We start from the raw sequence: 137019 nt of genomic DNA, 5'->3' as shown, positions 1-137019 counted from the left end.
AATGGGTTAAGCATTTTTATACATGTTTTTAATCGTGCCATTAACGTGTCAATTGTTTATGGCCTGAACCCATTTTTTTATTTGAATGACCAACAAACAGATGATTACCTAAGTACTCTGTAGTCCGTACGGGATGACCAAATGGCAAAAGGCCATCGTCAGCCGGCCCAACCCAGCCGTACGGAGCCCATAAACTTTGTCTCATTTTGCAAGCCAAAATTCTTCCGCGTGCCTTTTGAAGAATAAGCCGGCGACTCATAGGCAGTGGCTTGGTTAAGGGAACCCACCGGAGCCGTAGCGAAAGCGAGTCTTCATAGGACAATTGTCACTGCTTATGGACCCGAACCTGGGTGATCTATCCATGACCAGGATGAAGCTTGGGTGAAACTAAGTGGAGGTCCGAGCCAACATCATAATACATTAAAAATTAAAAAAATAATAATAAAATAAAATAGTGTATAGTATCTTGTTTTCTATCCTTTCCCAGAAAAAAGAGCACAAGGGTTCCTACAACAATTTCTTAACACAACAAAAGTCAGCTTTGTACCTTCATAAAACTTCTATAAACTTATAAAAAGAGGAAATATCATAAAACTTGTAAGTGGTTTAGACGATTATAATAGAATATCAATAGATAAATGGGAACAAGCAATGTGGTTGCGACGATGTTTTTTTCTCATAACACAAATATATAACACACATTTTCTTTTCTTATGATCAACCCGTAAACATTCAGTATTGAGAGACGATATATCTTTTTGCATGATCAATCTATACGTCCCGAGTCCCGACTCACCATAAACTCACGTTCCTCATGTATACATATTAAAAAAACGATAAGCCAATAAAATAGGCAAAACAATCAAAACGTGTCAAAATAAACAATGAAATCCAAAAACAAAACTACTCACCACATTATGGTCCAAAACATATTATGTCAATTCATAAGAAATCAAAATCATACCGAAGATCAATGGCACATCAACCAATAAACGATTCGTTTTATACAATTAACACTCAACTTATAAATTATATTGTGTGACTCCACCCATGTTTAGACTCGCAAACTAGTTATTATTTGCATTTCAGATCTTCATAATTTGTAAAAATATAAGGCTAATATACGGATACGGATCCGACTTTAGAACTACTAAGATACTCATAAAAACTTAGATTTACACAAGAAACATAAGTCAATGAAAGATTAGTAAGTGTAGGGGTATGGTACTAAACCCGGTTTTACGACCCTAAATTTATTATGTTTGGCTTATTTTATTATATGGACTAATACAATGTTATTGGGCTGAGGGGGGTTTTGTGGAGGTAACCCTAACTGGGCTAGGCCCATTAGGGTACCATGATGGTGGCCATGAGGCTCCCTATATAAGGAGGTCTCCACCTCCTTATTGAGGGTTGGTCACTCTTAGTAAGAGCCACCACCATAACCATTTTTGTGTCTGTAAACAAGAGATCCTTGAGATTTCTTAGCAGTCACCTCCACACCCCCGAAAGGCCATTGCAGATCTCAGGCAACCGGAGAAGAAGATCAAGACGTGGTTCGTTCATCTCGAAATCCGTGGAAACATCGTCATGGATCAGGTCAGGTTCATTTCGTGTTTCGACATTGGCGCCATCCGTGGGACGGCAACGAACTACCCTTCGATTTTCGTCTCGGTTCTCAGATCTCTCCCAAGAAAAACCCAGATCTGGAAGTTTACAGAAAGAGGCTTCAAGATTTGTTCTATTAAAGCTCAAAAAGATCCATAGATCTAAAAGAGGCTTCCAGATCTGTGCAAAAAAGAAACTACCTGATTCGGATGATCAAGCCTCCGGATCTGTGATGGTTTTAAATTCTCTCCACTCCGAGCTTCAGATCTATCTAGATCTGATTTACAGATCTAGATCTAGATTACAGACCTGGATTCTAGGTTTAAAATTACAGATCTAACTCTCAAATTGTAGATCCAAAAGAGACTTCCGCCGCCATGCATGCGCGCCCGCGGAAACCACCATGTGAGTTCGAAGACGACTCCATGCTTTTGGTTTTACGTAGAAGACTCCAACGCCATGCATGCGCAAGCAACTCTCGGCCGCCGTGCATGCGCACTGCCAAGGATCAAGCTTCGCCACCATGCATGCACGCCCGCGAGTCACGACTCCGCCGCCATGCATGTGCGAGCCTGATTTTGATTTTGCATACATGTTTCACACTTCCATTTATAAATTTGAGCAATATGACAACATTGTATTGACATCAAACTAAAAATAAAGCGAAGTAAAACATACATGCGCGAGCTTCAAGCTCAGACGCGTTGACGAGTTTTAACTCTAAAACGTTAGGGCCTTAGCCCAATAACATGAGCCTTAGCTCAAATTACTCATAGCATTCATCCTACGCATTGCGCAGCTGGACCATAAAATACCTAAGCACAACTAAGACAAAGCACATGCCAAAGCATAGTTGTTAAGGTTTCAGGTCGGGGCCGCGCATGGGATTACAATGGATATAGGCAGAGTAACACATACTGACACGTAAAGGCTAAAAAACTCAATAATTCCCTATAATAAATGCACGATAACGTCGCGCAAAAGAGGAATAATGAAATGCCAAGGCACGTGTCAGCATATTCAAAATATCGCAAAATAACTTGAAATATGACAACGGTTAAGGAGTAAGTAAAAATAATTTCCTTACAACCTTGTTCAAATTTCAAAGTGTAAGCATACCTTATATTCAACAAGCACACGCGCGCGCCATCACGCATGCACCATCGCGGTTCGATACACCGCCATCACGCATGCGCCACCGCGGTTCGATATGCCGCCATCACGCATGTGCCATCATGGTTCGATACACCGCCATCACGCATGCGCCACCGCGGTTCGATATGCCGCCATCACGCATGCGCCATCATGGTTCGATACACCGCCATCACGCATGCGCCACCGCGATTCAATGCATCACCACCATGCATGCGCCACCGCGGTTCAGTACATCGCCATGAAGTAGCAGCGCGTCCCCGCGGATAACCATCTGGCCGCCATGGTGCATCCCACCATGCATGAGTGCCACCGCTATGAAGCAGCAGCGCGCCATCACACATGCGCGCTGGCGCCGAACACCGCACCACCGCGATCCAACACCAACCAACCACGTGCATTGACTATTCGTTTTAACAAGCCCTGTTGAAAAAGCAAACTACTAAGTCTAATATCTATCTTACCTCGCTCGCACGAGACAAGACACACATTAGACTGGAGGGGCTCGAAGGGGTATACACCCGCCTTAACATCGAGCGGGGCGGGTCAACCCACAAGATAGACCAGGCTTAAAATCAGGATGTCATGGACACAAAGCCAAAACCTATGCGCGTGGCGCATATCACATATGCTCGCGCATCACGTATGCTCACGCATATCACATCTGCGTATGGCGCATATCACATGCTCACGCGCCCGCGAGTCATCACTCTGTCGCCATGCATGCGCCCGCGGACCAACACTCCGCCGCCATGCATGCGCACTCACGGATCACCACTCCGTCATAGCCAGTGCGTTGCGGACGAACAATGCTGAGGGTCAAGACTCTAATGCCATGCATGCGCACACAACTTCCGCATGCATGCGCGCTCAACTCCCGCCATGCATGCGCGCTCAACTCCCAGCCGCCATGCATGCGCGCGCAACTCTACGCCATGCATGCGCGCTCAACTCCCAGCCGCCATGCATGCGCGCACAACTCCCAGCCGCCATGCATGCGCGCTCAACTCCCGCCGCCAAATACTAGGTTGGGCTCACCTCATAATTCGCCTAAGGATGGAAGACGTCCTAATCATAGGTTGGAAATCCTCATAAACCCATACGGCCACGCGCCATACTTAAAGGTTGGGAATCCTCAAACCCAAACGGCCACGCGCCAATGTAGGTTGGGCACACCTCATAATTTGCCCGAGGATGGAACCTTGTAATACATCCACTTTTAGTTTATATGTTTTTGCAGGTTCGGCTACGAGCCGCACAAGCACCTATAACATTATTATTATTATCTGGCCGTTTGTGCCTCCATTATTATTTTGAAGACAAGCCGGGATAGTCATCCTGCGTAGAAGAGGCCCTTGTGGGCCAGTCATTATCATCATATTATAGCTCATAAGCCGCAACTCGCGCATGCTTCATTATTTTTATAGCTCGTAAGTCGCCTCGCGCGCAAGCTTCATTATTTTTATAGCTCGTAAGTCGCCTCGCGCGCAAATTGCATTACATTATTATCGAGATGCGCGCTCTATCTTTTATCAGGCCCCGCGCCACTATTGTTATAATGCGTGCTATATCTTATTCATGCCAGTGCACCATTATTATCATAAGGATCACAACATGTCACCATCATGGAGAAAACCTCTCAAAACTCAGACAATAAAGATAAGGCCGAAGAAAAGGGAAAAAACCGCCTCATGTCCTAACACACCTTATAAAGTCCAGCGCTCCACCTAAACGCTTGCACGCCTAGGAGCAACACTGGACTTGGGGGGCTTGTAGGGGTATGGTACTAAACCCGGTTTTACGACCCTAAATTTATTATGTTTGGCTTATTTTATTATATGGACTAATACAATGTCATTGGGCTGAGGGGGGTTTTGTGAAGGTAACCCTAACTGGGCTAGGCCCATTAGGGTACCATGATGGTGGCCATGAGGCTCCCTATATAAGGAGGTCTCCACCTCCTTATTGAGGGTTGGTCACTCTTAGTAAGAGCCACCACCATAACCATTTTTGTGTCTGTAAACAAGAGATCCTTGAGATTTCTTAGCAGTCACCTCCACACCCCCGAAAGGCCATTGCAGATCTCAGGCAACCGGAGAAGAAGATCAAGACGTGGTTCGTTCATCTCGAAATCCGTGGAAACATCGTCATGGATCAGGTCAGGTTCATTTCGTGTTTCGACAGTAAGCATATCAACAACAATAAGCTCATAAAATATAAGAACAAAAGAATGAAACCGGTAAAGTGATCTTGATCATTGGTTGTCACAATGCCATCTTGAAGTAGGCACACAGCTTAAGTAATGACACCAGCTGCAATGATCATTGCCATTTTCACCTTTGAAAAGCATTATCAACCCCACAGCAAATCTGCAATTAAAAGAAACTGAGCATAAGTTTGTTTTCGCTTTCATCAAGGGCACTGCAGTCTTTATACGTCATCAAGGGCAATACCGATTACAAAAACTGTAACGACACCAGTGTTTTTACATTCCATCTCAAGGGTAATTCTGTCTTTTCACAGAAATTCATCAAGGACAATTCGGTCATTTAGCAATTGTAACAATACTAGGATTTCTTAGCTTTGTTGGGTAATGCTGTCTTTCACAAAATTTCACCAAGGGCAGTAATGCCTTTTTACATCATCAAGGATGCTTCAGTTTTTTAGAGCATCTGTTTGGACAAGGCTATATAAAGGCCTTACATGTTTTCTTTGCTTTGTAAAAAACGCAATTGAGTGATTTTATGGTTTAACCATAACCTCAAAAAGAAAATACTGTCATTTCCCTTGTGTAGCAGTATTGGTGTTAATCCACGGCTATGGTTTCATATTATTTATGAAAAGCTAGACTTAATTTCTGACTTTTAAAGGTCAACAGACTGACCATGCACAAAATCAAACACAAATTTACTTTCAAGTAGGGGTGTGCAATGCGTGTTTTTTTGTTTTAACTTTTTCAATTGTTTGGTTTCAGTTTTTTAGGATTCCGGTTATCACATTGGGTTCGGTTTGGTTTCGGTGTTGCCGTTTGGGCCAATATAACCGGCTTGAAACTTTGGGCCTAATTATTTGTTAATTAATACTTAATTGATAACTACACATTTGGGACTAAAATTTTTGGGCTACAACATTAATTATTTTTTTATAAATTAGTTAACATTCAAATATTGAAAAAGTAATGCATAAACTAAAACAAAATTCGTTATTTTCGGTTTTTACAAATTCGGTTCGGTTTTCGGTATATCCAAAATAGAAACCGAACCGGAAACTTAGTTTTTTGGAAAAAATATAAAACCAAACCATCGGTTTTAGTTTTAGTTCGGTTATGGGTCCTGTTAATTTGTTTCATGCACAACCCTACTCTCAAGTAACTTAAAAGCTCTACGAAAATCTTCATAGGCATTTGATTATAATAACATAAAACAAATTTGTAATTAGTAAAATCATACCCGGCTATTAACAGGACCATTGAAAGAATCCAAAACACATATTGAAATACTGTGTACTTAGATTTTCCCCGAGCCTCAATCCGAAGATGTCGGCGTTCCTGCCACGAAAACTGAGGCCGTACGAGCAGCACAAACCCGAGCAGAAAACCTGCTAAGAAACCTCCAATATGGGCAAAATTGTCAACATGAGGAAGAATCCCGACAGCTAAATTGATCAAGATAATGATCACAAGTGTGATCAGAGCCGCGGCCTGCAAAAGAACCACCATGTTACATAGAAGGGGCAATGTGTTTTATTGGTTTCAAGTGAAATTACGTATTTGCCCTTGGGCATCGGTATAAAAAATTTGCATACCTTGTTGGCATAAATAGTCCAGTTAGTAAGAAGTTCTGATAACATTGCTCCAAGTAATCCAAATAGAGCCCCAGAAGCACCAACCGAAATGTTGTTTTTTATAAGAAGGGTTGAGAGTATGCTCCCACCTGTTCCGGATAACATATAGATCACCCCGACCCTTGCTGCCACATGTTTAGAAAAATATAAAATTATCTTTGTAAGGGTAAAACAGTAAAAGAATGCAATGCTCTAAATTGTTATCTTAGGTGTTAGTTGGTGGCAATCATGACCTGTTCTTTGAAAAAAATGGCCTGTTTTGACCCGAACCTAATTTGTTGGTAACCCATTTTTGACTTGAACCTAATTTACTGGGAAGCCGTTTTGACCCGCCACCCAAATCATGGCCCATTCTTTAAAAAAATGACCCGATTTGACCTGAACCTATTTTGCTCAGAATCCGTTTTGATCCGCCACCCAACCGACCTGTTTTTATAGGCGTATGGGTGGCCCAAGAAAACTGATTTTTAATATTAAAATACAAAATTATGTAACCGTCTGTAACTTCATACTCTTATGTGAAACTGATTGATACCGTTTCAAAAGTAAAGAATGCGTGTGTAAACTCGAACAAAATTGAAACCGTTTTAAAGTAAAAGGAAATTAGTTTAATGGCGAATGTAATGTATTTATGAAGTTTGGATTTCTTCCTTCATCATATTATTTTATACACGAAAACAGTGAGCAAGGAAACTTACCAAAGCCAAATTGTTGTTCAAGGCGGATCCCGATAAAGACCAAACTTAACATGTTTGCAAGTAGATGAATAACGCCCGCATGTAGCCAAATACACGAGACGAGTCTCCATGCTTCATTCTCATTTACAACCTTTTTCCACTCCAAAGCACCCAATTTTTCTAGTCTGTTATAAACAAAGTCAAAGATCCATGATCCGAGTGTCAAAATAAGATTCGACAAAAGCAAAGTCAACAAATATCAGTTTCCTTTGTTTAACATAACCTCAAAACTTCATCCTAAAAGTTCTTGACTATGGTAAAATGTCCAAAATACCCTTCATTGTATGAGTACTATTTTGCAGGGTATTAACATGTATCCATATACTTTAAAGCCTAATCCAATATACATATATACACACTAAAAAACCTAAAAATCACCACAAGCCCCTAATTGAAAGTTTAAAAAAATGTAATTATGGCATATGATACAAAATTCCTAAAAATGTATGTAATTAACCTCCTAATGAACAAACCCTAATTGAAATCAAAACTACAATCACCAACAACACCAATTTAAGCACACAATTCCAACTAAACCATCAAATCACAATCAAGAACCAATTTTTACACAAACCCAATAAAAACCCTAGATCAAGAACAAACCAGAGCATAAAATTAGGGGTTTTAATTGAAGCAAACTCACGTAGCAGAAGAAGGTCCAAAGAGTGGATTCTCTTTAAGCGGCTGAAACGACAGCCTACCCAGAAACCCAGCAACACATTTACCCTGAAAGCTCAAGTTCTCGTGCTTAGGACAGTCGTTAACGATCATGATGATAATGAACATGGAGACATTGGCAACGACGATCATGGGCACGAGCCATGAAGTCCATTGCTTGTCTTGTGGTTCAGTGTAGTATGGAGATTGTGTGGTTCTGTTCTTCCAGGTTCCTCTGGTTTGAAGATCTTGGTTATTATGATTACCCATTGGATGGATTTGATTGATGTTGGTATATTGTATTGTATATGTATAGATTGTTGTTTGGAGAGTAACTTGGAAGGGATGTTATGAATTACGCGTTGGGAATTAAATTAAACAAGAGGATGGATGGCTGTTAGTCAGTCCACTTTATGTCAGGAAACCTGAGGAGACACAAGGTTTAAGAATAATAAAATAGAACACTCTGAGCTCGTTACAAGAAGGGGAAGACACGGTTGTTTTTTGTAACTATCATTCGGCGTGAGAATCAATATTAATTGTAGAATGATATATGAGTGAGAGTACGAAGGAGAGGATCTTCAAAACGTTGGTTCAAGTGAGGTATTTATAGTCAAAGATGTGAAGAATGATTGGTCGGGTTGTTACTATCAGGAGAATCTTTTATTCTCCTAAGAGGTTCATGATTGGTTGTGATGGACAGTTGTCATCATGAGGTAGGGCATCGTTGGCGCCTTGTGATTGGCTCAACATGCAATCGCAATTCCCTTTTGTCTTTGTTGTCGCTCTTAAGGAATCTCGGGTTGTGGTTGGCTCAAAGACCAGTCATTGTTTGTTGTTTGTCTCTTTTGTGAGTGATAGATCTTTTGCCCGCGGGCTTCTTGTAAGGTGATAGGGCTAGACCCACGGGTGTGTCTAAGACCATTTTGGGGTTTAATTGGGCTCACGGACGGGGTCTTTGACCTATTTTTTCAGGTTTTAATCAATGCTTTAAAAACTAGTATATAACAGCCTGGTAATACTAGTTAAACAGGACGTCAGACAAGTGGTCGGTACGTTTTAGCTCGGTATATTTGGTGAATGGTTTATAGTTTGAACGACCGGTAATACCGGTTTATACTACCATACCGGTGCAAGCACAAGGTAAATTTTATTGTTTAGACTTAAGACCAAAAAATTTAAACGGGTCATATATACCTCCTATGTCATCACATCAATCAGTTATAATCTAGTGGCTTTTCTAATTTACTTTATTATTTTATAAGTTAAAGTTTTATTTTTATTAATTATATGGTGAACAAGTCAACCTACTTTAACCGTCCAATATAACTAGTTGTACCATTTTTTAACCCAACCCGGTAAGATTCAAAAATTGGTTTTTAAGATATTAGTTTAAATAATTTAAACATAAAAAAATGTAAGAAGAGTAAACTTTAAAGAGGCAAAGAACCGACTGCCAAGCAGCCAAACTTTGCTTGGTTGGTCTTGCCATTTGGAAAGATTAATGATGCCGGCCTTGATTAATACTTGATCAATTGTTTCAATGAGTTTACTATATTATTAAACTTAAAACTGTATCACCATATTGGAATCATCGTATAGAACCCGTCTATATACAAAACTTCATTTACGTGTTTGTAAGATTAAATGGTCATATGGTTACACATTGGTTCGAATTGTTATTTAACTTTAATATTTGGTCTTTAGAGTGCAAAACGTCGACATAAATGTGAATCTTCTTGGTAGGAATCTTCACCATGGTTTCTCTACGTCTAGGAAAAATGAAGGACAGTCCAAGATCAATTTGATAGCATTGGACGAAATCCAGCACCATGGTATTGCTAGATGTCATGATAAAATGAAAAAACATGGAACATATAATTGATTATCGACAACGTCGAAGCCATGGAGTCACATTATATGAGATATGTCGGTATTGATCGAACTACAATGCAAACTTTATAGTGTTCAATATTGCATATGTGACATGTTTTATATTATCCTACTAGACTTGTTAAAAGTAGAATAATATTATAAATAACAATACAAAAGATGAAAAGATATACGACATTATAAAAACGAGTATACGAGTTCATGTAGGATGTGAGTCACTTTTATTTAAAAATTAAAATAAAATGAATGCCAACGATACTCTTATTAGCAACGAGAAACATTCTAAACGACATTGTTTACAAAAACCGAATGAAATGAGTATAAAATACAAATTTCTCTCTTCCAAAAATTGATTTGAAGTGATGTACATCGGGTATTTTACTTGGTCTTCATGTTGTATCTTCGTCTTGTGTCTTCATCATATTTGGTCATTGACTAAGCTCCTTGACTACAACCATAAGCAAACAAAAAGTTGATGGCTGTGGATGAGAATTTGTGTTTAACACGAGTCCATTAATTAGATTTTGGGTCTATACTAAAGAGTCTGTTTGTCTCCTAGTGCGAAACAACCGAAGCAGTATGTACTGCCGGAATTGCCAAGCGCCCGAGGTTACACCGGATAAGATGGTGCTCTAGAGTTTAAGTGGAAAAAATGAAGATGATGGTCTCTATCTAGTTCCCAAATATGGGGCTTCAAATGGTCACCCTATCTTCAAGAGCCGTAAATTAATTAGAGACTTAATATAGACATTAAACTTATAATCAATTGACATAATAGGAGGAGGATGAAGACGAGGATGAGTGTCTGCTGAGGTTCAAAGCAATGTACAGGGCTCGAAACGTGCATTTATCTCCTAAAGTTGTGGATTCAGCATTTGAATACACGCAGAAAGAAGTTGCTACGGTGTTTAAATTGCCGCTGGGCAGTTTTAAGTTGATGTACATGAATGCTATTGGACTATGGCCACAATTAGAAGATGATGAAGATATGTATGTTTGTATACATTCGACACATCGTCGGTTGTCCTATAGTTCAACTGAAAGTGGAATTAATACCATGTGTGGCTGCCAAACATGACTTGACGGTACGTATGTTTCCGAAATTTTATGACTTTTGTATGTTGTTTTCTGGATTTAAATTCACAACAATATGTTAATTTGGATTATGCAGTCTTTTAATCTTTCTTTGCAATTATGCACACAATATTATTATGTTAATGATTATGCACACCGTATTATTATGTTAATGATTCTGCACAATGACGAGAATACTATTACGAGTATTTGTCTATCTTGTTGCTTTGTTTGTTCAGGATTGGATGTAGAAGAGATGGTGAATTTGTGATCCTGTTTGGTCAGAACTTGGATCTTTTGAGACATTATTTTTTAGTTAATAACACTGTTTTGATTTGGATTCCGCAGTCTTTTAATATTTCTTTGCAATACTGCACACATATGTTTGTCAACATTCTATAACATAACTGGATTCTAGACCACATGAGAAATCATTCCATTAGAATATTAATACAATCCTAAAAGATTAGCTTAAAGTTAATTCTAACTCGTTTTTAATTAACCGTGTTTTATATATATAGATAGATATTATTTTAAATCTCGATCAATTCATAAATCCCAGTTATTTTTTATGAACTGAAGTTCATGAACAAGATAAGCAATGTTAAAAGTTTTAACTTAAAACTATCTCAAAGTTACAGCTGGGACAATAAAGTTGATTTTCCTTGTTGTACACCGTATCTAAGCGAACAACCACTAGAAGCGGGTTGTTCCACACTAGAGCCTATAGAAAAATAGAAAATTCATTAAAAATGAGCAAACAAATGGAGTGACAAATTGAAATTTGGCATCGGTCTCCTTTCGGTGAAAGACGATATAAGTTTGAGATATGTTAAGTGACGAGTGACAAATGATGGGATTAAATTAATTATGTGTAAAGATTCAGATGTGAATTTGAGATATGTTTATCCTTAGTGGGTTAAAGAGGGGCAAACAGAGTTGAAAGTCTCCCTAAATACGGATAAACTATTTATTAAACATGGACAAAAGATGTTTACGAGTCACCTAACCCAGCTTACTCATTTAACCAGAACTAAAACCAGCATCTTATAAAAGATGCAGAGGGTGTTATTAGCCCATTTAGCATAAGTTGATAATATTATATCCAAATTATTATTGAAGGGCCTAATGTTAACAACAAAAAAAGAAACCGTACCTTCGTGAATTCGATCGGTCCTAAAATAATAGCAAAATAATTTAAAACAAAAGATGGATCAATCTGATGACACGTGATACGCAATTCCCTATCATATACATATAGTTGCACAAAAAATTATTATAATTTTCTGCCATGTTCAACTAAATAATACCCCAACTCACAACCATTTTTAAAAGATATATATATATATATAATTTATATCCAATTTATAGAAACTCGGTTAGAATAAGAAGTTTTAAAAACATGGTATAAATAATAATTTGAAAAGACCCAAATTCAGTTTCACCTTGCCAACATCTACATGAACATGACTCTGTTTCGTTCTCAGTCAGGTATGTATGTTTTCTCTGTGACGCTACTCATCTGCATCTGTTCTTCAATCTGAAATTGTTAAATTCAATGTTTAATTTTGCAGCTCACTTCAGCTTAATGCGTAGAAACCCTAACCTTAGTATATGAAAACGCAATTTCTCTCTGTAAGCTGCTTCATATTCCTATTTCACCCTAATTGATTCTGTTTCTTTTATAATAATAATAATAATAATAATAATAATAATAATAATAATAATAATAATAATAATAATAATTACACTTATTCATTTCCCACTCAATATTGCTGGATTAATTCTTTTAACATACCCTTAGAAATAGAGAATATGTATGTAACATAAGGAGGATGATGAAACTTAGGGTTTGCTGTATAATTTATGTTTGGAACTTTACAAAGAAACTGTACACATTATTGTTGCAACAAACAAGAGATTGTGTTTGTGCTACAATTCTATGGGTTATGATTTCAATGCAACTGTAAAACTAATATACGCATCATTAATGGTAGTGTTAAGTGTATTAAAATGAGTAGTGAGCGCGAAATAACCACTAATTTACTCTTGTATCTCACATTATTATTATGTTAGCAAGATTTTCTTGAACGTGCAGGTCTCTGTATCGTGGTACGGATATCGGGTAGTATGAATGTATGTATCTCTCACTCTATATATGCATTTTTTTAATAACACCTGATATGTGTGTACCCTTAATGTTTATAGTTTGGTAACATGTTTTTTTTTCCCGTAATATGGGTGTATTTGAACTTTGAGTGCTGTAGCGAACTCCTAATATCCCATATTTCTATGGAACCGTTGGAGAATATCAATTGTCTTGATAATCTGATAAAAAAGAGGCCTGATGCTTCTAGGCTACTTATTTTGCATCCTTTTGAATAAAGTGGTACAGACTACAGAGCATGTGAATTACCTTCTTTGTTCACAATTCACATGTGCTGGCGATGTTATTTGTATAAGCACCGTTTATGTGATTTGACTCTAGGTTTCACCAGATATGCAGATGTTTAATTAGAGGTCAAAGGCCTTTATGAAACACATTACAGCTGGATTTCTTTCAGTTAGGCCTTGCTTTAGCTTCTTTAGGGGTTATAATTGAGCAGATTTTAAACATTCAATACTTGTTTTGGCGGTATAGATATCGAAAGGAAATAATGATAAGATATTTCCAATTATATAACAATATTACTAATTTTTTAAACACTTATGTAACTTATAATGCTAAATTCTTATATAACTAATGTATATTTTCATAGGATCTCAGTTATGACACCTAAATGCTAAAGTGATATGCTATATTAATCTCAACCTACTTCCATGTGGGAGGTCATTGTTAGCTCACAACTTATAGATTATGAGATGTTCAAACTTCTACTTGTTTATGATCTGTATATAAACTAACCCGTTAATCTTCATTCTATTTACGACTTCACGTATGAGTGCGGGACAAGTTTATTTATTACAAACACTCCACTTAAACATTGATGTCCTCATTTGGCCTATACACTTAGAATCAACACCCAAAGAGTTGATTGCCTAATAACTTTTGGATCAACATTAATACCATGATGGGAGTTTTTAGTCTCCCTTAACTTATGGCTTATAAGGGTTTAACTTATCATCTTCTATCTTTGGTAAATGAGTTGTTACAAACTCCGTTACTTTAAAGTTAAACCTCATCTCACCCTTTAGTCCGTGCCCGGCTTGGTTGTTACACACTCCCAACTTAAACATGTTATGTCCTCATCAAGTCTATATTTCCCGAATCAAAATACTCTAGGAGTTACATGAGTTCTACTCACCACCCCGAGAAACTCTTAAATGTGATACAATATGTAACACCCCAAACCTTGTAATCTCAACTTTATTCAATAGTGGAAGTTACTGGTAGCTAACAACTTAAGTCTGTCTTGTATATTGTGTAAATCTATCATATTGTATCCATGTTGAATAATTGTTATCAAATCCCATTTCTAAAACTCATCCCCACTCTTCTATCCATGCGAGATGGGCTGCTACGAAAATGCTATATGTGTTTAATCTTATAACAACAATACTAATATGCAATAAAGAATGAAAAAAAATTGTACATTATACTTGACTATAGCATTCATAAGAATACTTAAAACTTGAAAATAGTTTTGCTCTAACTAGTACAAGTACTAGGTTCTTTTTGAAAGCTAAAGTCCAAAATGTTCTTGTTTTCAATGTCTATGTTTCGAGTTTATAATTATATTAGCTCACATGTCCTTATAATGGGATATTAAGTAATTTCCAGTCTAAAACCTACATGTTTCTAATTCATTTAACAAGTTATTTTGGCTATATGATTTTGAAGATGAACATCGGACACACACATTTAGTGTTATAAGAAAGTGCCCCCCCCCCCCAAAAAAAAAAAAAAAAAAAAAAAAACTATTGGCCTGCAGTTAAACTTACAGGGTTAGAACCTCTTATAGTGTTGGTGCACTCTATGTAGTGAAATGCAAACCAGGAGTGCATAGGGGCTCTCTCAGGTAAGTCTTCATTACGTCTCGAACACACATAAGTCGATGTCATCATTAAGCGCATGATAGGTGATCACGTGATATTCGTAGTTCAGTTTTTGCTGCTTTCCTCTTCTTTCTTCATCACAAATGACATTTTGTTTTTTTCCTTCAACGCACACGGCTTTGCTTCTCTTTCTTCATGCGCATGCCATATGAAAGTTAGTTTTGTAGCCTTAGTATTATATTTGTCTTGAGCATTGTTTTTATTTGTCGGGGCTTAGCATGTGCTACGTTATCTGCAAGGGCCGTACACTAGTAGTGGGCCTAGTGGCCATGTCTCCGGATCTCTTGAATATCCGTTAGCACGTTTTTTCCTTCTTTTGTTAAAAATCGTCTTTTCTTTTGTTATGAGCTCCCTTTTTTATTACTATTATTTTTATTTTTTAGGCTTACTTACATGATTAGTGTTTGTAGGCTAGAATTAATGCACTATATATTTACTTATATATATATATATATTTAGCTTATAATATTAGTTGGATGCTTTGAATTGGATAACTATTAAGTGGATGGTTTTAATTAATATTATGTCAGTATTTGGGGAGCAGTATTAATTTTTATGCCTGTATACTATATTTGTTTTATCATTTTTATTATTGAGCTATCTTGCTCCCGGGTCATTGCACGTGCGTTTCTTTTTTGTTTTTTTCCTTTTTTGCACTAGTTAAGCCCTTTGTGTTTTGAGTGTGCCTTTGGCCTTTGACTGCCTAGCGTGCAGTTTCACCTCTGATTTTATGGTGTGAACATCTAAGACTAGTTATGTACTAAGTTATAATTATCTTAGCCCATAAGGTATTCAAGTATAATATCAAACTCTATATATAGAGCCTTTGTGTAATGTTCTACACACAATCAATATACAGTTCCTTGTTCAATCTGTTAAGACACATGATAATAATCCTTGATAGATTTGACTCTTAAAAGTTAAATGGATCAAATATCTGGAACTAAAGGAGTTTGCAGCTATTTTTTCTCAAAATTAAATATAATTTGGATGCCATTCTAGCCAAATATACCAAGAAATTAGTTCAGAGCAAATATATTTTCCTTTATTGTAGAAAGATATTTATGATAAACACATAATAATTTTCATTTTTTCTTTTCCTTCTGTTTTATGGTTGAATGAATGTCCCATTAATGCATTAGATATCACCCTTCTCTATATATACAACCTACCCGAATCACCTGAACTTCATCAAGTAGTGGATTTGCAGTCTTAACTACATTTTAACCCTAAAATCCCATAATCCCCCGCCGCCACATCGCCAAAAACAATGGCAGCCGATAAGCGATCCATTATTGAGCTTCCAGAGTTCAATTTGGAATCTATTATCATGAAGCTTCCATTGAAATCTCTAATTTCGTGCTTCAGTGTTTCCCAATCACTTTTCAATCTCATTAAACCTGATTCAAATTTTGCACAAATGCTCTTTGCAGCATCAGAATCTGCATTGATGATTTATTCTCCATTGCGTTTACGCTTTCACTTGATTGACATGAATTCTGATACAAACCCACCCTTTTCTGAACTTGTTGAAATCAAGCCAAGTTTTAACCTCTCCCCGTTACACGGCTTTGAAGTTACACATTCGTGTAACGGGTTGGTACTTTTGGAAAACTGGAACATGGTTGATGAGATTCACCGGTGTGTGGTATGCAATCCCGTTACAGGCGAGTATATAATGCTTCCTGAAACAAATATTCTTTCTAGAAACGTGAGGTGTGCGTTTTCTTACTGTCCAGTAACGAATCGGTTTAACATTTTCCGTGGTTTTCACCGTATGTATCGTTTTGGCCCAGATTATAATTCTGATCCTGATCTTGATTTTCGTGACGATTCCGATGATTCAGTTCCTGCTTATTCTGAAGATGATACAATGGGAGAGTATCTTCCATGGGGTTCTGATGCTTGGGAACCTATTGTTACTTTACCTTTTTGCCCCCGTTCAATATACTCTCCGTGTTACCTGAATTACGCTACTCATTGGCTTTGTGCTGATGAGAATGTTCACGATCTCATCGTTTCATTCAACTTTTTAACGGTGCAATTTGGGAAGATTCCGGGCCCCGCCCACATGACCAAGGCCCATGCACGTTCACCCGACAAGGTGAACATGGTTCTGCATGACGGCTTTCTTTCGATATTTGATAACCATACAACGGAAACAGAGTTTGAAGTTTGGACGATGAAGGAGTATGGTGTCGCAGGCTCGTGGACTAGAGCGTTTGTGATCGACACCACCGCGTGGGGCGTTTACGGGCGTGACTTTTCTTTCACGCCCGTGTTTTGTAGGAATAATGGGGAGGTGGTGATGGTGTGTGGAAAGGGCTATTTATTATTCCATGATTTGGTGACGAAGAAAGGTAGAGTTATCTTTCACCCGACACTCCAGCTTCCGTCTAAGGCAATGGCTCATATTCCTTCCTTAATGCCTCTGAAGGATGTTGTCAGAGATACCAACATGGAGGTGCTAAATGTGACACCGAGGTACTTTTTCTGAAAATAAGAAAGTTTTATATAAATATTTTTTTTGAAATATTGCTTTTGTATGCAGGTTTGTGGATCCATGTTTGAACCCGCGTAACTACCTGTCCCTGTGCAAGCGTTACTATGAACTATAGGCTGCTGCTAAATTAACCTCTGGTTATCGCGATTCGTGATATAACAATTTGTCTTTTCGGGCTCTACTTGTTTTGCTGAAGAACTTTTGTTGTAATGTCATTTGTGAACAAACAATTTGGTGGTTAGCTTTGTAGGTCATGCTGATGCATGCGTTCATGTGGATGCTATGTTATGTTTATCTGTTTTTGGTTTTGGCTTTTGTGGTATGGTTCAGGTTGAAGTTGAACCACAGGATGCATGGTCCGGGCTTTGTTGTTGCCATTTGATATGACTACTGTCTAGCTGCATATTGGTTCGGTCAAGACCTTGCGAGCTTCAGTCATTGTATGAGATCGATCTGTGTCAGATGTAATTCAAATAGGAACGAAAAGTGACATTTGTAGGAGCAATAATTTATCTGATTAAATAATACATGTTATGATACTAATTTGTTATTACAATCAGTTTTGTTTATCAATATTACATAATGTTTTCTGATGTGATTTTGACATGTCTTGTTAACTTGATGGTTGAGAATCTTTATAATGTAGGAGTTCAGTTTTAAATAAAATTAATAAAAAAAAGTAAAAAAAAACGCATTTTATATTAAATAAAATATGGAAAAAAGAGAGACTAAATCAGACAGTGTTCACAGTTTATGACACGGCATGTTAATACGAATGACTTGACATAAAGTCAAACGAGTTAAGGCTGTGTTAAATTGATTTAAGATTATAGGAGGGGTCAAAAAGTGCGTTCAAATAGGTTCAACCCGCTTAACCTGAATCGTTTGTTTAACACAAGTAGTTAAATGGTCAACTTGACACCTTGTTTTTCAAAGCCCCATAGATTAATATTTTTATAAATAAAATAAAATATAAACATATGAAATGAAATAATAATAATAATAATAATAATAATATCCTTTTGTGTATTGCTTTTGTTCCACACTCCCTTCCTCCCTCATTCTATCTGGCCGCCGGTTGTCTGTAAATCGTTCCGGAGGCTGCTGCTTACTTAGGTATGTGGTTTAGGGTTTTGAAATTACCTTATTATTATTATAAAGGTAGGTGTAATTGTTGTTTATTAGGCTTCATTTGTCGCTAATTGTTGTTTAATCGTATGCATTTATTGTTGTTTTGTGTAATTCTCTGATAGAAGAGAATTTGGGGATTTTATGTATGATTCAATAATAATCATATTAATTAACTGTAGGTCCAGTTAACACTCATGACTCTCACTAATTCCAGTTTTAAATGATTGCTTCTTACTTGTATAGACAAACAGTGGGAATTAACACTATGATTATAATTACTTTGTTAACTTTATATTTAGAATTACTTTGTTTGGCTATGAAAGTTAAAATGGATATAGAATTTGTACCTATTTACCTCTTCCAACATTGTTTGTGACTTTATTCTTACTCTAATGTAATATTTGACCTTATGTTTGGTATGCTTTCTAAAATCTTAAACATATTCCGTGCTTCGTTTCTAGGTTTGGCTAATGGCAATTGTCGATAGACATTAAACTCAAGAGAATCCTCACGAAAGATGGCAGCTTTAGCAGCAACCCGTTTTCTTTTTCTTGTTGGAGATACACTCTCCGTCAAAAAACTCCCAAAGATTTCAAAAACCGCTTCATTTCACAGAAGCGCGTACGTATTGAACCGGTTTGGTAGCACAAATGGCCCGGTAACTCTGAAAAGCCTTGGATTCAAGGACGAGGACGAACCAACAACAAGGTTTGAGAAAGATAAGGTTAGACAAACAGTTTCTACTCTTCAAGTCATCCACGATCAACTCGAAGAAGTCAAAAACAAGAAAGTTAAAGTCAAACCACAAGCCGTTGCTTTTGAAAACCCAGTACAAATCGAATCCGCCCCGTTTTCTGCCAAATCATTTTCTGAACTCGGCCTTCCTCCGTTATTAATCGAGGCTCTAGAAAGAGAAGGCTTCAGTGTTCCAACCGATGTCCAGTCAGCATCCATCCCAACAATTCGTAATAACCATGATGTCGTGATTCAATCATACACGGGGTCCGGGAAAACTTTGGCCTATGTTCTTCCAATACTGTCGGAAGTGGGCCCACTAACGGGCTCGCCCGTAAACAAAGAGTCCGGAAAGAAAACTGATGTTGAAGCGGTGATTATCGCACCTTCACGGGAGCTCGGTATGCAGATTGTGAGAGAGATTGAGAAGCTTCTCGGGCCCGAAAATAAAAGATTTGTTCAACAACTTGTCGGTGGTGCAAACAGGTCCCGCCAAGAAGAAGCGTTAAGAAAAAATAAGCCCCTTATCGTTGTCGGAACACCCGGTAGGATTGCAGAAATTAGCTCAGCGGGGAAGCTTCACACACACGGATGTCGGTTCCTAGTTTTAGATGAAATTGATCAGCTTTTATCGTTTAATTTCCGTGAAGATATGCACCGAATAGTTGAACACGTTGGGAAGAAACCCAATTCGGGCCCGGCCCGAAACTCAGAAACTGCAGTCAAGAAACGGGTCGAGAGGCAAACGATCATGGTGTCTGCAACGGTCCCATTTGCAGTAATAAGAGCAGCCAGGGGTTGGGGTCGAGACCCGTTACTCGTGCAGGCTAAAAAAGTGAGCCCGCTTGAATCCGTCTCTCGCCCACCTGGGCCCGTTAACCTGTCACCTGGACCCAACCCGAGCTCGGATTTGCAGCAGAGTAGTGGGGTTTTAGAGAGTCTACCGCCGTCTTTAAAACATTATTATTGTGTTTCAAGAATGCAACATAAAGTTGACACCTTGAGAAGATGTGTACACGCGCTTGATGCAAAAACCGTTATTGTTTTCATGAATCACACCCGACAGTTAAAAGATGCGGTTTACAAGCTGCAAGCTCGCGGGATGGTTGCAGAAGAGTTGCATGGTGATCTTGGTAAGCTTTCAAGATCCACAATCTTGAAGAAATTCAAGAACGGTGAGATTCGGGTTTTGGTGACAAACGAGTTATCGGCTAGAGGCTTAGATGTGTCAAACTGTGATCTTGTGGTTAATGTGGACTTGCCTACTGACTCGGTTCATTATGCACATCGAGCTGGAAGAACGGGCCGGCTTGGTCGGAAGGGTTCGGTGGTTACTATTTGTGAGGAGTCTGAGGTTTTTGTGGTGAAGAAGCTTCAAAGGCAACTTGGAGTTGGGTTCCAGTGTTGTGAGTTTGTGGAGGGTAAACTTGTTATCCAGGAAGAGAAGTAGAGGTGGTTTTGTTTTTGACATTTTCATTAGTATTTTGATCATGAAACACCTCTAATAGACTAATACTATAGTTTTTGTTTACTACTATTACTAAATGTTTGTAATAATATTGGACTAGTTATCCAGTATTAATATTTTATGATATGTTGCAGTAGTTAAAAACTTGATTTAACTAAAATTATGACTATTAGAAATATAAGTATTTGACATTCAAAAGTGTGCTGATCTTTAATCACAACCAAAACATAATAGAAATTCATGATAAACAATTTGATTCTATTGATGTAGTGAAGGATTCCAACTGAGGATTCATACACACTAAGAAACAAGATATTAGATATTTTCTTCCTTATATCACAAATCAAGATCTTAGGCTCTGTTCAACTCATTGGACCATTTGATTCGGTTATTTGAATGGGTTGATTGGTCTCGGTCATGTTCATAACAATTACTTTATTACATTACAATGAGAGTAAAATCCTCATAAAATCCATTCTTATCCTTCATGTCAAAGAAATGTCCATGACCAATCAAAATTCTAAGAATGTCCATAATTAATACCGTCTCCTTAACCCCACACACACCTTAATTTTTTTGTCAATCAACGATTGATTGTCACTTGTCCCTTTTAACATACTATAAAATATATGACAACTTTATAAAAGAGATGACTACTTTATAATAATACGAGATGACTTTATAAAAGGGAGGATGACTTTGTAAAAATACATGATGACTTTGTGAAATATAAAGCAACTTTATAAAAGAGATGATAACTTTATAAAAATTAGGTAGGAGTCGACGGTTTTAAAGCATGAACATTCTAGAAGTTTTAGCTTATATGGACAGTAAAAATAAACATTTTGGGATTTTCTAAAATTAAGACCTACTTATTAGCTTTTCACCTTGTTATATGTGGTTTTTAAACCATTGTTACTCACCTAAAGATAGAAGTAGAAGGATTAAAGTTGGTGATATATTTATTAATTACAGTTAGATAATTAGGCGCCAATTCTAAATATTCCAGTCCACTCAATTTCATACTTTCAATCTTCATTCATTCATATGATCACAACTGAATCCTACAAACACACACACACACCAACAATAATAATAATAATAATATGCATTTGCAGACACACACTTTCAGCTGTTCTACATATCGTCTCACCAACAATGTTGCCCCTTTCAAAACCCTAGCTCCTCCCAAGAAACCCATTTACGGTATGCTATTAAATTTTATAATTTCGCCCAAATTTTCAATTTTTATTATTGAGTTTTGCTCATCTGAGTTGTTGCAGGCACCGGAGTTGTTTTCCGGCAAACAGGATTGCGATTGTTTCCGGGGTTGAAGCAAATGAATCATCCAGGTACATTATTAATATATCGAATTCAAGCCCGAATGATTGATTATCATTATCATTATCATTATCATTATCATTATCATTATCATTATCATTATCAAGATTGCTTGCTTGTTGGTTACCCTGTGTTGTATAATTTTTAAAAAGAATGCAATTGTCTTCCTTCTAACTCTTAGCTAAATCTATATATGCTTTTAAGGTGTACATAGAGAGCGAAAAATGGTCATACGGGTCGTATGGCCTTTGTCAGGCCGCTGTCACATTATGTGTCAGTCTGATACATCAATGACCATTATGATTTGTAATAACACCGACTCATACTTCCGTATAAACATTTTGGTCCTTATAAGACCTCATGTGGCCAGTATGACTATATGGCTTGTATGATTTGTTAGCAGTGTGCACTGTCACTTCAGTTGCTTCTGTGTTAGTCTAACACATCATACGGGCTACGGCCCGTATGATTTGTAAGAACAACTCATATATATGGCCTGCACAAACATTTTGGTCTGTATGATTAGCCACCGTTAAAACTCATATGACCTTGTGTACACCTCACACAGTGGTGTATAGTTAAAAACGCCGCTAGTGTGTGTAAAGTCAATTTGTTTGATTGAATAGACAAAATGTTCAATAAGTGTTTGATGATCTTTGTCAGTTGCAATGTTTTACAATGTTTAAGTTTGCTCTTTGTTGGAAATCTAGGTGCTATAAACTCGTCTTCTGAGGGACAGAACCCTAGCACGAGTCCACACACAATGAGGTTAGTCATTGATTTGCTATGATATTATGAGTATTATAAAATGGTGGATGTTCTTTAAATATGCATTTTGGTTCCTTTTTTTTGTAGAAGTGTTGTAGAACACATATGTTTGATTAAAGCAAAGGAGGATTTATCCGACGAGGATGAAAAAGACATGCTAGATTTTCTCTACACCTGCCAATATCAAATGCGTGGCATTCTTGCAATCTCGTTAGGTAAAGTTTATTATCGTTATGTATCTTTAAATGCGTATTTTTTATAACTGTGAGAACCCATCACCTGAAAACTCACGGGCCCACCAATATCCAATGGGACCAGGTAAACCATGTAGCTTGCGCTGGCAGGTGGCATTATTATTATTATTATTATTATTATTATTATTATTATTATTGTTGTTGTTAATAGCCCTGCTTGCGGTGCGCACATATGATGTATATATGTGTGAACCCTCGGGTGGGCAAAAGTGAAATTGCACTAATTTTGACGTTATTTTACTAATCTCGTGAAAATAACGTTAAAAGTGACGGACGGTTAATCAGGCATCATGTAGTGGCGTTGATAGCTGAAAGATAAGGGTACATGCACCGATCAGCCGGTGTCCCGATGATTGAGTGCTATGTGCCTTATGTCCAAGGCTTGATGCAAAACTACTATCGAGCCGGGGGTCTCACCGGAAGCAGCCTCTCTATCCCTATGGGGTAGAGGTAAGGCTGCCTACATCTTACCCTCCTCAGACCCTACCATAGCTTTGCTATTGGTGGGATATACTGAGTACGATGATGATGATGATGATTATTATTATTGTTGTTAATGTTCATGAGATATCCTTATTCATTTTTCTTTTTCATGTAGGCCGTTTATCGTTTCAAAATCTTGAAGGTTACACACACGCGGTCTTCATGCGTTTTCAAAAGAAGGAAGACCTTGCAAAATTCTATGAGAACTCGTTCTACCTGGGAGTCTTAAAAGACCATGTAACGCCTTTTGGTCATGTACGCCCTAACATGTAAACACCAATACTCTCATTATCTTCGTTTTATGTATTTATTATTATTATTCGTTTGATATTCAAGTTTAACTTGTAATAAACTATATTATATGTTTATATTCACAGGAGTTAGCTTATTTTGACTATGAATCTGAAGTAGAAGACGATATTCTTCCTATCTTTAGGAAAGGAGAGGTTAGATATTTGCTAAAAGTATTTGAAAGTAAGTTAGTTTGACTTTAGTTGACCATGAAAACCTTGGTCGCAGGAGTTCAACTTTGGTGTTGAATATATACTTCTTATTACATTTAAAGAAAGCTCGTTGGGTGACGTGGCAGATGATGCGTTAACGTCTTTTGCTAAACTAGTGATGGAATTTCCTTCATTAGTTGTCCAGTTTACAAAAGGTATTGTCAATATATTCTTGTTCTCTTATACTGTTATACACAAGGTTAATCTTCAAAGTCAACCCTATGACTTCTGTATATATGGTTATGCAATAGTGACTTTCAGGTTGAAATTTGAGTTATTTTGACTTTCAGGTTCAAACTTTAATTCAGGAAGCAAAGACTACACGCATGCTGTTGTGATACGATTCCGATCATGTGAGATTTTTCTCATATCTTTCACTTGCAAACCTTTTGACTTATGGTATTTTGTAGCTGACTATTTTGGTCTTTTGCAGCCGATGCGTTTGAGATTTTCATGGGCAGTTCAGAATACAAAGATGTATGTAAACTCCATTCTTTTAATAATATATCTGCACGGTTAATATGCTAATATTATGACATAGTTTATGAGAAGTTTAAAAAATTTATGAGATTGATATGATTGATGAACATAATGTTTACTAATTTCATTCGATTATGCTATAATTTGAGCAGATTTGGAGGTCTAAGTTTCATCCCATCATTGAGAAGAAACTGTCAATTAGCTTTTCGGTTGATCCAGTTGGAAAGGAGTTAATGTAGCAAGATTCACTGATGTTAGGTTTGCTTCCTGCTGCTTTTTAACTCAGATTATTACCTCCCATAAGTCAACTTCTGATTTTGCATAGTTTGACTTCGAATGCCAAACCGATAGTTTACAAATACCATTAGATTAGCTAATATAAGTTCCAAATAATAGTTGAAACGATAAAAACTTTTTCTTAGTGTAATTATTCTCATTCTCGTCATGAATAAGCGGTTTATATTATTTAATAATTTATAATATTACTAATTTCAGGGTTACATAACAAGCCAGGTTAAAAGATCAATGGATGTTCTGCTTTTTGAGGGAAATGCAGCTGATTTATTATTTCTGCAGATGATTTATTTTGTAATAATTATTCTATTTGCCAAGTTGTATTGATTAATTACTCCATCAAAATTTTGAGGAGTTCAATTTGAAAAACTTAATCCCAAAAATCTGTTGTTAGTTAGATTGGTTTGGTTGATATAGAAACCCAATATTAGAAAACTTGCCTAAAATTGGAGACACGATGGTTCATGAAATACCTGTCAAATTTATTTAACAAAAATAGAGTTTAGACATTTCTTTTGTTTTATATAAGTATCATTATTAGATATTTGTTGACTAAGTAAATAGTTATATTATAATTTAAACATACATACATGATGGTTCATGAAATACCTGTCAAATTTTAAAAAATCACTCTTGCATCAGACTTTAATTCACAAATGCGTGTATCAACTTTTCACTTGCGTATCATTAAATTGTCCTTTCGATGGTAATTAGCTCGAAAAAAATTCAACATGCACTTGAACCGGGCTTACATACTAGCCATTTTCTTTGCATATTAGTCGGAAATGAATGCGTGGGAGGTTTGTTAACGAGAACAATGATTCTAACATGGAAGTCAATGATTAATAGAGCTTTGTTGGTCTACCAACTAAAAAACATATCCTTTATGTTTCAGAAACCTACATAAACTCATCAAACAATCAAGAACAAAAGGAATCCTAAGCGGGTCCTAACATAACGGGAAGAATTTACAATGACTCTAGTTTCTATAGCTTGGGCCGGGTCAAGGGGAGAGCATGAGCTCAGCCCAAGCTAATGAAGTCGCCTTCATCTCCGAAGAAGGTGATGTGTCGATTTTGCTTTCCAACATGGCGCACAAGTCTTTCATTGATGTGTGATCTCGGGGCCTTAAATGAATGCACATAGCAACCACTTCGCAAATCACTTTCAAATCTTCATCATTAAAATATTACAGTGAAGGATCTACAACCGAACCCATTTCATCTTGCTTTCCAATATAATCTTTCGCCTGTTTCAACACCTTATATTCAACGTTTGTTTCTTTATAAAAAAGGCATGTAATAGAGATTTGAATTTCTGACATGACACTAACCACATGTTTCGGTCTGGTCTAAACAGGTTCGGGTCAAACCTGCGAACACATTTATATAAACAGTTTGTGTTCGGGTCGACCTCGTCGGTTCGCGGGTTGAACCATTTATTTCTTTGAACTTACACTATTGGATAGTTCATGCCAAAATTTAAAGCTCAATTTGGGTCAAACTCATGAACACATTTAGTTAAACGGGTTGTGTTTGGGTGGACCTAGTGTGGTGGGTTCGCGGATTGACCCACTTATTTAAAAAAATTAAAAAGATATGTTTTACTTCATAACTTAAACTGATTGGATATTTACACCAAAAAATTACAAGAGAAATGATAAACTAGAATCATTTTTTATTGTTTAAAAGTAATTACATTAAACTTGAAACGCGGTTATATTTTGTTGTAAGTTTGTACTTTTGAGTATCTATGTGCAAAAAAAAAAAAGACTTGTTCAACGAGGCACACGATTGTGTCAACAGCAAAAATCTTTGTCGTGCCCGGTTCATGTGTCATGATTTTCAGGTTAGTGCCACCCGTCAACTCGTGAACAAGGCCCATTTAACAGCTCGGTAACATAATATTAAAATAACTAGAACGAATTTCTTACCCAATCTACCAGACAACCTTTCTCCTTGCAAAAAGAAGGCCGTCCGCTAACGATTTCCAACAGAAGAACGCCAAATGAGAAAATATTGCCCTGAATATCCAGGTTGCGGTCTTCAAACGAGCTTGGAAGAACACAAATATCACCTTCATGGCTGATTGAACGCGAGTTATTTTCTGATCTTGAAATAATAGTTTTCCAGCTTTCAAAATCAACCAACTTCAACAAAGGCAAAATAAAACAAAATACAATAATATCAGGTATAAAAAAAACTGAACAGCTTAATATTGATATCTTTAAAGTATAATACCTTTGGAGAAAAATCTTCGGTTAGATATACCGCACTTGAGTTTAACTCGGATATAGTAAACGGTGGCTCAATTTCAGTGTGAAGATACTGTGAACCTTTAGCAATGCCTATAATAATCTTCATTCTCCTTGACCAACTTAGGTTGCACCCTTCTTCGTCTGCCATAAAATGAATAAGGTGTCCATAAAACAAAATAATACATGTATATGTGGAGCCCGTAGATCACCAACTAGCTCATTAACTAGGGGTGTAAATGAGCCAAGCTAATGTGGAGCTACTTGAGATCGGCTCGCTAAAGCTCGAATATTGAGCCCGAGCCTGAGTCTGAGCCTAAAAATAAGCTTGTCTAATAAACGAACCCGGATAAGTTGCCTGAGCTTCACTTATTGAGCTCGAGAACGCTCGAGAGCCTTAACGAGCCTACTATTTGTGTAAACATTATTTAATACATTAAATATATATTTGTGTAATTAATAAAATTAGTAATTAATATTATTATAAACAAAATTATGATAAAAATAACTAAATGTTATATATAGAATTATATTAATAATTATAAATATACATAAAAAATAATCATAGATGTATATAAATTAATTTATAAATAATAAATGAGCCGAGCTTGAGCTTGGTGAACCACTCACGAGTTGAGCTCGAGCAATCCTTAACTAAACGAACTGAGCTTGAACTAAGGTGAGTTTAGGCACAGCTTGTTTACACCCCTGTCAGTAACTTGGGAATGGGCCACTATGGGTTATGTTTTATCTCTAATGGGTTAAACATGTAAAATAAGAAAATAAAAATAACATAAAACCTCATAAGTTGTTTTATTCAATAAAGTAGATTGTTATTGAAAAAAATGTATTTTTCTACAAAAGGTGTTTTGGGTCAACCTGGCCCATTCAAAAGACACCTGTTTTGACCCATTACCCAACCCGCCAATTTTGCATACACAAAATAAAGAAAAATATATACTTACAATGAAGATGCTCATACAACGTTCCATTCGATGTATATTCAAAAACCAGCATTCTTGTAAACGGACGACTATCTATACAATACCCGAGCAACTTCCCTGTGTTTTCATGATTTAGCCTTGCCAAATCGGTAACCTGGAAAACACGACAATTTAAAAAAAAAAAAAAATTAACTCGGGTTAATAAAAAGGTAAACTTTTTGGTTTTATATTATACGTTAAAATTATACCTCTTTCTGATAATAGAGCTCAAGATAGCCGGTCCAATGCTCTTCTTTGATGCAAAGAGAAATAACAGCAATTTCGGGCCCGCCTTTAATAATTCCTTTGTAAACTAAACTATCGGCTGATGACCCGATAATGTTGCTAAAATCCTCACAAGCAACCTCGAGTTCTTGTCGACTATATTTTGTCACACCATTTAACATGTTGGAATCAATAAAAACCGCCATATGATCTTTGTAACTAGTGGAATTATTCCACATGTTCAAAACATAAGGTTTGCTTTTGCATCTAAAAACGACCGCGAAAATCGCGGTGAGAACAAATGACCCGACTATCACACCCGTCACGACTTCCACAGATAGAATCCAAACGGGCTTGGAATTATGGGTCGGGTTCTTGGATTTTTCTGCAGTGGGGATTCTTGTATCTCGGGCTTTATTTGCAGGTGGAAAATCATCTGTATTAAGAAATTAAAATCAAAGTGATTATTCTTAAATGCCAAAACATAAAAACTAATGAAAAAGTGAGACGTACCGCATTGTTCTGGGGCTCGCTGTTTAATGCCTTTGTAGTGTATGCAAATTCCACGAAAGACAGCCCTGCAAATAAGTAGGTTAGATGGACTGGGTACTGGGACAAACAGTTCACATTGAATGGGTCAAAAATCACCATATTGCGGCTCACTCGAAATCGGTGCGTTTGTAACGAGCCAATCCAGGCCATAATAGTATGTTAACGGGCCGACCCGGGACAATTTTGGCTCGGCTCGTGGCTTGCTCGTCATCTGGCTCGTTCGTTGGCTTGTTTATATTAAAACGCACGTACACAAAAACACACACTCTAAGCCGTATACCTTTTAATGAAAATTCTCTTAATATTGAAAAATCTTGTTTGGTTCATTTAAAAGTAAACCCAAATTGTAACATATACAAATTAGAATACAAAATTATAGCCCAAACTATAACACACACACACACACACACATATATATTAATTCTACATTATGTGTATGTTACAAATATTAATTTTAGTTCTTATACATATCAACATGTATAAATATTAAAAAATATATAAAATTTGAAAAATAAACATGTCGGCTCGACGAGCCTCAAATTGACTTGAACTTTTGATGAGCCGAGCTAAACCTAAACATTTCAGCTTGTTAAAATAAACGAGCCGAGCAGGCCCGTTTCAGTTTGTAAAGTAGCTGAGCTCGAGCCCACCCTGGCTGATCCATGGACAATTTGTTATATGAAAATTATGATAAAGCAGTTTTAAATTCTTGTATTAAAAGATTTAAGACAACTTTCAACCATGTTTCTACTTTTTGGTAAATTTTATAATTTGGGCCACTTGACATGTTGAGTTAAAAACAGCCCAAACCGACCCATTAAGTAAACGGGGCCACGGCCCACGTGTCACTAAAGAAAGAATATGTATACCTTGGAAGATATTCCAAACACTTGGGTATGCGTCCACTGAGAAAATTATATGAGAAATCCACATTTTTAAAGGGCGGTAAACGACAAAACCCCTTTTTACTATCACCCGAGGCGTTAGCATAGGCACCCGGAATGGTCCCACTCAGCTTATTTCTGTCCAACCGAAGATCTTGAAGGTTTTCAAGATTCCCGAGCTTGAAAGGCAATTTACCCACGAGCCTGTTTGATCCAAGATTTCTGTACCAATATAAGTCATCATTACTTGAACTAAATCAAATTATATTATAAGCTTGACTTACATTGTACTGATGTTGACCAAATTCCCGAGTTCAGCAGGAATCGGCCCGGAAAGCTCATTGTTCCCCAAATCTAGAACCTTGAGGGACTTCAATGATCCAATTGACACAGGAATTGTACCAATGAGTTTGTTACCATGTAAAATCCTACAAGAATTACAATTTATTAATCCCTTTTTTTATAATAATTTTAATATTATTATGAGATGTTGACAGAAAGCATACAGTTCTTGTAAAGAAGAAAGCTGAAAAAGCTCTTCAGCAATGAATCCTTTGATGGAAGAACCAGAAATGTTACTGTAAATTAACAATAATTAATTAACAATTATTAATATGATTAAATATTAAATATAAAATATTGAAATGGAAGTTAGTGTTCTTACAGTTTTACAACAAGGGTCTTCATCAATATCATTCCAGTTTCTTAAAACCAGTAAAGGGTCCTCAAAAATACCTTCTTTGAAGGAATTCAAAACATCAACTGCAAATTCAAGAATTAGGTTAGGTTAGGTTGCATAAACAACAGAAGAGTGTTTCTTGAATTAACAGTACATACCTTCAATTGACTGAACAGATTCGTAAACAGGTAGTAGAAGCCCTAAACCAAGACACAAGAGTTGAAATTGAATCAATTTCTTCATATTTCCAACAAATTTGCACTCAATTGAACATTTGGGTGAAAACCCTAAATGGGTAAAAATATTTTTAGGCGGCAAATTCAACAACCCAGGAAATTAAAGACTGTAATTAGTTGGTGAAGTGGAAATGAAATGAAGAACACCCAGTTGATGGAAACTTGGATTTGAAGTGAAGAAGGGGTTCAAGATTCTTTCTGTGTTTTGGTATTAATTGATTGATTAGTGGGAAATTAAGGAAGTGAAGAATAATATTGATGTTAATTTCATGGTGTAATTTGACCAGAAAGAAAAGGAGAGAGGATAGTGGGGTGGAGTTGGGGGTTAATCACTTGCTAATCATTGTAGAATAACATGGAGTCGATGGAACCTTGAAGAAACTAATTTTAATTCATAATAATAATAATAAAGATATCTTAAAAACAAAAGATAGTTTTTCTTGTAGAAAGACTTAGAACCCAAATTCGATCCTCAGTTGTAAGTTAGGCCTTCTATAAAGTTATCGGTTTGGATTTCGAGCCCACATGAATTTTCGTCTCACAGTGTGTTATGTTTGAGAGTTTTGCTTTTGTGGCGGCACAACGACCGTCAAGTGACAGTCGACGGTATGGTTTCTCGGGAGAACACCCAAGCCAAACTTTGAAGTCCGTGTGGGCCGATTAAGACAACAAAGTCTGGCAAGAGTAGGGTGTTGGGGCTCTCAAATTTGAAGAGTGTGATAGCTTAAATATAAAAAAGTCGTCGTTCTAAAAAAGATAGTTTTAATGAAATATATTTGTCGAGTTTCAATGACCTAAAACTTTTTGGTGTTTTAATGCACTTGTTACAATAAGCCAGAGAAAAAGATAAAAAAAAATACAGTCCCAATGTAAACCAAATGGTTATCAAAATATATCTGTTTCTTTGTTTTTTTTATTATGTAACGTTCAAACACGCGCGCTATAAAGGATACCAAACAAAAGATAAAACCCAAAAAATATAACGTGTTAGATCAATATGTGAGTTAATTAAAAATTTATAAAATTATTAAAAAATAAAAACAAAACTTAAAGAATAACGTGCTCGATTTGTTCTCATCTCTATTATCCACATTCTTTCCCGTTTACACATGGTTTACCCTTATGTGAGCTTGTTTATAAATAGTTATATAATTTAGTTATAACTCATACGGTAAATTTTGTATTCAATTGAAACGAGCCAATTGAACGAGTTTCTCCTAACTCGAGCTCGACTCGTTTTAAATGAATGTGTTTCGAGTGAGGAGTCGTGAGTTTTTAACAAATTTTGCTTAAAATATTAACGAATTCTATAAATAAAGTCTCCAACATGGAGGGGTCTATTTAGAATGCTTCCAAACAAGACATTACAATAATGAAAGGCTTATTATGTTTCAAAATAAATTATTAAATATTTACTTTTCAATCATTTTCAAAAAATAAATACGAGATGGTTTAATATATTATATTATATACATTCATAGCCGTACGTCGTTTTTAGATGTCACTTCCGAGTTTTTATTTCTTTCTTTTTATTTAATAAAAGAAACGTTTTGACGTTGATATATAAATAAAATACATTACAAGTTGTGAAAGAGAATTTTTTTAGTTAGATATTTTGTATATAAATAATTATATTTGTATAAACTATATAATCAATAGTTGGGTTTGTGTTACTTTATTGAAAACTTTGCAAGGAGTTTAGATATATTTAAAACATAGTAAAAATAATTTAAATAACTTATGTTTAAAGTAGTGAGTTTTATATGATAGCTGAAAAGATGGGTAAAACTTATCCTATATAGGTGGACGGATAAACTATAGTGGTTTGTAAGCAAAGACTAATATATAATGAGCGTCCAATTTCAAGAAGTACGAGATACACATAAATAATATTATAATTGTACAATTGTTAGATGTGTACATAAGCCAAATATAGAAATGAGGGGGCAAAACCAGATAACATGTTTTGTCTATCTTTATTTAGAACGACAATTAGGCCAGTAATTTTGTAAATGAAATGAACACGGACATTTATTTGGACAATATAGTTGTATTCATGTTTGTTCGTTTAAAAAATGAACATGCTCGTGTTAGTTCATATAAAATCTAAATGAACATAATTGAACAAAGATAAACACACTTAAATGTACATAGACAGACAAATATAAAAACATTAAGTGGTTGATTCATCAAAAGATTCATAAAAAAATCATAAATGACATAAATAAACGTTCACGAACGTAAATGAGAGAACAAAACACGTGTTCATGTTCATTCATTTAATTAAATGAACACAAACTATTTATTCATGTTCGTTCGCATATTAAATTAACGAATATAAACGAACTTTCTGCCTAACAGTTCATGAACAATTCACTGCGTGTTCGGTTAGTTTGCAGGCTTAACAACAGTGATTTTATAAAATACAAATGACTTCCAGCAAGAAGCTAAAAGCAAGAAAATGATTAGAACATAAAATGAAGAAAACTAAGGTGTTGTTTGTTTTTTCAGAGGTAAAACATCTGCAGTCTGCGGACGATATCTGCAGGCATCTGCAACAGAAAAGGTGGACCAAATATTTGCAGTCTGTAAGAAAAAGAGTGTTTGTTTTTTAATGGATGGCAATGAGCAAATCATGGAGACTTTTTCAAAAAGTATTACTCCTTGATCTACTTGCTCCTATATCATCATCATTAACAATACAATGAAAACTTTTTCACAGATTAATCACCAAAACAATGGAAATATATCAATAACAAAGCCAGATTTCATCAGGTCTTCCAATAATACCCTTAATCAACAGTCCCATCTTCTTCAATTCAACAAACCAACCACTGGTACCGTCAATCAGCTAACCAAATTCACCTATCTTAATAGAATCTGTTACGATCACATCTAACATAATGAGAGGGAGAGAAAGAGAGAGAGAGAGAGCGGCGGTGGAGGAGTGGAGGCGGCAGCGCTGGAAGAGTGGAGGCGGAGGCGGAAGTTAGGGTTGGAGATGGAGAGAGAAGGAGCAGTTATGTAGCCCATGGAAGTGATCTACCTCAAATTTTTAAGTGTTTTCCCATGCTAGACCTCATAGTCATAGCCATAGGAATTTACTTATGACTATAATATTCAAAATTTCAAGTGAGACTCAAATATATAGTTAAATCAATATTTTACTATATCATATATTACATATATTATGGTATTGAAAAATTCGTACATGAATAAAATACAACATAAATATATAAATATGCTAATGCTATTATATCATCCTCATGATTAATGAGCACCTTGAGTGCTCGAATCTTCTTTGCTCGGACCTGGCTTCTCATAGGAGAATTTCATACGCAATATTACACTTACTTCAGTAGGTTCAAACCTAACAAGATCACCTGGTTTTAAGTTATAATCAGCGAGAACTTGACCAAATTGCGTGAAAACATAGTTGTTGTCTCTATAAGCTAAGCATATGGTGTTGCTTCTGTTTTCATGGACCAAATCAACTTCAATTTCCTCCATTTCTTTGCATAGCCTATTTTGCATCTTAACACTCATTTTTGTCATTACAATATGTACACTTGTTGGTAGCGTTACTATTCCATTAAGGTTAGTATCTGTAGTTGATAGCGTTGTGACTACTATGTTTGGGAAAGACATTTTTGTAAAATATGTTTGTGTCAATGCATGTTTGAATGGGTATACATAGGAAGCAAAGCTCAGCGTGCAATATATTTGATATTTATTAATGTTAATAAAAAATATATGAAATGAATATGGTTTTTTTAATTAGTTTGATTAACTAGTTAGAGAAAGTTTCAAATAAGAAGTTTGATTTTTCTAATAAGGATATGAAGAAGGATATTTTAGTCTACTACCTTAATATGAAAACCACTTAATTTAATTTCAAAACCCACTTAATTAATTTTAAAAACCCACTTAAATTTTCACTCATCTTCTACAACCACCACCGCTCATCGCCACCCATCGCCGCCCACCGCCACCACCTTGCCGAAAATGGCCACCGGAAAACACACATTGGAAAACACAATGAAAAAAACACAACGTATAAAACACAATGGAAAAAACACTATGAAAATAAAAACACGACAAAAACACAATTAAATAACACAATGCAAAAAACACTATGAAAAAATAAATACAATTGTATAACACAATTTTGTAAAACACAACTTTGGTAAAACACAATTTGTAAAAACCCACAATTTTTTTTAATTTTATATAGCAATATGGTACTCATAAAAAAGATAAAAAAGCACTCGTTATTAAGGTGAAATTGTTTTAAAAAAAATGTCGTATAAAAAAGTTATGGACGTTTTAAAATGATGTGGGAATTTGACATGTGTCTTGCATGTGGAGAGAGAAAGTCAACAAATGTGTTATCCCTATTATGCACCTACCCTTGTTTTAACCTTGATTTTTTCTCTAATCTAATCTAACCATTCAAGTATAAAACGAATGGACAAGATTATTTTATATCCTTCCTACAAAAACTAATCTTCTTATTATAACTCAACCAATGACAGAAATACAAAATATATTATGTATTAATAATACGTAACTAAGGGTTGATCAAGAAAAACTTTTCTAAAAAATTAATATAACTTAATAATAAGTTTGTATGTCAGATTCTCGTTTTTAATCCAAATTTTATTTTCTATTTTTAATCATTTTGGTTTTAGTCTCATTTTCATTCAGTCACTTAACCCCGTTAGTACTTGTTAGTCATTCCCTTTGTGCAAGTCATATATGATATTTGAAAAATCAAAATAAATTTAACCACTAAATAGATGTTAATTAAAAAACTAAGCTCTCAAGGTTAATAAGAACACCAGTAACGCAATGTGGTTTTTCTTCTACACGTCCATCATGGCATCCATTTGTGGGGCAAACGAAAAAATATTGCATTGGGACTACCTCCACATGTTGGAGGCGCTCCTCATTAAGTGCGCCTCAAATGCGGGTATGGTGGACCATCTAATAAAAAAACATTTTTGTGTGGATATAGTGGGGTGTTTGCTGGAAGAATGGGTATGACAACACACAAGGTAAAATGAGTTCTTGAGAAATATGGGTACAAATCTGATATGACGGCCGACTAGACATATTCATGGGAAGAATCGGGTGCCAGCATTGCGGATAATCTAATGTGCTTACAAATTTGTGTTAACTTTATGCATTTCCCTGTTATGGGCAGAATTGATGTACGAACTTTCTATGTTGGTTATCTTTTGGATTTTATCATTTTATGTTTAATCTTTAATGTTTGTAAATTGAAAGGGTCATAAACAAGTAATCCTTTGGTTTGGTATGCTTGACGTTTAGTGTTTGTTACTTGTAAGGGCTATGGACCCACTATGATGTGTTTTTTTGTAAGGCATTTGGTGTTTGAACTGTATTTGTACAACTTTTGGTACTGCAATTTTGATGCATTTTGGAGTGTGTATATTGACAAGTTTTAGATGTGCATACATTTGGCAGCACTTTTGCTGTAAAGTGTATACAGTTTTTGGCTGCATTTTTAGCTATAAAATATATGTTCACTTTTGACAGTTTGGTAAAGTAAAATATGTACAGTTTTGTAAAGCATTTTCACTCATATATGTCAATTTATTTGACAAATATTTAAACTTTTGTCAATTTATTTTGTAGTTATTCAAAAGTGGGTTGCGGCGCAGCTTATTGTCTGTCATTTTATTGCAATCGTTTTGAGTTTATTAATGAGAATATATAATGTTTAATTATTGATTGTATGTTATTAAGCTTTTTTTTAAGCACACTAATAAAAGAAAACTGAAAATATTGTCTGTAACCTTGAGAGCTTAATTTTTCAATTAATATTTGTATAACTTGTCATATCGATTTAATTACCATAATATTCATCCCACCTAAATACCTTTGACGTGTTTTAGAAAAGATAAGGCTTTGTTTTAAACCAATAGATGATTATCTGAGATCCGACTCACTAACACGTCAAAGCGGACGAGTTTAAACAAACTTAAGCACGAGCATGAGCCTAATTATAGCTAACTACTATACGAGCTCCGATCCAGCTTTATATCCCGAGCTTGAACAAGCCTACAATTTCAGGCTCATGCTCGTGCTAGGCAGTAGGCTCTCGTAAATTTCTTAACGTCGACTTTCATGAGGACGAATATAATAATAATAATAATAATAATAATAATCTATTTATTCTAAGAGCATCCACAACAAGGGTACAATACCCTAGGTTTGAATGAGTTGGCAAGAGAGACAAACAAGAGTGAGCTTGATATATTGTTGTGGGTGCAAAGTTTGTGAGAGCAGGTTTGAATATGCAAACCTACAACAAATAAGTTTGTGGTGGGTCCAGTTTTTCACCCTCTCACATGCATATGTATATATTATACATATATAGTTTTAATAATATTTTAATGAGGTTTGTAAATGTTTGTTGTTATGGAAAAAAGTTAGGGTTTTTAAGAAAAGTTTGGAATCTGATGTGACGTTGATGTGTCGGTTTGTGACGGTTTGTTGTTGTGAATGTTCTAATAAAAGACTACTTAATTTTGCCACTTGTCAATCTCATAGTCTTCCTCATCTTTTTTTCTAACATATTTTAATATATGGTATCTTATCTTTAAATCAAATCAATATATAAATTCAAGTTTCTTTTTGTTAAAGGTAACTCTTAATCAATTCATTCATTAACATTAAATGGTAAAATAAGCAAATAAGGAAATTTTAACATTGAAATTGCAACCCTGATATAATAAAATTATCAATTCATTGGTAATTGCAAATTAAAGAAAATAAAGGCGAATAATTGTCTAAGAATCTGGATTTGTATAGTAATAAACTACAAATTGTTTTTAAACAGGGATTTGAGCAACAATACATAATATTTTATATAAGATTGATTTCAGATTTTGATTAAAATTTTCTCATATGAATTTGAACTCAGGATAATGTATATTTTCTTAATTTTCTCCAAATATCTATTATATATATAAACGAAAACATAAAAATCATGCGTATCGCGATGTGGTCGCTCCCTCTTTTTTTGGAGTTACCAGATTTGCTTGATTTTTAAATGAAGACTTCTCATGCATTTGACCCGAATTCACGGGTATAAGTCTTACCAAACCCATATAATTCTTAAACGTGTTATAACATCTCATTAAATTAAAAATTATTCTCACCAAATTATTGATGTGAAACTCTTTTAAAATAGAATATACTAAAAATTGTCATATGATTTTTTTAAGATATTATTATAATTAAGAAACAAGTTTATAGTAAAAAAAAGCGGGTCTTGAGTCTCATAAAACCCAAATAACTTTTAAACCGAGTTATAACATCTTAGTTATCTGTGAAACCTTTTTATCATCAAACTCTAAGTATATTATAGATTTCCTTACAATAAATAAAAGGAAACTCAAAACAATATATAAATATTAAAAACGAGCCTGGGATAAAAACCAGTAATAATAATAAAACACGTTAACGGATTTCCCTCCATTTATTTATCTCCACTCCACACAATAAACTTGAAGCTGTAACCGCTCTTAATTTCAATATGCAACTGCTTCTTCTCTGAAATCATCTTCATCAGCCATGGTTGCTCACTTGCTACTCGTCTTCTTCATGCTTCCACTTCCTACTCTATCACTACCAGGTTCACGTCTCATCTGTAATTCATAATAACATATACATATTCAAAGTTTTGTGTATTTACTGTAAGTTTTCATGCAGATGATATGCCAACACTTGCATTTAATTTTGTGGATTGGGGAATTGTATTTAGAGCAGGTGAAACTGCAGCTATTAAGGTTGATGTATTGAAAGATTTCAAGTCCGAACAAGACAAACACTCTTTCAATCCAGATGTCTCAGTGAATGGTGTCATGGGGAACACTAGTCTTATTACTGACCTTCGCTTTGACCGCGTTAATTGGACGATTTTCTTTATGCCCATTATGGGAGGCTCCTTCAATGTGCTTATTACCGATACTCGTTTCGGTGTTATGGATTCTAGTTTGCAGTATTATGTTGCACCAGGTTTTTGTTACACTTAAAGTTCTTTATTTTACTTGTTTATTAACCACCTTCTTGTGGTGTGCACATATAATGTATATAACATATGTGTGGGCCTTCGGGGGCAAAAGTGAAATTGCACAAATGTTGACGTTATTCTACTAATTTTGTGAAAATAACGTTAAAAGTGGCGGATGGTTAATCATGCATCATGTGGTGGCGTTGATAGCCGAAAGACAAGGCCACAGGTACCAACCGGCCAAAGTCCCGATGGTTGAGTGCTATGTGCCTTATGTCCAAGGCTTGATGCTAAACAACAAAATTAATGAGGCAGCTCAACTAAGCTTGAGCTCGATTTTGAAGTTAAACGAGCCTAAAATCGAGCCAACGAGCCGAGCCATGGCCGATTTTGGCTTGGTTACAAAAATGAGCCAACTCAGCTCAGTTTGTTTCAAATCAAGTTTTTTAACTAGTTTTATTCGAGCTTTTCTCGAGCGAGCCCAAGCTTCGAGCCGCGAGCTTTTTGAACAGCTCTCACTTTCACCGAAAGCAGTCTTTCTATTCTTACGGGGTAGAGGTGAGGCTGTCTACATCTTACCCTCCTCAGACCCTACCATAGCTTTGCTATTGGTGGGATTTTCCGGGTACGATGATGACGACGACGACTAGTAATGCTCAATAGTATGGTTTTTTTTAAATGTAGGACCAATATATGAACCTGGTGGTGTTGTGTCATGGATGGGTCACATGCATGATTTTGTAGCTGGGACAAAAGCTTCAGTCTTCATACTTCCTAAAGATGCATTTGGGAATAATGTTACACGCATGACCGAAGGAGAAATTGTTTACCATTTTGAAGTCTATGCAACAAGTTTAAACGGGTCGAAGGCAGAGTTAGTGGATATAAGCAACAAAGGATGGGATGAATTTGGTGGTTATGTCTGCATTGAATTTGTGGCAGTCACAGCAGGACATCTCTTGGTTCACATAAAACACAAAAATAGTTTTTTAATTGGTTCTCCATTGTCTTTAACAGTCCACCCTGGTAATTTATGTAACATATGTTATTTATAGTTTATGATCAATTTGTTGATTATATATTGTTATTGATTTCAAGTATTTGATGAACAGATGTAGTTGATGTTGCAAACTGTTTGGCACATTGGAGCACCGAAACAAAATCTTTTCAACTGTTATCAAAGATGGAAACTTTTATTAGTAAAAGAGATAAATTCGGGAACCTTGTTCCCGGGCTGTATGAATTTGATATTGAAGTTATGGAGAAAGGGTCAACATTGTCTTTACCAATTTGTGAGTCGGGATACAAGGAAGTATCCCCGGGCATTCAATCTTTTTCTTTCACGGTATTTAAACCCGGAGACTTCATTCTCATCATCTCAGATAGCCATAAGAAGAATATTATGAATATGCCACATGAATTTAGTGTCTACATAGGTAAGTTTTTATAGATTTGTCATCTTTCTGCTCAGTTTTCGTTAAAACGATGTGTTTTTTATTGAATAGGGTACTGTGATGATATGCATAGTGTTGTGAATGGATCTGGTTTAAATGATTCTGTTGCTGGCGATGTTTCTAGATTTTCAATATCTTTAAATGATGCTTATCAGTATCCTTCTCCAGTTGAGGTAGAAAGGATTCATGTACAAATTACACTGCCTTCACTCGCTCTTCGTGTAAATCCACAAGTACATCCAAGGGATTCTATTAATGGTATAAAATTTTTTTATCATTTTTCTTTAACGTTTTATTTTTCTTATGAAATTTTAATCTTTTAGATATTCAACAGGTACTCAGCCAACCGGGATGCTAAGTTACGATGCATTTGGTCCAACGGGGATGAGTTATGTTCCGTCTGTTTTCTCACATGATGATGTAGTAAGTACATTTTATGTTGCTTCCACATATATAGTCACATTTACTTTCAATGATTTATGTTTTAGACACTAAATAAGTTTTTTGGTTATTATATTTAGTCTGCCAAGGACTTGATAACAAGGAGCAATGAGTTTGATGTCTCTTATGTGGCTGAAAAAGCCGGGGTATATGAAATTCGTGTATTTTGTGGTAATATTCCACTAAATGGTGGCCATCCATTTATAAAGGTAGTAAGTGAAGGTATTCTAATATATGTAATGTATGTGTGTGTGATTAATTATTATAAATTCTGGAGAATGTAATGTGTTTATAATTTGGTGCAGCCGAGGCGAATCTGTCTATATCAGGAGTTATAAAATACAGGACAAAGGCTTCAGCAGGAATTGTAAATGATCTATTGCTGCGACTGGTGGATTCATTTGATAATCCGATATTGTCACAAGAACGGAAATTGAAATTGGTGATAGCTTCAAAGGATGGCTCTTTCTTTCCTTGCAGGTTTTATGACAATTATGATGGGACTTACAGTGGGTGCTACCAAGCATATAGTCCTGGATATTATGAGTTATGCATTTCATATGCTGGAAAACGTCTCTTGCCTTGGCCCTTTGGAATCCATGTTTTAGATAGTAAGTTTAAAGTTGATTTTAATACATAAAACATTTTTTTTAATTTTTTTTATATTTTTTTAAAGATTGAAATGGTCAAATTATGTAACTTTCAGGTAAGCTGTTCCCTACAGTCCACAATGATACTGCCAGTGTTTGGCAAGATCAGTCCACGGCGTTTAACGTTCTAGAAAATGATATCTTCTTTGACGGAGAAGGAAGACTTATTTCCTTTGAAACGGTATAGTTTGAAGTTTCTGATATTGTCATTAGAGAAGATGAACAAGTTTATATTACTACACAAACTTACAGTTTTACCTTTCGTCCTTATAACAAGCACCATTCTTTACGTTGTCAGAAGTTCTATCCTTTTGATGGATGGACATTAGATGGATCCAGTAATGTGCAACGCATGAGGGCATTTTTATGTAATTAACTCAAAAGATTTAAATAAATTCATAAGTAAAACTTGTATCGTGTCGTTAACGAATAGTCTTGTTATTATTTTTGTTGTTTTGGCAGCCGAGTCATGGATCGCTTTTGAAGTATGGAACAAATCTCTTAAGATATACACCATATAAAGGATATTACGGATACGATAAGTTTGTTTACAGAGTAGTAGATCCACATGGCAACTTTGGTGCTGGTGAGGTGGACATAAATGTCCTCACTATTCCTCCAAAGGTCGTTTCTTCTCCGAAACAGTTGCAGGCAGTTGAAGATGCACTCAGTCCTCGATTCGGGTAAGCTGTCAAATGCTCTAGAAACTTCCAAAATGTTTTGCATTTTGCAGTTCTAATAATCTTCTTTCTCAGTGGTTTTTCTGGCTTTGAGATAGGATATTCAGATCCACTAGAAAGCATTTCTGTTATCCTTACCGCACGAAACGGGACTGTTTTTCTTTCTCTTCTTTTAATACAACTTTGGCATCCAATCTGGAATGAACTTACAGTCACTAAAACAGATGAATGCTTGAATATAACGGGCCGTTTGGAAGTCATTAACTATGCCTTAAACTCACTCCAATACATCGGGTACTACACTACATACGATTGATTAGTTATTAATTTATTATCGAGTGATTGAATGTTTGATTATTTGCATGCGTGTTGTTTACGAAGCAGAAACCCGAACTTCAGTGGCGATGATGTTATTGCGGTCTCCACCATTAATACAAATGGAAAAGAACATTTGGATGTTCCAATACATGTGGAACCGGTTAATGATCCTCCGGTTATTAACGTGCCTAAGTTTATTATACTGGAGAACGAGAATGAAAATAAAGGATTCTTGATATTTGATAGACGACGAGACACGTTTAATTTCTTCATTTGGGATCCAGATCATCATACTTTCCCAGGTACATTCAGATAATAAGTATTCAACTTTTTTTTCATTCCCATATAGGGATGAGATCGGGACTGTACCCGTATCTATATCCGTACCTGTACCCGAAAGTACCCGTACCTAAAATCAGTAAATCTTGGTACCCATACCCGTACCCGAATTATATGGTACGGGTACGGGTACAGGTACAGGTACTTTGGGTACGGTACTCGCTTTGGTACCTCTTTGTTCTTTTAAAAAAAATCTTCACTAAACTAGGTATCGGTAACGATACGATACCGACAATCAGTTATCTATAATACCGCAACCAAAATATAATACCAAAACTAAAAATGAAACAAATCAGCTATATTGTAAAATTCATTTCCTTTTCCTTTTTTTAGTTTGTTGATTCCTCAATTTCTATATAAAAATAAGAGAGAAAGTTAATACATGTTATTTAATGATATATACACGATTACACATACATGAAATAAAATATACGAATACACAATATATGAATATATACATATAAATTGAGAATGAACGTATTCAACTAATATATATTATGTTTTGAAAATCCTGCTTGAAAGTTAAGTCATAAGTGCTAGAAACATAATAAAACCCCTACATATTCTAAATGGGTACCAGTACCCGTAATACCCGTAACTGTACCCGAAAGTACCCGTACCTATAATCAGTAAATTTGCGTACCCATACCCGTACCCAATAGACACGTACAGGTACAGGTACGGATACAAGTACGGGTACTGAACAGGTACGGGTACGGGTATTTAGGAAAAAAATTCATCCCTACATCTAACTCATGGCAGGGAATGAGACTGACTTCCGGGTGATGTTTTCGGTGGAAGTAAGTTCTGGAACATTATCAGCCAAACTGCCAGGTCAGCTTATAAGCACAACTGAAGTGAAAAGAAGCAAACAATGGCAACCCCTTGAAACATTTGTTAAAATCTCAAAACATTTTACTTTGAACAACGTTAAAGGCATTAGATTTCTGGGAACGATTAACGAGTGCAATACTCTTCTTCAGCAACTAGTTTATTATGTGAGTATCAAACTATCAATCATGTTTCATGTTTTTAGTACTTATATATTCAATATATGAACTATTATGATTGCAGGGTGACAAACATGTTGGAGTCCTTAGATTGAGGGTTAATGATATGGGGTGGTACGGTTGTTATCCCAATTGCTCAGAGATGATGTCGGCGCCTCTTATGTCTAAGGCTACTGTAAACTTAATAATAGGAATACCCATGAATTCATTAGTAGCTCATTGTAAGTTGATTTTATTTCGCTTCCGACTTTTACTATTATTATTATTTAATTTGTGCTACTTTAATGTTTACAACATGATGTGCAGCTCTTGGATTAGTGATTGTAATTGAACTCATTGTACTATCTTCACTGGCTGCGATTTTGATGTTTTTCACGTGTAAATGTGTAATCGTTCTTTCACGTGAAAAGAAGAAACGACAAGCAGAGTCTCAGAATCTTCAACTTAATGAATAGATGGTGATTTTTGCCTTCAACTTCTGATTATTTGTTGTATTATCATTTATTTTGCTTTTGATGGTTTCCTTTTGTTTCGTGCAGTCAAGTGAAGAACCTCCCAACATAACGAAACAGTAAGTATTACTAGTTTGTTATTTTTGTAATATGTATTTCACCAATTTACATGTTACTACCTTTTTTTGTGATGGGCACATCATTAGGAGTTCCCATTGATGTTCACCTGGACTTATACTCTTAAAAATGTTGATCAATGAAGTCTGCAATGCATAGTGACTATATGTGTTTTGAGTCAAGCATCATGAAACAAATTAACATGCTCACATGTCGATGATGCCCAACGTGTCGAAACAACTAGACCGTTTTTACAGCCGCCATGATGTTCATAATCAAACTTGTCAACGCCATGTCGCATGGCCATCCAAGTCGCCCCTTTCTTCATTTTCTTTGTAGCTTGCTCATGCCCAACTACTTAATGTGTGTTGTGGATGATATTTAATATCAAAAGTGCAAATGATTATAGAAATGTTGACAAACACCCCCCCCCCCCCAAAAAAAAAATTATTGTGTATTATTATCGGGAAAATTTTCACAATGACCCAAAGCTAGAAAGAGAAACTCAAAATAGCCAAAATATTTTAAAAATTCGGAAAAAAAAACCCTCCAAATCTCGTCTGGGACGCCACATTGGTAATCATTTTGAATCTCGTCGACTATGTCCAAATTTTAAGTAATCCTGTTTTCCCGGCCAAATTTTAGGAAATCATGTCTGCTTCGTCAATTTTTCATGAAATTTTTTTGTCCTTTTCTTTAACACTACCCCCACCCCACACGTGCGCGCGCACAAACGTATACATACATATATATAATGTTTTATTTTTATTTTTAAAAGGTGTTTGAAAGTGAAAACACCGAATATAATGGTTATGTTTGAAGGATTAGTGAAAATCTGATATGGCTGTTTCTCGCGTTTAAATATGTTTGAAAGTGAATGCACTAGAGAAGTAGGGATGATCTAATTACATGTTTTATATTATTTATTATATATGGTTTGAAATTCTTCACGAAGTAGTGCCGTAGTGGTGATCCCTATAGCCTTAAATGGACAAGAACACATGCTAAAGCCTCCATTTGTACAAGACTTAGGATGACCTAAATAAGACTAATTACTATCAAATCAAACTTTTCTTTAATTAATCATAAATTGATTTTATTGATTTGTTTGTGACTGATCACAGCTTTGATTAGCTGTCAAAGTTGTGACTTTTCAACAATGGTCGCATCTATATCCCTTCTAATACTAGACGGTGTTTATAAATGTAATTGAAGAGTAATCTACCCAAATGTAATGATAATTTTTAGTTTCAGTCGGATGTATATACGATATTTTTAATGTTTATAAGGGTATATATAAAATTATTTCTATTAAGGTAAGTACATGTTAATAGATTATTGAAACACTAATTAGCAATCATATGAGCTTGTATTAAGAAGTTTGACAAATATAATAATCCCATCAACGTCCTACTAGCTATACGTTGAACATACAACCCAACATCTAGCATAATCGCCACCGGGAGCTCTCTTATAGCACAAGCTACATTCCACAAGTCTTCTAAACTAATCATCAATATGATTTTCATATAACCCATGAGACACATTCCACAAGTTTTCTAATCTAACCATGAATATGATTTGCATATAACACAGGAGACAATAATAATCTAACCATCTTTTAATTATAATAATTAAAGCTCATAAACTTTTAGATGCTCGCTAAAAACGTTCAAATAACTGGCCGCTCTAGATTTATTTATTTTTAAACGACAACTTTCATTAAAGTCACTCTAGACTTATAGTTGTATAATCCTTGAGTGTAAACACTTTAAAACCGTGTGAAATATACACATTAGTTTATTATTTCATCGTTTTAATTTATTCCTCCTTAAATTACCTTAAATTAATCAATAGAATTAGAATATAGTAGTTGATGATGCGAAAACGGCCGTACGTACAATTGTCGGATTTTGACCTCAAATATTATTAAATAAAGTTGGTAGAAACTACCAGAAAAGTTATTCCCTTGTGTTTACAAGCCTATTTAATTGTTTTACGTTAGTTTTGATATCTATGTTATTAGCAAGCAAACGTGTTCTGATTAAATTGATAGTACTTAAAAATATAAGGTTACAAGGTAAATTTGTTATTTTCTTAATATATTATATTAGCAAATTAGTCTTCATAATTTGAGGATAAATGTCAAGAGACGTGCGGTATACGTAATTGTAATACATCTATTCATCACCAAATTAGTCTTACTAGTAATTGTTTACAAAATATCGATACTTGTTGTTATCATATTAATTATAGTCTTAGAAAACTTGAAATGTATAATTTATATAATAAGTAACCCAACTTTTATATATATTTTTAGGGGCCGGTTGGTATATATTCTGATTATTAATAGTTAAGTGCATAAAATTAAACTTTAAATCTATGGTTTATACTTTACAGTGAAGATAACCTTCAAGACTATTTAATAATTTGTGGGGTTCTAGATATGGATATCATTTGTCACTTGGACAGACATGAATGCACTTCCAAGAAGCTGACCGAGCTAGCTACATGCAATAATATGTATAAACTAACTACCATTTATGTCTATATATATATATATATACCTATAAAGAAACACTAAGTGACCCCGGCAGATTACGGATAATCTTAGGGTCAAGTAGATGTTTCCCACGAGGGTTAGGTCCGGCAAAGATGGTTATTCTTCTGATGACCTGCAAAACAGACCGTGAGCTCGTCACTGAGAAGGGGGGGGGGGGTACCTCCTTGTGACCACCCTCCGGCGTGAGAATCAGACTAGATTGCTCTGAATATAAATGTATATTAAGAGAAATAGCTAGAGCAGATATGTGATGGTATATGATAGTATATGATACCGTTCCAAGGTGTTGGAGTATTTATAGCCGAAGGTAGGTTTCCAAGCAGGTACAGCCAGCTGTATAATATTTCTTTTCTACCAACTGTGGGCTACGCACGTGCCATGCTGGTGGTTGGTGGGTAGGCAGCGGCTGATAGTGACATGGCCGGCTGTGTACTATTCCTTTTCCACCAACTGCAGGCTATGTACGTGCCACGACAAGGGTTGGTGAGTAGGCAGCGGCAGATAGTGACATTTTGTACTAAAGCGTGCTCCTCGTCGTACTGTTGTCAGTGAGCTGTCACCCTGTGATTGGTTCACGGGCTGCTTTGGTCAGATCTTGTCTATTTTGTCCATACCTTGGCAGGTATAGTACAAAAGATCCTCCAGAAGCGTACGGACTGGCTCATTTGGGCGGGAGTATTCCCGCCTTGCTGATTCCTTCTTCAGGTGACATTACTGAATTATTGAGTTAGTGCCTTGTGCGTGTAGCCTTGCTATTAGTGCGGGTAGCCTTCCCTGATGGCTTGTATCCGCAGCTGCGGGAACAGGCGGGGTACTTCACCATTCGGAGGCTTTTCCTGCGGGAACAGCTGGCGTACTGCGAGTAAGGTCTTCATCTCTCTGAGCATGGTGGGTCCTGCGGAACCAGTTGGTCTTTGCGCACACGTCCTTCTTCAAGGTGAGTCTTGCGGGTCCAACTGGGCCCTGCTGGGACCTACCTCTTCAAGTCCCCCCAGTCCAATGTTCTTCTCATGAATTGTTAATAAGTGAGGTGAACTTTTGGACTTAAGCAAAGGGTTTTGAAAAGGGTTTTTAGTTTTAAGGTTTTCCATGGGGATTCTTCCCGCGGTTTTCCTAATGTCACGTGCAAAAATTCCCGACTTTTCTGCTTGATCTTTGGGTATGATGCGGGTAGGTGTGTAACCTCCTCGCAAGTCAGGAGCGTTGAGTTTCACTTGTAGATTCTCCACGACGTTTTGGTAGTTTTAGACATAGTGATCAATTATGTTAACCAATTCCATCTTGGAGCTTCAAACAATCTAGTTCTCAACGTTCCTGCTATGCGGGGATGTTATTTCCCTTTCCACAAGCATGGCCCAGAAGATCCTTCTTGGTTTTAATTCCCTGCAAGTGCTAAGTATGTGAAGGGTTTCGCCTTGACACTGTACCCGCACTCGTCTTATAGTTACTTGACTTCCAAGGTATTCTTGGCTTCAATTCACTGCAGGTGCTAAGTACGTGAAGGGTTTCGCCTTGACACTGTACCCGCACTTGTCTTACGGTTTCTTGGTTACCAAGGTATTCTTGGCTTCAATTCCCCGCATGTGCTAAGTATGTGAAGGGTTTCGCCTTGACACTGTACCCGCACTTGTCTTACGGTTTCTTGGTTACCAAGGTATTCTTGGCTTCAATTCCCTGCAGGTGCTAAGTATGTGAAGGGTTTCGCCTTGACACTGTACCCGCACTTGTCTTACGGTTTCTTGGTTACCAAGGTAAGGGGGTATATTCCCTCTTATTTTTGAATCTTTGTTTCACGCATATTTTAGTTTAACTTGGCAATTTCTTGAGTAGTTTGGATAAGTTAACCTTTCAACGTGGCAGATGATAGGTTAAAGTTTTGCTCTCTTTCGTGATTGTGCGGGTAAGACCGTCACTTTCACTTGGCTAAACTTTACCTATATCTGACCTGCGTGAAGGTTTTCCTCATTTTTTCCTTAGAAATTTTCTAAGTGTTTTAAATAAGTTAACCTTTCGACGCGCGGTTGTCAATAGGTTGATGTTCAGTTTCCTCTATCATGGTTGTGCGGGTAGGACCGTCACTTTCATTTAGTGGGATGACCAAACTTTACCTATAACTGACCTGCGTGAAGGTTTTCCTCATCTTTTCCTTAGAAATTTTTGCCGTTTCTTGTGTTTATGCAGGTTTTGCCGCCTTCCACACGCAACGACTTACTTCCCCACTTATTTATGCGGTGAATACCGGCATATCAGTGTTTTGAATAAGTATAAAGGTAAGGCTATCAACACAATGTGATAAAGGAGAATCATTTCCATTAGAAGTGGCTCTAGGCCTTTTCTTTATATGTTTGGAATTGATCTACATGTAACATTTGCGTAATTGAGCTCCATTCCATGTTCTTGGGATGGGGGTGCCATCGAGCCTTTCGAGCCGGTATGCGCCCTTTCCCAAAACTTCTTTGATAATGTATGGCCCTTCCCAGACCGGAGCCAGCTTTCCTGGGCGTTCTTGGTTCGAAGCCTCGTTGTTACGCAGTATGTAGTCTCCGACATTGAAGTTGCAGAGTTTTACCCGCGTGTTGTAGTACTTTTGCATTTGTCGCTTGTAGTTCTCTTCACGAGCTGCGGCTAAGTCTCTGCGTTCTTCGGTTAGCATAAGGTCTAACCGTCTTTCCGCATCATTGTCTTCTGGTTGAATCAAGACCCTTGGTGAGGGTAAACCAATTTCGACCGGGACTGTGGCTTCAGTGCCATAAGTGCGGCTGAAAGGGGTTTCTCCCGTACTGGCCTTTTTCAGCGTTCTGTTTGCCCAAAGGACGTGTGGAACTTCGTCCACCCAGCCGGATCTGTGTTCCAAGAGTCTTTTCTTTATGCCGTCGACGATGCTCTTATTTGCTCTTTCCACCTCACCATTACCCTGCGGGTGCGCCACTGAGGTAAAGGTGTGGGTGATTTGAAGTTCTTCCAGCCACTTTTGTAGCTTCTTGTCAGCAAAGTTGGTGCCGTTATCGCTCACCAAATTCTGGGGAAGTCCAAAACGACAAATAATAAATTCCCAAATAAATTTTTTGATATGTTTTGCGGTTGTTTGGGCTAAGGGTTTTGCTTCTATCCCCTTGGTGAAGTAGTCGATGGCTACCACCAGAAACTGAACGTTCCCTGCTGCTGTGGGAAATGGGCCTGTCACATCGATGGCCCACTTCTGAAATGGCCATGAAGAGGTGACTGGAACAAGTTCATTCTTCAGGCGATGCGTGTTGGGTGCGTAGAGTTGGCAAGACCTACACTTTCTGATGTATGCCAGCGCATCTGTATGCATCCCCGGCCAAAAGTATCTCGCGTTATTTAGCTTAGCTACAACAGCGCGTGGACCTGCGTGTACTCTACAGATGCCCTCGTGCACTTCCCCTAGGAGGTAGCCAGCATCTTCGTTGTCCACGCATCTTAGAAGTAGGCCAAGAAAATTACGCCTGTAAAGGATGTCATCGATGAGTTGATAGTTCAGTGCTTTACAGCGTATTTTTCTTGCCTGTGTTTTTGACTCTGGTAGTATACCCGCCGCAAGGTAATTTATTATTGGTTTCATCCACGTTTCTGTGCCGGTTTGGATGACACAGATTTCCTTGTGCGGGACTGATGGTGCTCCAAGGAGTTCAATGCGGATGTTCTTTCCCAAGTGGGTGAAGGCTAATGATGCAAGCTTGCTTAACGCATCCGCAGATTTGTTTTCGCTACGCTTGACGTGTATGACCTTACAATCGTTAAAGTCGCGCATAAGGGTTTTTGCTTGTGCGAATTGTGTCGTTCACGGCCGTGTACGTCCCGTTTATTTGGTTGGCTATTAACATGGAATCCACGTGGGCTTCCAAGTTTTTCACACCCATCTTACGCGCAATTCTCAGCCCGGCCAAGAATGCTTCATACTCTGCTTCGTCATTTGTACTTGGAAAATCCAGTCGAATAGCGTAAGTGTATTCTTGGCCTGCTGGGTTGGTTAGTTTCAACCCTGCGCCTGAGCCCTCGTTGCTGGCTGCTCCATCAGTGTAGAGTCGCCAGACATCATCGATGTCCTGTGCTGGAGAGGGTTGAGCCTCCTCCTGGCACTCTTTCTCCCGCGAAGCGGGGACTTCGGCAATAAAGTCGGCAAAGACCTGGCCTTTTATGGCTGGCCTCGGCTTGTACTTTATCGCGTATTCTCCCAATTCTATTGCCCATTTGGCTAGGCGTCCTGACAATTCGGGTTTGCCTAGAACGTTTGCGAGTTTGAAGTTGGTGAGAATGATGATTGGGTGACCTTGGAAATATCGTCTTAGCCTGCGTGAAGCCTGTACAAGTGCTAAGACTAATTTTTCCAGGGTAGAGTACCGGGTTTCTACGTCTGTTAGGACACGCTAACATAGTAGATTGGCATCTAGATGCCTTTTCGTTCTACCAGCAGGACGGCCCCGGTTGCTCTATCTGTGGCGGAAAGGTATAGGATTAATTCTTCCCCCGCTTCTGGTGCTGTGAGCGTTGGGAGTTCGATCAAGCGTGACCGAATTTCCTGAAAAGCTGCTTCCGCTTCTGGTGTCCAGCGGAAGTGCGTTTTCTTTAAACAGTTTCTCAATGTTGACACGAATGGGAACGACCTATCCGCATGGTTTGCCAAAAAGCGGTTAAGTGCGACTAGGCGTCCATTCAGTGTCTGAGCTTGCTTGATGGTAGTAGGTGATTCCATTTTGATAATGGCTTCGACCTTTTCAGGGTTCGCTCTGAAGCCATCTTTAGTAACAATGACTCCTAAGAACTTCCCTTCTTCCATCCCAAAGGAACACTTGCTCGGGTTGAGCTTCATGTTTATCTTTCTGAGCGTGTTGAAAGTTTCTTCGATGTCTTTCAACATCGATCTGGGTCAGGGCTTTTGATGACCAAGTCATCCATGTAGACTTCCAAGTTCCTCCCAATTTGGGCATGAAACTCTTTGTCCATCAGGCGTTGGTATGTGGACCCGGCATTCTTAAGTCCGAATGGCATCATTTGATAACAAAATGTGCCATCGGGCGTCCGAAATGCAGTTTTGTCCTGATCGTCAACGGCTATGTGGATTTGATGGTACCCCTTATACGCATCAAGGAAGCATTTAAGGCGAAACGGTGCTAACGAATCTACCTTAAGATCAATTTCGGGTAACGAGTAACAATCTTTGGGGCATGCTTTGTTTAAGTCTTTGAAATCTATGCACATGCGCCATTGTTTGTTAGACTTCGGTACCATGACGGGATTTGCAACCCATGTTTGATATCTGCTAACGCGTACGATGCCCGCGTCAAGGAGTTCCTTGACTTGGGTTCTACACGCGTTAGCTTGTTCCGCCCCCATTACTCTGCGCTTTTGAATGACTGGCGTAAAAGCCGGGTCACACTTGAGCTTATGCCCTGCCTTACTTCGAGGTACACCAGTCATGTCAGCTGGTGTCCACGCGAAGATGTCAGCGTTTTTCTGTAGTAAGCGTTTAAGTAAGGTGCGCGTAGGATCAGTGACTGTTGGGCCAATGGTAACAACCTGGTCAGGGTATTTGCCATTGAAGGCCCATTCTTCTGGTTCGGTGATTGTTGGTTTAGCCATCTTTGGTTTGGGTTTTGATGAGACAGATGCGATGCATACCTGGGGAATACCGGTGATCATCGCTACACCCTCAGCTGTTGGCCATCCCATCATGCCGTGGACTGAAGATACCACGGCATTGAATCTTGCCATCCCGTCTCTCCCGAAGAGAATGTCGTATGTGTGGTGTGGCTTCCTCATTACGACAAAGTCCACGTCTTCTGTGCGGGAGTGTTTCCCGTCTGTGAGAATGACGTGGAAAGATAGGATGCCCAGGGGGGTGTTTGTGCTGCCGTCGAACCCTTCCATCGAGGCGTAGACCGTTTCCAGGCGTTCCTTGTCTTCGTCGTCTAGCTTGTCGAAGAACTGCCTGTACATAACCGTTGACGAGGCGCCGTTGTCAGCAAGAGTGCGGGAAGTGATGTAGTGCCCCAGCTGGCTTTTGATGACGATAGGGCCTTCTTTGCTGGGTCCTCCTGGCACTCGCGGGTAGCGCACCTCAGCTTCCTTCCACGCGCATGGTTCTGTCGTTCGTCTTTTTCTTCCTCTGACGTTACTATGAACCATGTGGATGCTGATGTCAACGGGCTTTCGTCCGTTGCTTTTGTATCGGTTATCATTCTTCCCTCCATTCTTGATTGATGCCACAAGGTGTGTAAGTTTTCCATCCTTGACGAATGTTTCAACAATATCCCTCAAGGATATACACTCCTCAGTGGTGTGACCCTTGTCCCGTGGAAGTCACAGGATTTGCTCTGATCCGCGTTATGTCGCTGCCGGACCATTGGAGCTTTTGGCCATGGGAGTTTTTCGGTGGCAAATATCTCCATGACGCTTTTGGTGAGTGGCGTCCACCGGGTGTTTCGGCTTAATGGGTGCGTGTTATCCCTTCCGCCTACTAGAGGGCGAGAGCTGGATGAGGTGTCAAAGTTTACCCTTGACTGCCAAATACCTAGCTTCCTCTTTTTGTTTTGCCGGGCGGTCCGGACGTTGTTTTCTCTAGTCCTCTGCGTGTAGAGGTTTGTACTCTGGGGAAGATCCCTACCCAGTTGCTTCTCCGTTTCGGCAAAGCGCTTAGCCGCCGTCATGATGGCATCCCATGTGGATGGCATGCCGTCTTTACCCGTCAACGTGCGGATAAGCTCTGGGTATTCGGCGCCCTGGATGAAAGCGGCGCGAACAAGATCTTCGCTTATGGTGCCCAGACTCAGCTTTTTCGAGTTGAAGCGAGTGATGAAGTCTAGTAAAGATTCATCTTCTTCTCTAACGCAGTTGAGGATCGTCCACTGCTCTTCAGTATATTTCCTCTGTTGGCTGAAGTGCTGGCTGAACTTGTGTTGGAAGTCCGCCCAATCATAAATGTGGTGGACCGGTAAACGATCAAACCACGCCCTGGCCGCTCCAACCAGCGTCATCTGGAACATATAACACCACGTGGGTTCCGTCCAGTTGCTGACGGTTGCCCCCGCTATAAATCTGTTCAAGTGATCATCTGGGTCGGATATACCATCATAAGTGCCGATGTTGGACATCCGTTTGGCACTCTTCGGGGCGATTGCTTCCGCAATGTCCCTTGCAAACTTGGAGGTTCCCGCATTTGCAACAGTTGGTCTAAAGGTTTTAGAGAAGTCACGTGGGTTTCTCCCCGCGTTCCTTGGTTTGAAAGTTTCTCCAAAATTCCTTTTCGGTTGGAAGTCCGTTTCCTTGCGCTTCCCTTTCGCCCTATGACGAGGGTTTGCGTCACTGTCGGACTCCTCCCAATCATCGTCCAAGTACCCGCACTCGTTGCTCATGTTGAGCTTTTGAGTGTTCCCGAACTCGTCATTAGCCCGTTGGAGTGAACGTAAACGTTCATCCAACTCAGCTTGGAATTCTTTCTGACGTGCTTCTGCCCACGCTTTAACTTGATCAAGTGTTTGGCGGGGGAGCCTCGTTTGTTGTTTCTCCAACTGGGTATCAATGAATCCCAGGGGAGGATTGTTTACTGCACTTGCCCCGGCTTGGGTAACCGGGGTAGTGTTCGTAAAATTTGTGTACTCGCCGGTGTTCCCAGTAGCTGGGGTTTTGGTTACCGGGGTTTCTTGGTCACTCGCTGGCCTTGGCACCGGAGTAACCTTAACCATCTTTCCAGAGGTTTTGAAAAAACTGAGAATTAGTTCTAGCTTTTATGCACGGATGGCGCCAATGAAGAAACACTTAGTGACCCCGGCAGATTACGGATAATCTTAGGGTCAAGTAGATGTTTCCCACGAGGGTTAGGTCCGGCAAAGATGGTTATTCTTCTGATGACCTGCAAAACAGACCGTGAGCTCGTCACTGAGAAGGGGGGGGTACCTCCTTGTGACCACCCTCCGGCGTGAGAATCAGACTAGATTGCTCTGAATATAAATGTATATTAAGAGAAATAGCTAGAGCAGATATGTGATGGTATATGATAGTATATGATACCGTTCCAAGGTGTTGGAGTATTTATAGCCGAAGGTAGGTTTCCAAGCAGGTACAGCCAGCTGTATAATATTTCTTTTCTACCAACTGTGGGCTACGCACGTGCCATGCTGGTGGTTGGTGGGTAGGCAGCGGTTGATAGTGACATGGCCAGCTGTGTACTATTCCTTTTCCACCAACTGCAGGCTATGTACGTGCCACGACAAGGGTTGGTGAGTAGGCAGCGGCTGATAGTGACATTTTGTACTAGAGCGTACTCCTCGTCGTACTGTTGTCAGTGAGCTGTCACCCTGTGATTGGTTCACGGGCTGCTTTGGTCAGATCTTGTCTATTTTGTCCATACCTTGGCATGTATAGTACAAAAGATCCTCCAGAAGCGTACGGACTGGCTCATTTGGGCGGGAGTATTCCCGCCTTGCTGATTCCTTCTTCAGGTGACATTACTGAATTATTGAGTTAGTGCCTTGTGCGTGTAGCCTTGCTATTAGTGCGGGTAGCCTTCCCTGATGGCTTGTATCCGCAGCTGCGGGAACAGGCGGGGTACTTCACCATTGGGAGGCTTTTCCTGCGGGAACAGCTGGCGTACTGCGAGTAAGGTCTTCATCTCTCTGAGCATGGTGGGTCCTGCGGAACCAGTTGGTCTTTGCGCAGACGTCCCTCTTCAAGGTGAGTCTTGCGGGTCCAACTGGGCCCTGCTGGGACCTACCTCTTCAACCTCATTTTGCATCTTCTAACAAGACTTGCTTTATTTCTTCTCTCCTTTAATGTCTAGGGTTTATCCTCAAACACATTCTCCTTCTCCTCCTTCTTCCGACTTAACACCTTTAAAGGCCGAATCGTTCACAATATGGATGAAATCCTTAGTTTTCAATACGCACGGATGCACCGTATATAATTCAAATGGTGAAATTGTTTATCGGGTTGATAATTACGACAATAAATGTTGTCAAGAAGTTTATCTTATGGATATTAGAGGAAAAGTTCTATTTTCCTTGTTACGAAAGGTAAAAATTCACTTGACATGGATATATTTGTATATCGAGTGTAAACGAGTTGAGCCTGAGCCCTTCAAGGCTCAAGCTCGGGTTGTTTAGCTTACAGAAGCTAGAGCTAGCTCGGCTCGTGAATAACTTTAGCTCGGTTTGTTTGTCATTTATTAATTAAGTTGTATATATTTTTAATTGTTTTTATATATATATATATTCATAGTTATAATTTTTATATAACGTATTACAAATTATTTAGTTATTTTATCATAATCTAATATATAATTGTAATAAATATATAATCATATATCCTATATGTTAAATAGAAAGGGAATGAGTAATATAGTCTTGTTAATTTATGCTTGCAATCCTATACTCAAGCTCAATACTAAGTGAAGTTTGTGCCCATTTATCAAAGAGCTTGATTTTAGTAGCAAGTCGATCTCAAATAACTCACATATTACAGATACAAATTCATTTGTTATAAGCATGCATGCAGTTAATTATTATTAAAGTTGAAAAATGATGTTTACTGTTGTTATATTATGCTTGCAGAAATTACGATTATTTGGTTGTTGGGATGGATATAAATGGGATGCTTGTAGTGCACAAAAACAACTATGGTTTCGTGTAAGAAAACATCGAAGCATTTTCGTTAGTTTGTGCGATGATATAACACGTTCAGAATGTACATACAAGATTGTTAGAATGGATTGTAAATTAGGGTTCAAGATTGTAGATGCAAATCAAGAAGGTGCACTTGTTGCGGAGATCAAACAGAAGCAAACAACCACAGGGATTAAGTTTGGAAGTGACGTGTTTACGTTAACTGTACAACCCCATGTCGACCAATCATTAATCATGGCAATTGTCATGGTCTATGGGTTGATAAATAATCAGATTTGATGGGAATAAAATAGTCAAATTTACTAGGTTTGATAATGTGTGTAGGACCTCAATTTTCTCCATGTTGTAATATTTTTGTTTTCATATTAGATTCAATTATTTTGTTGAACTCTAAAGGCTTTATATATGAAAATCAGATGGACATTGAGAAAGAATTTGTTTTAGCATATAGGCAGATATATGTTTTAACAAATATGGTACGGTACAATAAAGTACAATAGTGTCGAATACTCGTATAGTATAATTTAGTTTTTGAGATGGCTTGCGTAATTCTCCGACACCCTATATATTGAATTAAACCTGGATAGAGATAAGCTAATTATGTATGTTTACCTTTGGAACATCTACACCAATGGACGTTCATGGGAGTTACGCTTTGTGCGGACATGAGGTGGCGGACTAGCTTGCGTTGTGGAGGATGTCTAGCAAAAGTATGGTATGTAAATTCAGACTGACAACTAACGTTTGGTGTGGGCCCCACTTTTAATTCTTCGTGCACATATATTTTATATATGATCGTAGCAACGCGTATGTGAATTTTACCTACCAAACATATACTTTCAATAAAAAAAATAACCAATCTTTATATTCAAACTCAATGCATTCTCTTTTAGTTTTCAAAAAAGATTTGGTTACTTAAGGATCATTGTTGGGTTAAAGTTAAATAATCCAAACACGATATATAGTTTAGTGCATATATTTTCATCCTTAACCTCTGAATTATATTGTGTAACTCATCAATGGATTAATGGCCGGGTTGTAAAGAATTATAATCAAGTCATAAACATGTTAATCTGGCATAGCATAGTATATTAATTAAGAAGGGTTAAAATTAGCATGATAATTCAAACATAATGTAACAATTTTCATATGGTATCATTTTCGATCAGTTCATATGATGTGATATACTTTTCAGCCATCAATTTGCTATATTACTCTACTTGTTTTTTATATCTTATAGTTAAAAATTAACAAATGCAGCTTTAAAATTAAGGAATAATTATAATATAAACAAATTAAAAAAGTGGATAGTATTTAAATAAGAGAATCCTTATACCTACTACACTTGAAGACAGAACCGACGTCATAAGAGCTAGATACCTTCATGTCCATAGAATTTCAAGATCATTAACAGTCACGTAACTTTATTCTATTATTAGTTAATTATCAACTAGCTCTAGCTGATCAGTATCACATTGCTAATAGAAAAACAATATTTTTCATTCTATATTTATATTTTATACATTTTTTAATCTAAATCACTTCAATATTTATTTTTATGTCTATATATTTTGTAACTACACTAATTAGCAAAATGTGTGTTCTATTCTCTCTAACTACCAATAAAGTGATATGACCGACATCGACTGGTTCTCTTATTTGGATTTAATCTATATACGGTTCACTTATGCCTTTAAACGAACCAAACGTTCGGTGAACTGTTCGCGAATTGTTCGACGAGAAGTTCGTTTATTTAATAAACGAACGAACATGAACACATGTTCAGTTCGTTCATTTATGTTCATGAACGTTCATTTATGTTCGTTTACGTCTATTTATTTATGTTTGTTTATGTATTAATAAAAAATAATTAAATATTATTTGAATAAGTCATCTACTTAAAGTTTTATATTTGTTAATTTGTGTTCATTTAAGTGTTTTCATTTATGTTCGTATGTGTTCATATATGTTAATTTATCTTTGTTCACTTATATTCGCCTAGATTTTAAACAAACGAACACAAACGAACATGAACATAAATATTTGTTCGATTAAGTATCTGTGTTCGTTTAAAGTTAAATAAACGAACACGAACATGCACTTGTTCGTGTTCGTTCAATTCCTTTACATGCTTTCATTATTCATATTGATGAATACATCGATCTTAATCTCTAGACTCTGACCGATTTTATTTGTGTTCGTGAACACATTAATTTCCTTAATAAATGAACACGAACATAAAATCTTGCTCCGTAAGTGTTCGTGGACCGTTTATGAACACATTATTTCTTTAACGAACAAACACGGACAAGGTCTTGTTCGTATAGCCCTAGGTTCACTTATGTGAAGGTCTTAATTCATGTCATGTTAAATCACGCGAATTGTCGACGTCAGTTTTATAGTTTAACATGATTTTACTCCTTTAACAATATGCATGTAACACAATAATCTTCCCTTAATGCTATAGCTTTTAAGGAATGTTAAATTTTAACCATACTAAACTCTATTGTTGTAGATGATCATGTAAAGGTATTTGTACGTACAATAATAAGTAAGAATGGATGATTGGATGGTAACTAATTAGGCATGCATTGTCCTCTCACGACTCACAAGAGCCCCGTTATATATTGTGGTATCCAGTGATATAGCATACTAACATCGTCCCCACATCATTTGATGTACGTGGTGACAAAGGTGGTTTAGTTTCAAAATGATGGTCAGAAGTTCGATCCTCAATAAGGGTGGTTTGTAAATAATATATTTTGTTGTTCAAAAAATAAATATCAAAATTAATAGGATGTCAAATGGCTAAAAATTTGAGGCTTATTACAATTAATGGTGAGAAACGAGTATCAGTGGCACTCAAAGCGACAACTCCATTGAAAAAAAAACATTTTTCAGCAAAATCGACCTATCATCGAGGAATAGTCTAAGCCAGGAAATAAGGGCTCTCATTAACGTGTCAAAGATTTGCATTAGCTATTACAAGCATTCACCACATACTTACTATCGCATTATTTTGATCTTGTACGAATCATCATAATAATAATATAAAACAACACTTATTTAAAGTTTTTTATCCATGATCAAAAAATATACTTGATGTAAAGCAATTGTCCTGTCGGGTGTCATTAACTGTACGGGTTTCTTTTTGCTTATTAGTTTAGAAGATAATCAAGTTGAGACACCTTTATCATGAGCTAGCTTAAATTTGTATCTATTTGTACCCGTGATCAATAATTAGAGACATAATAATCAACGATTCACACGATGTGGTACCACAAACTATCTAGTGAAGCATCATATGTAAGAAATATGAACAAAAAGACAAAAACACCCCTACTTCACGGTTTGCAACTTAACACATTTAGGATCAAAAATTCAAAATGTCAATACTTTTAATTTAATTTACTTCATAAAATATTAGAACTAGAAGTTTAGGACCGCTAAAAGCCATAGTTTATTATTTTAGCATCTAAAGTGTGTTAGAATAAAGCAAACGAAACCAAACAAACTGAAAACAGTAAATAATATTTAATTTCATTATTGGAGCAAATGGGAACTATGTGTTTCCAGCCAGTAGTTTAGCCATAACTTGGAATGCTAAATCATCATTTAGTGAGATTATGAATCATTAAGCATTTAACAGATGTAAAAAGGTGAAAATATATGTATATAATTATATGAAAAGATATGTATTAGGGGATATTAGAAAGTGAAAAGAAATATGCCGTTAATACGTGTGTTGTATTCTAATAGCTACAGTGTTACGTTAAAACATGTAAAGAGTAGGTTTTAACCATTATATGTAATATTTAGCAAGCGCGTTATGGTTTCACTAATAAATAAATAAAAGAAAGAAAACCGAGCGTGTGTATGTGATTGGTGAAGGGTAGTAGACCCCGCCCCTTCTTTGTGTTTTTGTAGTGAGGTAACATCTATCTTCCTAAAACCTCCCCTCCCTTTTAATATGAGTGGTTCGATGTTTAATTAGGTTTTGGGATGAGGTGGCATCCCCCCACCCCCACCCCACACACACATTGTCTCAACATTAAGAAGCCATTGTTGTTAAGTAAATTAAATGGCCTATCATATAAGATTTATGCCAAGTTCATATAGATAATTCACTAAAATAAAATGTTATTTTAATACCATAAAAACTAATATTAATTCATTTTATGTGAAAATAAACACCTTTTAACTACTTTTTATATATTAAATATACTTAATGTAAAGTGTGTTTAACTTGTTTGAAATGCATGTATTCATGAATCGATAATAAACATTAAACTACAGGTGCACTCATTGTAAATGTAAATGTTTTACATGTATTTTTTTTATGATGAATCTCATGTAAACGCTTTTGTTAACGTAAAACACTACCTCATCAATTTTTAGTTGTGTGTGTTGGTATATTTTGCATGAAAATTTTTTAATCCATGTTAGGGGGCGTTTGGGATTGCTTATTATAGCCAACTTATTACTTATAAGTTATTGAAAAGTAAAAAAAAAAAAAAAAGTGTGGGATTGTTGATATGTAAAGAGGATAAGTTGATAGGTTACAATATTGTAGCTTATGACTTATATATAATCTTAAAAATAAGTTAAGGGGGTAAAAATAAGGAATCCCACACACCCCCTGTATTTGCACACTTGGAATATCACTTACTCAAAGTTAAATTAGTTAAATATATGTTTTTTTTTTATAAAATATGCACTTTAGATAAGTTTATATATTGTGCATGCCATAACTAGGAATGACAAAACATACATAGATCCCTTTAGGTCTACCTGAAATATCCAACAATTAAACAAACTCCTCTCGTAGAAACTTGTTAATCAAGACGTGACTAAATTGGTCAGCACCACAATGACCATTGTTTGTCGCCGTCACTACCGCACAGTCGTCAAAAAGGTATTGATATTTGTTTCCAAAAATGTCTCTTCAAACCAAGCATATGTTGTCAGACATGTCTATCCAAACCAAATTTATAATTTTCTGCTGAACTTATTTTGCTTATTTTACCAAGCTTAGTCAAAACACATTGGTATATGCTGGTCTTATAAGATCGTTCACTAGATGACTTTTAAGTAAACTATATAAACATTTATACATATTGTTTTAACTATAGCCTGCCTATACACGGCTACAAAACATCAGCCTCTCTTTTGTCTCCCTATATATAATTGAGCCGCATTACGTACAAGTGCTCATATGGCTGTCAACTTAAAATTGATTTATACACAGTAAGATTAACAATTGGTGATGACTGTGATGTTTCAAATATTGTTTATATTGCTTAGCTACTAAAGAGAATCAAGAAACATATACTGTTAATGCGAAAAAGATCAAACACAGGGAAGAAGTTTCAAGTTCATATCCAACATATATGTAAAATAAAAATAAAAAAAAGAAAAATGCTCAGCAAGATGTTTTTTTTTTTCTTTTTTTTTTGGTTTCTTTTTTTCACTCTTTTTTTTTTGGTTTTTATGAAATGCAGAACTACATCAAGTACACGCTATTCACCACAATCAGCTACAACTAGCATATAACAGATTCTTAACTAAAAGGAGAGGTGCGATAAAGATCCTAACATTTGTAAACCGGTTGTGTTGAATTGCTGTAATTCTCTATCCCATGTTTCATGAATCAGCAGCTCCTTTCTTCATGTTGATTCAAAAATCGAAATGTTTTAAATCTGCAGAGTTCACTGAAATAAGGTAATTTGTTAATTTGATCACAAAACACTAGAAATATATGAAGTAGCATTAATACAACTCAGGGGGGTCAAGCACAACAGCAGCATTTCATTTCTATAAAATCCATATAATATCACATACATGTACAACCTAAAATGATATATGCACAACATCCTAAGCCATACCTAGAGGCATCGTTTAACTATGAATTGCAACTTAAATTCAGATAATGAGAGAACAAATTTAGCTCTTCAAAAAAATTTCATTTATGTTGAGTCACATCATTTTAAGTTTTCTATCTTTAAATGTTGTGTTAAGTCTCACATGATTCTATTAGACAGACATAAAAATTCCCTTAAGCCACGTATTTGGTTCGGACCATGAGACCGCATGCATTCCTAATGTACTTGGTACACACACACGCGAGAGATTTTGTGTAATGTTCAATTAATTAAATAAGCTGAGATTTTAGAGTAGGTATGGCTATAAAAGCCCATGTATTGGTAGCTCTTCATTTCTTGTGCTACAAATTTAGCCTTAACAGATTTGTTCAATGAGAGGGTTGATAAGATGTTTAAACATGTACTTATTTAAATAAAAACAGTATGTTTGAAATAAAAACATACCGTTTCAAGCATTAATAACTTTTTTTTTTCAAACAGAGTAACTTACTGTTTTATATGCTAAAAAAAGAAATAAAAATAAAATTGGCTTAAGCAGTCAAAGTAATCAAACCAATTTCAATTGATCGATAGTTTTGTTTGAATTTACCCAAATGGGTAAGAAAAATTCTTAAACCGGGATCGCCTGTTTAGTCGAGATTTTTACCCTACATACTCATATCGGCACCTCTATTAAACATTGACACGTGCACTATTCTTGGCATCTAAGTCAATTACCACACGTTACAAGAAACACTTACAAAAACAAACTTACTAACCTTTGCAAAGCATATTCCACGAATCACCGGCAATAGATAGCTTGATCAATTTGAGGAGGAATTTGTTTAATCTCAGTTCCCAACTCCTGTTCAATTCTATACCTGTAGAGCAGCACAAAGATGTTAATTAGGTAAACTGTAAAGTATAGCAAGATATGTCACTTGGAAATATGAGACTACATACAAGTTGAAGCGGTCTTCATAGGTTATCAAATTCACAGCCAAACCCAGATGTCCAAACCTTCCAGACCGACCAACCTACAATCACAACACCAATACTTCACTTCATAACATTAGCTCAAGCATGTAAACTTGTTTAAGAAAAACATACCCTGTGCAAATACGTCTCGGCATTCCTAGGAAAATCAAAATTAATAACCACATTGACTGCTTGTATATCGATACCCCTTGTGAATAGATCTGTTATAGCAAAAACAAAATCAGTTATTTCTTTTTTTTTCTTTTTGAGAAATAAACTTTTAATAGCATTTTAGCATGTACCGGTACAAACAAGATTTCTGCATGCGCCGTTACGGAAGTCATGAAACACTCGATTACGGTGATCTTGTAACATTTTAGCATGAATATAAAAGCAAGAATAACCTAGCTCTGTAATCTTCTTGGCTAATAGCTCTACACGGTTCACAGAGTTACAGAAAATGATGGATTGGTTGATTTGCAGCTGCGCATAAAAATCAGTTATTTCAAAAAGAAAAAAAGAAAAAAAATGTTCTAGTTGCGAGTAAGCGTGTAAACAAACCAAATGTTCAGTAGACACTAGACAGTTCGTGAACTGTTCGGCGAAAGTTCGTTTATTCAATATACAAACAAACATGAACAAAAATTTTGTTCATTAACTTTTAGTTAACGTACGAATAAACACATGTCTCGCCGTTCATTTATGTCCGTTAGTTAAGTTTTTCTAAATTTGTTCGTTTACGATTTAAAATTTTTTGACCCATTGCAACTTAGTTTAGTTTTAATAGCTTTTTAGGCACAACCATTCTTCTACACATTACTTTTAACTGGTTTCAGCTCAGTTATGTTCGTTCGTTTATATTGTTAAAGAACGAAGATCAATGAACACAGACATGTCTTAACGAATGAACATGAACAAGAAAATCCCGTTCAAGTGTTTTTGTTCGATCATTTGTTTGGTTAAAGTACGAACAAATACAAACATGCTTTGTTCGTGTTCGTTCGGTTCGTTTACAAGCCAAGTTGTGAGTTGTGACCAAACCTTTGAGAAAAGTGTGTTGAGGCAGTGAACCTTTTGCCTTTCTTCTACAAAAGCATAATACTGTGTGATACCTTTAAGAGTAAGCTCATCCATTAAGTTAACAACATATGGTTTTTTCAGGTATCTGTCTTTGAAATCTTTGACAGTAACAGGAAATGTTGCTGAAAACATTAAAATTTGTCGGTTCGCAGGAAGAAAACTGATTAGTTCCTCCACAGACGGTTGAAACTCAGGGGATAATAACTTATCAGCCTGTAATATAAAATTACTACTAAAGTCAGAATCAAATAACCAAACAGTAATTACTAAAGTAAGTGGTGAAAATGTTACTATTATATATTAATACCTCATCCATAACAAGCATTGCACAGTCATTAAGTTTGCAAATTCCTTTTTTGGTAAGATCAAGAATTCTTCCAGGAGTACCAACGAGTAAATGAACGGGTTGATATAAACGCATGATGTCATCTTTTAAACTTGTTCCTCCGGTTGTTACCATTACTTGAATTTGTAAATGCTTTCCGAGTTCCTTGCAAACTTGTGATGTTTGAAGAGCTAATTCTCTAGTTGGAACCAGAATCACAACTGTATATATTATTGACACCAGAAGTTAGCAATAATATAATTTAGAAGTATTAGATACATGTAAGTAATATTGTAATAACCTTGGATAACATTGTTGTCTGTATCAATTTTCTCAAGAGCGGGAATGCAAAAGGCTGCGGTTTTCCCGGTTCCGTTTTTAGCTCTTGCGAGAATATCACTACCGGTTAAAGCAATCGGAATACTTTCTTCTTGTATAGGAGAAGGTCTTTCAAAACCCTTTTCATAGATTCCCATAAGTAGCTCTCGTTTCAAAAAGTAATCTTCAAACTCATTTCCTTTAGTTGCTGTGACATCCTGTATAGTAAAATACAGGGAAAAAAATGATCGTCTACTATCATAATACATGATATAAAGTAACAGACTAGAGTTAAAAAAAACTGTCAAAAGAACTTAATCTCATAATGTGATTCATCTTCCATTTCTGGAATATCCCAGAGTCACAAAAAAGCTTTATTTTCAAGATTTTAACTTAGTTAAATATAAGGCATCATTAAAACTGTATTCGTGACCGTCATCCACTATAAGAGTCGACTGCCACTAATACAGAATAACAATGAACTCATTATGCTTTTGATTTTCTCTAAGAAGTCGAACCATCAACCATGTATGCTCAACAATACATTTTGTAGGTTAGTGAGATTGCGTTACTTTTATAATCAGCGGATACACCACTTGCTATTAACAAGACGGTAGCATAATGACAGTCAAAAACAACAGATATGCTACTAACTATACACAAAGAAAGGATCTATCATAATGACAGTCAAAAACAAGCTCCAGAAAGGATCTATTATTATTATTAAGCAACACATCACATAACGTCAACTGTTGCATGCATACCTCAGTCTTGTAACGGTTATCCGCTGCCGGTATGTTTAACTGCGCCTTCCAATCTTGAGAACTAAAACCACAAAACGGATAAATAAATATTAAATAAATAATTTCACGGCAAGTTATCAATAGTTTAAACCACACACGACATATACATGTACACAAACATTACAGAATTAAAGCAAAGAGAGAACTTCAGTTTCTCACACACCAAAAGAACGCCGAGTATCAGTCAAAGTAATACTTGGAAACAATATCCTAACTTCCTAAGAGTTCTTGGTAGCTATGGAGCATTGTTTAGGTCTAACAATTTCATAAATATTCCTCAATCAAACCAAATTAAGAACACAGAAAACATATGCATCTACAAAAAGTTTTCCTCACTCAAGGAGTAAAAACACGAGAGAAATGAAATGAATATATATTGGGCGTAGGCGGAAGAAGAGAGGGGTTTTAACAAGTATGATTATTCTTCTATCAAATATTTCAAAGTACTAGCAATGGCAGTTGAACATGAAATAAGCATGTAAACCTACACACAAGTGCCTAAAATCACCATTTATTACCTATACTATATCATATCACATCCTTATTAACAGACCTAATTAAACACATATAAAAGTCAATTAAGTCACAGGCATTTGTAAATAATTAATTACACGAAATTACAAATTTGACCTTAAATCTACAGACTGCACCGTTTTTTCGACTTCAAAATTGATATTATTATTATTATTTGGAGTAGAAGAGCCAGGGGCGTTAGGGTTGAGTTTTTGCCACTGCTGCTTCTGATTGTAGTGCTGTTGATTTGGCGGTGGCAGGTAGTGTTGTTGTTGGAATTGATTTGGATTACGGTGGTGGTAATTAGGGTTTGTTTGAAAATGACCACCGCCACCGCCGCCGCGAGGGTTGTTTCCGATACCGGGAGGATACCGGCGATTGTTACCGTCGTTGTTGTTCATCGGAAGATGATTATTATTATTTTGATTGTGTATTGAAGGAGGTTTTGGGTTGTTTGAAGAAATGAGAGTCGGGTGGGTGCGGAGTGAGCGATGCGTATAGTGTGTGTGTGAGAGTTCAACTGTTGACGGCGATAGGAGTTGTTCAATAATAAAATATATAAATAAAAGGCCTCATCCAATCCAAGATAAATTAGGCATTTATAACAACTTTAATATAAAAATAATATATAGAATTTTATAAAATAAATTTTATAGAAAATATGAAAAAGAAAGAATTTACATGAATCAAACGTAAAAGGTTAGAGGAGTTGGATTCATTTTTGATTTCTATAAATCTCTCGTCTTTCTTTACCGCAATATTAGTGAACGTCGGCTTATTCTTCAATTTTCTGACGGTTGTAGACTTCTTTCTTTTCATGAAATATAATTTGTGTACTTTCCTTTCAATACTCAAGGAAGATTGTTGGAAGTTATGTGAGATATGTTAGAATAAAATTAGTGATGAAACGTAAGTCATGATTCACAAAAGTTAAGTCAGTCTATGAAGACCAACTCAAGGATCGCCAAAGCTACCTTTGAAGAGACAGAAATCTATTGACAAAAATAGATATCATATTATCAAGACTTATGCTTCTACACCTTGCTCGGACACAAAAATAGATATTTGAGCATCAACACCTATGCTTCTACATCCCTGTTTGTTGTCCACATTGCACTAAGCACAAAATAGTATACATTATATATTCACATTCACGTATTTAAATCAAGTAAACACAAAATATGAGAGGGGGGGGGGGGGGGGGGTAGAGAGATGGAGATAGAGGGGGAGAGGGATATAGAGCAGTTGTAAACCAAACTTTCTATTTTGATGGGGTTTCAATTAATATAACATATTCTTGTCTCTTGAGGTTAATCATTATGTCTTTGTATTGCTATCTTTGTTATAAATAAAAGGTATATTCTCTCTTTCTCGTAGTTGATAGTTTGATTTATCATTTTGCACAACTTAGCTCTCGTTGAAATCATTAATTGTATCAATTGTTGTTCAAACAACCTACAAGGGACCAATGACGATGTTGATCCATGAAGGTATGTTTAAAAGTGAGTCTTGCCCAATAGTTAGTCCACACAAATATCAATCATCAATGACTTTGGTTATTTCCGTCAGCAATAAAGTTAATACTAGTAGTGGCAACTTCAAACAATGGTAACCGGGTGTTAACAACTACTTGTGCATAAGAGACAAGTTGTACGATCACCGGTAACAAAAATTACTAAGAACTTGACGATGGGGTTTATATATACATATTTTGTTTTGAATAAGTAACATGATATTTTGAAGTCTTTTAACATAGTTAAAAACTTAAAATACTCAAATAAGAAACGTGTTACGTGGTTATAATTTTGAAAAGAGACGTAACGCATATTATTATTTTTTACCGTGCACGTTTTGTTGATGGACGATTTGGCAGTAAAAAACGCTTGGCAGAAGCACATACATGCACATGCAGATCCTTTAAATGGAAATTGATGAGTGATCAATCGATCGATCGATCATGCTTTTGGCATCAAAATTTGATACCAGATTCCGGTAAGTTTTAACCGTTGATCGCAATTTTTTTCGTTATCAAATGATCAGTGAATTCATTTGTAACCCTAATTATATTATTATTGTGTTCAGAAAGCCCCAAATTTATGGATTTGGATGGTGTTTGGGTGTGCATTTCCAAATTGATTACTGCATTATTAATCTTTACTTTTGTGAATAATAGTTAATTACTAAATGAATCTGGATTATCTGATTATGTTAACCTCAAAACAGTTAAATAATTACAACTGAATCCAGATGAATGTATGCAGATGAACGATAATGAATACATGCTTATTGTAATTATTATCATCATGTTTTGGAATACAGATATTATTGAAGATTAGATAGTCTTGTCAGTTCGGTTATCCTGTTCAAGATACTTGATCATGGCCGATCAACATAATTCTGATGATCATCTGAGTACAGATAAACCTTCTGATGAAGGCGTAAGTGGTACAGCTGATGTTGCTCTTGATAGTTTGAAAGCAAAAGATACTGCTGCAGATAAACCTTCCGATAAAGATGACAAAGTAGCCGAAGTTGCAGTTGAAAGTTTGAAACCGAAAGGTGTTGTAGACTATTAAATATAGATTATTACTAGTCGTTATTATTCATAATTATGGTATAGTTGTGTCTTTTACACAGACAAAGATAAACAGTCAGATAAAGATGAAACTATAGCCGAAGTTGCTCGTGTTGCGGATGAACATTCAGATAAAGGTGATAGAATAGCTGAAGTTGCACTTGAAAGTTTGAAAGAAAAAGGTGTTGCAGATAAACATTTGGATGAAGGTCAAAGTAGAACGGAATCAATGTCTTCTGGATCGACGGTGGAGATTAATATCAAGACGTTAGATTCACAGTTACACAACTTCATTGTCGATAAAAATGTATTGTATATATACCGTCCTACTCCTTTTATTTGGTCCTTTGTTATCCCTGTTTGCTAGTTGTAAATGCATCTTTTTTGCAAAAATTAAAAAAATCAGATGCCAGTTTCAAAATTCAAGGAGAGTATAGCGAGTGAAGTTGGTCTTTCGGTGGATCAACAGCGGTTAATCTTTAGAGGCAAGGTGTTGAAAGATGAAGACCCTCTTTCAGAATACCGTATCCTATTATTATGCTACATAGTATTAGGTTGTCAAGTGTAGAGCATATGTGTTCATTTTTAAATCTTAAGATTGCTGACTCTTTATGAGTGTTTCTAACCATTTTCATAACAGGTTACAATAACAAATTTTTCAATTTATTTTTCATATCAGTAGTTTCCCTTGATAGTTTATAGATGTTGAAAGTGGGCATACACTGCATCTAGTGGTTAGGCAACCATCTGAATTTCAACCCTCATCTGGCTCCCCCAATGCGGAGACAACTGCAAGAAGCAGCAATGCAGGTGAATTTTGGTGATACCTTCAAAAAACATATGAACAAATTACTTTGATGGATTTTTTTTTGTGCATAACATAAACATTTGTAATTAAAAAATATATACTTTAAAATATGAACCATTGATCAAAAAAGTAAACTATGTATGTCTATTCCTTTTGCCTCTCACACATACATGTGATGACGTATGCATTACATTGTTTAATTTTCCAGAAAGTTAAACTTATGATTTTCATCCCAGGACAAGATCATAATGGTACTGGTACACATCCTCGTGTCGGGCATGTTTCACATAGTGTAGTTCTTGGGACATTTGGTATTGGAGAGCAAGACGAAGGCGGCACTCCAGATGTTAATCAGGTTCTCGATTTCTCAAAATTGTTGTCTATAAAGCAAGCATTAATGTGCTTTATGGTGTAATATTATAGTTTAAAATTTATTTTTTTTCCGTTCAAGGTGATTGGGGCTGTTCTTAATTTCTTTGGACAAGGCCTAATTGCTGGTGGTGGTGCTGCACAGCCACATATGCAGGTGAGTTATGGTCTTTCTTAGTTTCATGATGAGTTGTGTGCATTTAAATGATATTATAACTTGATATATGTTGACTGTCTACTTGTTTTCAGTTTAGTATTCCCGTGCAAGTTGCACATGGAAATGAAACCGGAAACCAGTCCCAGCCTAGAAGTCCTCGTCAATCAATGCTCGTGGGAGCAGTGCCAGCTGTACCTACACTTACTATGGTAGTAAACACGTTTTGAACTTTCTTATATTATGCTAATTTTTTGTGGGAGAATTTTGATATGCCATACTTTATCTGTATTTTCTACACAGCCTTACTTGGTATATGTTTACTCACCTGCAGCCAATTCCCGAGTCGTTATACACGCTTTCTGAGTTTATGAACCACATGGACCGCACATTATCTCAAAACAGAAGTAAGAATTATTAATTTCTTATTAACTTAACTATACAATCTTTATATTGTTTTAGGACTTTTAGATAGTACGGAAGGCTTCCCATCTGTAGAGTTAACCCACCAATGCCCGTGGCTTGCCATCATTATCAGCTTTGCAGTTGTTATGCGACAAGCACAACGTCTTCTTAGTGGGCCAGCTATTGATTCTTTATCTGTACTTACCTTTCTCTAAACCATGGTCTAATTAACATATTTTTAATGATAGTTAGATTAAAAATTTTATTATGTAATTTTGTAGCATATAGCAAGAAGGCTAGAGGAAGAGGAGGGTTTTAGTGATGCCACAGTGAGAGCCGAGATTCAAACCGAAGCAATGCGGTCTGGGCTTGCTATGCAACATTTGGGTGCTCTTTTGTTAGAGTTAGGTCGTACAATGCTGACGTTGCGTATTGGACAGTCACACGTATGCTATTAGATATTTCTTCAATGATATAGTTTTATAAATATTATTGTTTACAAGTACTTATGGTAAACATTTCAGGCTGAATCTTCTGTAAACGCGGGGCCTGCTGTTTACATATCTCCTTCCGGTCCTAATCCTATTATGGTTCAACCGTTTCCTCTTCAAACTAATTCTCTCTTTAGTGGTGGTGCTAATCCTGCATTGAACCATGGGCCCTTTGGTCCTGTTGGAATTGGAGCGGGTCAACGAAATCTTAACATACATATCCATCCTGGTCAGTAACTAAAACCTAACCACTACTCATGTAATCATGATATTTTTCTTATACCATTCATATGAGTAGGTCCAAGGGCAACTAATGTCGAATCAAACCTAGGAGAGCATGCTAACATAAACCGTAAGTTTTTTTTACTTGTTTTTATAAAAAAGAAAAGTATTTTTGTTTTACAAGAAACTTTTGATTATTGTTCATGATAATAGCTACCAGAGGAGCTGTTGATAACATGAGAAGTGGAAACCAGAGTTCTGTTGGTATGTTTATGTTTGATAATTAGTATGTTAAGTTCAATTTTTTAATTAATTTAGCTTGTGAATTTGTGTTGAAGTTTGTTATTTTTCATCCAGGCCAAGCAGATGCTGGTCTTCCAGAGGTTCGGACAGTACGCTTTTATGTTTGTTTCTAGATGTGGTAGTTTTGGTCCGTAGTCGATTTGGGTTATCTTCTATCTCAAACAGGTTAAATAAAAAGGTTTGCTAAATGGAAAACTATTTTTTTATCCAAAATTTAGATTACTTTTTAAAAGGTAAAAGAGTATTTGGGCCAACTCGACCCGATTTTGACCCACTAGCCATAAATATAATTACCAGAATGCCACTTATAACAGGATGCAGGAGCTAGTAGCACAAGAATGAAATCGCTAAGTGAAACAGAAGGTGGTTCTTCATCCAGTCGAAACAGCATTCCCCTAGGACTCGGTCCGGGAGGTTTACAACCAAAGGTAGGCCCATGTTCCATTTCTATTTGTAAAAATCGAACTTTCGGTTTGATTTCGGTTTTGCTATCAAGCAGAAACAGAACCGAACAAAATAAATGATTTTAAGTTATTTATAAGGAATTAATAAATGGTGTAGGCCAAAAATTTTGGTCCAAATGTGTAATAATAATTTACATTTTAGTTAAAAAAAAAAAAGAAATTAGTCCCAAAGTTGCATACCCAAAGTCTACATTTTGGGCCTCTTTTTCGACCCCAGATTTTTAAGCCCAAATGGTAAAACTAAAAAATGCAAACTGAACTATCGGTTTCTGGTTCGGTTTGACTTTTGAGTTCAAAACGGGAGCCAATGAACGACAGCTCTAATTATCAGCTTTCCATTGCCATGCAATTGTTTAGACAAGTAATGTATACACTAAAATTGTCTACAAAATGTGATATTAGAGACGACATCGACAGACAAATAGTGGCGGCGCTTCTACTTCATTTGCTAATCAAAACCAACCATCTGCTGGCGGCCAGTTGGATCCCGCCGCCATCATGAATCAAATTATGCAAAATCCCGCTTTAAATAATATTTTGGCTGGTGCTGCTTCCAATCAAAACGGGGCCGGATCTCAAGACTTTTTTAGGAATATAATGGGTCAACTCGCTCAAAACCCGGAAATGATGAACTCAGTCAACCAGATTGCTCAACAGATGGATGGTAATCAAGATGTAAATAGTATGTTGGCTGGCATGGGTGGGCCTGGTGGAGGTGGCAGTGGCAACCTTGATATTTCAAGTTTGGTTCAACAAATGATGCCATTTGTTTCTCAAGCTCTCAATAGTGGGAGTTCAAGTACAAGTACAAGCACAAGTTCAAGTTCAAGTTCGATTCCAAATAAGCTTCAACCGGCGCCTTCTAGAAAAGGTTCGCTAAGTCGACGTTTCAGTAGTGTAAAGAGTATGAATAAAAATGAAAGAAAGAGTGAATTCCAGGTTTGTTCTAAAACATCATAAATCATTTTATTGATTCATGGTTTGCGTTGATGTTATTGGACTGATGCGGTGAACTGGTTCATGTATGTAGATGAACCTTGAAAACGCAGCCCAGAAAATAATGGAACATTACCCGCCTGTAGAAGTATTCTCATCAGTGGTTCAAACTGCTGCTGCTTTACGCAACGACGTTTATGACGAAAACGCTATCAATGCGTTATGTACGGAAGAGGAGCTTGCTCAGGTTAGCATCTTCACATTCGACTCGTTTACTTATTAATGGGTCAATTTGGTAAGTCTTCTTAAACGGGTCAAACGGGTCAAATCATAAAGTGTAGCTAGTTTTTAATGCACACACCCTCCTAAATCAAATTTAGGTTGTTTATGTAGAGATATTGTCTTTGTAACGTAATTAACACAATAGTTGTAAATTAAGAAATGGACAAAAGTGTTTGTGAGCCAACCCAATGAGGCCCGGCCCGATTCAGTCTGTACTAATTAAGAATATTAAGTTTGATTCACTTGTATGTGGATTTGCAGGAATTTATTGAAATGTTGAAGCGTGATATTTCTCGACGACTTCAGTAGATGTTGGTCAATGCAGTTCCATTTCCCTCCTTTTTTTTTTTTACCATTTTTCCTTTCATTTTGGTTGTTTTCGGTTGGTGAGGTAGAGGATCCTTGTAAGGAGGTAACCCGAGGCGATATTGATTAAAGGATTGCTGGCTTCTTGATGTGTTTTGTTGGTGCATTTGTCAATTTTATTGTTTTGCCTTGTGTTTAATGTACAAAGTAGTTTTTATTTTTTAAAATAAAGTGGAAATGGGTGAGACGTTGTTATTAACCTTAGGATACCTTCTAAGTACTTGTACAAAATATATATGCAAAGCATGTTTCAACACTAACTCACAGTTGATTACCTTTTTGTTGAAAACATGTTAACAATTGGCAATCGACTAATGTTGACCAAAATTAGCACATGAAGATCACATAATCTAATGCATGAATTAGGTTTATCAACCATTTTCATTGTGATATGCCATAGCATAGCAAATGGAACAAAAATCATGTCACGTAAACAATAAAAAGAATGCAATAACATCTAACACACACAATGATAGTAAGTACCAGCCACGAGATTCATTTACTTCAAAATTGTTTAGTAGCCTCAACAAATTAACCATGAATGATATTCATAGAACAATATACACTAACTTTAGGTTTATACGTGAAAAGACGACTTTGCTCCTGGACCTATCACTTTTTAATGGTCAAACAAACGTTGACTAAAGGTTGTGCTAAAAGTAGACGAGATTTACCAAAGGGTAAGGATATTTCCATATATCACAGCATGTTCAAACTAACATTGTAACAAACATTATATCAAGTTTATACACCCTACACTGGGCTCGTAAGGATTTCAACACGTACATATACCTCCAACTTCAAACTTGTTAGTATTTAAACGTCTACACAACCGTCCTTCAATGTCATACACCACCATCTCCCCGCCGCCCACAACCACAACTTCGCCATTCTCATAAAAAACCACCGCTCGATCAACAACAACAGCACCGATTCCATCAAGTACAACCTTGGTCCAAGACTCCACCACCCCATACTCCTTCATCACCCAAACATCACCTTCCACAAACACCACAAGCCTTTCACCCGTAACAAGTTTAATCCCATTCTTAACCTCAACACCCGCATCACTACAACACTCGGGTAACTCCACTTCACTAAGCGTCTCATCACTTAAACTAAAAGCAACAATTACACGTACAAAATCTTCTCCACAATCTTTAACACCAATCCAATGAAGAAACCCATTCACAAACACACCCGAACTCCGCTTCCCGCAAGTATGATCATAACGAAACCGACACACCCGCCGCCATTCATCCGTCTTAAGGCTATAAACATGCACGAAAACATTCTCAACATCATTAACCGCCTCATCATTATTATAAAACGAGACAGTAACAACCTTATAATCATCTTTCACACAATCATAACCAAATCCAAACACAATATGAATCTCCCTCATCTCATCAACAATATCGAAACCCGACTCGGGTATTTCGAAAAACACCCTTGTACTAGGGTTTAAAACAATTAAGGTATGGCCACCGTCCACGTCATGGCCGGACACCAACACCAGGTCATTGCAAGAACCGAGGAATGTGAACATGTCGAGATGAGGGTTGAATGGTAAGTGAAGTTGGGTTGGTGTTAGCAGTGTGGGTGGTTGTTGGTGGTAATTGAATGGGAGAGTGTAAAGTGATTTGCCATTTTTGTAGTGTAAGATGAAATGTTTGGTGTTTTGGTGGGTTTTGATGAATTGGGGTTGTGATAATTGGAAACCATTTGAAACGGGGTTGAGGGTTTTGGCGGGAAGGTGGTGTGGAGTTGCAGTGATGATATGATCAGTCGGAGTGTTGTGGCCAGACGCCGCCATTGTTGACCTTGAGAGTTGAATTTGGGTTTGGGTTTGGGTTTGGGTGTGGAAATTGTAGAGAGAGTGGTGAATGATATATTAAAGAAAGTGAAAAGGGGTTGTAAGAAGTAACCGTTTGGTTTGAGTTTTCAGACAAAGTTAAGGTGGATGTAGCTCGACCGGCAGTCGGCCTGATTATAATTTGTGGCTGGGGTGGCAAATGGGTTGGGTTGGATCGAAACGGGTTCGGGTTATAATAAGTCCAGGTCGGAACGGGTCAAAACGGGTTTCGGGTCAATTTTTTTTTAAACGAACTAAACGTTTTAGCTTTTTTACTTTTTATTTTTATTTTTTTATGTTTGTTTTATATTTGAGTTATATTTTTTATTGTTTGTTTTTTAATCTTGGTAGGGTTATTAAGTTAAAAAATCCCTTAAAAAAATTAAAAAGAAAAACCATAAAAAAATCATAACTTTAAATATAAATAAAAACGAAAAAAGTAAAAAACTAAAATGTTTCATCTGTTATCGTCGTTCATAAAAAAAAATCCTGAGAAATTAACCGAAACTGAAAAAAACAACGAAACGAAACAAGAAAAAAAAAACAAGTGATCTATGTTACTTTGTTGACCTTGAGACATGGAAAAGAAGTTGGACAAGTTACAACATCAAATGAATTACCTCGGGGCTTAATTTTCATGAGAGTCATAATAGAAATGATTTACATTGAAAATGAATAAATGAGTCAAGAACGAACTTTTGCTGGTCGCTGTCCACGTGACGCGGGGAGGATTAGGGAGCCTCGTCAAGCGACACCTTGAGCCAGTTTTATAAAAATTTTGATTTCTTACATATTTAGCCCATGTACTCTATAAATGAATTTTTAAGCAATTTTAGGGGTTTTTAATGGTTGTTTGACGAGTTTGAAAGTTACGAGGATATAAATTAAGTTAGACGAGGTTAAATACTAACATAAACAATATTTCATTAATACGAAAAGATCCGAATTACAATCCCGAGTGGGGTTAAACATAAACGAATACAAATATGAAAATCCGAGATGTTACAATTCAAAAGAGAAAACCGACATATTGTGTTTTAGTTCATGATGTTTGGCATATTATGATTTAGGGGTAAAGTTAAAATACAAATGAATACAAAAATGAAAAGTTTAAGAGGGATTTGTGACCACACAAAAATCCCCTTAAAAATAAATTCAAAAAAATATAAAAAATCATAACTCATAATTTAAATAAAAAGCGAAAAAATTTTAAAACCAAAATTTTTCACTACCATTCCCGTTAAAAAAATCAATGAAAAGACACAATGCCGAGATCAAAAACACAATGACGAAAATGAACACATGACACAATTATAACTAAGAAAAGACACAATAGATCGCAAAATATAACACAATGCTGAGTAATATAACACAATATCAAGAAAAAAAGACATATGCCAATGAAAAAAGACACAATCAATGACAAAAATAAACACAAAACAAAATTATAAACAAAAAGACATAATGATCTTTTTCACTCACCACTATGTCTTTTTTTTAGAACAAGAAAGACGGTGAAAACATTTTTAAGTTTTTACTTTTTCGTTTTTTATTAAATATTGAGTTATGAGTTTTTTATGAGTATTTTTACGTGACTTTAAATCCTTCTCATTTTATTCCATTTGTAAAATAATTTGACTATGATTTAGTTCATGGTGTGTTTAGTTCATGTGGATCAAGGATCAAGTGCATAATTTATGATAAATATGTTTTAGTTTATGATCAATGTGTTTTAATTCCTTAGGGTTGTGTGTATTTAGATGGGTTTGTGTGTGCTTTTAATTATCCTTCTTATTTCGTTTAGTAAAATTGAAGTAACCGGACAGAAACACGCTTTGCTTGTTTTTAGTTTATGTGCATGGCTACTAACTAAATGACATGCGGTGAAGGTTAACGCTTATGATATTTATTATGACCTCATGTTCGAAACCTAACACTAAGAGTTTTATCCACGGTGATGAGTTTTCCTTTATAGTACTTCTAGACGTGTCAGACCTGAAACTTCAAAAATAATATGGACGATTGACATTACAAGACAGACTCTAGTTCCAAACACTCTTAAAAAACTAAATAAATGATTTGAATAATTGTTTAATAATCCAGAAAAAAAATTGCAAATCAAGACTTGAACTTTTGACTATTACCATTTCAACCCTTGTAGTACTTTGAAACTTTAGCATCCTCGTCACCACTGAGCACCAATAATAACAACCAAGAAACACCCATAACAGAGAAACGGATAAACCTCTCTTCCTCACACACAAACACACTGATCTTCAAGGGCTTATCTGATGAGTGTGAAACCTTTTTCTTGATAATAAAAATGGAGTCTTTATCCCTAATCACCACCACCACTACCACTTCTAAATTCAGGTTCTCTATCCCATGTTACAATAATACCAAATTTTATACAAGCCTTCCTTTTAATCACAAAAGACTCAGGAAATTTGCAGCCTTTGCTGCTAAAGATGAGCCTAATTTTGACAGTTATGACCAAATGGAGCTTAAATTTGGGAGGTTGATTGGTGAAGACCCTAAACTTACTCTTGCTAAGGTTCATTTCTCTCTCTGTAGTTGTTTTATTTAAAGTTGTGCATTTAATGGTGAAAGTAAACAGATAATATGTAAAAAAGGTTGAGTCTTTTTGACAATTGTATGAGATTTTAGTTGAATTTTGATAGTGGGACTGGGATTCTTGAAGAATTTGAGGTGGATTTGATTTGAGTTTTGGTCAAAGTTTTGATTTTTAGTAATTTTGAAGTTAAGGGGTTGGTTTCTTGACATTTTAGTTAAAATTTTGAAAGCAAAAGTAGAATTTGTTGAAATTGTGAAATTGGTGTAGATGATTCTGATAAGATAAAAAGATAGCATTTTTATTGTAAGTGATTAGTTTTTTGGCATTCTTTTTGTTGAATCCTTAAAATAGAAGTAGAATCTTAAGGCTAGTTTGATTTAGGTACTATTCGAAGGGCATGATAAGTACACTTGTCATGCTAATTAATCTTGGAATTAAACCGCATTGCCACCCATTTCTACTTTTTTTAGTGTTAAGAAAAACGGACCATGTAAAGTGATGCATGTTATAATCTAGCCGATATAATTTGTTAACCGAAACACCGAATGATATAGAGGAGTTATTGATGTTTCAAACCATCATACTTGTCTTTCTGTTGTAAACAAACCCTTTTTGCAAATTGAGAAAAGATTAAAACTTTACTCTCACAACATGACTAACTTCCACAGTTTTTGTCCATAATTCTGTTTTTTGTGCAGATAATCGGTAGAAAAACAAATCCAGAAATGTCTTACTTGGAGATCGAGAAGTTATACAATAAGAAAGGTCTTAAAGCATTTAATGATATAGAGGAGGTCCCATTTGATGTATCAGATATTAGAAAAAAGCCCAATGATTCACTTGACGGGCTGAATTTGTCCCGGCCCGTACCCAAGAAAGGGGTCAAATTTGAAACAAACAATTCATCTGATGGGCTAAACTTGACCCGGCCCGTACCCAAGAATGGGGTCAAATTTGAAACAAACAATTCATCTGATGGGCTAAACTTGACCCGGCCCGTACCGAAAAAAGGAGTCAAATTTGAAACAAATGATAAACCGGTAGCACCACCCGAAGTAAAAAGACCAAATCAGCCCTTGGCTAAGGCTCCCAGTAATCCCGTGCCAAGTGTGCCGAATGTTGAATTAAGGAAACCAACTACTTTTAATGAGGATGATGGTTTGACCTCAATGAAACCGAGGCCAAATTTTTCGTATAAAGTTAACAAAGAAGAGGAAGAAAATCGGTTTACTGATATGACAATGGTGAGGAAGCCTGCACCATTTGGGCAAAAAGAAGAAACCGAAGTTGTGGATGATGATAGTGAAAGTCAAAGTGAAATCCAAACAGATGTTTCACTCCTGCAAAAGCCTGGGGTCGCACCAGTTTTGCAACAAGAAGAAACAGAAGTTGTGGATGATGATAGTGAAAGTCAAAGTCAAAATGAAATCCAAACAGATGTTTCACTCCTGCAAAAGCCCAGGACCGAACCACTGTTGCAAAAAGAAGAAACAAAAGTTGTGGATGATGATAGTAAAAGTCAAAGTGAAATCCAAACAGATTTTTTTCTCCTACAAAAGCCTGGTATTGCGGTGAATCAAGATTCTAGAGATCAAAATGAATCAAGGGAAAATGTGGATGCTTTGAAGTTACAAGAGAATGGTCACGAGGATGATAATTCAACTGGTAATGCCGGTGATTTATTATATAGTTGTAGTTTTGACCCATTTAGTAATAACTAGGTTGACTTGAGACATGTTTTAATCCCAAACGGGCCAAATTAAGAAAAGTAGCTAAAAGAGAAATGAGTCAAACAGGTTGAAAGCCACCCAAAGCTTCCAATATCGCTTGATGCGTAGAACTTTCCAATATTGCTTTTGTTCAACTATTTGTTCAAATAGGTTGACTTGAGACGTGTTTTCTTAATGCGTAGAACCTTCCAATATCGCTTTTGTTCAAATATATCGATTATAAGTGTCTTAAAAATCTTATTTTACAATCATAATTGACGCAATATTTATTCATAATAAGATGTAAAAAGTGGACAACAAGAGTTTCAGGTTAGTTTGACCCGTACTAGAAAATGACCCATTTCAACTGAACCCATTTTGACCTGTTACCCAACATGTCTTACCCCTTTCTTGCCACCTATAGTATTGTCCAAAGCAGGACTTTTCTTGAATAGTCAACAAACAAGAATTCTCATACATGACAATTTAAGCTGTGTAATGCTGTTTTGTTTTCATTAACACGCTATTACATCTTCACATATTTGTTCTTTCTCAAGGATCTCAGCCTTCTGAGCAAACCGAGTCAGGTTCTGATCCTGATATTGCAGCCACCTTGAGAGGACCACCTAAAAGGTACTTTAAACTATTCTACATGATGTTAATTGTGATTTTATTGGGCATTGATTGCATTATGAACAAGTTGACGTTTCTTTTGTTTGACTTCTTGATCGTTGATGTGATATAATAGATTAGATCAACCTGTCAAAGATACACCAAAGATTGAGAAACCGATTTCAAGCCCACCAAGTCCAAAACCTTATGACAATGCTATTGACATTGAAAATTTACCCACAACACCACTTTTGAAGGTGCATGACTGATTTTCTGATACGGTCAAATGACAATATTACCCTTTGTTCTCTGCTAGTTCTCACAAATATTTCATTCTATAGAGTCGTGAAGATACCGACTGGAAACGAGCTCAAGATTTGTTGAAAACAGAAGGAAGGGAAGAAGTGGAACTCATAAACTCAAGCACTCGGGGGTTTTTTGTAAGTGTTGATAATAAAGTTTGAATCTTTTTATGTTGGGGATTCCCCTTTTGGTGATTTTACCGTTTTGCCCTTTTTTGTGTAGGCGTCTTTTGGTTCTCTGATCGGATTTTTGCCTTACCGAAATCTTGCCACCAAGTGGAAGTATTTAGCTTTCGAGTCTTGGTTGAGAAAGAAAGGGTTGGATCCTGCTATGTATAGACAAAGTCTAGGTGTTGTTGGAGGCTATGATGCAACAAGCAAGTCAACTCCCGAGTCAACCGTAGATATTAAAAAGTTCGAGGGTGAAATATCACCTGATATGAAACTTGAGGACCTTCTTGCAATTTATGACCATGAAAAACTCAAATACTTGTCATCATTTGTTGGTCAGGTTTGAATCAACAAAGATGCTTACTTAAATCGTTAAAAGTTTATTAAACTTATAATAACAAAAATAGTTATGATACTCTTGTTGCAGAAGGTAAAGGTGAACGTGGTCTTAGCGGATAGAGACACAAACAAATTAATATTTTCTGGAAAACTGAAAGAGAAGGATGAATCGATTGAGAGAAAGAAAAATCTCATGGTGAGATTCTTTTTTGTTTCTTGAATTCTTTCTATGAAACTATAATACTAGTATAATTTAAGCTCGTATTTTACTCTACTTGTGCAGGCAAAGCTTAATGTTGGAGATGTTGTGAAGTGTTGTATAAAAAAGATTACTTATTATGGTATTTTCGTTGAGGTATTAATCTTTTTGTTTACCACTAAAGTTAATTTTCGACTAAAAGTCTTCATTTCTAGCCAAAAAGAAACATTATTGTCCTTAACAAACCTTGAAAGTAATGTTTGTATTAATAAGGGTAAACTTGTCTTTTCACTTGCCTTTCTGACCCATGGTTTTGATCTGGTAGGTTGAAGGAGTACCTGCATTGATTCACCAAACTGAGGTGTCGTGGGATGATACTTTGGACATCATATCTCATTTTAAAATCGGGCAGGTACCTTGCGTGTTGTATTGTTAAATAACATTTTCATATTCAATTAATTCTAATTTCTTGACATGCTCAATAATTACACTAGTAATAATAATAATCTTTGTTCATAGATTGTTGAAGCGAAGGTTCATCAATTAGATTTTTCACTTGAACGTATATTCCTATCGTTAAAGGAAATTACGGTAATCTACCCTCTGTATTTATTGGATCAAACATATATCTAGAAGTTAAGATAGTAAAAAAACTCAATAATAATAATAATCTTGTGACAGCCAGATCCGTTGATCGAGACTTTAGAGGCTGTTGTTGGTGATCAAGCTAACTTGGGTGGTAGATTAGAAGCAGCCCAACTCAATGAGGAGGTTTTTATCTTTACAATTTCTTTATATCATATTACAATGCACAAATAACTTTTGATGAATATTGCATACCACATATAACTTGTACAGTGGGCCGAAGTTGAATCACTTGTGAAAGAACTGCAACAATACAAAGGAGTTGACCAAGTAAAGAAAGGTCGGTTTTTCTTGAGCCCGGGTTTGGCACCAACATTTCAGGTAGTTTTTTTTATATTGTTTTGGCATTTAGTGATCCTAAAATGTCTGGATTTCATATTAAACTACGCATTATGAATTATGTGTAGGTTTATATGGCGTCCGCGGTTGAGAACGAGTATAAATTGCTTGCACGAGCAGGAAACAAAGTACAAGAGGTATTAATAAGTTACTTGTAACCTTTAAGGCCTTTTATCAAAGGTCTCGATTTTGAAACCCGGTCCCATTGGTTAGCGGTAAATTGGTGGGACCTGGTGAACAATTATAAGGAAAATTCTTGCGGAAGTGTGAAAGTATAAAGTTTTAGACCTCGAAAAATGTAGTAAACGTCTTAAGTTTGTTGTCATTGTGACAGGTGATTGTAGAGACATCGATGGGGAAAGAAGAGATGAAATCCGTGATCTTAACATGTGCCAATAGAGTTGAGTGATTGATTCCCATATGGTTCTTGTATAGTCTGTATGATCATTGTTGTGGTAAAAGATGGGTTGATGTGTATGAGCCTTTTAAACTAAAGTATTTATAATGTGCATGGGAGGTTATTGAGGTGATGAGTGGTCCACACAAATATAAATCGGGAGTAAATCCAAATTATTTCAAGAAAAATGTAACAATGATATGAAATTCTAAGTTTATACATTACACACCATTCTCGATCATTCTCCATCATTCCATTAGTGTTATTTTAGCTTTTCCTCAATCATTTAATCACACCACTCAATCTATGTTATACTTCATTTTAAATCATTCCATGTATTTATATTGTTTAAAAACCAAAAGAATGGTTAAAGAAAAGAAAAATAGTTGATTGACGGAACGGTTGATTTACCGGTGCGAGGGTGGTCGTTTGCACCCCGTCACTAGTTACAAGAAGGAGGGGGGGGGAGAGGGGTTCCAATGGTCTCATGGGCTCCACCTCAGCATCCCTGACGCTTCCTAGTGCATACCACATGCCTAAGGTGGATGGTTGGATCATATTTTAATTTTAACCTTTAAAATCTCATCTGCTCGTTTTTTAATCACTTCTCATCTCTTGTTTTTTTTTAAATTGCAAATCCACATTAATAGATAAATTAGTTCCGTGTATTGTTTTAACTTATTATATCTTTATGGTTGAAATAATTTAAGGTGTCTTTTAGTTTTTGAAATTGACATGACGAGTGGACCAAGAAGACGCCTGTTCGATTACCGCTCGACCTAAGAAAACATGTCTTAACCATGTAGGGATTCATGCTTGGTGCATGTATTTCTGGTTTGTTTAAGAACCACACCAAATTATGTGATATTCGTATTATACCTGACCAAGTACTTGTTAAGTAGTTTTGAATAAGGCACTTGTGGCATATAGTTGGACATAGATTTTTAAAAACAAAGGTATAGAGAAATTTGTTTATTAAGCGGATTTAATAATGATTGACTAATGGTAAGCATAACTAGACCATGGATTAGTAAACCGCTTACACTTACAAGTTACAATATGTTAACTATCATGAAGAAACATAAAACAGAAAACCAGTTACTTGGGCTTGGGCAGTAAAAAGAAGCTTGGGTTTGGGCTTGGATTAGGGCAATTGACTGTAGTAACTCACTATACATATCATATCCAGTTGTTGTAAAATCCTAATTTATTTTTTACTTTGCGTTTGCTACTTAATTTTGTATATGCTTTTTACAAAAGTTCTTTCACTTAGGCCTTTTGTTTTGGAGGCTTGAATAAAAACAGCCACTACAGTTTGAACCAATAAGATATTATATCTAAAATGGGTTCAAATGAAGATACCATTTGTAGTTGCTATTTTTATTCAAAAATTCAAACAAGAAGTCAAACAGAAAGAACTCTTTCCACAAAAAGTTCTTTTAGTTTTGGATTTTCATTTCATTTTGTGTTTACTACTTGAGTTTAGGGTAAAGTTAAACCACAAAGTGCAACAAACAAAAATAATATGATGATAAGAAATTTAATTCATTGATCTTAGATTTGAAGGGCATGAAGATAATAGTTCATTGATGGTTTTCTCTCTTCACATGCTGACATATGCTAATTCTTCCATCATTTTAAAATGTCTATAACTTTTTCATACGATAATTTTTTAGCAATTTTTTACCATAATAACAAATGTTTTTTTACCATATAAAAATAAAAAAAAGTTAGTGTGTTTTTTTATATTGTGTTATTTTGTTGTTTATTGTGTTTTTTAATTGAGTTTTTCTATACATTGCGTTATAGATTTTGGTTATTGCGTTTTTCAATTGGTACTCATATTAAAGATAAAAATTAAAATAAATATTACGTCATTGTCTCTTTTTGTTCGTTTTTTGTTTATCATTGTGTCTTTGTGTTCAATATTTGTCTTTCTACCTATCGTTGTGTTTTAGTCATTATGCTCAGCATTCACTTAATTTGAAAAAAATAGTATTATGTTTATTGTGTATTACTTTCAAGTCATGTGTAATATGCAGATTTCATTATGTTTTACGTTTCAGGTCATTGTGTTATACGCATTTACCATTGTGTCTTAGGTTTAGACCATTGTGTTATATGTATTCATTATTGTGTTTTACATTTCAGGTTATTGTGTAATATGTATTTATCATTGTGTTTTATATATATTAGATAATTTGTTGGTATTTTTCATTATATTTACATATTATTACACAACGGTGTTTACTAGTATTTAAGAAAAACACAATGATCAGTTGAAAGACACAATGCCGAAAAAAACACATTAACAAACAAAAAGACAAAAAAGACACAATGGTAAGCAAAAAACATAATGACGTAATTTTTTTTATATAACAAAATCATACTCGTATTAAAGATACAAACGCTTATTATTGTGGTGAATTTTATTTAAAAAAAATATCATATAAAAAACTTATAGACGCTAATTATGGCTTAACACACTTCTCATTTTTGTTAGCATTTCTTTTACTTTGGCTTTTTGTTTGGAGGCTTGAATAAAAACAACCATTACATATATTGTCTTCATTTGAAAAGATTTTGGATATACTTACCACTTGATTTTAGATATCCTTTTTTCACAAAAAGTTCTTTCGATTTTAGATTTTTATTTCAGTTTGTGTTTACTACTTGATTTTGTATATATGCTTTTTACAAAAGTTCTTTCACCTTTGGCTTTTTATTGTAGTTTGTGGTTTACTAATTATTTTTATGGATTATGTATGGATTGTGTTGCCCTTCTAGTTTTGGTATCAACAATTTTGATGAGGTCCCTTGAGATCCCACTTTCACCATTTTTACTAGAAATTTGAAAATTTCAGTCACTTTTTCAATCCCGATGCCAGCTAAATGCCAGCCAACAGGACTTGACTAAATTTGATACCCCAACTGAGGTTGACCCCTACACTGTAGGGATTTATTCCCTATAACCTATTTTGCTTGAGTCTCGACCATTTGACTTAGCGAATTTCGACACCTCACCCGAGATTGACCTTGATCCTCACTCTTGAAGTTGCTTAAGACTCGACAAAACCTAATTCTAATCATCTATGTTCTACTCTGCAAGATTTGATTTCTCTGACCAGGATGGCAAACTTTCGCAAAACGCTATTCATCGAACCACATTTTTACCATGAATATGAAAGTGAACACTTTCCATGTGTGTTTGGAGCATAGGACAACCTTTATCGACGGGTTTGGTTTTCTTCTAAATATAAATATTATTCTTATGATTTAAATATGTGTTACATGTGTTTTATCAAAATTTATCATTGTTATATTGTAGCTTAACATGCCTAGTCCCGACGTGACTAAATTTGATACTGTCCCACGCTCATCCCTAGTCCCGACGTGACTAAATTTGATACCTCAACCGAAATTTGACCCTTTTACTGCAGGGGTATTCCCCGGGACCTATTTGTTTTCAGTATCAACCGTTTGACTTAGCGAATTTCGACTCACCCAAGGTTGACCGAAATCCTCAAACTCTTGAAGTTGTGCCTCCTTCCACATAACCTATTTCTAATATTGTTCAAGACGGGACTGACAACTCCCAAACGCTTCAAGTTGCGCCTCATACTCAACCATCTACAGGTTCTGGAATATTTAGCTGCTCAGGCCAAGATTGCAAAGTATCACAAATCGCGTTATCTGACAATGCTGATGGAGTTTCGCAAAGTGTTGTTTGTCGAACAATGTTTTTACTACGAACCTGTAGTTGAACACTTTCCATATGTGTTACCGGGTTGGTTTTCTTTTTAAATGAAAAATTAAATGTGTGTTACATGTGTTTTATTTAAAATTTATTATTGTTATATTGCAGTTGAGCAAACCTTACAAGAAAGCATAAAAAATCTATTTCTCAACATAAACCTGCATAGTCATGATAATGCTTTACTCCAGTTTTGGAACTTTACCATAGCCACAAGAAAGCTCTCACCAAGGGATCTCCGACGTGCGATGATGACTATGGAAAATCAACCATTTGCCGCCGAAAGACCTCACATTAATCTGACAACCTAAAGGAACTCTAAGAGTGTTACTCATGTGGATAGTCTACAACCAACTATAAAGCATGACTTAAGTTGATTACTTCTGTTATGTTTCTAATTTGTAAAAAAGAAGACGAGAGTTTTTCAGTTGGATGTATTGAGTTGGTTGCAAACATCAAGTGTCAAACTAACTCAGATAAAATCTTGTACGTTCATGGATTTAAGGTGATATATATATTTTCTTAAAATGAAAGGATTTTACATTTAAGGTGTCAAACTAACTCTGATGGAGAAAGCACCACCGATAGTGAGGCGAACAAAAGATCTGGCTGCAAAGGTAATAATTGATTATCAATAATATTTTCTAATTATTAATCAAAATTAATAATTTTTTATACAAAAAATAAATGATATTTTATTAAATATATGAATGCAGGGTTCAATCTTTGTATGGGTGGCAAGCAAGGTAATCGCAAGGGTTGGAATGTTGATTCAAATAGGTTGGTGACTGTTAAAGTTGGATGGAAGGATTCGAATATCAAGTTTAAGGTGTTTAAGAATGCTCTGAGTTTCTCCAAAGTTGTTTCCGAGATTCAATCGAAGCTTAAACTTCAAATGGGGCAGTATAAGGTTGAATATATTGACTTGGAAGGAGATTGGATTCTTATGACAAGTGATACGGACCTGCAATGCTGCATCGATGAAACTTGTTCAACTCCAAAAGATGGTGGTGATGATACAATCTATCTCATTGCGACAGAAGTGAAAGGAAAGGTAATTGAGACTTAAGTAACAAGTGTTTTATGTTTTTTTTGGGGGTATAAATTGTTGGAAGTATGAGCTGCATTTTGAAACTTGTGAGCTAGTAAATATTCTTAAGTAGGTGATTAAGACGGTATATGAAATCTAACCTCATCTTAGTGCTTGGCTTGTCGTTTTGTATCTACACAAGGGCTAGATGCCTTTTCAAAGTATGAGCTGTAAGTATAATCCAATCTCTACTTAAATATACTTGTTCAAGTAATCCGATTTTAAAGTTTGTTTGTTTGAATGCAGTAGATTTGCTTGCATTTTGTACATTTGAACTTGTTTTTATCATTTTCATGTGAACCGATTAATGTGTGAAGATTACATGTTTATTATGTGTACATTTCGTTGATTCTATGGGTGAATACTGTTTGGAGGCTTTGATAAAGACAGCCGTACAGATTTTAGTTTCATGTGAACTGATTAATGTGTGAAGATGTCATGTTTATTATGTGTACATTTCTTTAATTCTATGGGTGAATACTGTTTGGAGGCTTCGATAAAAACAGCCGTACGGATTTTAGTTTCATGTGAACTGATTTATGTGTGAAGATTTCATGTTTATTATGTGTACATTTCGTTGATTCTATGGGTGAATACTGTTTGGAGTCTTTGATAAAGACAGTTGTACAGATTTTAGTTTCATGTGAACCAATTTATAACACAAACCAATCATTTGAAACTTAAATTATTTCTACTCAATTATTTATTATCCATGCATTTATAACCGATTCACATTTGAAACTTAAAAGGGGTATGACAAGTATGAGAACAAAATACGTTTAGTTTAGTTTCATATGTACAGGGTAAATACGAATAGCCTAACAGGTGAAAGAAAAAAATGGGTTGGGGGCTTTGAGCTAATATAGATACATTTTACTGTTTTAGTATAGCTTAAAATGGATCGAGTAAGATTGGCGGCCCCAAAAATCCTTTCATTTTCACTGTTTGTATCTCTGCTTTTTGAATAATTCCCAATCATTACATCATAAACAATACAAAACTCAGCCTAAAATAAACACAAATCCATTTGACTGTTAAAGTTGGATGGAAGGATTCGAATATCAAGTATTGATACACCTAAAATATCATAGATTTTAATCAATTAATATGATGTCATTTGAGAACATTTGTTCATATTTATCCAAAAAAAACATGATTATCTCAAAAATCATATTACCTGAACTTTGATGATATAATCATCCTTAGAATCTTTAAAATTTGAAATTGATTGATGATGATAAATTTGTTGTCATTAATATTCTGTGTATGACAAATTTTTAATTGACTTTATATTTTACAATTAAAAGTTTTCATGGATATATTATCATTTATCTAGAGTTGGTATGTACTTGGAGAACCTTTTTTTGTGATACGGACAATTATATGTGGCTATATCAAGAGTTATAAGCATACCTATATGTTACCTTATTAAAAGTTACAAGCAAGCATGGACTAAAGATTTTGATTCTTGATAAACAATGTATACCTACTAATACAATCACAAATATAGGGTAAAAGGAAGTTTTTACCTATTTGTAACATATTTGTGTAATCTTAGTTATATGATATCTGTAAATTTAATGTAAATTATAATTGTATTAACAATATATGATCAATTTGTTGACTGTATTTCACTTAATTGCTACTTAATTGTTATAGTTTAAAATTTTCATCAATTACCTGTAATACACGGATCTCAAACTAGTAGATAAATAAACTAACATGGGCATATATAGTTAGTAGTTTAGCTATGGATATTTCCTTAGTTGCATGGAGTTCCAAGTCCGAGAGACTTCTTGTCCTGAGGGACAAGCCAATTTACACAAACCTAGATGACTTGGTAGGGGCCCACCCATCGGGGTCCCAGTTTTCCATGATCTTCTTGTCTAATGAGCTCATTTTCCCGAAGGACCAAATCTCCTACTTTAAACTTGACCTCCGTGACTCGGGAGTTATACTTTTCCACCTTCTTTTTGTACTCTACTTCCCTCTTTGCAGCCATCTCCCTCCTCTCTTCAACTAAATTTAGATTTAGCCTGAGGTCATCTTCATTCTCACATCCCATTTTCTGCACTCGACTAGTCGGTGAACCAATCTGAAACATCCTAAAATAGTATAAAATTAAATAAAGGAAGATTTCGTTAAGTAGTCGAGCGTTAAATTATTAATTAGTATTAAATAAAGAAAAGTTATGGACTTGGATTAATTAAGATGGATTAAAAGGGTAATGGGCCTTAGGTCCATGGGCTTTAAGGGATATAAATACCCCTTAAACCATCCTAAAACCCTAATCCTCATTCCATCTTCCATATTTCTCTACACATTCAAAAACACACACACATTCTACACCACACCATATACGGCCGAGGAGAGAGAGAGATAGACGAGCGAGATCCGAGAGCGAGTAAACGTTAGTTGTGATTAGATCTTTGTTATTCGAGTCTTATTCAAGATCTAGAGTTCCTAAACAAGCTAACCATGATCAAACGAGTACGTAAAGCTATGTCTTTTACCTTAAAGTTTACGTTTTTATAAATGTTTGGGCTTAAAACTTAGAACGAGAATAGATCGGGTGTAAATGAAACGTAAAGTTCTAAACTTGATGCTAAAACGGAACTAATGAACCCATAAACCTGTGCGGATCAATTAAATGAACCCTTAAAACTAGTATCGAACATTTTGAGCTTAAAGGTCCCAACTTTATGCGTTTTCGGGCCAAATCTTATCCAAAAATGACCATAGGATTGATCGCGAGTTGGTTAAATATCGTATCCAAGAATTTCACGTTAAAACAGATATGATTGTGGGGGATTAAGATTGAACAGAGGCGGCAGCTGGGCAACTTCGCCTGCAGGTAACCTCGCCTGCAGCTAAGTTCGCCAAGCCAAGTTCGCCAGGCCAAGTTCGCCAAACCAACTTCGCTAAGGTTATAAGTTCGCTGCTGTGTGAACTTCGCTGGTTAAGTTCGCTAATATATAACTTCTCCTAGTGACAACTTCTCCTGGCATATGTTCGCTTAGGGTTAACTTCGCCCATGTTAAATTCGCTTAATATTAAGTTCGCCAAAAGTCAAGTTCGCTGAGAAATAAATTAAAAACCTAATGAAAGATACGCCAAAAGTCAGCTCGACCCCAGCCAGGGGCTCTGCCCCTTGGACCCTGCTAGGGGCTGCCGCCCCTAGAACCCCGCTGCCAGGGGCGCTGCCCCCGGACCCTCGTTCGTTGTGGGTAATAGTTAGGACTAGAAAGATGATATGAGTAGCGATAGTTAATTGATACGTGTAATTATTATACAGTCAGCCGCTCACAACTAAAGAAAGGGATTACAATTAACGGTGAACGTAACCGCATTCAGGTGAGTTTCTAGCCCCACTTCTGTGTTATGTTTTCGGGGCTGTGTGCATACTCGATATGTTTGTTAATAAACTTATCCTAAGTGATAAGTGTATGCCTTATGTGAATGATGTGAAATGTATGAAGAATTGCTTGATAGTACGTGAACGATCTTCGGATATGTCACGTACTGTCGGGTTGTAGTGTTATGTATAAGGTAAGTATAAAGTATATGCTTATATGTATGAATGCAATAAAGCTAACAAACGAAGGAAATGTATGGTTGTATGGTAACGAAGAGGGACCAGACCCTAACAATATCTGTGATGTTAAGGGCCAGACCCTTATAATATCTGTGATGTTAGGGACCAGACCCTTATAATATCTATGATGTTAGAGACCAGACCCTTATAATATCTGTGAGGTTATAGGGCGAAAGGCTCTTTAAAACGTATGATTATGTATGTAAAGGAAGTATGAAGGTAAGAATGAAAGTATATGCACTTATGTATGTATGAAATAAAGTTAAGAGGTTAAGTATGAAATGTAAGAAGGTATTGTATGATTATATGATTAACCAGAACTCACTCAGCGTAACTGACTTTTAGTATGCACGCAGGTGAGTAGAATGAGGCAGGTAGCTTGAGGAGGACACATGGCAGAGTTGGACGAAGTTGGCATCTGAAGATTTTGCTATGATGTTTTATTTTAAAAGACTATGTTCTGTTTTTAAATGACTATGAATGTTTGATAAGACAAGATTTGGAAGTTATGTAATGTTTTAAGGTTGAAGTTCACGTTCCGCGTAAAGTTTTAATTAACTCTTATATTTAGAACTGCGTTTATGAGTAAATCCAACACCAAAGTAGGGCTACCGGTAACGGGACCTTACACAATCTCGGCAGGTATCGAGGCCTCAGTTCTGTATGTGAAACTGAAAGGTGTTTCTCCATGGCTAATTTTTGGCGCTGTGCGGTGAGCCCATGAGATGTGTGGTAATTCCTCAACCCAAGAGTGCTTCTGTTTTCCCAACCTACTTTTTATCCCTTCGAAAAGGCTCCGATTGACCCTTTCCAGTTGTTCGTTGATGTGCCACAAAAGTGAATATTTGTTTGATCTTCAACTGTTGACACCATTATCGAAAAGGGATATTCGCAAATTGTTTCCCATTATCGATTATGATGGAGTGCGAGAGCCCGAATCTACATACCAGGTTCTCCCAGACAAATCTTTTCACTTGTTACCACGTGATGGTGGCTAAATACTTGGCTTCAACCCACTTCGTGAAATAGTCCACCGCCACGACTAGGAACTTGGCCCTTCCCGAACCTTCGAGAAAAGGCATCATGATGTCAATCCCCCATTTCTGGAATGGCCAGGAGAAGCTAACTGCGATTAAATTGAGTTTAGGTTGTCAGGTGATGAGGGCATGTACTTGGAAATTATCACATTTTTGTATCTCTTGCAGGGCGCTAAAAACATGGCGACTAGTTGACGTGAGGTTGAAGACTCAGTCAAAAATAAACCAAATACAACTAAATAGATAGCAGTAAGTGGGTGTCGAACACAGAGAGTTTTTGGAATGTGTGGTTACTAGTAGCTTTAACAGACAACTAATTGAATTAACTAAAATGCATAAAAAGTAATTTCAGATTTTGATTGATTGGAATTGATTACTAAAAAGAAATAAAATAACTTGCAAACAACGATTAAGATTGATAAACTGATTAAGAACAAGTGACCATCTTAGATTTCAGGTTTAAATCAACACAATGTTCATGCTTACTAGAAAGAACCACATAGACATAGTTCATCTTTGATTACTTGTTTGTGATACAAGGGAACTTAGTAGTTGGATTAATATAATGCAAGGTTGTTACCCAATGATCAATTAACTCCTAATTCCTCCCATGATATACCGATTACCAATAGCACCAAGAACGTATGGTTATGGATTATGATCAAACACAACCAATAATTTACAAACAATTATTCAAACACCATAACAACCAAACAAATATTGCAAAGTTATTATTCTAGAAATTCAAGCATAACAAAGTGTATCAATTAAACCTTACATCCAAGATGATCACCAATGAAATTAGCCACTCATGGTTTTGTAGATCATAATCACTTCAATTGTGTTAATCATAGAAATCAAAGACCAAAACAATTGATTACAATCACCCACAATAGTGTTTTGCACTCCCAAATTCGCCTAAAATCGTTCCCAGGTGAAAAATATATGAAAAGACACCCAAAAATGACCTAAAAAGGAGAATAAAAACTGCATTTACACGTCGGACCGTGGTCCACGGTCCAACCACGGTGCATAGAATGGCCATGGTATTTTGACTGTGGCCCATGGTCAACACCGTGGGCCACGGTGGAGCTCTTTCTCGTTTTCTTGTTTTCTTCATATGTTTCTCGTTTCAACTCCGTTTTCTTCGCCGTGTTTGCCCACGTTCTCGTGATTTCATCCTCTATCTCCTCATACCTGCAATTATACGAGTAACCGTAGTAAACTAATTCCATGAAATTAATTGGTTTAGCATATGCATTTATATCTTTTAGCTCGCTTAACGGCTTCCCTACGGTTCACCCGTCACTAGTAGTATCCTTCCCTCATGGCTCTGGCCGCTACCATCTTCTCCCCCATATGCTTCCACACATCCCTCCTTGTCTTTCCCGTATACCATAGCTTGCCTTGGCTAGATCGATGCATTTAAGGGAATGTCCCAAGTAGGACCTTATGTACAAAACCCCATATATCACTTTGTATCGGAGAGCCCGTATCCTAAGCCTTCGCGCTTCTTTTGGATACTCTGGAAACTACCCCTTCTTGGCGGTATTTGAGGAAGGGAGTCATCTAGTTTACTTTTATCGAATGGACTTTGAGGGTCTCTACTTTGACATCTTTGGCTAAATGATCGAAAGCCACTGCTGCCAATTTGCTTAAAGCATCTGCTTTCTTATTGAGGCTTCGAAGAATATGCACCACTTCAAGTTTCTCAAATCTTTGTAGCAATTCACGTACATTTCTCAAGTATTCAATCATTTTGGTTTCTTTCGCATCGTAGTCTCCCTTAACCTGATTGGCTACCAACATGGAGTCCACGTAGGCTTTGATCTTTCAAGCTTTCACTTACTGGGCCATCCTTAGTCCGACCAGAAGAGCCTCATATTCTGCCTTATTGTTAGTACTCGGGAAGTCCAAACGGACAGTGTATGTTAACTCAATTCCTTCAGGACTTATTACTATGATTCCTGCTCCACTTCCTTCTTTATTTGAAGCCTTGTCGGTGTATAAATTCCAAAGAGGTTCATCCTCGAGAATCTTGTCGACGATTACTTCATCTGGGGTTGCCATTCCCCCAATGGGAGATCTTCCGTTCTCTTCCTCGGACACACACTCGGTTAAAAAGTCAGCCAACACTTTCCCTTTAGATGCAGCTCGTGGTTTGTACTCAATGCACCACTTGTCTAGTCTTCCTGAGACTTCGGGCTTCATGAGGATTTGTTGAAGTGGTTTATTGGTTAGGACCCTGATGACATGGGCTTGGAAATAACGCCTCAGTTTTCTGGCCGCGCAGATAAGAGCTAGAACCAGTTTCTCAATGGGAGAATACCTTTCTTCCAGTCCCTTCAATGTTCAACTAATGAAGTATATCGACACCTGGGCTTCTCCCCTTTCTACCATAAGCACCAAACTTATGGTCCAGTTTGTGTGAGCGAGGTATAAAATGAGTATCTCCCCTGGTTGGTTGGGGAGACACAATTGTGGGGAGCTCGCTTAGATGTACCTTCAAATCTTAGAAAGCTTGGTCGGTTTCATTATCCTAATAGAACTTGTTCTTCTAGACACTTTTCCTTAGGACTGCGATAAACGGGAGAGTTCTCTCGGCTATCTTGGATAGGAATCGGTTCCGAGCTACCAAACGCCCATTTAACCTTTGCACGTCCTTGATGCTTTGTGGGGGCTTTATGTAACAAAGCCTCCATTTTTCAGGGTTAGCCTTGACTCCTTCTTTAGTTACCGATACTCCCAAGAACTTTCCCTCTTCTACCCCAAAAGAACACTTCCCCAAGTTAAGCTTCATATTGCCCCCCTTTAAAGTCTAGAAGGTTTCCCGTATATCTCCCAACATTCTCTCCTCATTCTTACTTTTTATCACCAAATCATCTACATAAATCTACACGTTCATTCCCCTTTGGTGGTCAAACAGCTGATCCATGAACTGCTAGTATGTTGCTCTAACGTTATTTAGACTGAAGGGCATTTTGGTGTAACAAAAAGTACCCTCATTGGTGTAAACTGTTGTTTTCTCCTTTTCCTTAGGGTCCATATGGATTTGGTGATACCCCTTATACGCATCCAAAAAAACACCTCAAGGGAAACTAAAAGATTGACTCAATCTTCTTTTCCACCTCCAGTAAAGGATAAGAATCCTTGGGACACGCCTTATTTAGGTCCTTAAAATCAATTCACATACACCAACTGTGATCAGGCTTGGCTATCATTACTGGATTGGAGATCCATCGGGAGTATCTCACTTCGCGCACAATCCCGACATGCAACAACTTCCACTTTTCCTCTAACACGGCCTGACTCTTTCCCGGCCCCAAACTCCTTTTCTTCTGTTTTACATGTTCCATCCAATGAAATTCCTCGAGACCATGTTGTACTTGATTGCGCGGGACTCCCGTCATATCCGCAATAACATCTCATTCAGCCCGGCCTTCCATTTATTGGGCAACTGGGACCCAATCGTTATCATTTGGTCAGGGTAGTCTCCATTAAGGACCCATTCCTCTATTCCCTTCTTTCCCTAAAATATCATAGATTTTAATCAATTAATATGATGTCATTTGAGAACATTTGTTCATGTTTATCCAAGAAAAACATGATTATCCCAAAAATCATATTACCTGAACTTTAATGATATAATCATCCTTAGAATCTTTAGAATTTGAAATTGATTGATGATGATAAATTTGTTGTCATTAATATTCTGTGTATGACAAATTTTTAATTGACTTTATATTTTACAATTAAAAGTTGTATAATCAAGCAAAATAAAAAACCAAAAATTAAAATATAACAAAATGATTTGTTTCATTTCATAAGAATGTAATTGCCAAGAAAATGACAAATACCCACTAACCTTAAAACCATGTTCAAATAATAAAGATTATTCTGAGTTAGCAGAATATTAGAAGATTTAAAGTTGTATAAAGTGAAGGTAATGATTATTATTTATAATAGTTGAAAGTAGGGTTGTCACTTTTACCCATAACCTGAAACCCAACCTAAGAAAACCCATACTGTAGCATCATGAATTTTCTAAGAATAATATTTTAAATATATTATTTAATTATGATGGAAAAATTTACTTGAGTTAGTAGATAAATAATAAGATAATAAAGATGGAATGTTAAGTAGGCTAATTAGATGGAATTTAATATGGACCAAAAAGGAAAGATGGACCTTATTTCCATGGGCTTAAGGGAGTATAAATACCCCTTAAACCCTAATCCTTTTCATTTCCATCCATCTCTACACCATAGCCTACACCTTCAAAAACACACACTTAAGCCAAACACTCTCTACACTAATCCTTTCAACGATCCGAGACCAACCGAATGTAAGAAATGATTTATCTCAGCTGTACCAACCTAGTAGAACCCGAAACCGCAGCCCCGTGATGACGTATGAGCCGTTTAGATCTAGATCTAGCTTTGTTCGGACGTTTAATCAACCAAAAAACGAGCTTAAGGACCACCTTAGCTCAGATCTGGACACCCTGAAGCTACCTAGACCATAAACGATCAAATCCCGATCAACCATGGTGGTTAACGGCGGCTGACGGCTTCAAAATCACCCCAAAAACGCGTAATAAGAAAGCTGAACTGACATTGGGGCGTATAAGTTTACGTCGTGTAAGTTAACCAGCGCATAGGTATGTGTGTAACGTATATGTGTACCAGCGTATAAGTATGTATGTAGCGTATATGTGTACCAACGTATAAGTATGTATGTAGCGTATATGTGTGTATCACGTATAAGTATGTATGAAACGTATATGTGTATACCACGTATAAGACTTATACGCCATGATGACTTACGCGCTGGAACTACTTATACGCCAAAAGGGACTTATGCGCTAGAAGGACTTACACGCCCTGAGACTTATACGGCTAAAAGTGATTTTCCAATATAAACGAAAGATAAGCAGCGTATACGTACGTAAATGACAGATATGGACTAAGATAAGTAAATAACTAATAATGAAAGGTAACGTTTAAAACGAATATTTGATTTAATTAAATAATTGAAATTCAGTTTTCTAATGAGGATTTTAGTAAAGATTTATTAATGAAAATAAAATTTTTCCAAGCTGACCTGACAGCTTAACCCTAGCTAGGGGCTTTGCCCTTGGACCCCGCTAGGGGCTTCCACCCCTAGAACCTCGCTGCCAGGGGCGCTGCCCCGGACCCCAGTAGCTAGGGGTTATAATAACTTAGAAGTATGGTATAGCTAGAAGTAGTTAATTGATACTATGATTAATACATAGTTAGCCGTGCACAACTCAAGAAGGGCATAACAGTAAATTTAGAGAGTAAGGATTTATAGATGAGTTTCTAGCTCCATTGCCTTGTTATGTTTTTGGGGTTGTGTACATACTCAATGTGGATAGTTAATACACTTACCTTAAGTGGTAAGTATATGCCATGTATGATTTATGTGATAGTTATTGATGATAAAAATGAAATGCTTGTCGGTACGTGAACGATCTTCGGATATTGCACGTACCGCCAGGGAAGATGATTGTATAAGATGAGATTGTATGTATATATATATATATATATAGGGTAAGGATACTAAGAGAACCCTTTGCAAATTGAGAACTTTAAGAACCATTTTGGATCACTAAAAACACATTTAAAAAAATATTTTAAAAAAATCATAAGACAAAAAATAATAAAAATTTTAAAAAAGTAAAAAAAACCATAATTCTTATAATTCATTCCGGTTTCATGAAAAAAAATAAAAAAAATAAAAAAAACGTCGTATTATACACATATGTATATTTTTATATAATTTTTAGTTACGTAATATACACATATGTACATTATCATTTATCTTAAATTATATACATGTGTACAAAAAAAACATGTAAATGTACATATATGTATATATTATACATATGTGTATATAATTTAGCTAAACCGAGTTTTTTTTCTATGAAACTGGGGTGATAAAATAAGAATTTTGGTTTTTTTACTTTTTTGATTTTTATGTTTTTTTTATTTTATGATTTTTTTTTATTTTTGAGTTTCTTGTGGTCCAAAATGATTCTCATAGTTCTCAATTTTAAAAAAGTTCTCTCATGATCCTGATCATATATATATATATATATATATGTTTAAGTTCAAGAAAGAAATCAAATTATTATAAGAAATGAGAAAAATGATTTCAAGCAATGTTGAAGGGCATGATGGTAAATGTTGAATTATGTTATTCTGGTAAGTATTAATCTGTTTGGAAGTTTCAACTAAATCATTTATTAATATATTTAGCTTTTATTTAAACTAAAAAATGTTACAACAAAATAAATAAATTGTTCAAATGATCAGATCACGAGTTCCATCTCATACACATTTTCATATTTAACTTGTTTATAAAGTTTTAAATTGTACTTATTTTTTCTTTGTAAAATCTTTATATTCATGATATTCTAAGTTACTAATCATTTTATAATTCATAATTTTCATGTTATTATCGTGAGTAAAGAAGTGCAATCACCATAAATACTAAACCAAAAAATAACTCTACGCAATACTTAACGTACTGTGTAGGGGCTGACACATATATGTACGGGTTACACAATAATGTTGGTTTTGTGTAGGCTTCTAACATTAGTGTATGATCTGACAACTTAGTGTAAGTTTAATCTATTCATGTATGATTAATGTAGTATTATTATTAAGTAAAGAAGTTCGATCACCATAAACACTAAACCAAAAAAATAACCCTACACAATACTTATCGTACAGTGTAGGGACGACACATATACAAGGTTCACACAGTATTATTGGTTCTGTTTAGGCTTCCAACATTAGTGTAGGATCTGACAACTTAGTGTAGGCTTATTCCAATTGTGTATGATTATTGTAGTATAAAAGTTTAGTAAACTTTGTATAGTTATCGTATAACTAATATATGGTATGTGTAGGGTTAAAATACTTGTGTGGCTTAAACTTTGTGTAGGATTACACTTAGTCTTGTAGCCATTTATTTCTTTATGTAACACATGTGTAATAATTTTTTATAGAATGTGTGTGATGTAAATGTGAATTATGACATAGGTGGTGATTTATCAATGTTATTAATGCATGTTTTAGTTTAATTGTAAAATACCAAAATAACTTTTTTCTCTTAAATCCAATAAATGATGCATCTCAATATTACAAGTTTGCCATCTTTTATGTTAACCATAGATCAAACACAATCAAGGGTTGTAATTAATTTCTCGCACTTCTCTCTCCAATTCCATTTCTCTCTTGAACCATCTTCTATATATGTGTGTGTGTGTGTGTGTGTGTGTTTAAGTTCAAGAGAGAAGTTAAGTTATTGCGAGAAGTGTGAGAAATCAATCCAGCCAATCAAAATTTTTCTTTCCTTTTTTCCATTTAATATAACGGAGGGGTACAACAGTAAAGATTGCAATTTTTTTAGTTTGGTAACTATTAATGTTTGTTTGGAAGTTTTAGTTTCACTTAATTGTTAATTTGTTTATCTAACTATTTATATAATTGTCTACCATAAAATCTTAGGTGTCGCTCTCAGTTTGTTCCCCCATTCTCTAGAGCCACTAGATTGTTTGATTTATAAATAGAGACTTCTCATGCATTTGACCCGAATTCGCGGGTATGAGTCTTACCAAACCCGGATAATCTTTAAATGGGTTATAACATCTCATTTATTTGTAAAACTATTTCATAAGCAAACAATAATTTTCACGGATCATGGGTCTCACCAAACCCGGATAACCCCTAAACGGGTTATAACATCTCATTTATTTGTAAAATAACCCTTAATTATCAAAGAATACTTTTCACGGGTTATGTGTCTTACCAAACTCTAACAGCCCTCAAATGGGTTATAAGAACTTATTTATTGATAAACACTTTCATTATCAAACCCTAATTTAATTTATCTGCTTTATATGTTTTTCATTGCCGGTCTATCATCTCCATCGTCGGTTAACTTCCAATACTACCCACCATCGTCAACTACCCCAACGCCTCTTTTTTCATTAGATAAATATTTGTGTTCATGTTTGTACATATAAAAAATTCAATATACTCGTTTTCGTTTATGTATGTTCGTTAAAAATCTAAAAAACTTAAACATCTTAACTGATAAAACCCAAACGTTAAAAAATATAATAACAAACTAATATATATGTCTTAAATTAAAACAAAACTACGTTAAAAATAAAATAATCATCATAAAATAGCAAACCTATTAAAAACAAAACTTTAAATAAACTTTCATAACACGGGAGGATTAAACTAGTTTTAAAATAAAAGAATATTAACAATATTTTGTATGATTCGGGATATAATGTGTCTGCTACTTTTTTTTCTTTTATAATTAATTAATCTTTTAAAATCATATATATTTGATTTCCATCATGTATTCATATATTGATTCAAAACAAAGATATCGAATTGGTTCAAAATTCGTCTAATTTGATTATATATTGTGAGCCATATATATATATATATATATATATATATATATTGTTAACTATGTATAGATTTTTTTTTTAATTTAAAAACGGTTACTTATACTACACAAACATGACAGATTTTCTATACTCACCTTCACGTTTATGGTGAAGTAGAAATGCTACACAAAGTTATCATTTTTTCCTACACTTACCTCCACTTTTATAGAGAAATAGGAACACTACACACACTTATACATTTCCCTACACTCATCTTCACATTCTTAGATTTTTTAACATACACATCCTACACTACAAATATACAAATATGGTACACAAAATTACATACACATCCCACACTACCACACTACCATACAATAACAGTTCACATCCTACACTACCACGTTTACCTACACCCAACTACATATATATTCTACATTTTTTTACCATTCACATGCTACACAATAGATATGGTACACAAAATTACATACACATCCTACACTACCACTCTACCATACAATAATAATCTACATATTTGTTAAACATAAAACATAAAATAACATAAATTATGTAGAGTTCTTATGTAAGTGTATTGACTTTTAAAAAAATGTTGGATTTTTTTCCTTTTCTGAACTATGCAGTGTAAAAGTAGAACCAATACAACATAGATTATCTACTTTCATATATTGTATATATGTGGTATGTTACACCCAATAACAAATAAGGAACTAATAATTGCATATATATATATATATATTCATTATGGCAACCGGATGAAAGCATGATCAAAGTTATTTTCTTTGACAAAAAATAGGTTTCCATAATTATCACAAGAAGCAAATTACATGATTGTCCTTTGTTATTAAATGTCATTAAAAAAAGTTACCAATAATTACAAAAATACCATAACTAATGTAAGCCATTGATCAATTTTAATCAAGGGTTAGAATTCACTTCTCGCACTTCTCGCATTAAAATGACTTCTCTCCTGAACCATCCCCTATATATATATATAATGCTTGAATGATGTATGTTTGTTATATGAAAGATTGAAAATATGCTTGAAAGTTTATAAAAATAACTGCACAGAAAGAAATGGTAAGGTTACAGGTAGAAAGGAACCGAGCCCTAATAATACTCGAGGAAGCAGGGACCGAGCCCTAATAATATCTGAGGAAGAAAGGGACCGAGCCATAATAATACTCGAGGAAGAAGGGACCGGACCCTAATAACATCCGAGGAAGAAAAGGGACCGAGCCCTTATAATATTCGAGTAAGTAGGGCGTAATGTTCTTTATAACGTATGAGTATGTAACAAAAAAAGTAAATATAAAAGTATGAAAGAAAGAAAGAATAAAAGAAAGAAAGAATGTATGTACTTATGTATGTATGATAGAAAGATAAGAAGGTTAAGTAAGTAACATGTATCTATGGATACGTACGAGTAACATGTATCTACGGATATGTATATATATAAGTATGTGAATCTATTTATGTTACCTGCATTACCTAGAACTCACTCAGCGTAGCTGACTTTTAGTATACACGCATGTAAATAAGTTGAAGAAGCTGGCTAAAGGGAGACACATGGCAAGATTTGAAAGGACTGGCATCCTATGAAAATTTGTCATGATGTTTAAATAAGATACTTTTATGTTATGTTTTAAAGACAAGTTTGAATGTTTTGTAACGAATGGTTGAAGTTTTAATGATTTCGCGAAAGTTTTTATTAAATTTGATATTTAGAACTGTGTTTATGAGTAAATCCAACGTCAATGTAGGGCACCAGGAATGGGGCCTTACACATACCCGAACCCTAACTAACCTGCCCCGAGAAATTCGAACCCGAGAAAATACTAACTCGAACCTGAACCGAAGTAATTCAGGTTGGTTCTTGGGTCCGAATTCTAGGTTTCGGCTCAACCCAAATAAACTTTTAGTTTTAAAATCATATAAATTTTTAGGTTACGTGTATGATTAAAAACCCAACCCAAGAAAGCCTTAGCCATTGGCGTTATCAGGATTCAGTCCAAGTCAATTGTTCTCATTCCACATATTATGTATCGATTGTTTATTATTTATTTATGTTTCAGTCTATGATTAAAAACAACTATAATCTTTACCCCCTAATCACGACATACTGAAGACTATTATGTCGGTTTTGTTTATTATGAGTGAACTTTGTTAAATTTTAATCTTTTTAGGATGTTTTATCGGTTTATTTTTGTTTTTTATTGGTTTATTTACATTATGAGAAAAGATGAATATGTTATATTTAAATTTAACAATGCAGTTTTTTTCCTAGGATACTTGAAATCCTATTAACCCAGCCAGAAAAAACCATACGCGAATTACCCGAACAAGAAGAAATCGTAAGAGATTTGGGTTGGGTTTCGTGTCTGGATTTAAAACTTTGAAACCCGAATAACCCAAAGAACACCCCTAGTTGAAGTATTGGATAACGAGTGTTTAAATTTTTAATACTAATCTCGTGTTATTAGTTATTATTATGGGGAGTTGTTAGGATATTTAATTAATTGATATATATATATATATATATATATATATATATATATGTAACTTATAGAAAAAAACAAAGATTTTGAATTTTATGGAACATGGTAAATGACTTTTAACCAAATTAAATATTTTTTAAATTAATGTGAAAATGGAATATCCTTGAATTGTAATGAGGAGCATGATTAAGTTAGAAATAATAAATAATAAAAATTAAAAGAAAAAATATTTCTATTAAGTTACATTATACGTAAGGTGTGAATCTTAATGATTTTTTATTACATATAAGTATTTTTTTTTCAAAAAATATGTGTTTAGCTTTATTATTTTGAATATAAACCATAATAAACACTTTAATTATGTACTAACCAACATGTAGCACTAACATAACTTCAATTCGTTGTCTTTGTATAAAAATAAAATTAATAAGTTAATGTAATATTGGAATTATGTAAATAACTGATGAAAACGATATTCTATGTTTCAATATCCTAAATGATTTTTGGAAAGCGAAAATAAAGGAATGAAATTGAAACAAACTTTTTGATTTAAAATATTAAATGCTTTTAATTAAGTAATTTATCTTATAAGGCATATTGAATTAAATATATTTAAATGTATAAAATAGTATAAATCAAGTCATAAAATATATGTTTCTGAAGCATTTTGGTCTTAGTTATGAAAGAAAATATTTAAAACTAAATATTGATTTTCTTATTGCTAAAACCCTTTATACTACACAAAAAAAGTCATATAAATAGATGACATATAGTTCATATAGTAAATCGTTATACATATGGATTATAATAATAATAATAAACTTTAATGATTTAATGCTAAACACCAATATATATATATATAATAGATATCCTTCATGTTTGCAATATTTATATAAAATATTTGTAGAAAATTAAGAAAATACACATTTCTAGAGTTCAAATGCATATGAGAAAGTTCAAATCGTTATGCACTGTTGCTCGAATCCCGGCTTAAAAACAATTTGTAGTTTACCATACAAATCCAAATTCTTCGATAATGATAAACCTTTATTTTTTTTTAATTTACAATTACATGTGACTTTTAAATTTTATTCTAATAGGTCTACAACTTCAATTTTGATATATTTTTATTTCACCATTGATGTTAATGAATGAATCAGTTAGGATTTACATTTAATAAAAATAAACTTGAATTCATATATTTAAATAACTTAAAAAATAATGATCATATATTGAAATTGGTTAAGAAATAGGGTTAAGAGGACTATCATATTGGCAAGTGACAAAACTAATAATATTAATTAGAATAGATAGATAGTTAACTGTCCACACATATATGTAACTGAAAGTTAGCTTATATAAACAATACAATAATGCATGCATACAAAATCCTATCACACTTTCATGGCATGTTTTTTGGACTCCAAATCTAACACAAATTATCATACCTTCCAAAAGCAGTTCTTATAAGCATATCTTTTATATAACATAAAAGATCAAGAAACAACTTTTGATACGTATCAACGACCAAAAAAATTACCAAGTGTGAAACTGCTATATATTTTTCAAGAGCAATAGCCCTTTCCTCAAATATGGAGCTCCATCCATGCTGACTTTCACATAAAGGCAGAGCAGGTTTCCACCTTCTGATCACCATCTTCTTCGTTCTTTGTTTGGCTAACCGCCCTGGTGAAAGACCGAAGCGGAGGCCATCCTAAAACTTGTTCCCTGAACCATAAACAAGTAAACGTTAGTAATCAATTCACTCAAAAATAGATGAAAGTAAATGAAAAAAACACACCAACAAATATGAAATTTTTTATATACTTATTTGGTGTCAATTGAATTGCTTCCAACTTCCAAGTTTGACAATAATTTGAACTTTGGATATTTAAAACCACTGAGTTAACTCTCGAAAGTCAAAGTATACCTCTAATCTTGGAATCATAGATAAGTAATGGATCCTCGAGTGCAGCAGCCGTAGTAAATCTTTACAATTCAGTTTCTAAACTTGGTCTGTTTCCTGCAAAAAGAAGGAAAACCTTTCATGCATCACTTAAAGAATATGTGCCGGAGAAGAAGAAACACAATCATTGGATATGTGAAAGCCCAAATTAAACACATTTCAGAGAACAGGTGAGGTATACAAGCATAAGGCAACATATTCATGAACAGTGAGTGATATATGAGAGGGGCAAATTTTGGTTTTTGATGTATAATAAATTTTGCAGGAAGCCTTAAAAGAATACTGGTATTTGGTATAATTACATCATTTACTGTTATACACTTATACTCATATTTCCACATTAGAATGAGTAATTTTAATCACAAAATGCTTATTGCATGTTGGAACCAATTATATATCAGAACATGTGATCCAAATTAACTTCTCTATCTAAAGAACAAGAAGCAGAGTCCAAATACTCACAGGCCATGAAGATGCAAAAACCCTTCAAAGGTGAGTAGGAGAATGCACATGATTTAACAGAACTTTGTCGGGTCTCCAAGCCTCCTATAACGAGGACAAACAGGAAAACATTGACGTTAAAAAAACAACAGGACTTCCCAAAACAACCCTGAACAATTTGGTAACGCAAAATCCATAAAAAAACATAATTTAAAATAGGGACACCAATACATAATAATTATGCATCTGTTTCATGCCAACTTAAAATAAATAAACAAAACAACTAAACACATTCATTATTCCAAAGTAGCTTCATATTGTTCATGGAGTAGTAATGGTAGCACACGCAGTCGAATTCTCGGACTTTTGATGCAATCAAGCATTTCCTCCTCACTATCAAAAGATATCCAATCTTCATCTTCATCAAGGTACTTGAGGCTAAAAGTCCCAACAATCAACCTCAACTTCGTACTGATTTCTTTCTCAAGAGTTGCAAATGTTGCTTGCGAGAGAGGGAGATTGAAATTGAGCATACCATGTCCATCGTTCGCTTCTATCGTCAAGATTCGGGTATCTTTGTGTAGGCTGCTGGTTGATGGGTCTCCAACTGCTCCATTATTCTCTTCATATGTGTTAATAATGGATGAATCATTTGCCTTGCTCCTCTTTGATTTTGGTGGGTACGCGGATTCGGGACCTTTATCACAACATCAAAAAAGGAAATCTCTTAAAACGATTCAAATATGAAAGTGTAGTAAAAGAAGCATCTGGTATTGAAGTTTTAAAAACAAACTGTGATTGAAAAACAAAAGATTATACTAGTACCATGAAGGTTTTCTGCAGCTTCTGCCAGCATAGGTGATGTCTTTTTTTAAAAACCAGCCTAACCGGATAATAATTCCAAGTTTGAACTAATCTACTGGTCTCAGTAACTCAAGTAAGAGTCAAGTCGTCACATAGTTCTGCACCAGAAGCAAACTTGAATCTTGGCAAACACTCTTTTAAAGTTAAGAGTATGCCCTTCACAAAGTCAACATAGTTTAAATCTGTGTTGCTAATTTTTATACTTATAAAAAGTTTTATTTTTTATATATAACCAAATGCATTTTATTAAGTTATAATGAGTCTCTAAGGTTACGAGGAATTCGAGTTTCCACCTCTATCTTTATCTGCGTCATCTTCACCTCCACGGCTCCACCACCACCGTCTACCGTTTAACACCATCGGTTACCCAAACTAACTGGTTATGTACAAAAGACCACCCAGATGCCCTCCGAGGTTCTCAAAAAAGCAAAATCCTAAACCATTTCTTTACGCACCGAAAAGAGCGATTCAAGTCCGACCTCCTACACATGAAGCTTCACAACATAGAGCTTTTTAGAAGTCAAACGTATATTATGAATTATCTATGTTATATAATTAAGCACGAGTGATTGGTAATGAAGGTAATTTCACAATTACATGATGAGGACGAAAATGGCATTTCATAATTTGGCAAAAAAATTAATTTGCCAATACATCAATTTTTTTTAAAGCGTTTGATGCAACTTAATAAAGTTTCACGTTTTCTGACTTTTGATTCATTTGAAGTTATGAAGCCCATAAGATGTGAGTAAAGTGTCTTAATATGCTAAACCCTTTAGACAAATCGTCATGTCAATCGAAATTCTTTGTAGTGATGCGTTATGGAGTGCAAAGTAAGTAATCAAAATGCTACATTCTTCCGTTGACCCATTTGATTTATCTAAACCTTTGTTATAATGTATCTAACTTTGTATGTTACTGTCTTGACTCTTGCGTGATATGTGACAGGCTATACTTCTGTCCTCTATCAACTTATTGGGTGTGGTGGTATGCTAGATAAATTCTAAGGCTTGTATACAATGGTACATAATTGTGAATTTGAGTTATGTTTTGTGGTATCATGAATATAGATTATTTATTGCCCCCTCAATATATTATTTATTTATTTAATTTTGAAGATTTTACATATTTGCAACTCAACAAATGTTACAAGGCCCTAGATTTGACGATGTCAAGACTCAGCTCGCCAAAGTCTGTTGCTTGGAGTTCAAGTTGGATCCCTTCTAGCTCTCTCTTGAAAGTCTCCTTCGAGCTTGCATATATCATTTTACTTCTCACCCTTGATGAATCCGGGCACCTGAATTGAAAACACGACATTTTTATCATATAAAATTTTACCTTTTAGATCTTGTTTATGTAATGTACGGTCATAGAAGTCGAAGTGGATGTAAATATATAGAAACTAGATTATAAACATCAATAATGTTGTATACAAATTTGATTGTTTATTGGCAATCAAATATACAACATGACTAGTTTCAAATTTTAAGGTTTTTTTTTTCTTTCTACTTTAACATGTTATGTTAGAATGCTTTATTGGTGATCAAAACTAGTGTTTTTTACGCACCATGCAAAAAAGAAAATTTTGCTTTTTTGGCAGTTTTCGACGGTAGTGAAATCTAAATCATAGACTGCATAGCGGCATTCATTGGTGGGCAAGCTTTTTTGAAAATCCACATAGCTTTCATTTGGCTGACCTAACTTCTCGATGACAACTTGATGTGTCTTGTCTTCGATCTTGTAAACTATGAATCGGTAGTTTCTCTTTGCTTTCAACTCCATGAACTTCATAATGCACTCATTGTTCACATGCATTCCGGATGCCGCGTTTGCCTTCACATTTTCAATTAATATTGTCAATATACATCACTCAGGCAACTCAATGTGTTGTGTATGAAAGCACATAAACATTATGTATGAGATAAAACTGTAAAATAATATTGTAAAAGATTACACACATGCATGGGCGAATCTACACAATATATCTTGTGATATCATTAACTTGTTTTTATTATATAGTATCGGATAATTGTTTTCTCATGTGTTGTTTACACATCTCATTGCATGCATACGAGAGAGTGAAGAACTTACCATAATGCCTACCGACGACCGGAAAAAGATGTAATTTATAGAATAAATTCTATTTAAAGGTGATAAGTAGGATTGATTGCGGGGGCAATGAATAATGAATGAAAAAGTAGTGCTTAAATACCCGAATTGTTTACTAAATTTAGATCCTTTTTTTGCGGAACTAAGCAAAGGTTATGTTTGATTTGGGAAAACAAAACCGGTTAATACTCATGACCACTACATGTTAGCATGTGTTCTTGTTTTTACTATACAGTAATGGTCAGTTCAGTTAAAATAATATAGGAAATTTATTTAGCTATATTGTCGTTTATAAAAAAAATTGAATAATATTTTAAATAATAAGTTGAATAACAGTTTTAGGACGTATTATTTGTCCATGTCACAACTAGCAGACAAGTTAGCTTATTTTCCGTTGACAGGTAGAACTACATGATAAAATATAACTCGAACATGACTCGTTACAACTTGTTTGTTTAAAGAATTTAAAACGGTTAGCAAATCAAAATGGGTTGACATATTTTTAAATGACTTGTAAAAATAAGTCGGCAAATTGGTTGATGGGTTATAAACGAGTCGTAAAAATTTGTATATGCATTGAATATGTTAATCATGTTATATATTTTTTTGTTTTTATAAACGAGTTAACCCGGTATGAACAAAATACAAAATTACAAACATTTATTAACTGAATTCTACCCAAAAAAACAACATATTGATAAAGCCAGGTACAATAACCGAAGGACACAAATTAAATGTATTTCATGTTTGAATGGCCAAGCATAGATTTCTCAAACCCGTTTTTCGTTTATTAACCTAAATTTATTAATGTCTAGTATGAGGCACCAGTGATCTAGTGGTGGAATAGTACCCTGCCACGATACAGACCCGGGTTCGATTCCTGGCTGGGGCATGGCTATGAAAAATCAGCGCTTAAGTGATCTCGGGTTATCACTACAATTTGATAATCCGAATATTATAGCGTATCTGAGTTTTAATATTTTTCTTTTCTCTTTTTTTTTTTGTTTTTGTTTTTGTTATTTTTTTAAATTGTGTATCTTGGTAATAAAGCTGATTGGTAAGACAATAACAAGGTAACATGACTTCTTGTTATTTTTTTAATTGTATTCTTGGTAATAAAACTGATCGGTAAGACAGTAGCAATGTAACATGACTTCTTTTTTATTTTTTTTAACTGTATTTTTGGTAATAAAACTGATCGGTAAGACGATAACAATGTAACATGACTACATTTTTTCTTTTTAATTGTATTCTTGTTAATAAAACTGATCGGTATTCGGTAAGACAACAATAATGTAACGTGACTACATGAGTGTCACGTGATATTAAAATCTTTTGATATATTCTAATTGTTCATGTATGACTTATACAACTAATAATTGAATAACTTGAGTGCCACCATTCTTTTAATATGATGTCTCTTCTTTCACACACATACTCTCACATGTAGCAGTTTAGCAGTTTTTTACTCTCTTTTTTCCTTTTTTTTTAAATGACGATACTAAAATATTTAAAAACTAACAAAACATTGTTAGCATCTTTGATTATGGCGCAGGGTATGGACGTAAGGACTAAGGTCACGTTTTATTGAGTGAAAACGGATAATAGAAAATGCATTTTAGTATTCATCAATCCTTAATTTGAAAATAAATTTGAACAAATTTCTCGTTTATGTATAGAATGAAGAATCTACACATGTGTAAGTCATGTATGAATTATAACACATACACATTTATAGGTAAACAGTTGAAGAAAACATATAAACAAATTAGTTTGTAGGACTTGTATCAACATACATTACATAATTTCTAATATTTAAAAGATACATAACTTAAAATATATAAACCGTTTACTTTTGTAAACTTAACATACTACGCATACTACTCGAGCAATGGGTATTAAAATTCCTTATTTTTATATAAATTAAGAATATTATTAGCTCATTATTTATTTTGTATTAACGGCTATAAGTATGATATATAAATAATATATAATGGCAACTGTATATATGATTGCTTAGAAAAGGTGGGCACGTGCCATTTGCAGCCACATTGAAGTTCACTTGTCCCGTACTCCAACCACATAGCTTGACAATTACAAAAAAGGTGTGACAGCCTTAACATTAACACTCACTATGGTGCATGTGCATCGAATTGATTTTCTCACTACCACCTTATCCTTCTTTACTCAACATGACATGCATTTTACATTTATTTTATGTTTCACATGTAAATTTAGAACAAAAGTGGTCACAACTTCATTCTTTAAAATATAGGCTTTAATTCGAAATTATATATACTTTTTTTTGCGTGTGTTAATTGTTGTTACAATGATATTTGCTTTTTTCTAAGTTGGAGTGTTTATAGTCAAATTAGTTTCTAAGATGTGACATTTTATTACGGACCTATAACTCATGTCGTTGTCAGTGAGATTATTATTCATAGTTTTAAAAACTTAAAATGTCACAAACAACCTCATTCTTCAACCAAGGGGCATAATTGTTGACATGTGATCTTAACTACATTTAAACTATTTATGTACATGTGGTCATGGAATCGGTATAATGTAGTCATTTTTTGTAACAAACGTCTATTTACTACTTAGAGGGACACTAAGTGGTGTTCAGGGAAAAAGCTACGGACAAGTGCATACTTCCCTATTTTTCTTCACAATATGCTTTATAATCAGAGAAAATCAGTGGTGATTCACCGATTTGCGTGGACCCCGGATCCGGCGAGCGTGTTCCAAGTTTTTCCCGGTCGTTGCCGTTTTTAACATTCCCTTTTCACATAGACCACCCCGTGTGCTTTTATGACGTGATCAAAATGCATTTAAATAAATCAAACAAATTAACATCATCTATTCAAGAATTAAATCTGAACTCGGTGAAAACCATGAGCCAGACACATATTAGTAGGGGATAGTGGTGGGGCTAGCTCATGTTTTCAAGGGTAAGTTAAATGGCTATAAAACCCCCCAGTATCTATGTAGCATTATAATAGGTATTTTAAAACATCTTCACAACAAACAGTCTTATTAGCTACATTTAAACTATCGATATACATGTTGTCATAAAATTGATACGATGAAGTCATTCTTCGTGACAAATGTCTATTTACTATTTCCAAGTTTCATTGGTATATTTACTACTTCTGAAGTGATCAAAATTCTTTTAAATAAACCGATCAAATTACCATCATCAACCCGTCCATGAGACAGACACAAATTACTAGATTAGCAATTTAACCCAATTCATAGGGACAGAAACGTAATTTACCATAAAAGCATCCGTTTCAACAAAAATAATAAATAAAAAGAATTCAAATCTCCCTCTATAAATAACAAACCCCTCCTCATTTCATAACTCACCTGCACACACACTCATATACACACTTTTATCAAACCCTAACAAAAGCATGAGAGAAATCCTGCAAATTCAAGGCGGCCAATGCGGCAACCAGATCGGAGCCAAGTTCTGGGAAGTCGTCTGCGCCGAGCACGGCATCGACTCCACCGGCCGTTACAACGGCGACCAGGACCTCCAACTCGAGCGCGTCAATGTCTACTACAACGAAGCCAGCTGCGGAAGGTTCGTTCCACGCGCCATCCTCATGGACCTTGAACCAGGCACCATGGACAGCGTCCGGTCCGGTCCTTGCGGTCAGATCTTCCGTCCGGATAACTTCGTGTTCGGACAGTCCGGTGCTGGAAATAATTGGGCGAAAGGTCATTATACGGAAGGAGCGGAGTTAATTGACTCTGTGCTTGATGTTGTTCGTAAGGAAGCTGAGAATTGTGATTGTCTTCAAGGTTATCATCATATCTCTCTGTTTATGTTATTTATTATTTTTTGCAATTTAAGTTAATTAGTGATTTATTTGATTAGATCTGATTAGGTTTTGAATTGATTAAACTGATTCATGAGTTATTTGATGATGAAATGAATTTAGCGTTTTGGCATTAATGCTGTTACGATTTAGGATCGGAAAGCTAGGGTTTATTAAGTACAGTTATAGCGTCTGTTGATTTGTGCATATGCAGTTGTCATCCATAGATTCATAGAATCTCCGATTTTGCAGTGTTGTAAAAATTGTGGTTAGTAACTGATTAATCGCTATTTGGTATGTTACCGATTTGATTTCACCTAATCGGACCAACAAATCAGTAGTAGGTCAAAGCTACGCCAAAATATGTTAAAATCGGTCAAATTTGGTCAAAATCTTTTAAGTGTTTGAAAAATTATACTTATTAATCCAATTTGATTAGAAATTTTGAAATTTATATATAAAATTTTGAAAAAAATTGTATACATATGTATTTAATTTTGAAAATTACATTTAATAATTCCAATCCAATTAATGCCTATCAGTCGCAAGTCGGTACCCCACCGCCCGATTAACCTAATGAGTTCTACAACACTGCTATTTTATAATCATTTGATATTCAAAACTTTGTAGATTGTTTAATCGATTAACCTCAGAAACTTTATAAGTTCTTAAATATGAAAACTTAGTGTATGAACTATGAGAACTGAGTGTTAGATCTTGTGTATTGTGTAACAGGATTTCAGGTATGCCATTCACTGGGTGGTGGCACAGGGTCAGGGATGGGGACTTTGCTGATATCCAAGGTGAGGGAGGAGTATCCAGACCGGATGATGCTCACTTTTTCGGTTTTTCCATCACCGAAGGTGTCTGACACAGTGGTCGAGCCCTACAACGCAACCTTATCGGTGCATCAACTGGTGGAGAATGCAGATGAGTGCATGGTTCTTGACAATGAGGCTCTCTATGATATCTGTTTCCGTACACTCAAGCTCACTACTCCCAGCTGTAAGTTCATCTTGTATATATGGTTTATGATTCTATAGTAACTGTACTTGTTTCTTGATGTTTATAAATAATTAGGCATCTGAATAAGCTTATTTTCATTCTGGTTTTTGTTAGTTGTGCACATAGGATTATTACTAGTTTATTACAATTGTTATTATTATGCTATTAAAGTGTGGTGTAAGTTAAGAATACAGTTGGGATTGGCTTTTGGGTTAGTCAGATTTCTACTTGGTTATGTACTGAGTCAAATCATAGTGTTGTAGTTTTCAAGTCATGTGGTACCCATGTCATGTGATTCCCAATCTAAGCAAAGATTCTCTTTTTTTTTTTTATTATTTTTGGTGGGCATTAAAACAGTTGTCAAGTTCAGCTTTCACGTGTTTGGTTTCTTGATATTACACGAAACATAAAAACATATACTTTTTTAATCTATAAAGGTAGTAAAAAAAATAATGAAGTCCTTCATTATCATAGGATGATTTGGATCTGATTGTCAGGTTTTCTGTTCATATATTCCAGTCAAGAAGGGATGATATCTTACTGATCTGTCTCAATGAGCATTTAAGACTCACTTTTATGATAGCAAACTGTTTTGCAAAATTTGGATGATTGTATGTAATTTAAAGACATGGGTCCATGATTTTATAATAAAAATAAATAATTTATATGTTACAACTATCACTTTTCTTCTCAACAGACAACAGTACATGGGTCAGATGATAGTATGAATTTAAAGACTTCATGCGCATTTGTTCTCCATGAATTATAAAGATTTCATGGGATATATTTTTAGCCATTTTAGTTACATATTTGTTTATATAAAACATATGATATGATTTATAAACCATTGTTTTTATGACTTTTATACAGTTGGAGATTTGAACCACTTAATTTCCGCCACCATGAGCGGTGTCACGTGCTGCCTCCGCTTCCCTGGTCAACTCAACTCAGACCTTCGCAAGCTTGCGGTCAACCTAATCCCATTCCCCCGGCTCCACTTCTTCATGGTCGGGTTTGCACCCTTGACCTCTCGTGGGTCCCAGCAATACCGTGCCCTAACTGTACCCGAGCTCACTCAACAAATGTGGGACGCCAAGAACATGATGTGTGCTGCCGACCCCCGCCACGGCCGCTACCTGACTGCTTCGGCCATGTTTCGTGGCAAAATGAGCACCAAAGAGGTGGATGAACAGATGATCAATGTGCAAAACAAGAACTCGTCTTACTTTGTTGAGTGGATCCCAAACAATGTGAAGTCAACCGTTTGTGACATTCCACCAACGGGTCTGAAAATGGCGTCTACGTTTATTGGAAACTCGACTTCGATTCAGGAAATGTTTAGGCGTGTGAGCGAACAGTTTACTGCCATGTTTAGAAGGAAGGCTTTCTTGCATTGGTACACGGGTGAAGGAATGGATGAGATGGAGTTCACAGAAGCTGAAAGTAACATGAATGATCTGGTTTCTGAGTATCAACAGTACCAAGATGCAACTGCTGATGAGGAAGGGGAGTACGAGGAAGAGGAAGAGGGTGAGTACGAGGAAGAAGCTTAGAATTAAATGTGAATGTGGACGTTTCGTGTTTGTGTATTAGGTTAAGGTTTGTGTCTAGGTATATGTTTTGTGAGATTTGGTTGGCTGATTAAGTGAATAAGTGTATGAGTTTCCATAGAGTGATGTTTTCTTGAATGTTGGTGTGCTGTTATAAAGTACAATATTATATCAATGCTAATGAATGTTGGTGATATAAAATAATTTAACATAATTAAACCCATTTGATACCTATGATTATTATTTGTAAATATAAAATTCTTTGGCCATTACTACTTGAAGCAATTGCTCATGGGCTCTGCTGTTGTTATTTAATTCTATAAATTAACTTAATGAAAAGTTATAAGGAGGCCAAATAAGGAATCCCAAACACCCTCTAAAAATAGGGAAAACATGAGAGCCCACACACACATGCTAATGAAATTTACCCATTGGTTGATCCTGGTATATCAAAATGAGGAAATGTTTGTTTAGCAGTTTGCTGTTAAATAACATGTATACAATTATCCAATGCTCTTTGGATATGTACTAAAAGTTAACTAAATTTAACTCTTTTTGTGACTGCAATATTTGTTTTGTATGCAACATCTATTAAAATGACTTTATAACAACTGCTATTACAACACATGTCTGCTAAATATAATGACCCCACTGCAATGCACACATTCTAGTATATTTTGATTATGAATTTATGATTATTATCTAGAGTCTTCTATTGTTTTGCAATTTCATTTGGTACTGTATTTTCGTTTCCTCCTAAAACCTTACCATTGATTTAACATGACTTAAAAGAGATGCAAAGAAAATACCCATACTTTCTTTACTTGTCATAGACTTTAAAGACTTATTCATTCACTTGTCAGAATTGGTTGTCAGTCCAAAACTCACAAAACTACCTTAGATGTGCAAGTACCGCTGTACCGGTTACTATCTGCAACCGGTTATTGGTCAAACAGTTAAAACTGGTTATTACCAATAACCGGTCACGGTTCCTAACCGGTTTTTGACTGGAAATCCCTAACCTATGTAACCAGTTTGGTTCAGTTATTAGCAGGTTAACCGATAATAACCTATTGAACTTAAGCTCTATTAGCACTAACCTTATTAACCTATGTTTGGTTAACTTGTTTCTATGTGAAAATCTCTAATTGGTTCCTAACCATCTATTATTAACCAGTTTCTTTACAGTTTGATTCTGGTATTTGGTTGGTTAACCGCTTATGATTTGCAACTCTTAACTACCGCTCAAGGAAATTAAAAACGAACCATCACCTCACATATACTTCCACTGAAGATTTTTACCAAGCCAGCGTCTTTATAAATACGTATATTTTTGAAGGAAAAAAAAAGAAAAAAGACATGTTCATGAAGTGTGTTAAGCGCTAACAATTGATTACCTAAACAATAACAACCATATGGCTATATTTTGTATCTATGTCCAACTCTTTGATCAACCAAAAGTACACATTGACAACTGATACATGAAACGAATAAAATATTTGACAAAGGGATCATACCTCAGTTTGACCTTATGTATCCGTCAACAAAAGTCAATACTCACGGGATCCATCACCAAAGGTCCTTACATGAGCAAGATCCTCCTACAAAGTGATGAAACCGATTCGAATCCCTCAACACAATGTCACAACCAATGACTTTCGAAACAAACTTCCTTATAACCCTAATATTCTTCAAAATCCTAACTACACGTCTTCCTCCGGGCTTCTTCATCAACGCGTAAGCAAGAGCCAACTTCTCACTATGATAACATATTGACTCAACCTTTTCGTCATCACCAACATCATGCAACACGAGATTCTTGTTTGGAACAAATCCAGCTTTCAATACCTTCCTTATAACCCTATTCAACTCCCGATAAATATCATCTGACTCAGCATGAGCTCGATCCTCCACCACAAATTTATGCACTTTTCCATCAATTTCCACCCAACTAAAAGCAGCAAACTTCTTAATATTATTACTCTTCATAAGAGACCTCATTATTGCAACATCTTTCCATCTTCCATTAGCAGCATAAATATTGGAAAGAGTAATATACGGTTCAGCATTATTCGGGTCCAACTCAAACAGATGTTTTGCAGCCATCTCTCCATGTTTAACGTCACCATTAAGTTTACAAACCGATAAAAGAGTTGACCAAATCAGACTATCGAGTTCGTAAGGCATACCCTTTATTAGTTCAACCGCTTTTTCCACACGACCGGAACGGCCAAGAAGATTGATCAGACACGCGTAATGATCTGAAGTCGGTGTGATTCCATATTCTGTCATTGAGTGGAAATAAGATTCTCCTTTCTCGGTTAGTCCTTCGTGTATGCAGGCCGAAAGAACACCAACAAAGGTGATACCATCTGGCTTTATTAGTTTTATATCAGTATTCAACATTTGTTCATAAAGCGTTAATGCCTCTAAATCTTTACCATTTTGGGCATACCCTAAAATCATGGAATTCCAAGAAACCGTTGATTTCGGATGTATTGTGTTGAAGATATTTCGAGCTTCATTCGGTTCGCCACATTTTGAATACATATCAACCAGCGCACTAGACACAAGAGTGTCATGGTCAACTCCCATATTGACTGACTTTCCATGAATTGTTTGACCATAAAACAAAGAAGCCAACCGTGCGCACGAACTCACCACGCTTGAAATTGTGAACTTGTCGGGCTTAACGTTTGTTGTTAACATATCTTTAAACAACATTAACGCATCCTCTTCCAGCCCGTTTCGGACATGACCCGCGATCATTTCTGTCCACAAAATCATATCTTTTTTCTCACACTCATCAAAAAGGTTACGCGCCTCACGTATTCGCCCCGTTTGAAAAAACGCACCGAGAACGTTCGAAACCGTGACAACGTCCGGTTTAACACCCGACAACTTCATCTCCAAAAACACGTCTAAAGCGTTTTCAACTAACCCTTTATTCACATATCCAGAAATCATCAAGTTCCAAGAAACAACATTTCTGTTCGACATTCGATCAAACAACCGACGGGCATCATCAATCTCACCACACTTTGCATACAAATCAGCCAACGCATTACAAACGAATCCATTCGACATCAACCCGCACGCTACAATCTTTCCATGAACCTCCTTCCCACGCTCCAAATCCAAAACACGAGAACACGCATTCACAACACTCACATAAGTATACCCGGTAACCTCAACTCTCTCTTTAACCATTTTACCAAACACTTGCTCGGCCTTTCGTAGCCAAACCAGCAATCACGGTATTGTAGGAAACAGAATCCGGACACGGGATTGTGTTAAAAAGGCCCTGCAAGTCATCTGCAGACCCCATTTTGGAGTAAGCTTTCAGCATGGCGTTGTAAGTGAAAACATCTCGTTGAGGCATTTGATCGAACAGGTTGTGTACGTCCGAAAGTTTGCCGGAATTGGCGTAGACGTGAAGAAGACGGTTGTGGATAAAGGTGGTGGTGGGTTCGTAAAGATTGTGTTCCATGTGGGATTGTAAGCGTTTGGCTTGATGGGCGTCTGAGAGTCGAAGGCAATCAAGAACCAGACGAGTGTAGGCTTCAGGGTTGACATGATCGTGTCGATAGCTTCTTTAAGCTTGTGTTTTGGATACATTTAAGCAACTATGTAAAAACATAAATGATTTTTAACAAGAAACTACAAGCAGAGATAAAAGTATGTTTGCTTAGCAAATAATGTCTTTATCATGATGCCAATAAAACAAATAACTTCTTTAAATAAGCTTGCAAGTGAAAACTTTTGGGGGTGTTTGGCCTAACTTTTTTAACAAAACTTATAGCTTTTTTAGTTTTTTTTTACAAAATAAGCTTAACTTAGTGTTTGGCTTAGCTTTTTAAGCTTATGCTTATTAGCTTATATAAGCCCATTTGAAGAAGCTTATTTAAAGATGGTTTTTAGCTTATTTGATAAAGCTTATTTGTTTAAAGGTGTAAATTACTCATTTGTCCTCAAATAGTGGTGGATTAGTAATTATTACTCTAACAAATTAAAGAATGGTGGATTTAACAACTTATTAAGACACATAATTAATTTGTAGAATATAAGCTAATCAAAACACTTAAAAAAAGCTTATCAAATAATAGAAAATAAACTATAAGCTAATTTTTTTATATAAACATAAACTTAAAAATAAAAGCTAGACCAAACACCCCCTTAGTAAAGATTAATTTGTCATGTGCAAACATTAATATTGAAAAAATTCGAATGTCCTTCAAAAATTGTTAATGAAATTGTAAACCCTGAGTTGAGCTGAATGTGCAAGCTTCATCAACTTACACCAAATATTTTAAAAAATAAGTCAAGCTATTATCAATTATATTTTCTACCTAATTGTAAAATGTATTTTTATCCTTATTTTTAATTGTGAAATTACTTTTATTGTCTATTACTAATTAATAATCTATAATATATATAAACGAAAACATAAAAATCCTACGTGTCGTGATGTAGTCGTTTCCACCTTTTTTGAGTCACCAGATTTGCTTGATTTTTAAACGGGGGTTTCTCATGCATTTGACCCGAATTCACGGGTATGAGATTATCAAACCCATATATTTCTTAAATGGGTTATAACATCTCATTAAATTAAAAACCAATCTCACCAAATATTTGACATAAAAATCTTATAAAGTATGGATATACTAAAAATTAATATATTATTTATTTAAAAAAAAGAAATATATTATTTAAATTAAAAAACCAATTTTATAGTAAAAAAAATAAACGGGTCTTGGGTCACATCAAACCCATATAGCATTTAAACCGAGTTATAACATCTCATTTATTTGTGAAACAATTTATTATCAAATCATAAGTATATTACTAACTTTCATACAATAAAGAAAATAAAAATTCAAAAAATAAATAAATATTAAAAACAAGTAACATAAAACAACCCCGTAATACGAAGGATTAAAACTAGTATAATAATAAAGCATGAAACATCTTCAATACGTCAACTCAGCAATATCAAATCAAAATCCTTACAATAAGGAGATTAAAATCAACAAGGAGATGAAAAATTAGAGAAACTAACCCAAAGTATATGCGCTAGTTTTTTTTTTTTTTGCAATTGTGAGGGCTAAAGCAATTGCATTCAACCATTGGCCATTTGTACAACTAAAGATAACTGTCGTCTATTGATTGCATAGTGATTACGGGAGTTTTGATGATGCTTGATTACAATTCTTTATCGCATGGTTTGAATGAAGAGTTACTACAGCGGTTTCGAAATTAAAAAACACCAATTAATCGTCGTTGAATTGAAGCATTTAGTCAATTAAATTCACATTCAATTGCTTCATGAATTAGATAGGCCCTTTCTATCCTTATTATGAAGCAATTAGTTGTGCACAAACCTTCGCATCCCCAAAGAATGAAGGGATTAATTAGGCAAACAATACCTTAAAGTTAGAGATGTTTTTGCATACTTAATGGATTGAAGTGTAATTTTAAAATTGGATGAAGTTTCAACTTAAAGAATTGAAGAGTAATTTTATCAACTTGTACAAAACGTTTTTAAGAATGATCAAGATATTGTCAAACTACTTTTCATGTCCAATTAAAAAATTGTCATTTTTGTCATAATCTTGTAATTATGAAATGACATTCATTGCTCGTCAATCTTCCTCTATAAAAAAGATTTATGCCCATTAATATTTAAAAAGTATTGAACCCACTAATTATAAATCAGTAATATTGAGAACTTTGGTACCTTAAAAGTTTTTTAGGGCTATGACTTGACTATTTATGTATTTACTTTAAAGATTTATAAGTTGGTTTGATGGTTGATGAAATGTTTACTAATTCTTGATATATAATCGGCCCAAGTTCAAGTCCCCACTATTGTTGCTTTCTTCTTTTTTTTTTTTGCCTTTTTTTTGTTATCATCAATGTTATGTATTAATTGTTGTGTTAGGTTTTCTTAATTAGGTTTTTCTAATGATGTTTTATTTGTTTATATTTCTTTTAAATATGACAAAATTATTTTGTAGGTTTAGTTCTCATACATGTAATGAACCTAATTGATACCGAGAGAATTGGCATCGAGTTGTCGTAACGCCATTTTTTTTGTTTCAATAATGTTAACTACCTGACGGAACTATTTTTTTTGGGTTTAGTTCCGAAACGTAATAAACATAGCTGATACCGACCAAATACAATGACTGCGTTGTAACGACCGAATAAGCGTTGTTTTAAATATGTAAATTTTTATATCGTATTCTACACGAGCATTACTATTATTCTAGGTGTTTACTAATTTGTGTTTTGATTTAAATGTATGTACGGATACGAACCTAACTAATACCAACAAAATCTGTGCCTATCGCCGGAACGCCTCCCTAATTATAAAAATTTCAAAAAGAAAATAGATTTCATGAATATTTGTTTTTCATAAAATTTGTAAGTTAATAAAATTAGTAACCTAATGGGTAACTAATGGCCCAATTGGTTAAATTACTTACAAATGCCGATATAAATTATTAAAGAGAATGACCCAATAATGAATCAAAAAAAGGCCCAAATACTCAGGTAAACAAAGATCCGATTGACAATAAAAACCTAATTACCAATTAAATAAAATCTGATTTTAAACAAACAAATAAAAAAAGAGCGGCCAATAATTAGCGTCGTTCGGCCACTGATACCATGAGTAATCAATGTTAGTATGTATTTTTTCCGCTGTTAATCTTTATCTTTGAACGATCAACAAACATAAAATGCCTTCGTACGAGGTGACGCAATAGCAAAAGACTATCGTCAGCTGACTCAAGACAGCCGTACAGAGGCCTTATGCGCCTCCAAGTTATCTTCAATTACGGGGAAAACCACCCGCCCGAAGGCCCACTAATGGTAAAACATGGACGCCCTGAGGATCGAACTAGAGATCACAAAAATCTCAGTCTTCCTTCATTGAGCTACCATGTACCCCAAAGTGTTGTAAATGGGGTAAGGGTGTTCACGGTCCGATTTTGACGGTTTTTAGGTCAAACCGTGAGCCAAACCGTTAGTAACGACTTTTATTATCGAAAACCAAAACCAAACCGTTGAAAATTAAAACCGAACCGCTACTAACGGTTTGGTTTCACGGTTTAAGCTTGCCAAGCCTATAGAAAATATCAAATTAAAAGCTTATTCAAATTGGACTTAATTTATAAAAGTGGAAGAACAATATATAAATGTGTATGCATATGTTAACATGTTAGATGGAGTATTGGAATTAATAAGCATTAATGTTTGGATGTTGCATTGCTGTGAAATAGTATTAAAAAAGTTCATGGGATATGAGATTAAATAAGATTGGCAGCTCATAAAAATTTCTATTAAAAGCTTCAATACATATACTAAAATAATGCTCATAAAATATAGATAAAAGACTAAGATATATAGTGTCAAATCTTACGGTCCGATCCGGTTTTATACGGCCGGTTTCCGGTATAAACCATAAACGAAACCGTTCACTACAGTTTGAAATTCTTGAAACCGACCGACCGAAAGTTAAAGAAAAAACCAACCGTCAAACCAAACCAATGACATTATTAAACAGTTTTATTGTTTGACACCGAACCGTGAACACCCCTAAAACAAGGATTGAATTTGAATCTTCATTAAAAAACCTAAACTTCCTACCACCCTGTTTTCTAGTTCTAAATTTCTTACCGTGGTATTAATTTTCAAACTTGATCATGATTTAAGTTGAAATTGTACTTTTGTTATAATATTTGCACTTTTATTGTGTGACCCAACCCGTAAAAATATAAAATACATCGTCGGATTAGTAGTGTCCCATTGACTGAATAATACTTCAACGATAAGATTTTTTTTACTCCGCCGATGAGTTTAAGCATGCAACTTCTGGTTGAACTTGGTACCAATTAAGGTTAATTGTTTCATATGGAGATTATTACTTGATAGAATATCTACAAAAAAGGCATTATTAGTTAGAGGTATAAACTTGGGAGATGACATTTGTGTTCTTTGTGAGTTATTCTCTGAATCATCGGAACATTTAATGTTACATTGCCGTGTGGCCAAACGGATTTGGTCAATTATCCATAGCTGGCTTAAGGTACCAGGCCTGCCTGACTTTAATTCGGTAAAGGAGCTACTGGATTACCCGACGAAACTCAAAAGGAAAAAGGATGAATGCATGATAATACAAGCTATCTATATGGTGATGTGTTGGTTGATTTGGAGAACGAGGAATGACAAAACATTCAAAAATATACCAATATTAGTGGACAAGGTTGCGATGGATATCAATCAACCTCTTTCTTATGGGTCGTGAATCGGAGTCGAAGGTCAAGTGTCGATTGGGAAGATTGGTGCATGTTCAATTTTGTTAACTTTCCTTTGTAATTGTTTGGTTGTTTTGCTTGTTTCTTTTTATTCTTGTTGTCTCTTTGTATTGGCTCTTGTAACTTACAAGTCGCCCTTTTTCGATTTTGATTATATTGGCCTTTCAAAAAAAAGAGTTTAAGCATGCACCATCATGGGTTATATAAAGTCCTTTAATTATCAAGACAGGGGGATCAAATTAGGGATCATTGTGATGTCTAATTGTGCCTAAATTGTGGGATTATTATTTTCCTATAGATACTTTTTGTCTTTTTTATGTCAATGAGGTAGGAGAAGGCCAGAAGGGTGTAAAGATATAACCACTTTGGTGATATAAAGTTATTTCACACAAATGAACCCATTTGATCAATTTAGGAAACCGTGGAACGTTTGTTATTTTGGCTGTAGTTAAATTAAAATAGTAGGTTTATAAATCTTAGACCATGTATTTACAACTTATAACCCGTATTATGACTTTGTGAGGCGTTATGCGACACGTGTTGGTCACGTCAGCAAAGGGGCATGTAAATCAACACATATAGGAGTATAGGACAATAGGGCATATCCAAGTTATGGGTCTGAACCAGGCCGGGTTATAGTGCGGTTTGGGTTGAGTTAGCATAAGTCAAAACCAGTTCAAACCATTTCGCGACGGGTTGGAACCGGGTTTTGAGGTGAAAAGGACCGTGTTTAAACCGATTTTGGTCATGTAACCATGTTTAAATCATTTTCATTGTATAGAGTTAACAACCCGATTTCAACCCAACGCGTTGGCCGGTTCCAAACTAGTTTACTCAAACCGAAAAAGCCAATCAATTCCCTAGCCCAAAAAATAGGATCCTACATTGACTGACATACAGCCAATATCCAGCCCTTGATCTCAATTAGTGATGGACAAGAAACTGGTTAGGGCATGGTAAACTGATTTCTAACCAGACCAATGGACTTTGAACACAAGTGGATTATAAATCAATTTCAATAATACCCAAACATTCAAATGTTAAATTAAAGTATCTTTTAATACTTAAAAGCATACATAATACTGGATGAAAAACATCAAATAATAAAAAAAAAACGTAATATTTAAGAGGAAATGCATAGTAATTTAAGTTCTTAACCATAATATATTTAAAGGTAGCAAAATAATAGCATAATGTTAAGTTTCTAGCATATATATGTCATAATTAGCCATCTTTAATTACAATACCATATAAAAATTACCAAGAGAAAACTAGGGTTCATCTGATCATCATGGAGACGGGTACGGATATGGGTAAGCGTAGTAATCAGCAGGCATCAACAACGGAGGAGCAGTAGGAGTGGGAGGCGGGTATGGATATGGGTAAGCGTAGTAATCAGCAGGCATCAACAACAGAGGAGCAGCAGGAGTGGGAGGCGGCGACGGCGACTGAAACTGCTGCTGTGGCTGACGTGGGCTTCTCCTTCCCGCGAACCCGAACCAAATCAGCTTGTAGTTCCATTTCTTTTTCTTGAGTTTTTGCATCACTTCCAACAGATCCATCTCACCCTGGACGATGAGGCGTCTTTGGTCCGCCTCGAATTTCATCAAAGTTATGCCCTTGATCACTGATATAGCCGAAAAGATCTTGGACGGATCACTCATGTCATCTTCCAGAAGCAGTTTTAGCTGCAATAATTAATGTTTATAATATCATTACTGGTTTAACATCAACAACAACAAAATCAAAAACAAAATAGACAAAGATGTGGTATTGAAATCACTTGCCTTTGTTTCCATTTTACTTTGATGATGAGATGAACAACTGTTGAAGGAGAACTCATGAAGTTGATCTATTTATGCTGTGAGTAGTACTCATGATGACATGTGCCAACACTTGTCATGGAAATAAGTAGAAGAATAATATACGTCTTTACCATAACAGGAAATAACGAAAACCGACCTATTGTTACTATTCATTGTATTATAAAAAAAGAATTGAATGAAGATGAGTTTATTTATCTCGTTTAAAAATATGTAACCTTTTATTTAATGTTAAGGTCAAACGACAACTGAAATAAGTTATATCCGGTGCATCGCAATTTAAGACTCCGAGTACTACAAACCAAATCGAGGGGTCAACGGTGGTGTTATTGAGAACCCTATGAAACGACGGAACCCCTACCCGAGTTGTGCTCCAAGTACTCTTAGACATGTACAAAACATTTAAGTGCTTGATAATATGATATTGTAAGAAAAGTTAATATCTATATTTATGGGTGTACCATTTAAGGTCACTGAAAACCACATAAGAATGTAACCAGGTGGTTCATACGTTGTGCCTTTGTGGGTCGAAATACGTACATAGTTGTATGCCTAAAGACAAATAATTATTTGATTTAATTTAGACTCACCAAAGTAGTATGTTTTTTGGGGGTGGGGGGGGGGGGGGTCCAGAACCTAAAACACACGGTTTTGGCTGCTGTTTCTTCTTCCTTTTTCTTTCTTTTTTTATTATTTTTTTTATTTTTATAAACTGGGACAAAGGAAAACCTAAACGTACATGTGAATTTTGAGTGAATCGGACTTGGCAATCATCACATTTTTCTTCCACGGATACATAATTTGTGAGTCGAGAAAATGGGTCGAGCTAAAACGAGTTGGCTCAATATAAGTCGATCAAACGGGTCAGCAAAAAAATAATATGGTAAAATCGTTTGTACTTATTTGATCTCTCCAATTGGGATGGAGGAATAACGCCATTAGGGGGTGTCATGTGTTGGAGTTAATTCCTGAATCCAAGATATGGGCGGGAAGATGGGACTGGTTCGATCGAGTTAACGAATCGATCTCATAATTAATTAATTAGTTATTGTAACTAGATATATTTATTTATTTTATTTTATATATTAGATGAAGAAGTTTTTTATTTACTAAATAAATAAAGTTTGTGTTCATTTTTAATTGTAATTGGCGCTCTGTATAATCCCAAAAAACTCAAGTTAACTAGGGTTACTAGAGATTGATCTTGTTTTTGAGTTCATTCCAATTTATGTGTGCCTTATGTTGTTTTCAACAACTAATTATCTAGTCACACCTTAACCATGTCACCTCACTAAGTCACTATCATGCAAACACGGTGTTGCACCCATGTGGGCAGTTATAAAATTTCATTGAAACATTTAATTTATTTTCTCTCAAATAGCTTGTAATTGTTAAATTTTTTTTAAATTAAGTTAACACAACTCGTTTTCTCCTCTACATCCCGATATAAAAAAATAACAAATAACAAAAAACAGCGATCATTCTCGAACAGTCCCGACGTAAACGTTTAAACCAGCTTAAATATTGACGTTGGATAGTCGTTAAACATGTTTATATAACGACATAAGCGTTCTCGAACAGTCACCGTCATTCAACGACGTTGAAAGCGGAGTTGCACCTAATTCTCCTTTTGAACCTGAACGAGTAACATACAAATAAAGTTATTATCTTGTTGATTACAATGACTGGGCATTGTTTATAAACTCATATTCACCTCCAATCAGTGAAAAACGTATAATATTTCCAAAAGCTCAAGAGGTTGCAAGGACAGATATCATACGCGCATTTGGTTTGCTTTTAAAAAATAGCATACAATAGTTTATCCAGCACGAGCTTCAAACCATAAAATCTAGGAAACATTATGATAATATGCTTGTATCATATTACACAATATGATTAGCAATTTGTACGTACGTTTAACCGATGTTCAACAAAAAGAAGTTAGCGATGAACAAAGTTACTGAAGAAACACTAATCGACCCCGGGCAGATTACGGATAATCTGGGGGTTAAATAGATGTTTCCCACGAGGGGTTAGATCCGGCAAAGATTGTTCTTCTGATAACCTGCAAAACAGACACCGTGAGCTCGTCACTGAGAAGGGGGGGTACCTCCTTGTGACCACCCTCCGGCGTGAGAATCAGACTAGATTGCTCTTGAATATAAGTGTATATTAAGAGATTGCTAGAGCAGATATCAGGTATAAGATATAAGATACAAGATAAGATGAGATGATCATACCATTTGGGGTATTTATAGCCGAAGGTAGGTTTCCAAGAAGGTATAGCCGGCTGAATAGTATTCCTGTTCTACCAACTGTGGCCTACGCACGTGCCATGCTGGTAGTTGGTGGGTAGGCAGCGGCTGACAGTGACCAGGCCTGCTGTGTACTATTCCTTTTCCACCAACTGCCGGCTATGCACGTGGTATGACAGGAGTTGGTGAGTAGGCAGCGGCTAATAGTGACATACAGTGCAAGAGCATGCTGCTCGCCATACTGTTGTCAATGAGCTGTCGTATCTCTGGTCAGATCTTTTGCCCATACCTCGTCAGGTACAGTACAAAAGATCCTCCAGTATCGTACGGACTGGCTTATTTGGGCGGGAGTATTCCCCCTCCCGCCTTTGTGCGGGATTGTTCCCGGCTTTGCTCATTCCTTCAGGTGACTACTGAATTATTGAGAGCTAAGTGCCTTGTGCGTGTAGCCTTGCTGCGCGGGTGGCCTTCCCTGATGGCTTGTATCCGCAGCTGCGGGAACAGGCGGAGTACTTCACCATTGGGAGGCATTTCCTGCGGGAACAGCTTGCGTACTGCGCGTAAGGACGTCACGTCTCTGAGCATGGTGGGTCCTGCGGATCCAGTTGGTTTCTGCGCAGACGTCTCTCTTCAAGGTGAGTCCTGCGGGTCCAACTGGGCTCTGCTGGGACCTACCTCTTCAAGTCCCCCCAGTCCAATGTTCTTCTCATGAATGTTTAATAAAGTGAGGTGAACTTTTGGACTTAAGCAAAGAGTTTTGAAAAGGGTTTAGTTTTAAGGTTTTCCATGGGGATTCTTCCCGCGGAAGTCCTAATGTCACTTGCAGAAATTCCCGACTTTCCTGCTTGATCTTTGGGTATGATGCGGGTAGGTCTGTAACCTCCTCGCAAGTCAGGAGCGTTGAGTCCCACTTGTGTAGATTCTCTATGAGGTTTTGGTAGTTTTAAACATAGTGATCAATTATGTTAAAACCACCAATTCCATCTTGGAGCTTCAAACAATGTAGTTCTCGACGGTCCCGCTATGCGGGGATGTTATTCCCGTTTCCGCAAGCATTGCCCAGAAGATCCTTCTTGGTTTCAATTCCCTGCGGAGCGCTAGGTATGTGAAGGGTTTTGCCTTGACACTGTACCCGCACTCGTCTTACGGTTACTTTACTTCCCAGGTATTCCTGGCGTCAATTCCCTGCGGGTGCTCAGTATGTGAAGGGTTTTGCCTTGACACTGTACCCGCACCCGTCTTATGGTTACTTGGTTGCCGAGGTATTATTGGCTTCAATTCCCTGCAGGTGCTAAGTATGTGAAGGGTTTTGCCTTAACACTGTACTCGCACCTGTCTTATAGTTACTTGGTTGCCAAGGTAAGGGGTATATTCCCGCTTACTTTTGAATCTTTTTGAAATTTTGAAATTCGAAGAGTTGGTGAAAGGATAAGAACAGTCCAAACTGTTGAAACGTCGTGCGACGGTTTCTTCTGACTGTGTCAGGACGTGCAGGAAGTTATGGTGACGTGACAGTACATGGTCATTCCAGACGCTTTTTCAGGCGCGTGGGCGCGATTTTTCGGGCGCGTGGCCGCGAAATTAATGGCACGCGTCCTTTCAACAGCTGTTGCCAGCTTGCTCTTTGCCACGTGTCATAGTTTCATTGCACATGCGGTTTCTCTCTCTTCCGCATTTAATTCATCGCATTAATTGCGATGAGTATATAAAGGGGGAGAGGGTCCTTTGCAATCCACACTTTCACTTTTCTCTTCATCTTCAAAACGATTTCCGGCGAATACTCACCTTTTCAGTCGAGCATTCTCTTGAAATCGTTCTCTTCTTTCATACCTGCAAGATGTCTTCTGCTCACGATCTTGAGGCTACAGCCGAGGAGGCTGTGGTGTACGCCGAGAACCCGTCATCCACGTCCGACAAGGATGACAAGAGTACTGCTGGCGAGTGCCAGTGTGCTCTGCCTGTCGATCTATATCAGTACATCGTCAGGAAGTTCATGCTCGAGTCTTTCGAGCCTGAGTTTCTAGAACCTCACCAGACGGTGTATGATGCCCCCAGAGGCAAGATCGGGGTATATGCCGCATTCTTTGTCTATGGGAATCTTAGGTTCCCTTTGACGAAGTTTGTGTATCGTGTTCTGGAGAGGCACGGTGTACACTTGACCGAGGTACACCCGATGGCGATCGCGAAGATTCGCCACTTCGAGTGGGTGTGCCGGATTCTGGGCGTTGAGCCCTTCGTCGACCGCCTGATGACCTTCTACTCTTGGAGGTGCATCCAGGGGTGGTATACTCTGATAACCCGGATCAAGGGTTTGAAGATTTGCGCAACCGAGCGCAGTCTTCGTTCGTGGAAGCGGGAGTTCTTTAATATCTCCGCTCGCGCCATCCCCCTTGCCATGAAGTTCAAGAATGGGCAAGCACTCCCCAGCCTTCACGCCTCCAACTACCAGGAGGCGGAATGGTTCTCAAAGATTTCCCGAGTCCAATCTCCTGTTTACCGCTTTGCGGAGTCCGGGATGGTGATGCTCGGGATGAGCCGGGTGTGGAAGGATGCGGAGGCGCAAAAGATCCCGATCGTCCTTGAATACGGTTTGAACTCTGTCCCTTACGGTATGCTTCATTTCTTTTTGTTGATTTAGAATTTCTTCTAACTTCTTTCCTGTTTATTTCAGAGGGGAACGACTTGCAGTCTCTCCTACAGCCGCGTGAGAGTGATGGTCCCGCTCGGATGGGTACTCGTGCTCTCGATGAGAACGAGTTGCCCATCTTGGAGCAAACGCGGGATCGGTTTGTGGAGGCCTACCCGCCAGGCCACCCTATTCTGAGCGCCACGCGGCCAGGTAAGGTGTTATTCAACCCTCGACCTCTCAATGCTGAAACCTCTGCTGGAATTCCTCTAATCTTGTCATCTTCTGATGAGGAATCCGCAGATGGTCCTCCGTTGGTGCGGAAGAAGAAGGCTGCCGGCGGGAAGGGGAAGGCAAAGGTTGCCTCCACTGCCGATCCGGTGCCTCGGTCTAATTCAGAGACCGAAAGCGAGGAGGTGGCGGGGAACCCTGGTGGTGCTAAGACCACTGCTCCGGAGGCTGAAATGATCGTCACCTCCGAGCAGCCCAGGACAACGGTGAGCGGCGTGAAGAGGCCGGCTCCATCGGGTTCGTCCCCGCCTGTTCGCACTTTTAGGCTCAAGAAAACCCGTAAGTACAAACTTCCTTTACTTCTTAACTTCATATCTTTCAGCCAATATACTTATATCTTCTTTGTACAGCCGTGGATGCTGCCGCATTCCAGGGTGGAGCGGGGAGGAGCACCTCCGGACCCATGACTGTAGGCTTGGTCCACCTACATGAGGCGATGACCCAGGTGGCTGCGCCTGCTTCAGTTGTTGGTTCAGTTGCTCACCCAGTTGAGCCAACTGTTCCAACTGTGAAGACATCTCCGCCGGCTGTCAGTGCCATATTTACTGAATCTTTCACTGAGCCGGCGGTGACTATTTCTGCGGGTACTTCCGCAGCGGCGACCACGGTTGTGAGTTCACCTCCGTTGGTTTCTACCGCGGCGGCCTCCATGCCTCCTCCGACCTCGGCAGCTACGGCCGACCCTTCAGGTATGCTTGGGGCTTCTCGCCAACCTCTGCCTCCTTCCCATCTGCCTGACCTCTTGGATGGATTTCCCTTGGGTTCAGGTGATGGGTTTGGCGGCTATCGGCCTGTTGTCGACCCTACAGGTGCGTAGGGTTCTTTTGGCCTTTTTATATACATATCATTTTTTCCTAACTGCTTTTTGTTTTTTGCAGTGTCGGGTTCCAATGAAGTGTATGTTGCACGATGGAACATCCGCCGAGGAACAACCCTTCGCACGCCTGTGGAGTGGGTGGAGTGGGCTCGTCACGCAGCTCCCAGCGGTGCGTTGGGGGAAGCTATGGCTAGCTACCAGGAGGGTAGGCTAACCAATGAGCTTCGGATTCTCCTGGCCCGGATGCAGCCGCGCGTCGAGCTGCTTTGTCGTGAAAACGACAAGTTAAAAGCAGCTCGTATTCAAGAAGTAGCTCAGGCGCGGGCTGTCCGGGAGGAGAACATAAGTCTTACCGCAGTGGCTGCGGAAAAGGAGAAGGCCTTCAAGGCCCTCGAGGTTGAAGTTCAGGCCCGGTTCGAGGCCCGTTCCAAGGCTGCCCAAGCTGTTAACGAACAGCTTTGGCTGGCTAAGGAAACTGCAAGGAACGCAACTGAGAGGGCCACCAAGGCTGAAGCTGTTGCTGAGCCTTTACGCCTCGAGAATGAGGAACTTAAAGCCAAACTAGAGGCGCTCCAACAGGCTCATGATGCCTTGGCGATGGAAGACGCCAAGAAGCTCCAAGAGATCTTGGACCAGAGGGGGGTGCTTGACCACACTGAGCGGAAGCTAAAGGGCGTTGAAGAGGCTGCTGCTAAAGAAGTGTTGCTTGCCAACCTCAACAAAAGTGAAGCCGAACGCGCCCGTAACCAAGCTCAAGCTGCCCTCCAGGAGGCTCTGGTTGCCAAGGAATGACTTCTTCGAGAAGCGTTGTCTCAGGTATGTTTAATTTCATTATATATTTACGCTTTTCTTTGTAAATAGAAAAGGTTTTGATACTTGTATTTTTTCTTGTAGGTTGTGCATCGAGTCTTCACGGACACATCATACGACGATGCCATGAGCGCAGCCCTCAACGCTTCTCACGAGGATGGGGAAAAGGCCGGCTTCCTGCTTGGTCTAGGGTTCGTTGAGAAAGGCATCCCGCCTTCCAACTTCCCTTTATATGACGTTGATACTGTAGCTGTATATGACCAAGCAGTGAATCAGTATGCCGCCTTCCCGCATCCGGTGGTGGAGAAGGTGGATGAAGTTGCTGTTGCTGATGATGGGCTAGCTATCCTTAAAGCTTTCCTTGAACCGTCACGTTCTACTGATGGTGCGGGTCCAAGTGGAAGTGGTCCTGAAGCCTGATCCTGAAGATCCCTTCCCACTGTTAGGATAGGTTTAGCTTGTATAGATTTATATTCTTGTAGGCGGGTAGTTACCCGGCCATTCTTGTAATGAATTATTATGAAATATAAATCTTTGTGCGGGTAAGACCGCTACTTTCACTGGATGACTTGCTTTATAAACGTTATATGACTTGCTCATGCATACTTTAGTTTAAATTAGCAATTTTCCAAGTGTTTAGAATAAGTTAACCTTTGAACGTGGTAGATAATTGATTGAAGTTTTGCTTCCTCCTTCGTGATTGTGCGGGTAGGACCGTCACTTGCACTTGGATGGCTAAACTTTACCTATATCTGACCTGCGTGGAGGTTTTCCTCATCTTTTTGTTAATTTTTCTAAGTGTTTAGAATAAGTTAACCTTTGAACGTGGTAGATAATAGGTTGAAGTTTTGCTTCCCCCTTCGTGATTGTGCGGGTGAAACCGTCAATTGCACTTGGTAGGATGGCTAAACTTTACCTATATCTGACCTGCGTGGAGGTTTTCCTCATCCTTCTGTTAGAAATTTTCTAAGTTTTTTGAATAAGTTAACCGTTCGACGCGTGGTTGTCAATAGGTTCGGTTTCCTCTATCATGATTTGTGCGGTTAGGACCGGCACTTTCATTTAATGGGATGACCAACGTTTACCTATGACTGACCTGCGTGAAGGTTTGCCGTTTTTTGGGTTTATGCGGGTTTTGCCGCCTTCCCCACGCAACGACTTTCCACGTAATTATGCGGTGAATACCGGCATATCAGTGTTGAATAAATTAACCGTTCGACGCGCGGTTGTTAATAGGTTAGTGTTCAGTTTCCTCTATCATGATTCGTGCGGATAGACCGGCACTTTCATTTAGTGGGATGACTGAACTTTACCTTTAACTGACCTGCGTGAAGGTTTGCCGTTTTTTGGGTTTATGCGGGTTTTGCCGCCTTCCCCACGCAACGACTTTCGCACTTATGTATGCGGTGAAGACCGGCATATCCGTGTGGAAAGTTCATAAAGTATAAATGTAAAATCATCAGCGTCAATGTGATGAGAATCATTTCCATTAGAAGTGGCACTGGGCCTTTTCTTTACAAGTTTGGAATTGATCTACATGCAAACTGTGTAATTGAGCTCCCTTCCATGTTGTTGGGATGGGAGTACCATCGAGCCGATATGCACCTGGTTCGGGATCTCGTTGTTTACGCAGTATGTAGTCTCCAACATTGAAGCTGCAATTTTATTCGTGTTTTCCCCAACTGGGGTTCTACACGCATCAGCCTGCTCAGCGTTCATTGCGCCACGAGGTGCGCGAGCGTCCCATCTCTGACAAATGCTTCGACCATGTCCTTTACGTCTGTGCATTCTTCAGTGTTGTGGCCTTTTGTCATGTGAAAATCACAGTATTTGCTCCGATCAACATTGTGACGATGTCGGATTATTGGAGCCTTCGGCCATGGGAGCTCCTCAGTGGCGAATATCTCGGTGACGCTTTTGGTGAGTGGCTTCCATCTGGAGTTCTGGTTCTATTGTACGTTATCCCTTCCGCCTAACCGATGTTGCAAGCCGGATGAGGTGTCAAAGTTTACCCTTGACTGCCAAATGCCTAGCTTCCGCTTTTTGTTTAGTCGGGCGGTAAGGACATTGTCTTCTCTTGTTTTCTGGGTGTAGAGGTTTGTGCTCTGGGGGAGATCTCTACCCAGTTGCTTCTCCGTTTCCGCAAAGCGTTTAGCTGCTGTCATGATGGCATCCCATGTGGATGGCATGCCATCTTTTCCCGTTAAGGTACGGATGAGCTCTGGGTCGTTCGCGCCCTGGATAAAAGCAGCGCGAACAAGATCTTCGCTAATATTACCCAGACTTAGCTTCTTTGAGTTGAAGCGAGTGATGAAGTCTGGCAAAGATTCATCTTTTTCTCGAATGCAATTGAGGATTGTCCATTGCTCCTCGGTATACTTTCTTTGTTGGCTGAAGTGTTGGCTAAACTTCTACTGGAAGTCTTCCCAATCGTAGATGTGGTGGATCGGTAGACGATCGAACCACACTCTAGCTGCCCCAACAAGGGTCATTTGGAACATGTAACACCACGTAGGTTCCGTCCAACTACTGACGGTTGCCCCCGCTATGAACCTGTTCAAGTGATCATCTGGATCAGATATACCATCGTAAGTGCCGATGTTGGACATCTGTTTGGCACTTTTCGGGACGATTGCTTCCGCAATGTCCCTTGCAAATTTGGACGTTCCCGCCTTTGCAGCAGTTGGTGTAAATGTTTTGGAGAAGTCACGTGGGTTTCCACCCGCGTTTTTTGGTTTGAAGGTTTCTCCAAAACGCCTTCTCGGTTGGGAGTCCGTTTCCTTACGCTTCCCTTTCGCCCTATGACGAGGGTTTGCGTTACTATCGGATTCCTCCGAATCATCGTCAAAGTACTCTACGAATTCATCAGCCTGTTGGAGTAAACGTAAGCGTTCATCCAACTCAGCTTGGAATTCTTTTTGACGTGCTTCCGCCCACGTTTTAACTTCATCGAGTGTATGGCGGGGGAGCCTCGTTCGTTGTTTCTCTAACTGGGTATCGGTGAATCCCAGTGAGCGATTATTTACTGCACTTGCCCCAGCTTGGGTAACTGGGGTAGTATTCGTAAAAACTGTGTAGTCGCCGGTATCCCCCCAGTAGCTGGGGTTGTGGTTACCGGAGTTTCTTTAACCATCTTTCCAGAAGTTTGAAAAAACTGAAAAGAAATGAAGTTCTAGCTTTTATGCACGGATGGCGCCAATGAAGAAACACTAATCGACCCCGGGTAGATTACGGATAATCTGGGGGTTAAATAGATGTTACGGATAATCTGGGGGTTAAATAGATGTTTCCCACGAGGGGATAGATCCGGCAAAGATTGTTCTTCTGATAACCTGCAAAACAGACACCGTGAGCTCGTCACTGAGAAGGGGGGGTACCTCCTTGTGACCACCCTCCGGCGTGAGAATCAGACTAGATTGCTCTTGAATATAAGTGTATATTAAGAGATTGCTAGAGTAGATATCAGGTATAAGATATAAGATACAAGATAAGATGAGATGATCATACCATTTGGGGTATTTATAGCCGAAGGTAGGTTTCCAAGAAGGTATAGCCGGCTGAATAGTATTCCTGTTCTACCAACTGTGGCCTACGCACGTGCCATGCTGGTAGTTGGTGGGTAGGCAGCGGCTGACAGTGACCAGGCCTGCTGTGTACTATTCCTTTTCCACCAACTGCCGGCTATGCACGTGGTATGACAGGAGTTGGTGAGTAGGCAGCGGCTAATAGTGACATACAGTGCAAGAGCATGCTGCTCGCCATACTGTTGTCAATGAGCTGTCGTATCTCTGGTCAGATCTTTTGCCCATACCTCGTCAGGTACAGTACAAAAGATCCTCCAGTATCGTACGGACTGGCTTATTTGGGCGGGAGTATTCCCCCTCCCGCCTTTGTGCGGGATTGTTCCCGGCTTTGCTCATTCCTTCAGGTGACTACTGAATTATTGAGAGCTAAGTGCCTTGTGCGTGTAGCCTTGCTGTGCGGGTGGCCTTCCCTGATGGCTTGTATCCGCAGCTGCGGGAACAGGCGGAGTACTTCACCATTGGGAGGCATTTCCTGCGGGAACAGCTTGCGTACTGCGCGTAAGGACGTCACGTCTCTGAGCATGGTGGGTCCTGCGGATCCAGTTGGTTTCTGCGCAGACGTCTCTCTTCAAGGTGAGTCCTGCGGGTCCAACTGGGCTCTGCTGGGTCCTACCTCTTCAGTTACAATAAATTATCAACAAATTTGTGACGCACAAATGCATCAATAAGTCGGATTTAGGACATTTTATCTATCAACAAACTAGTCATGTTTATATTTTTATATTTTAAATCTTATTTTTAAATATATTAAATATTTTGCTTTTTTATTTTAGTTATATCAATAACTTTAATAAAATAAAATCATTATTTTATTTGAAAAGAGATTGAGAAATATTTTCTTGATATGGAGGAAAAGAATGAAGCGAAATCGGATGCGATGTGTCGCTTAGGTATGTGGATTATAACCCATATTTTTATTTTCATTTTGATGCCACTTCTATACTACTTCTCACGCACTTAATTTAAATGCACATAGACTTTCTGATCTACACCTTTGTAGGAAACTTGTTAGTTACAAGAAAAGAATAATGTTTTAAAATTTAATTATATTAAAAATAGTGTTAATTACAAGTAAAGAGTGATTATAGAAATTAAAAGAATAATATTTAAAAATGTTATTCTATAAACAATAAATTATATATGTCCTCAAATTATGAAGTTAAATATCAGTGTCATATTTTCTTTTTTGCCATATACAGAATATTTTGGTACCACTTTGACCCCAGGGCCTCTCACAAAGTCACAATTACTTTGGTGTCACTTCTTGTACTTTGACCCAGTGAGTCAGTGACCTCAACAAAACTATACATTAAAGATATCCAATATAGAGAGATTCAAGTACAACAACATTATTCTTTATATGTGTTTGCCTTAACTTGGTTACGAAATTTCTTTTATAGGTTTGA

At 36.3% G+C, this 137019-nt stretch overlaps 13 protein-coding genes, 1 long non-coding RNA gene and 2 pseudogenes across 18 annotated transcripts; 10 read left to right on the top strand and 6 right to left on the bottom strand.

Moving 5' to 3' along the window:
* Positions 1-4943: 4943 nt before the first annotated feature.
* Positions 4944-8207, bottom strand: LOC143537381 (RHOMBOID-like protein 3). Its single transcript, XM_077031163.1, has 5 exons — positions 7984-8207; positions 7302-7465; positions 6565-6728; positions 6210-6460; positions 4944-5129 (listed from the first exon to the last, which is right to left on the bottom strand). Exons 1-5 carry the CDS (start codon positions 8148-8150, stop codon positions 5015-5017), a joined length of 861 nt encoding a protein of 286 aa, XP_076887278.1. The 5' UTR covers positions 8151-8207; the 3' UTR covers positions 4944-5014.
* Positions 8208-16100: 7893 nt separating this feature from the next.
* Positions 16101-17819, top strand: LOC143537380 (F-box/kelch-repeat protein At3g06240-like). The gene is made up of 2 exons (XM_077031162.1): positions 16101-17504; positions 17572-17819. Exons 1-2 carry the CDS (start codon positions 16291-16293, stop codon positions 17636-17638), a joined length of 1281 nt encoding a protein of 426 aa, XP_076887277.1. The 5' UTR covers positions 16101-16290; the 3' UTR covers positions 17639-17819.
* Positions 17820-18539: 720 nt separating this feature from the next.
* Positions 18540-20951, top strand: LOC143537402 (DEAD-box ATP-dependent RNA helicase 47, mitochondrial-like). Its single transcript, XM_077031185.1, has 2 exons — positions 18540-18639; positions 19116-20951. Exon 2 carries the CDS (start codon positions 19172-19174, stop codon positions 20837-20839), a length of 1668 nt encoding a protein of 555 aa, XP_076887300.1. The 5' UTR covers positions 18540-18639; positions 19116-19171; the 3' UTR covers positions 20840-20951.
* A 1010-nt stretch (positions 20952-21961) lies between these two features.
* On the top strand, positions 21962-25351 carry LOC143537379 (stress-response A/B barrel domain-containing protein UP3-like). Of its 2 annotated transcripts, none has more exons than XM_077031159.1 (11): positions 21962-22063; positions 22141-22209; positions 22909-22966; positions 23054-23181; positions 23819-23958; positions 24081-24149; positions 24223-24361; positions 24497-24559; positions 24640-24683; positions 24839-24944; positions 25182-25351. In XM_077031159.1, exons 1-10 carry the CDS (start codon positions 21964-21966, stop codon positions 24923-24925), a joined length of 897 nt encoding a protein of 298 aa, XP_076887274.1. In that variant the 5' UTR covers positions 21962-21963; the 3' UTR covers positions 24926-24944; positions 25182-25351. The 2 variants fall into 2 exon arrangements, with proteins under 2 accessions (XP_076887274.1, XP_076887275.1); XM_077031160.1 differs by having other exon boundaries at positions 24839-24945; positions 25216-25351.
* A 501-nt stretch (positions 25352-25852) lies between these two features.
* Positions 25853-31021, bottom strand: LOC143537401 (putative LRR receptor-like serine/threonine-protein kinase At1g63430; annotated as a pseudogene). The gene is made up of 10 exons (XR_013136050.1): positions 30716-31021; positions 30385-30640; positions 30163-30306; positions 29864-30100; positions 28956-29020; positions 28427-28878; positions 28200-28332; positions 27221-27378; positions 26914-27129; positions 25853-26229 (listed from the first exon to the last, which is right to left on the bottom strand). The product of XR_013136050.1 is annotated as a putative LRR receptor-like serine/threonine-protein kinase At1g63430 (transcript).
* A 7377-nt stretch (positions 31022-38398) lies between these two features.
* On the top strand, positions 38399-44184 carry LOC143537415 (protein GAMETE EXPRESSED 2-like). The gene is made up of 15 exons (XM_077031192.1): positions 38399-38474; positions 38537-38842; positions 39522-39863; positions 39950-40273; positions 40343-40549; positions 40626-40714; positions 40813-40954; positions 41038-41343; positions 41439-41563; positions 41845-42065; positions 42138-42356; positions 42447-42682; positions 43482-43717; positions 43794-43950; positions 44036-44184. Exons 1-15 carry the CDS (start codon positions 38399-38401, stop codon positions 44182-44184), a joined length of 3135 nt encoding a protein of 1044 aa, XP_076887307.1.
* An 11424-nt stretch (positions 44185-55608) lies between these two features.
* On the top strand, positions 55609-56815 carry LOC143537378 (protein LURP-one-related 4-like). Its single transcript, XM_077031158.1, has 2 exons — positions 55609-55890; positions 56428-56815. Exons 1-2 carry the CDS (start codon positions 55651-55653, stop codon positions 56776-56778), a joined length of 591 nt encoding a protein of 196 aa, XP_076887273.1. The 5' UTR covers positions 55609-55650; the 3' UTR covers positions 56779-56815.
* Positions 56816-61973: 5158 nt separating this feature from the next.
* Positions 61974-66830, bottom strand: LOC143537400 (DEAD-box ATP-dependent RNA helicase 8-like). Of its 3 annotated transcripts, none has more exons than XM_077031184.1 (10): positions 66495-66830; positions 65826-65886; positions 65045-65279; positions 64726-64964; positions 64380-64631; positions 63641-63821; positions 63471-63559; positions 63324-63397; positions 63140-63241; positions 61974-62210 (listed from the first exon to the last, which is right to left on the bottom strand). In XM_077031184.1, exons 1-9 carry the CDS (start codon positions 66776-66778, stop codon positions 63163-63165), a joined length of 1494 nt encoding a protein of 497 aa, XP_076887299.1. In that variant the 5' UTR covers positions 66779-66830; the 3' UTR covers positions 61974-62210; positions 63140-63162. The 3 variants fall into 3 exon arrangements, with proteins under 3 accessions (XP_076887299.1, XP_076887298.1, XP_076887297.1); XM_077031183.1 differs by having other exon boundaries at positions 61975-62198; XM_077031182.1 differs by having other exon boundaries at positions 61975-62198; positions 63136-63241; positions 66495-66829.
* Positions 66831-69811: 2981 nt separating this feature from the next.
* LOC143537376 (uncharacterized) lies at positions 69812-70762 on the top strand. Its single transcript, XM_077031157.1, has 3 exons — positions 69812-70115; positions 70212-70286; positions 70384-70762. The coding sequence occupies exons 1-3, from the start codon at positions 69897-69899 to the stop codon at positions 70411-70413; spliced, it is 324 nt and encodes a 107-aa protein (XP_076887272.1). The 5' UTR covers positions 69812-69896; the 3' UTR covers positions 70414-70762.
* Positions 70663-73373, top strand: LOC143537414 (uncharacterized). The gene is made up of 8 exons (XM_077031191.1): positions 70663-70690; positions 70746-70885; positions 70970-71134; positions 71213-71408; positions 71478-71531; positions 71759-71793; positions 72019-72132; positions 72571-73373. Exons 1-8 carry the CDS (start codon positions 70663-70665, stop codon positions 73126-73128), a joined length of 1290 nt encoding a protein of 429 aa, XP_076887306.1. The 3' UTR covers positions 73129-73373.
* Positions 73374-74527: 1154 nt separating this feature from the next.
* Positions 74528-75568, bottom strand: LOC143537413 (F-box/kelch-repeat protein At3g06240-like). The gene has a single exon (XM_077031190.1). The coding sequence runs from the start codon at positions 75566-75568 to the stop codon at positions 74528-74530; it is 1041 nt and encodes a 346-aa protein (XP_076887305.1).
* A 2190-nt stretch (positions 75569-77758) lies between these two features.
* LOC143537399 (uncharacterized) lies at positions 77759-83065 on the top strand. The gene is made up of 14 exons (XM_077031181.1): positions 77759-78161; positions 78881-79847; positions 80449-80524; positions 80640-80760; positions 80845-80943; positions 81029-81316; positions 81404-81511; positions 81599-81670; positions 81840-81926; positions 82034-82105; positions 82196-82285; positions 82373-82480; positions 82567-82635; positions 82833-83065. Exons 1-14 carry the CDS (start codon positions 77931-77933, stop codon positions 82905-82907), a joined length of 2463 nt encoding a protein of 820 aa, XP_076887296.1. The 5' UTR covers positions 77759-77930; the 3' UTR covers positions 82908-83065.
* Positions 83066-87209: 4144 nt separating this feature from the next.
* Positions 87210-87987, top strand: LOC143537375 (uncharacterized). Its single transcript, XR_013136047.1, has 2 exons — positions 87210-87266; positions 87366-87987. It is a non-coding gene; the product is annotated as an uncharacterized LOC143537375 (long non-coding RNA).
* Positions 87988-107700: 19713 nt separating this feature from the next.
* LOC143537374 (actin-depolymerizing factor 10-like) lies at positions 107701-108422 on the bottom strand. Its single transcript, XM_077031156.1, has 2 exons — positions 108163-108422; positions 107701-107892 (listed from the first exon to the last, which is right to left on the bottom strand). The coding sequence occupies exons 1-2, from the start codon at positions 108408-108410 to the stop codon at positions 107742-107744; spliced, it is 399 nt and encodes a 132-aa protein (XP_076887271.1). The 5' UTR covers positions 108411-108422; the 3' UTR covers positions 107701-107741.
* A 3524-nt stretch (positions 108423-111946) lies between these two features.
* Positions 111947-115230, top strand: LOC143537398 (tubulin beta-2 chain-like). Its single transcript, XM_077031180.1, has 3 exons — positions 111947-112514; positions 113267-113536; positions 114407-115230. The coding sequence occupies exons 1-3, from the start codon at positions 112121-112123 to the stop codon at positions 115087-115089; spliced, it is 1347 nt and encodes a 448-aa protein (XP_076887295.1). The 5' UTR covers positions 111947-112120; the 3' UTR covers positions 115090-115230.
* Positions 115231-116489: 1259 nt separating this feature from the next.
* Positions 116490-118704, bottom strand: LOC143537373 (pentatricopeptide repeat-containing protein At2g22070-like; annotated as a pseudogene).
* Positions 118705-137019: the final 18315 nt, after the last annotated feature.

Source organism: Bidens hawaiensis, unplaced genomic scaffold (genome assembly GCF_021521415.1).
Source record: "Bidens hawaiensis isolate Kalapana, Puna unplaced genomic scaffold, B.hawaiensis_p1.1 tig00011186_1, whole genome shotgun sequence".
In the NCBI taxonomy this organism is placed as follows: Eukaryota; Viridiplantae; Streptophyta; class Magnoliopsida; order Asterales; family Asteraceae; genus Bidens; species Bidens hawaiensis.
The sequence above is the reverse complement of the archived record's forward strand: the minus strand, read 5'-3'. Positions and strand labels throughout refer to the sequence as shown.

Bases quoted from the DNA above. Each gene is read 5' to 3' on its own strand.
- LOC143537381 (XM_077031163.1), bottom strand. From the start codon at position 8,150: ATGATCGTCGTTGCCAATGTCTCCATGTTCATTATCATCATGATCGTT. The intron at 6,729-7,301 runs GTAAGTTTCCTT...AACATGTGGCAG, and splicing joins TGAACAACAATTTGGCTTTG to CAAGGGTCGGGGTGATCTAT. The intron at 5,130-6,209 runs GTATGATTTTAC...TTTTAATTGCAG, and splicing joins ATGGTCCTGTTAATAGCCGG to ATTTGCTGTGGGGTTGATAA.
- LOC143537380 (XM_077031162.1), top strand. From the start codon at position 16,291: ATGGCAGCCGATAAGCGATCCATTATTGAGCTTCCAGAGTTCAATTTG. The intron at 17,505-17,571 runs GTACTTTTTCTG...TTTTGTATGCAG, and splicing joins GTGCTAAATGTGACACCGAG to GTTTGTGGATCCATGTTTGA.
- LOC143537402 (XM_077031185.1), top strand. From the start codon at position 19,172: ATGGCAGCTTTAGCAGCAACCCGTTTTCTTTTTCTTGTTGGAGATACA.
- LOC143537379 (XM_077031159.1), top strand. From the start codon at position 21,964: ATGCATTTGCAGACACACACTTTCAGCTGTTCTACATATCGTCTCACC. The intron at 24,150-24,222 runs GTTAGATATTTG...CCTTGGTCGCAG, and splicing joins CTATCTTTAGGAAAGGAGAG to GAGTTCAACTTTGGTGTTGA. The intron at 24,362-24,496 runs GTATTGTCAATA...TTTGACTTTCAG, and splicing joins AGTTGTCCAGTTTACAAAAG to GTTCAAACTTTAATTCAGGA.
- LOC143537415 (XM_077031192.1), top strand. From the start codon at position 38,399: ATGGTTGCTCACTTGCTACTCGTCTTCTTCATGCTTCCACTTCCTACT. The intron at 42,066-42,137 runs GTAAGCTGTCAA...CTTCTTTCTCAG, and splicing joins GCACTCAGTCCTCGATTCGG to TGGTTTTTCTGGCTTTGAGA. The intron at 42,357-42,446 runs GTACTACACTAC...TTTACGAAGCAG, and splicing joins AACTCACTCCAATACATCGG to AAACCCGAACTTCAGTGGCG.
- LOC143537378 (XM_077031158.1), top strand. From the start codon at position 55,651: ATGTCTAGGGTTTATCCTCAAACACATTCTCCTTCTCCTCCTTCTTCC. The intron at 55,891-56,427 runs GTAAAAATTCAC...TTATGCTTGCAG, and splicing joins TATTTTCCTTGTTACGAAAG to AAATTACGATTATTTGGTTG.
- LOC143537400 (XM_077031184.1), bottom strand. From the start codon at position 66,778: ATGAACAACAACGACGGTAACAATCGCCGGTATCCTCCCGGTATCGGA. The intron at 64,965-65,044 runs GTTATTACAATA...TAATATATACAG, and splicing joins AGACAACAATGTTATCCAAG to TTGTGATTCTGGTTCCAACT. The intron at 63,398-63,470 runs GTATGTTTTTCT...TTGTGATTGTAG, and splicing joins CCGAGACGTATTTGCACAGG to GTTGGTCGGTCTGGAAGGTT.
- LOC143537376 (XM_077031157.1), top strand. From the start codon at position 69,897: ATGTATGTCTATTCCTTTTGCCTCTCACACATACATGTGATGACGTAT. The intron at 70,116-70,211 runs GTTCTCGATTTC...TTTCCGTTCAAG, and splicing joins GCACTCCAGATGTTAATCAG to GTGATTGGGGCTGTTCTTAA. The intron at 70,287-70,383 runs GTGAGTTATGGT...TTTTCAGTTTAG, and splicing joins CTGCACAGCCACATATGCAG to TATTCCCGTGCAAGTTGCAC.
- LOC143537414 (XM_077031191.1), top strand. From the start codon at position 70,663: ATGGACCGCACATTATCTCAAAACAGAA. The intron at 70,886-70,969 runs GTACTTACCTTT...GTAATTTTGTAG, and splicing joins CAGCTATTGATTCTTTATCT to CATATAGCAAGAAGGCTAGA. The intron at 71,532-71,758 runs GTAAGTTTTTTT...TTTTTCATCCAG, and splicing joins AGAGCATGCTAACATAAACC to GCCAAGCAGATGCTGGTCTT.
- LOC143537413 (XM_077031190.1), bottom strand. From the start codon at position 75,568: ATGGCGGCGTCTGGCCACAACACTCCGACTGATCATATCATCACTGCA.
- LOC143537399 (XM_077031181.1), top strand. From the start codon at position 77,931: ATGGAGTCTTTATCCCTAATCACCACCACCACTACCACTTCTAAATTC. The intron at 80,944-81,028 runs GTAAGTGTTGAT...TTTTTTGTGTAG, and splicing joins CAAGCACTCGGGGGTTTTTT to GCGTCTTTTGGTTCTCTGAT. The intron at 81,512-81,598 runs GTGAGATTCTTT...CTACTTGTGCAG, and splicing joins AGAGAAAGAAAAATCTCATG to GCAAAGCTTAATGTTGGAGA.
- LOC143537374 (XM_077031156.1), bottom strand. From the start codon at position 108,410: ATGCATGTGAACAATGAGTGCATTATGAAGTTCATGGAGTTGAAAGCA. The intron at 107,893-108,162 runs GTGCGTAAAAAA...TTTTCAATTCAG, and splicing joins AAAATTTTCTTTTTTGCATG to GTGCCCGGATTCATCAAGGG.
- LOC143537398 (XM_077031180.1), top strand. From the start codon at position 112,121: ATGAGAGAAATCCTGCAAATTCAAGGCGGCCAATGCGGCAACCAGATC. The intron at 112,515-113,266 runs GTTATCATCATA...ATTGTGTAACAG, and splicing joins GAATTGTGATTGTCTTCAAG to GATTTCAGGTATGCCATTCA. The intron at 113,537-114,406 runs GTAAGTTCATCT...ACTTTTATACAG, and splicing joins CAAGCTCACTACTCCCAGCT to TTGGAGATTTGAACCACTTA.